This window comes from Amblyomma maculatum, chromosome 3 (genome assembly GCF_055883805.1).
Source record: "Amblyomma maculatum isolate TAMU_Amacu chromosome 3, ASM5588380v1, whole genome shotgun sequence".
Classification (NCBI taxonomy): domain Eukaryota; kingdom Metazoa; phylum Arthropoda; class Arachnida; order Ixodida; family Ixodidae; genus Amblyomma; species Amblyomma maculatum.
In genome coordinates this window covers 149,116,687-149,260,865 of record NC_139346.1, presented here as the reverse complement: position 1 = coordinate 149,260,865, position 144,179 = coordinate 149,116,687, and the positions used below count along the sequence as shown (strand labels likewise).

The following is a 144,179-nucleotide window of genomic DNA, read 5'->3' as shown; positions in this document are numbered from 1 at the left end:
ACGGCGAAATGATGCGGTTGTCTACATGAACGTCCCACTGACGTTTTGGTGGAGGCTTGCTGGACGAATTCAGTACGGAAACCTGGATCTCCTTGTATCCCCCAGCTTGAGATTTACAGCCGCATAACCAGAGTTCATCGTCGTCATGGAGCAGCCTCATGATCTGCGCACATTTTGTGGCATCAATTACGTCGGCGTCGGAGACTTCCTGGTTATGTATACGAGAATCAGATGTATAACCGATGGTACCCGACCCTCATGCTTGCGAACGTCATCTTCCAGCTTGCGAGTAAGCATGCCTCTGATGTGAGATGCGTCAAGAGGATGTGACATAATGACATACGCTCAAAGAAAAGCTCCGGGATCTATTTAACAAACCAATGAGACGCAAGCTCAGCGCTAAAAATGGACCTAATATCCCGAGCCCTGTATCCTGTATTCTACAGAATCAAATTTGTCGTATATATCCAAGATGTTCTATCCCTATGCCGCAAAGTGGACACCGTCATGTCCGAGTCTAACATGGTGGGCAACATCTTTTTGAAGGGAATCTCTGGCGATATTTTTGATCTGCTGCTTTGCAGACTGTCGGTTTGAGTAAGATAAACGCCATCGTATTGCTGCTCGCTTCGACAACTTGCAAACACGCTGCTACGTCCTCTTAGGAGGATCCCTCAACACTGCAGCAGCCATCGCACCCGGCAGCCTTGACCAGGAATATACACAGAGAGCTAGGAGCTATGACACCCATTGCCTTCAACCCTAAGCCGACAGAAGCTAGTGTCCTAACACAAGCCGTCACTCGCAAAGAGTTCGCGTTTGTGTACATTAACGGGAATGTGGGCCTCATCTCTGTCCAGCCTTCCGCGCAGCCCTCGTTCTAACCTAACGTTCATGTGGTCGCTACTGCGGCTCCTACTGCGGCTTTGCCGACGCGTTACCGCCAACATCACCTGGCAGAACAGCCCACCTTATGGACGGTCCCATCTATTAATACGCTTGTGTGGGCCAGTCTGTAAGGCATCATGACGAGAAGCAGTTCAAGGAACTGTGCAAGGACACAAGGAGCAGTGCAAGGACAAATGACTATGCCTTGTGTCCGTGCTTCCTTCCGCTGCTCCTCTCTATGGTCCAATTTACTTCCTCTGCTCAAGTGTCGGCCACGTTTCTCGCCATTACAGCAGCCGTTCGGTACCGCCACCTTGAGCTCGCTACTGCCATGGTTGCAGTGACGAGACTGACATCATCCAAACTCTCTGCGTTATGCGTCCTCCTGTATCTTCAAATCTGTAGCCCCGCGCTCCACTAGCCGCTCGCCATCTTTGTGGCCCAGGGTCTCTGATGGTGAGCTGTTGCGTTTACATCCGCGCACGTCCCCATAACAATTAACGTATTATACACATGCATAGTAAAACACCTGGAACGTTATGACCCGTTCCACTCTTTTTAACATGGCTTCTACAAAGTACTCCTGGGACTGACTATAGCCGCTAGAAATTATTTTTGACCTATCAAAAGCTCTTGACCATCAAGCAACTGTGAACTGCATTTTCCTAGTTTTCAGAAAGGCGTTTAATGTCGTCCCTACCAAACAATTATTACAAAAACTGTGGTGACGTAATAATTATTCTGAAATAATTTTCTGTAGTTCTGCATGCCTGCTCTGAAAACCTCAATTCGTCATACTAAATAAAGCAGCATGAGTTGTTACATCATGTGTCCCACAAGGAGAAGTCTTTGATGGATCACTGCCTTGTCGTGGCGGAGGGGTTTGCGAAACTCGATGAAGTCGTGAGCTCTGCTGTGTAGGGCCACCCAAGATAGACAGGTCACGGCAGAGAGTTCTGACAAAATGTGATTCACTGGAGAAGGTAATGGCAACCCACTCCAGTATTTACTGCCAAGAAAAACCCTATGGCCAGTCACAATACCATCAAAGATATGGCGCCGGAAGATGAGCCCCCCAGGTTGGAAGGCGTCCCACATGTTACTGGGGATGAACAAAGGGCGATTCCTAGTAGCTCCAGGACGAATGAAGCGGCTGGGCTAAAGCCAAAAGGACGCTCAGTTGTGGATGTGTCGGGAAGCGACCGGAAAGTCCGATGCTGCAAGGAGATATATCACATAGCAACATGGAAAGTAAGATCTATGACGCAAGGTAAACTGGATGTCGTCAAGCGAGAAATGGACAGATTGAACATTGATATCTTGGGTATCAGCGAGCTCAAGTGGACCGGAATGGGAGAATTTAACTCCGGCGACCATTATGTATTTTATTGTGGGCACGAACCCAAGAGAAGGAATGGGGTCGCTCTCATAGTAAACAGAAGAATGGGCAAAGCAGTGCTAGGGTACAACCCCAAAAACGACCGAATGATTTCACTTCGGATCCAAGGTCACCCTTTCAACATAACAGTTATCCAAGTCTATGCACCGACCACTACTGCTGAAGAAGCTGACGTTGAGAAATTTTATGCGGACCTACAATGCCTTTTAGACCGCACCCCACCATCAGACGTCGTATTTCTCATAGGAGACTGGAATGCTAAGGTCGGGAGTGAAGAAATATCCGGAATTATAGGCAAGTTCGGTCTTGGCGAGCCAAATGAAGCTGGGCAGAGGCTAGTAGAGTTTTGTCAAGAAAACAACCTGACCATAGCGAATACTCATTTTCAACAGCACAAGAGGCGCCTGTACACATGGACTTCACCGGACGGTCTGTACAGGATGCAGATCGATTATATTCTTTGCCGGCAGAGATGGAGAAGCGCTATACAAGCAGTAAAAACAAGGCCTGGGGTCGATTGTGGCACCGATCATCAGCTTCTTGTTGCGAAAATTAAGGTTGGATTGTGGAAAACGCAGAAAACTAGAAGGCCTTTCAGGTATGATCTGGATCAAATTCCATTAGAATATGCTGTGGAAGTGAGGAATCGATTTCAAGAATTAGATCTAGAAGACAGGGAGCCCGAAGCGATGTGCTGATGTTCGTGATATAATATACAAGAAGTTGCTACTAAGATAGTTCCAAAGCAAAAGAAATGCAAGAAAGCAAACTGGTTATCTGAAGAGGCTTTGCAAATAGCTGAGGAAAGGAGGATGGCAAAAGATATGGGGGAAAGAGAAAGATACAAGGTTCTCAATAAGACGGTTGTGATTACTAATCTCGAGCCGGGCATCCTGAAGAGTGAAGTTGAATGGGCCTTAGCCAGCCTTGCTAAGAACAAAGCTAGCGGAATTGATGGCATTCTAGCTGAGTTGCTTCAAAACCTCAGACATGGCGCTCTTAACATTCTGCATACATTATGTCAGAAGATTTGGACAACCTTGCAGTGGGCACAGGATTGGAGGAGGTCAGTTTACATCCCCATTCCAAAGAAAGGCAGTGCCAAAGATTGTTCCAACTACCGCACGATCGCGCTTATTTCGCATGCTAGCAAGGTGACGTTGAAAATCTTCCAAGGAAGGCTGCAGCAGTATGCGGATCGGGAGCTTCCGGACGTGCAAGCTGCGTTTCGCAAGGGCAGAGGATCTAGAGACCAAATTGCCAACCTTCGCTGGATCATGAAAAAAGCAAGAGAGTTCCTGAAACCCATCAACTTCTGCTTTATTGATTATGCAAAAGCGTTTGACTGCGTAGATCACAGCATATTGTGGCAAGCTCTCCAAGAGATGGGAGTTCCAATTCACCTCATCTGTCTCCTCAGGAACCTGTATGAAGGGCAAGAGGCCACAGTCAGAACTGGGCATGGTATTACTGAGTGGTTTCCGATTGAGAAAGGAGTGAGGCAAGGCTGCATACTGTCGCCCTGCTTATTTAACCTATATGCAGAGTCCATCATGAGGAAGGCCGGTCTGGACGAGTCTTCAGCTGGAATGAAGATTGCTGGAAAACGTATCAACAACCTTAGATATGCGGATGATACCACTTTAATGGCAGAAAGTGAAGTGGAACTCAAGAGACTTCTGATGCGCGTACAACAAGAGAGTGAGAAGTTTGGGCTTAAACTTAACTTTAAAAAGACAAAGATTATGGCGTCTTGCCCTATCAAGTCCTGGAGCATCAATGGACAAGAAGTGGAAGCTGTGACAGATTTTCTCTTCTTGGGCTCCAAGATTACCTCGGAAGGAGACTGCAGCCATGAAATTAGAAGACGCCTGCTTCTGGAAAAGAGAGCAATGGTTAGCCTTGACCGCCTAATAAAGAGCACAGACATTAGTCTGCCAACCAAGATCCGTATAACTCGTGCTATGGTCTTTCCAGTTGTGATGTATGGATGCGAGAGTTGGATTGTGGAACATGCTGACCGCCGAAGAATTGACGCGTTTGAATTGTGGTGCTGGCGAAGACTCTTGAGAGTTCCTTGGACTGCCAGAAGATCAAATCAGTCGATATTGTCGACCATAAACCCTGCTTGCTCATTGGAAGATCAAATTCTAAAGTTAAAGCTCAGCTACTTTGGTCATCTGGTGAGAAGAGAGGAGTCGCTGGAGAAAGATTTGATGTTGGGAAAGGTTGAGGGTCGCCGGAGAAGGGGTAGGCAGCGAACGCGATGCTTAGATGGCATCCTCGAGGCACTGCAGATGAAGTTATGTGATGTTAGGAAGATAGAGACCGGAAAGCGTGGCGTGACATGGTCCATAGGGTCACGAAGAGTCGGACACGACTGAACGACTGAACTGAACTGAACTTCAGGTATGAAATTTTTTAGGCACGACAGGATAATATGCAGAAAAACTACCGTCATTACCGGTGTATAAGTTGCATATTTGTATAGGTCACTCCACCCTTCAAATTGCAATTGTGTTTGAGATAAAAAATAGAAAATCTCACCGGTGTATAAAACGCATTCGTTTACTCAGTAGAAAACTCTTAGAGGATAACGTTCTGAGAAAGTACAACGAAAATACATGCTCGCTGTGTGCTCATCCCTAATATGCAGTGATGACACAGGTGCTTGTAGCGCCCAAAGACTTAACAGTACTTTTTTAAAAACTTTTATCTTGGTACACACAGATGGTATGCACTTACGAACTGGATTTAAAAAAAAGTCATCTTAGTAAAAAGAGGGGAGAAAGATTGGACGAGAGACTGGAGCAACGAAAGAAAATATGCAACGACAACCAAGCAATTGCCTGGCCTCTGTGGTTGACTTCATTCTCCGGGGAAAACTGGTGGCTTTACGCTAGTCCCGGATAATTTTTTCGCTGACCGCAAATTGCCTTCCTGCAGCCCGGTACCTATACTCCTCGGCAAATTGAACTGCACGCAGCAGGAGATAAGCGCGCAGCTGTGGAGCGTAGTTTTTCACTGGTGCATAAGACGCACTGACGAAATTCTCAGAAAAAAAAGACACAAATTATACACAAGAAATTACGATATCCGCGATGAATACCTCCAAACGAAACCAAAACGAACTGATTTAATACACGCGTGGTAAATAAAACTAATCTAAACTTTAAAAAAAGTACGCAATTTAGGCCGATTAAGGCCACGAAACATTCTCGCTATAAATCTTTACATTGGGCGAGGAAACGGTCGAAATGTCTTCTCTGGGCGGTTGCAACAGGTTCCGCTGTCGCTTCCGCCGTACTGCTGTCAGGTACACACAACAGTCAAGCGAGCATTATGGAGACTCCCAGGGGGCCCTCGTTGCAATGTTATACATGAAGGGTAAAACATTCAACATTTTTCGCTAGTATAAATATTTAGGAGAATATATGGTATCATCCTTAAGTTGGCATTGGCACGCTGATTATAGTCTAGCCAAAGCCTAGATCTGATTTCGTAGGCTTCTTATTTAGGAATACAAGAAAGTTTCCTCAAGGAACCAAGGAAGTCTTATACAATTCAGATGTGCGCTCAGTTCTAAAACATGCCTGCATAGTATGGATTTCTTCCACTGCTCTTGACAAAGATAGGCTTTAAAACGTGAAAAACAGGACTTCCCGTCACGTTTTAAGTAAGCTGAATATATGTTATGGTGTGTTACACTTTCTACACAAGGATTAGGCTGTGTACCATTACAACTCCAGGGCCGTGATTCGCTATAACCTCTTTCACGACTTTCGTCGTTCACGAACTGGTTTCCCACGTAAGAAATAAACCTTTACACCTCACTATGTGGTATTTCGTCTGCACCATATCAAAAAAGTTATTGATAACACGTGAAAAACTGAATATTTCATTTCTGCTATCCCGAAACAATAGGGTGGTGGAACCGTTTGCATTCATTTGTCGTTGCCGGTACATCTAGTGACTTGCTGAACTTCGTTAAATAGACTGACGGCCATGAATTGACTCCCCCCCTCCCTCCTTTTTCTTTCATTGCAGTCAAAGTTTGCTAGCCGCGATATGATGTGATAATATTTTTTCCAACTATTATAAATGCTTTTTCATGTCTATGTTTGTACCTTTTAGGGTTTTTTCTTTCCTCACATGAGCTACGTTTCACTGCTGGCATAGATTTTAAGGTCACGGTTTACGGTGACCCGCAACTGGTGGCGTTGTTCAATGAAGGTCTTTCTAGGCAACTGCAGCCTTAACGTTTGAGAACCGCTGCCTGGCGCCTTCTGCGGGCAAGTGCTGATTTGCGGTGGTCGTCGGGCAGGGGGGGGGGGGGTTAGTTTGAACTAGCGGCCACAGATAACACACTGGGTTCGGGAAATGTTCTCTTGGATCTCGAGCTGATCCCAATGTGGGCCCTCGACAATAACGTTAGAACGCTAGTCATAATGCGAATAAGTGTAAATAAAGTTAGTGCAATAAAGGTTTCAGAAAAATTAGTGTATATTAGACGCTCATGCGCGATCGTCCATTACTAACCGATACGCAGAGGTTAGGAGGCGGGGAAGGTCAGAAACGCGTTGAGAGAACGCAGCGTGAGCACCTAAGGGGCAGACCACTGAGGGGCAGAAGCAATAAACTTCTTGCTCTTAGAGATTGTTCGTTTTGAACTTTTGGTGGTGGGGGGGATGCACCAAAAAGAGACGCATGTGCATGCGCCATCCGTGCTGGGGCACTCCCGGCTCACTCTAGAGTAGATTCAGTGACCGTACCGACATACGTCATCTCCTCTTGATTTAGTGCTTCTGATAGGATAATCCCTTGGAAAGACCTTCTGGAACACTAAAAGGCGCTGCTCATGATGGAAAAATAAAGACAACATTAGAACAAAAAGCTCCCTCCAAAAAAAGTTGGTTTAACTATTGCTCTGCTCATGTATATAATATTCATTTGTCATGTGGCTATTCAGTATCGATAAGACTGGCCGCCGGTCAATAACCGCCAACACGAGCATGCGAAAAATGTAGAAAAGCATTTAGGTAAAAAAAGAAATATTAATGCATTTTGTCCATTGCAAAGACACTGACGGATTCCTTGATACGATTACCATAATCTCCAAATGTAAATAGTGCCGCTCGCAATATGTTTGTAAGACATTTATTGTACGCATTTACGACGAGGCGTATTTCAGTCAGCGGTCCGTTGCTCTGAGCTCACATTATCTTGCGTTATTTGACCAAAGGCACTATTCTAAAATGCCACATTGTTCAAGTCCTGTTATTTACGTTTGAACCTCAATGAACTTGCTCACCATCTACCCTTTCTAGTGGCTTGGCTTATAATGATTATTGTCTCAAAAGCGCCTTAGGCTATGAAGTGCTCCGAAAATTTTGACCAACTTGGATTTTTTAGTGCGCACTGGCCTCGCACACTACATGGAGGAATTGCTTTTCACCTCCATCGAAAAGCGGTCGCTCGATCCGGCTTGAATTTTGAATTCGATGCGCTACCTTGGTTACAGCAATGAAACGCCGCAAGCACTGGTCCACAGAGGTGGGGCGCTCGTTTTTATTGTCGCCGTTTCCGTCACAATTAAAGAAATCATTCCTTTCCTACACTGATAAAGTTTGTCTTCTCTTCCATGTCACCTGTAAAAGTCAGTCCTTTCCACCAGAACTAACCTCTCGTCTTTACAGTTCTCTGTGTGTGGAAATGAACTTGGCCTCTCTACATGCCGCACTGGCAAATGACTATACGCGAAGTTTGAAATGCGACGTGGGACAAAGGATGCGAGGTGCAAATGCAGGCAACGTTTCTTCAAAGTACGTGAATAATAATTTATTTGAGTTCCGGTTTTCAACGCAACACGAAGAAGCGTTTCGGCCTGGATCTCCTTTCCCTCTGGGGGTCCATTGAGTTTCAAACTGGTTGAACCAAATTCTTCTGGAAAGGAGAACAAAGAAGGAAATCATTACAATCGATCCATGTCTTCTAGCAAAATGTGAAACACTTGACTAAACTGGGGCCGCTTGCTTATGCATTGAGTGGCCTCGATGCTGGCACTTTTGAATACCAGCCAGACAAAGCTCAGTTTATAGTTTTTAGCCTAAACTAAAGACTATATTCCGCCAGGAAAAGCAGAGATGTTTGGATTCAGTAAGCTGCTCTCTGATAGCTCTAAAAGGATGCACGATTGCTAAAGATTGCAGCACTTACACTTCTTGCGGAGGAGAGCGCCGTAGTGGTATGGGGTGCCGAGACCATAGCCGTAGTTCAGGCCGTAGCCAAGGAGACCGTGGCCGTAACCATAGTGGCCGGCACCATAGCCGAGGGTGCCAACACCGTAGCCGTAGACTGGGGCAGCGTGGTAGGAAGCGATGGCTGGGGCAGCGTGGGCAACGGTGGCCACAGCTGGGACGTGATGGAGAGTGGTGGTAGCGACGGCTGGGGCAGCGTAGGTGGCAACAGCTGGAGCAGCAGCGTAGGTGGCAACGGCTGGAGCAGCGGCGTAGGTGGCGACCTTGGTCACAGCTGGGGCAGCAGCGTAGGCAACCCTGGCAACTGGGGCAGCGGCGTAGGTGGCGACCTTGGTCACAGCTGGGGCAGCAGCGTAGGCAACTCTGGCAACTGGAGCAGCAGCGTAGGTGGCAACGGCTGGGGCGGCATGGGCGACAGTGGCGACCCTGGTCACAGCTGGAGCAGCAGCATAGGTGGCGACTGGGGCAGCAGCGTAGGAAACCCTGGCAACTGGGGCAGCAGCATAGGTGGCAATGGCTGGAGCGGCATGGGCGACAGTGGCGACCCTGGTCACAGCTGGAGCAGCAGCATAGGTGGCAACTGGGGCAGCAGCATAGGTGGCGACTGGGGCAGCGTGGGCGACGGTGGCCACAGCTGGAGCGGCGTGAACAGCAGTCACGGCTGGGGCAGCATGGTAGGTGGAGACAGTGCGAGCGACAGCTGGGGCGGCGACAGCATAGCTAGCGGCTGGGGCATAGGTGTAGCCGAGGCCAAGGCCAGAGTAGCCAATGCCGTGGGAAAGGCCGTAAGTGGAGAGGCCGTAGCCACCGTAGCTGCCGTAGCCACCGTAGCTGCCGTAGCCGCCGTAGCTGCCCAGGCCGTAGCCTCCGCCAACGTAGCCAGCGAAGGCGCTGGAGGCCAGAGCGAGGAGGACGCAGGCACGGAACTGCGAAGTTATGAGGAATGAGCACGCATTAGTAAAATTGTATTTTCTTGTCGGAAAAAAAGTATGGAACGCAGCGTTTAAGCGTTTCTTGCCCTTTTCCATCATTTATAAGACGAATATTATGCGGTTTCAAGTACAGATAAAGGTGTTAATATCGTAGTGAGTGCTTGTTCGTTATGCCTTCTGAATAGAGAGAGCAACTAACTAGATTGCTATACGTGTCGTGGATATTTTGCAACGGCTCTTCCGGGGTTAGTTATCGTCGGTAATCCTAGTAGCGTCAAGTGCTAGCTTCAGAATTTTCTCGGTAACTATGCTGCCGCTCTAATAACCGCTAGCTAAAAGCCACGACGGCAGTATCTCATATTTGGCCTCGATCAACCATGTTAGATTAGTAACGAGAACAGAAAGCGCTTCTTCTAACACTTTGAGCTAGAATATTGGTGCTTGATTGCACAGAAATATTTCATTTACTTCATTCATACGCACTCACGTAGAATATAAAATTAGACGTCTATCATTTGTTTGGTTACTGGTGCATATTCGTATATCATCTCATCGCATGATGGCCCGTCACACCATAACACAACCCTTACTTTTACACATATGTGTGTGCCCTTATACCAGTGGTTTTCATAATGAAATAGAACACACTAGGCCGCTTTAGAAAGCTACAAAGTAAGACGACATTTAGGAGCAGGGATGCAGCCATTCGAAAGGCTACAATGCCACAGAGTCGAGCTAATCCCATGTGGATCATGCGCTAAGAAAGGAAAATGTTCAGTTGTTCTCACCATGGCTTCGGTGCGTTGACAACGGAGGAGCAGAAGCTTCTGAATTGGGACGGCATCCGCTGTTGCTTTTATACGCAAAGTCGCCTTAGCTTCTAGCTTATCGCAGGATGAACGTGACGTAATGACGCTCCGGATTCAACCGGTTCACATACTTTCATGTGCAACATGGGGAACTCGTGTGCGCTCTCCTCTTTGTGCGGAACACGCAACCCGACGCTACTCCTCCTTCCTCGTTGGGTCAAGACAAGTTTAGGTCATTTTGCGGTCGCGTAATATTACGTGCGTCGCTTTTGAGTGGGCTTTTATCCTTATCGACTGAGCTGTATTCCAGTATCTACAGGTACTCTTTAAGGATTCAACAGCGGCTTGGTGCACGTCCTCTTCTCGCAGTATTTATACGAAGGACGAATATGATCAGCATTTGAAATGTCCTCGAAGCTTGCACGTTGTAGAAAACGAATTCTGTTTCTCTTGAAAATGCAGGGAAAATGCAGACATCTGCGATACGTGTCTTTCTCGGTTGTTACACTTTAATAGTAATGTAAGAAAGGATGAGTAGCAACAAACTACTATCTTACAAGGCTCATTACCGCACTAAAGCTTCATATGAGCGATATTTTTTAAGGTTGTCTGACACAAGCGCATGTAACAAACATATGGCGTTGCTCATTGGATTGGTGGCCGGTCTGCGTCCTCATTTCACCTTAGTATATATAGAGCATCTTTCTGCGTGATTTATAGAATATTTTTACTCTCATGATTTCTACATTTAGCAGGAGTTAAGTCTGTTAGGGTCTAAGCAATTGTTAGGGGGTTGATTTAAACGACTTCAGAAATAAAGGGAGCGGTGAATTAAGACCCGCAACGACCACTACAAATCTCTCCAGGTTCACATTCCGGAATCGAAAACGAAAAAAAAAAGATTCCAGAGCTACAACTTTGATAATACATCCACGTAATTCTGCGCTTCAATTTGACATTTTAATATAAATGCGAGCTCTTACGAAGCGGCGTAAAACTTTATGCTCTGGTATTGCTGAACTGGAATTTTTTCTTATTAGGCATGCTTCTGTACTGATATTACAGTACAGCATATTGTTGGTTCTGGTAATGACGATTTGATCTTCTTGATTCTTTGACTTGTTCATGTGGATGTAACAAGCTAGAAATGAACAATCGCTTGTACAGAAAAAAACTGCGGATGCAAAGCGTTACCGTATACGAAACGCAGAGTGTGTACAATAAAGTGAGAAACCATAACATCGACCTTCAGTCGCGAGAGGGGACAGTCGATTTAATATCAAATGGGTCAGTCTTAATGTGCTATTTTTTTCTTTCCGAGGGCCATGAAGCCATGCGATATAGTGGAAATAGAACGCTGATCGCTGTTGCAGCGGGCTTCATGAAGAAGACACAACGTATGCAAAATAAACTACGTTTGCAGTGTAGGATGCAGGCGCCGCAATGTAGGCCTGTATGACGAACTTTCTGGGGAATCCAAAGAGAGTTTAAACTTCAGGGTCGTGGCATTCTTTGCTGCGCAGTAGTCCTGTGCCATAAAGAGCAGAGAACGGCGCCAAATAATGTTTGAAATACCCGTTTGCACCAGCCATTCACGATGTTCCGGCTTAAGGCGGATTCCTACTCGCCGTATATATATATATATATATATATATATATATATATATATATATATATATATATATATATATATATATATATATATTGTCACGTAGCCGTTTAGGCCCGTAACCAGAAGGTTGGGTTTTAACTGTGGGTTGAGCTAGCAGGCGCAGAACAACAGGCTAGGAGCACCGAGAGACGGCAGCTAACTTCAGCTTCTTCTCGAACGCCACGGGGCACTTCGAGTCCGCGCACGAGACTCTCGATGAGCAGCCGCCTAGCGGCTGCTGTTGCACACGCTACATTACCCCCCTCTCTAAAAAAAATAAATGTCAACTTGATGAATTCGAAAGCAGAGTTAAAAAAAAATAAAGCAAGAAACATGCGGTAGGCGGTGCGCTAATTTCCTCGCGAAAAGTACGGCTTCATGCGCACGACATGGACAACCTCGGATTTCTGCTGGCGACGAGTTGAAGAAAAGCCGTCCGGAAGCACTTTGTAGGTGATGTCGCTCAGCTGACGGAGCACTTTGTATGGGCCAAAGTACTGCTTCAGAAGCTTTTCGGGTAGTCCCCGACGTCGAATTGGAGTTCAAAGCCACACTCTATCGCCCGGTTCGAAAGTCACTACACGGTGGCGGTGATCGTAACGCTGGGCGTCTCGACCTTGCTGGTTCCGGATGCGTGCCCTCGCCAGCTGTCGCGCTTCTTCTGCGCGGTGAGTGAACTCCTCGGCGCCAACTTCGAGGTCACGGCCGTCGTGGGGCAACATGGCTTCGAGCATTGTCGAAACTTCGCGGCCATACAATAAGGAGAACGGCGTCATTTGCGTTGTTTCCTGCTGCACCGTGTTGTACGCAAATGTGACGTTCGTCAGGACGTCATCCCAAGACCGATGTTCAACATCCACGTACATGGACATCATGTCGGCGAGAGGTTAGTTCAGACGTTCTGTCAAACCATTAGTTTGTGGATGGTAGGCGGTTGACCTGCGATGGGTAGTGCCGCTTAGTTGCATGACAGATTCCAGTAGCTTGGCAGTGAAAGCAGTGCCTCGGTCCGTTATTATAACTGTCGGGGCGCCGTGCCTCAGGACGATGCGTTCGATGAAAAATTTCGCTGCCTCGATTGCTGTACCGCGCTGGAGAGCCTTCGTTTCAGCGTAACGCGTGAGGTAATCTGTAGCGACAATTATCCACCTGTTGCCCGAATCAGAAATTGGAAAAGGACCCAACAGATCCATTCCAACTGGTTCGATTGGGTATCTTGGCACTTGAACAGGATGCAGTAAACCGGCCGGTTTCACAGGCGGTGTTTTCCGTCGCTGGCAATCATGGCATATCCTCACGTAATGTCGTACTGCGGCCGCAAGGTTTGGCCAGTAATATTTCTTTTTAATTCGGGCCAGAGTTCGAGCATACCCCAGGTGACCCGCGGTGGGCTCGTCATGACATGCCTGTAAGATTTCTTCGCGAAGAGACTCTGGTACGACGAGGAGGTAATTTCTTCCCGTCGGAGCGAAGTTGATCATGTATAAAACATTGTTTCACATGCAAAACGATGAATGCGTTCTGGCGAAAAGACGGGGAACTTCTGTAGAGCGCGCTTCCAGAAAATTGATAGGTGGTGCGAGAGCCGGGTCGTCACGTTGCTGCTGCGAAACAGTGAGCGCGTCGACGGCTGCGATAAGGGGGAAGTCTGGTTCTTCGTCTTCCCGCGCAGCCTCGACAGGTGAACGGGACAAGCAGTCGGCGTCGCTGTGCTGACGTCCAGACATATACACGATGGTCATGTCGAACTCCTGTAACCGTAAACTCCATCGTGCAAGGCGTCGGGAGGGGTCTCGCAAGTTCGTTAACCAGCACAAATAATGATGGTCACTCACAACCCGAAAGTGCCGGCCATAAAGATAGGGTCGAAATTTCATCACCGCCCATACAACAGCCAGACATTCTTTTCGGTGGTGGAATAGTTCGATTCGGCACGGGACAAAGTCCGGCTGGCGTATGCGATAACTCGCTCGGCACCGTCTTGCCACTGGACGAGTACAGCGCCTAGACCCACGTTGCTGGCATCTGTGTGGACCAGAGTTTCGGCATTCGCATCGAAATGGGCAAGCACAGGTGTTGTCTGCAAGCGGTGCCGTAACTCGTCGAATGCCTTTTGCTCTTCGTTCGTCCAGGTGAAGGTGACATCATCCCGGGTGAGACGTGTCAACGGAGCGGCAGTGCGCGAAAAGTGTTCAATAAACCTGCGGTAATAGGCGCAGAGGCCCAAGAAACGGCGAACTGCCTTCTTGTTACATGGAGTAGGGAATTTGGTGACGGCTGTTGTTTTAGCGGGATCGGGACGAACTCCTCGATGGCTGACGACGTGGCCCAAGAACAGGAGCTGTTCATAGCCAAAGTGACACTTTTGTGGTTTTAACGTGAGGCCGGCAGATCTGATAGCCCGTAGCACAGCGGAGACACGTTGGAGGTGTTCCTCGTAGGTTGGTGAAAACACAACGTCGTCCAGGTAGACTAGACACATCTGCCATTTAAGACCAGATAGAACTGCGTCCATCATTCGCTGGAATGTCGTTGGAGCGGAGCACAATCCGAACGGTAGGACTTTGAATTCATAAAGTCCGTCGGGCGTGACAAACGCTGTCTTCTGGCGATCACGTTCATCGACTTCGATCTGCCAGTAACCGCTCTTAAGATCAAGCGATGAAAAGTAGCGCGGGTGGTGCAGCCGGTCTAATAAGTCATCAATGCGTGGCAGCGGGTAGACGTCTTTTTTTGTGACCTGATTGAGCTTACGGTAGTCCACACAGAACCTTAAACTTCCGTCTTTCTTCTTAACGAGGACAACAGGCGAAGCCCAGGGACTCCTGGATGGTTGTATGACACCGTCAATTAACGTCTCGTCTACCTGTTGAGCAATGACTTCGCGTTCCCGCGGTGACACTCGGTAGGGGTTCTGTCGGACTGGTCGGGTGTGATCGTCGGTTATTATGCGGTGCTTGGTCAAGGGCGTCTGTTTAACCGCGGAGGGGGATGAGAAGCAGGTTTGAAACTGAAAGAGTAGCCCGACGAGTCTGTCCTTCTCTGCCGGTGATAGAGCGGGATTCACATCAGGGTCGAAGTTGGGCGTTTGGCTGGCAGACGTGTTGGTCTCAAGAACAAAGCAGTCGTGGGCTGCTTCTGCGACACCTTCAAAGTAAGCTACCGTGGTGCCTTTAGCGATGCGTTGCCGTTCGTTCCCGAAGTTCGTAATCAGCACGTGAGCTAGACCATTACTCAGATAAACTATACCGCGTGCAACACAGACTCCATGATGTAACAGAAGCTCTGTGTTCTGTTCGGCAACGCCGGCAGCACAGGACTGGTCGTCGCACCTGACTGTGACGAGAGCAGACGAACGTGGCGGCATGGATACATCCGCGTCAACGATGCGTAAAGGTGCGTGGCGTCGTTCGGAGTCAGCGGTCGTCGTTGCAGGCGTCGAAAACGTGACAGTACGGCGAGGAACATTAATAATAGCTCCATGCTCGCGTAAAAAGTCCATGCCGAGTATGAGGTCCTTGCAGCAGTGTGGCAGGATAACAAAAACGGCTACAAAGGCTGAATTGGCGATGGTTACTCGGGCAGTACGTCGTCCGATCGGCGTCATAAGGTGACCGCCAGCAGTACGAATTTGCGGCCCCAGCCATTCAGTTTTAACCTTGGAGAGCCGATTTGCGAAATTCTTGCTTATTATTGAAAAATCTGCTCCGGTGTCTAACAAAGCGGTTACTGGGTGTCCGTTGACGAGAACGGAGAGGTCGGCGCTGACAACGTGATCGGCTTGAAGTTGATTTGGAGTTTCGGGTTCATGCGGCGGCGGAGGCATCGTAGTTACAGCATCGGGCTGAGTCGTCACGGGAGGGTCTTCGGGACATTGATTCCGTTCGTCAGCAACCTGCCCCCCTGAGGTCGCCGCCTTCAATTTCCCCGGTGTGGGCTTGGCGACCGGCGCCTCGGTACATGAATAAACTCACGGCGGCCGGGTGACGAGTAGCGCACGGGAGAAGACTGTGTACTGTCGCTGGAAGAGGTTGCACGGGTTGCCAGATATTCTTCGATTTCTGGAGGGCGTTCGCCGACCCGGGGATGAGGGGAATCACGAGCAAAACCCCGAGGACCGAGTTCACGGTATGGACAACGACGGTACAAGTGGCCGGGTTCTGCGCAGTGGTAGCACAGCGGCCGTTGGCGAGGAGTGCGCCAGACGTCTGCCTTCCGAACCGATTGCTGCGTGACGGGGCTCTGTTGGGATGGCGGCTGGTAGAATAGTGGCGGAGGAGTGGACGGCTGCATGACGAGGCTCTGCTGGGATGGCGGCTGGTAGGACGGTTGGTAGAACGGTGGCTGCAGAGTGGGCGGCGGCTGTGCTTCGAAACGAAGCTGTTGCGCAGGAGCCACCGCAGGCCGACGAAGAGCCGCTGCGTAGTTCATAGAACGTGGCTCCGACAGTGACTCAGGCGGTGACAATGTTTGACGTATTTCTTCCCGCACGGCTTCGGTGACAGCCGCGGCAGTCGGTTTAGGCGTTCCAAGATTGAACTTGAGGAGCTCCTCGCGAACTACCTCGCGGATCAGCTCATGCAGAGAGTGATCGTCAGTGGACCCGTTCAATGTGGCCACTCTGCTGAAGAGCTGACCACAGGCAGATTCGGTGCGCCGGTATCTTTGCTGCAGGGCTCGCTCAATGAGGGCAGCTTCACTGATGAAGTCCGCGACGGTTTGAGGTGGACTCCGAACCAGACCAGCGAAGAGGAGTTCTTTTACGCCCTGCATCAGGTGGCGCAACTTCGCATGATTCCGTCATGTCGGGGTCAGCCCGTCGGCAAAGACGCGTCACGTCCTCGGCGGACATGGCCACACTTTCGTTAGGTAGTTGCACACAAGCTTCTAGGAGGCGGCGTGTGCGATCCCGGCGGTCGTGGTTGGCAAAGGTTTCCCGCAGCTGCTGGTGAAAGGAATCCCAGTTTTGAAGACTGGCCTCCCCCCCCCCCTTCCCCCTGCTTTTGTTCTTTTTTCTTCCCCTTTTTTTTGCTTATTTAGCAACTCTGCCTTCTCCTCTTTCCCGGTCATAGATGAAACCTTTGGAATCTCTCCTTTTCCCATTTTGTTTTTTCCTTTTTTCATCGCTCCCGTATTTTTCTTGCTTTCTCCTTCCGCCCTTACTCAGGTTTTTTCTTTCCCATCTTTTCTCGCATTGCACGCATTTGTACAATGTGGGAACCTGTCAAATGAAACTCAAGCAATGTAACCATAGTCTTACGAAAGATCGCATCCCAGTAGAAAATTCGACGAAGAATAAATGAAATGTTACGCATGTCCGCTACTTATTTCCTCAGCAGCCAAGAAAAGTTGTTGCCAATGTTGGAGGCATCGCAAAGCATGTGAGCGATATTAACTATTATTCAATTTGATTGAAGTTTAACAGTTATCTCCTTTACGTTCATAACACCCAGGTTCAAATAAAGTTTTTAGACAGGCCATTATCCATCGCCGCATCAGATTTTATAATTTTGAAAATGCAATGGTCCTCGTCGCCGAGTCTTAACAAATGTCGGCCATCCCCGGCGTGCTTCAAAGATTGCCTGCTCTCCAAAGCCTCACTATTTTAGTCACTCTGTTGCACCCATGGCCTACGTTCGTCATTTCCCTTCCCGGGCTATGTGTTCAACGCTACTTGCTGCTCCAGAAAAAAACTGCATGCTCCAACCTCTAATAATAATACCCGAAGGAACACTGGCACGTGAAAATTGAACCGTGCATAACTTATTATTGCATAAATTTGTTTAGAAGCGAATGTCATTTTCCACATCCTAAACAGCCTCCTGAGGACACATGTAATGAAATGCGGATGGCTACCGTGGTAAAGCCTTTACTGTAGTAAAAAACAACCTAGTCACAGAAGTAGCGGTAATAAATTCCATATCACTGGTTTTCTCTACAGCGTTAATTCCTGCGACCTCAACGGTTGACTTCGGGGATTCCGGTAGAATATGATTTCAAGCTATAATACTCTGAGCGAATCTTATAAGCATCCAAGATATTCTTACTCGCAGTCCTTGATACGTCCGTCCAAGGAAATCGAAGATAAATGCTGACCCGTAATGTAGCGCGCACAACTCGCAACACTTAAGGCGTGTATTCGGGTACACTGACCACTAACATTTCGGGACTTGATGCATAAGACGCGGGCGTTCATTTATTCCTGAATCCAAATCCTTAATTTTTGGACAGCATCAGGAGAACAGGAGGAAAGACGTGACGCCGAACTTGCAGAAAACTTTCCAAATGTTTCAGTATACCTTACCCAGAAACCAATGCGCCACGAGCGGAGCGGCGCCTAGTGGCGTTTGAAGATTAGTCTTCGAGCTCCGCGATGATTGTGTCGCTGCTACCAGCGGTTAGCGCAGCAATCTGGTCTCGTCATCGTTTCCAAGCCTCGGCGTGCGTCACCGTTGCAGTAACTAAATGTCGGTTGCACTCTTGGGCTTGACGGTATGGGGATGAAAGAGGAAGCGGAGCGGGGGATCTGAAAAGGAATGTGAGGGCTCAGAAAAGCTTGTAGTAAGGGGCTAGCATATTCGCGCAGGAGTAACATGTATGTTATGATTGTTCGTGGCAGTTACGAGGCCTTAAGCAAGGTTCATTTGGTCGCACTGCTTTAAAATCTTGCAGGCCTCGGTTGTAAGATCGTAAATGCACGTATTCGAATGCGTGCGCCTAGCCTCCATTACCTACTTCAAAGAGATCGGCAGGAGAAATACTTCATGGTGTTGTGGGACATGACGTGGACGAGACCAATTTTGTGTATGCAGCTTGCTCCAGCTATAACCCAACATGACGTGGGCTACGCTAGTAGTAAGAAGTATTATAAGCTTGGCCCAAATGTGGAGAGCGAGAGAATATTTTTTTTTCAAGCTCAAACAAAGAACGCATGAACACATGCTTGAACTGAGACCAATAAGGAGCATTATAAAAAGTTTGGTCTCGACAAAATAAACCATTATAGAAACAGTTATACTAGGAGCAATTTTTTAACTACTTGAATGCCATTTTGTTAACGCCGGAGAAACTCGGCAGCTATTCTGTTAAACCCTCTTTCAAAACCATTCATGGTCACCCATCTATACCTTAGGATGGAGCCCCGTTCTTTGGCTGCATGCATTGCACACTCAAAACTCACTTAGAGCAACTGTTTTCAAAATCAAGGCATGGAATTATTTGATGTAGAGGTAAAGTTATTTATTCCGGAGGAGCCTTTAGCAAGCATTTAAATGCACCTGACCTACATGCGCTCAAAGTAATTGGGCCGTGTAGTCTTTAGGTTATTAGTTCGGTCGCTTTTTCGTGATATACAATCCGATCCTTATAGCTCAAGAATGGAACGCATACTAAACTGGACTATAAAATCACTCCCTTATAATAGATAAAAATCTTTTTCATGGAAGTTCTGTGTAGATCATCTGTACGTGTCGAAACATAGTTCTTTCTGACTCTCTGTTTCTGACTCCCACACTCCCGGTATGTTACTGTTTGGTCGCCTCCTCAATGAAATAGACAGTGTATTTCAAATTATTTCTTTTTTCACAAAACAAAGATTGATGCGGAAATGTGAAGAGTGACTCAAGACAAGGCGGAAACAGCACGAACATTTTGCCCTAGAGGCATAGTTTGAAGGCAGGTGCTTCGACATTCAGATTTCTAAATTTGACGTTTCAATTTTGCTTTTCTCTACTAAACCATGACATTTAAAATGGCTTTGAGCGCTGCTGTTCGCATCCTTATTTCTTACCTTCTCTTTACTTCATTGTATTCGACACAAAAATTGGAAAACAAAAGACTCGAGCCAAGAAAGAAATTGCGCGGGATGCAATATCAGGAGGGCATTCCCTTATATTTCGAAATCTTTTTTTATTCAGCTCTTATAATATTATCTGTGTTAAGCATCTCAAAAGTGAAATCATTAATGGTGCAGCCTACGAAACTATGCTTATCTGTCATTAGAGGCCGAGAAATACACGAAAAGGATGATTTTAACGCCAATATAAAGTGTATGTTGCTAGGCAGCTTGCGTTATCAATGTACGCTGTTCATAACTTTAATAATGACCTGCTTGAAATGCACTTGGCAGGACTGAAACATTGTACTTAAGAAATAATAAAAGAGTCAGTAGAGGCATTTTGTCTTCATGAAATTGTCCACAAGATTATAGAAATTTCACGAGGTTAAAACTTAGTATCTGCAAAGAATTCACAAAGCTTCTGGCTAGATTCGCTAGCAGTCAAAGGAATTTAAATGGACATGCGGACTGTCGCTTTACTCCGACAACTAAGAGTGCCACCCGCCTGTCCTGGGTGTTTGCCCTTTAATATTAAATATGTGCAGATATTTGCCCCTTTGAGCGCCTATTTTGATTGTAGCAAACGTGAGCACCACTGCGAAGTACATCGTATCACCCCATTCCTAAACTGCACAGAAGTGTATTTAACGCTGATGACCACGGGAACACCTAAACGTCAATGGACGCTCATTAAGACTAATTTTATAGAGGTGTTTAAAAAACGGTTATGTGCATCGGTGGCAGCAGAAATCCGTAGATGAAATGACGATTGCTTTGGTGTTTGGGTTTAAAGTCCCAAAGTGACCCAGGCTATGAGAGACGCCACAGTGAAGAAATGCGGAAATTTCGACCACCTGGGCTTATTTAACGTGCACTAACATCGCACAGCACACAGGCGCCTTGTTTTTCACCCCCAGCGAAAAGCGGCCGCCGACGCCAGGATTCGATCCCGGAACCTTGGGCACAGTATCGTCGAGTGCCGTAACCACTGCGCCACACCAACGGGGTAAAAGACGATTGAGTATACAATACAATGAAGATAAAATGGGCTGGACGTCCGTGCCATTTGCAATTTACTTTAAATTGCATATGAGCTTTTTTTGGAAATGCGTTATGTCTTTTGTGAGTCGTGACGATCTCGCCAGCATCGTCAGCTTGTAGTCGTTTCCACGTTCTTGCCTCGGCGTTGTTGCCAAGAGCAGCACGGTTCTCTAACTAGCGGTTTCCGCGAGTCGGAAGACATGTGCCATCTCGCAGGAGTAGGAAAATTCCCTAAAGTAAAAGCCGAACACGACATTCCCCGCGTATAAGCTTCCCCAGCTCATAACCCGCTCTCACCGCACCTTCATTATCAACACTTGCAAGGAGGGTGAGGGAGCAGGAGTGAGCCGATAAGCATCCTACCACCACCCCCCCCCCCCCTAACTCCCTGCAGGCGTTCTCAAATGGTCTTGAGGGGTTACCGCTACCAGCTTGCGCTTTTTGCTGTTTTTTTTTCGCTAATGGAGAGACTGGAAGCGGTGGACGCATGAGGGTCAGAGGGGCAGGGGCTATAAGTGGATTATGGATTGAAAGAAAAAAATAGTAAATTTCCTTCTCAATTTTTTCGGCGTATTTTGGTGCATCTTTACTGCATCTTTACTTTACTGCGCTGGTCAACAACCGTCTACACGAGCATGCCAAAGATGTAGAAAAGCAGTCAGGTAAGAAAATTAGTAATGCATTTTGCTCATTGCAAGGACACTGACGGATTCCTTAATACGATTACCGTAATCTCCAAATGTAAATAGTGATGCTCGCAGTATATTTGTAAGACATTTATTATACGCTTTTACGACGAGACGTATTTCAGTCAGCCGTCCGTTGCTCTGATCTCACATTGCCTTGCGTTATTTGACCAATGGCACCATTCTAAAAAGCAAGATTGTTTATGTCCTGTTATTTACGTTTAAACCTCACTGAACTTGCTCACCATCTATCCTTTCTAGTGGCTTGGTTTATGATGATTAATGTCTCAAAAGCGCCTTAGGCTATGAAGTGCTCCGAAATTTTGACCAACTTGGATTTTTTAGTTCGCACTGGCCTCGCACACTACATGGAGGTATTGCTTTTCACCTCCATCGAAAAGCGGTCGCTCGATCCGGCCTGAATTCTGAATTCGATGCGCAACCTTGGTTTCAGCAATCAAACGCAGTAAGCACTGATCCACAGAGGGGGGGCGCTCGTTTTTATTGTCGCCGTTTCCGTCACAATTAAAGAAATCATTCTTTTCCTATAATGATACAGTTTGTCTTCTCTTCCATGCCACCTGTAAAAGTCGGTCCTTTCCACCAGAACTAACCTGTCGTCTTTACAGTTCTCTGTGTGTGGAAATGAGCTTGGCCTCTCTACACGCTGCACTGGCAAATGGCTATACGTGAAGTGTGGAATGTGGCGTGGGACAAAGGATGCGAGGTGCAAATGCAGGCAACGTTTCTTCAAGGTGCGTCAATAATAATTTATTTGATTTCCGGTTTTCAATGCAACACGAAAAAGCGTTTCGGCCTGGATCTCCTTTCGTTCTGGGGGTACATGGAGTTTCAAACTGGTTGAAGAAAATTCTTCTGGAAAGGAGAACAAAGAAGAAATCATTACAATCGATCCATGTCTTCGCCTTAGCAAAATGTGAAACACTTGACTAAACTGGGGCCGCTTGCTTGTGCATTGAGTGGCCTCGATGCTGGCGCTTTTGAATACCAGCCAGACATAGCTGAGTTTAGAGTTTTTAGCCTGAACTAAAGACGATATTCCGCCAGGAAAAGCAGAGATGTTTGGATTCAGTAAGCTGCTCTCTGATAGCTCTAAAAAGATGAACGATTGCTAAAGAAAGATTGCAGCACTTACACTTCTTGCGGAGGAGAGCGCCGTAGTGGTATGGGGTGCCGAGACCATAGCCGTAGTTCAGGCCGTAGCCAAGGAGACCGTGGCCGTAGCCGTAGTGGCCGACACCATAGCCGAGGGTGCCAACACCGTAGCCGTAGACTGGGGCAGCGTGGTAGGAAGCGATGGCTGGGGCAGCGTGGGCAACGGTGGCCACAGCTGGGGCGTGATGGAGAGTGGTGGTAGCGACGGCTGGGGCAGCGTAGGTGGCAATGGCTGGGGCAGTGTGGGCGACGGTGGCAACAGCTGGGGCAGCGGCGTAGGTGGCGACCTTGGTCACAGCTGGGGCAGCAGCGTAGGCAACCCTGGCAACTGGGGCAGCGGCGTAGGTGGCAACGGCTGGAGCAGCTGTGTAGGTGGCGACCTTGGTCACAGCTGGGGCAGCAGCGTAGGCAAACCTGGCAACTGGGGCAGCAGCGTAGGTGGCAACGGCTGGGGCGGCATGAGCGACAGTGGCGACCCTGGTCACAGCTGGCGCAGCAGAGTAGGTGGCGACTGGGGCAGCAGCGTAGGCAACCCTGGCAACTGGGGCAGCAGCGTAGGTGGCAACGGCTGGGGCAGCATGGGCGACAGTGGCGACCCTAGTCACAGCTGGAGCAGCAGCATAGGTGGCGACTGGGGCAGCAGCGTAGGTGGCGACTGGGGCAGCAGCGTAGGTGGCGACTGGGGCAGCGTGGGCGACGGTGGTCACAGCTGGAGCGGCGTGAACGGCAGTCACGGCTGGGGCAGCGTGGTAGGTGGAGACAGTGCGAGCGACAGCTGGGGCGGCGACAGCGTAGCTAGCGGCTGGGGCATAGCTGTAGCCGAGGCCAAGACCAGAGTAGCCAATGCCGTGGGAAAGGCCGTAAGTGGAGAGGCCGTAGCCACCGTAGCTGCCGTAGCCGCCGTAGCTGCCAAGGCCGTAGCCTCCGCCAACGTAGCCAGCGAAGGCGCTGGTGGCCAGAGCGAGGAGGACGCAGGCACGGAACTGCAAAGTTATAAAGAATGAGCACGAATCAGTAAAATTTTATTTTTTTTTCAGAAAAAAGTATAGAACGCAGCGCTTAAGCGCTTCTTGTCCTTTTCCGTACATTATAAAGAGAATATTATGTGGTGTCAAGTACAGATAAAGCTGTTAATTTCGTAGGCAGTGCTTTTCGTTATGCCTTCTAAGCATAGTGAGCAACTAGATTGCTATACGCGTCGCGGATATTTTGCAACGGCTGTTCCTCGGTTAGTTACCGTCGGTAATCCTAGTAGCGTCGAGTGCTAGCTTCAGAATTTTCTCAGTCACTGTGCTGCAGGTATAATAACGAACCGCTGAAAGCTACGATGGTAGTATCCCATATTTGGTTTTGAGCAACCACGTTAAATTATTAGCTACAACAGAAACCGCTGCTTGTAAGATTTTGAGCTAGAATATTGGTGCTTGACTGCACAGAAGTATTTAATTGGCTTCATTCCTACGCAGTCATGTAGAACATATAATTAGACGTCTACCATTTGTTTGGTTGCTAAATCTATTGAAGCGTAAGGGGCGTTTAAATTTAACTGGTGCATATTGGTATAATATCTCATGGCTTCATAGCCCGCAACCGCATGAGACGGCCCTTACTTTTACATATATGTATGTGTCCTCAATCAAGTGTTCTTCGTAATGAGATGCAATACACTAGGCCGCCTTAGAAAGCTACAAAATAAGACGACAATAGAGAGAAGGGATGCGTCCATTCGAAAGACTACAATGCCGCAGATTCGAGATAATCCAATGGGGATTCTGGGCTAAGAAAAAAACTCTCGCCAGTAGCTCTCACCATGGCTTCGGTGCGTTGAAAACGGAGGAGCAGAAGCTTCTGAATTTGAAGGGCATCCGCTGTTGCTTTTATACCCAAAGTCGCCTTAGCTTCTAGCTTATTGCAGGATGAACGTGACGTAATGATGCTCCGGATTGAACCGGTTCAAATACTTTGGTGTGCTACATGGGGAACTCGTGTGCCCTCTCCTTTTCGTACGGAACCCGCAATCCAACGCCACTCCTCCTTCCTCGTTGGGTCAAGACAAGTTTAGGTCACTTTGCGGTCGCGTAATATTACGTGCGTCGCTTTTGAGTGGACATTTATCCTTATCAATCGAGCTGTGTTCCAGTATCTACAGGCACTGTTTAAGGATTCAACAGCGGCTTGGTTCACGCCCTCTTCTCGTAGTATTTATACGAAGGAAGAATATGATCAGCATTTGAAGTGTCCTCGAAGCTTGCACGTCGTAGAAAACGATTTTTGTACCTCTTGAAAATGCAGACATCTGCGATACGTGTCTTTCTCGGTTGTTACACTTTAATAGTAAAGTAAGAATAGATGAGCAGCAATAAATCACTAGTATACACGCTTATTACCGCACTAAAGCGTCATCTGAGCGAATTGTTTTTAAGGTTGTCGGACACAAGCGCATGTACAAACATATGGCGTTGCTCATCGGATTGGAGGCAGGTGCGCTTCTTCATTTCACCTTAGTATAGAGGATGTGTTTGCGTGATTTATAGAATAGGTTTGCAGGCATGATGCCTCATTTAGCTAGAGTTAAGTGTTTAGCGTCCAGTCAATCATCAGCAAAATAATTACGAGTTCAAGAATAAAGGTGGCGCTGGATTGAAACCCGCAATGACCCCTACAAATCTCTCCAGGTTCACTTTCCGGAATTAAAAAAAGGAAAAAAAAAAGAAACCAGAGCTACAACTTCCGGTAATACATCCACGCAATTCTGCGCTACAAGCTGACATTTGAGTGTAAATGTAGGCTCCTACGGACCGGCGTAAGCCCTCATCCTCTGTTATTGCTGAACCGCGTTTTCTTCTTGTTAAGCATGCTTCTCTATAGATGTTGCAATACAACATATTGTTGGTTCTGTTAACGACCAGTTGATCGTCTTCTTGATTCTTTGATTTATTAATGAGTACGTAACAAGCTAGAAATGAACCATTGCTTGTACAGAAAAACTGCGGAAGCAGAGTTAACGTACGGAACGCAGTGAGTGTACAATTAAGTGAGAAACTATGACATCGATGTTCATTCGCGAGATATTACAGTCGCTTTATTATCAAATGGGTCAGTTTTAAGGTGCTATTTTTTTTCTTTCCGAGCGCCATGATACCATTCGATATATTGTAAATGCAACACTGATTGCGTTTTATTGCAAAGTTATGTGCTTCTACTGCGGGCTTCTTGAAGGAGACACACCACATGCTATATAAATTATGTGTGCAGCGCAGGATGCAGGCTCAGCAGTGTAGGTCCGTACGACCAATTTCCTGGAGAATCCACAAAGCAGTTTAAACGTCAAGGCTGTGGCGCCATCATTTGCAGGGCAGTAGTACTGGGACATAAAGAGCAAAGAACAGCGCCAAATAAACCTAAATCGTTTGTTGGGATTACGCGTTCCACCTGCCATTCACGATGTTCAGGCTTAACGCATACTACCATATATATATATATATATATATATATATATATATATATATATATATATATATTTATATATATATATATATATATACACATATATACATATACATACATATATACATATATATATATATATATATATATATATATATATATATTTATATATATATATATATATATACACATATATACATATACATACATACATATATATATATATATATATATATATATATATATATATACATATATATACATATACATATATATATATATATATATATATATATATATATATATATATATATATATATATATATATATATATATATATATATATATATATATATAATATATATATATATTATATATATATAATATATATAATATATATATATATTATATATATTATATATATATAATATATATATATATATATATATATATATAAATATATATACATATATATATATATATATATATATATATATATATATATATTGCCGCGAAACCTGCAAAACAGTATTTGTTGTTTTTTAACAGCCGCCGGCATACAGGCTTATCACTCTGATTCTGGACCGCGTATCAGTTCTGTAATCTTTGTTTGTTACTGCTCGATGTCGCGAGTCACACCTTTATCAGTTTTGTCGTAGCGCAAGACGCACCGAGATCTGTCTGGAAGGTTCCGGCCACTCGGGTGTCTTTCCACAATGTTCCAGCCCGTGCTGGTAGCTGTTTGCGACGTTATCTAGATTGTTCTGTGCAGCCTTTAAATTGAGCGCTGCCGAGTGTGACGGGCATTCTTTGTTCGACGATCGACGAGCACGTTTGTTTCTATCGCCGCCGCCGAGTTGCTTAGTTCTTTTGCGGGCGCAAGTCAGCCCAAATAAAGAGTTTCTTTAGTGCAATTATCGACTCCTTCATTTGTGTCGTCGACCTCGTCACTACTACGTGACATCTGGTGGAGGTGCTGCCTTTGATCCTTCAAGCGAAGACCCAAGCCGTGTTCCTGTCGCCCTGGAAAACCATCCTACAGGTCAACGAGCCAGCCGCCGACTTCAAGGCCTACAACCCGAACACGGTCTGCTGCCTGACCCTACTCGATCTCGGAAGACATCGACGCTCACAATGGCCCAGCCTACAGCACCGGTTGTTTTCGTTCAACCCCGTGAGCCCCCCTGCTTCCATGGACGACCGGATGAAGATGCAGAAGACTGGGTGAACCTTTTCGACCGTGTGGCAGAATTCAATGGCTGGAACGACGCCACGAAACTCAGGCAAGTCTACTTCGTTCTTCAAGGACATGCCCGAGTTTGGTTCGAAAATCATGAGGCAGCTATGAAGGACTGGGACATTTTTAAGGAAGCGTTTTTGACTGCCTTTTCAAGCGTCGTCCGAAAAGAAAGAGCCCAGGACCTCCTTCAGTCAAGACTTCAACTTCCTAACGAGCCTGTGCTGGCGTACGTTGAAGAGATGAAGCGCCTCTTTCGCCGCGCTAACCCTAACATGACTGAAGCTGAGAAAGTCAAATTTTTAATGCGAGGCGTCAAAGAATCGCTTTTTGCAAATCTTGTCCGAAATCCGCCAACAACAGTGGCGGAATTTGAAACGGAAGCGTCTGCCATCGAGAAGACGTTGTACACCCGGATGCGCCACTACGAGCGACCACTTCAACCAGACTACTCATGCCACTACCCCAGCGCATCTGCAAGCGGAGAGAACCTTCGGGACATCATCCGGGAGATCGTGCGAGAAGAGCTCCGCAGAATGCAGCCATCATCGCAACAACCCCAGGTGGCGACACTCGCGGACGTCGTCCGTGAAGAAGTCCAGCAGGCGCTGGGCGTTCCTGAAGCGACGGCTGCGACTTTTCCAGCACAAGAGGCAACAGCGATGAACTACGCTGGTGCATTACGTCGCCCTCCGCCCCGACGTGATGACTTTCCGAGCCCTCGCCGCTACCGGCCTGTTCCTGTAAACCGTCCCTTGGCTCCCGCCCGCCAAGCCTACCAACGACCAACAAGCCCCAGGAAGTGCGACGCATGGAGGACAGCGAACAACCGCCCATTATGCTTCCACTGCGGTGAGGCCGGCCACATTCTGCGGCACTGCCCGTACCGACGAATCGGTCTCCGCGGATTTGCAGTCGACGCTCCACGACCACGCCCAGGTGAACGACCGCAAGAAATCGACAACTATCTGCGTAGCGGTGAGATTGCGCCACCAAGCCGTCGATTCAAGTCTCCATCGCCGTACAGGGCCCGCTTTGCGTCGCCAGGACGTAACTATGATGGTAGTGTGCGCGGAAGGTCTCCAAGCCCCCGTAGGGGAAACTAAAGGCAGCAACCTTTGGAGGTAAGGTTGCTCAACGGCGAAAAGAAGAAGATCCTCCGCCGCCGACGACCACTAACGACGACGCAACCATTTCATCGCCGCTCCACACGACGACATCGCCGACAATACGACCAGAGTGCAAGCAGACACCGCCGCCCAGCGAAGTAACAACGGTATGCCCCGGCCATGACCTGAAGAAACGACGAAGCCGAGATCGGACACTAAGGCCCACGTGCAATGCGAGGACGCGAACAAGTGACCTTGAAGTTGATATCGACGGTCGCAGAGTCACTGCCCTAGTAGACACCGGAGCTGACTATTCAGTCATTAGTGGACCGTTAGCCTCTCAGCTCAGACAAGTTACCACCGCTTGGAATGGCCCGCTGATTCGCACCGCAGGTGGCAACCTGATTACTCCATCGGGACGATGCACTGCAAAAATAACCGTAAATGGGCGTACTTACCCCACCAGCTTTGTGGTCTTGCAGCAGTGCTCCCGCGACGTGATTTTAGGTATAGACTTCCTAAATGAACATAGGGCTATCATCGACCTGCGATCCAAGCTCATCAAGCTCTCTGCAGACAAAGCCATTCCTGCTACGACGACGTCGATGCAACACATCGCTCTAAACGTCCTCGATGAAGAATTGACCGTCCCGCCCCGATCAAGCATCGCAGTCTGCGTAGGTAGCGCAAACATTGAAACCGCTGAAGGCATCGTCGAAGGAAATATCCAATTGCTCTTAGAACGAGGTGTCGGCATCGCAAGAGGCATCGCGAAATTCCGGAGAGGTCAAGCTCAGGTGCTGGTAACAAACTTCACCGAAGAATACCGGCATCTCAACAAGGGCACGACGATCGCTTTTCTCGACGAATTAGCCGACCTCAAAGATGTATTCTCCCTCCACGACCAAACGCTGGAAGACGCACCGGACCTATTCCGTCAGCCCACATTTGACATCAACCCGGCATTGACCCACAACAGGAAAGACCAGATTCTCAGTCTGCTTCGAAGCTACGGGGAGTGCTTCTCATCGTCATCGAAGGTACGACAAACACCACTGGCCAAGCATCGCATAATAACGGAGGAACACGCCCGACCTCTGCGCCAAAGCCCTTATCGTGTATCGCCGCGAGAACGCCAGGCCATTCGCGATCAAGTTGAGGAAATGCTGCGTGATGACGTAATCCAGCCATCGAACAGCCCCTGGGCGGCACCAGTCGTTTTGGTCAAGAAGAAAGACAGCACACTTCGCTTCTGCGTTGATTATCGCCGCTTGAATAGCATAACGAAGAAGGATGTCTACCCGCTTCCCCGCATCGACGACACTCTCGACCGGCTCTGCAATGCAAGGTACTTCTCATCGATGGACCTGAAGAGCGGATATTGGCAAATTGAGGTCGACGAAAGTGATCGCGAAAAGACCGCATTCATCACACCGGACGGCCTTTATGAGTTCAAGGTGATGCCATTTGGGCTCTGCTCCGCACCAGCCACGTTTCAACGAGTAATGGACACAGTCCTGGCAGGCTTGAAGTGGCAAATTTGTTTGGTGTATTTGGACGACGTTGTTGTCTTCTCGTCAAACTTTGAAGACCACCTAAAACGACTACAGACAGTGCTGGAAGCCATCAAGTCATCGGGACTAACGCTAAAAGCAGAGAAGTGTCACTTCGCCTACGAAGAACTCCGGTTCCTAGGTCACATCGTTAGCAAGGACGGTATTCGCCCAGACCCGGAGAAAACAGCTGCAATCGCACAATTCCCACCGCCTGCCGACAAGAAAGCTGTGCGCCGATTCCTTGGGCTGTGCGCTTATTATCGACGATTTGTCAGAAACTTTTCGCGGATCGCCGAACCGTTGACGCAGCTTACAAAGGCTGACGTACCTTTTAAATGGGAAGCGCCGCAAGGAGAAGCCTTCGACGAACTTAAGCGCCGCCTGCAATGCCCTCCTGTACTTGGCCACTTTGATGAAAACGCCGAGACCGAAATTCACACCGACGCGAGCAGTGTGGGCCTAGGCGCCGTTCTTGTCCAGAAGAGTGCCGGACAGGAGAAAGTAATCGCCTACGCTAGCAGATCCCTCACAAAAGCCGAAGTCAATTACTCGACGACCGAGAAGGAGTGCCTTGCAATCATCTGGGCCACTTCTAAGTTTCGTCCATACCTATACGGCCGACCATTCAAGGTGGTAAGCGACCATCACGCGCTCTGCTGGCTGGCTAATTTGAAAGATCCTTCCGGCCGCCTTGCCAGATGGAGCCTACGACTTCAAGAATTTGACATGACTGTAATCTATAAGTCGGGCCGGAAGCATTCAGACGCAGACTGCTTATCCCGCGCTCCGGTCGATGCTCCCCCGAAGGACGATGACGACGACGCCTTTTTGGGACCGGTAAGCGCCAGCAGTTTCGCAGAACAACAGCGATCAGACCCTGAGCTGAAAGCGCTAGCCGATTACTTGGAAGGAAAGACCGCTTCCCCTCCTGGTGTGTTCAGACGACATTTATCATCCTTCACGTTAAGCAATGGCCTCCTCGTGAAGAAGAACTTCGCACCTAACAAGACCGCGCAGCTTCTCGTAGTGCCTAAAACCCTTCGGCAAGAAATTCTGCAGGCGTTGCACGATGAGCCAACAGCAGGCCACCTCGGATTTGCGCGCACGTTGCGTCGAATCCAGGAGAAGTATTACTGGCCGCGACTGCCTGCCGAAGTTGCCCACTACGTGAAGACGTGTCGTGAGTGCCAACGACGCAAGACGCCGCCGAACAGACCAGCAGGACTACTAAACCCGATTCCGCCCCCAATCCTGCCCTTTCAACAAATTGGGATGGATCTCCTCGGCCCCTTTCCATCTTCGTCTATGGGTAACAAGTGGATCATCGTGGCCACTGACTACCTTACCCGTTACGCCGAAGCAAGAGCACTACCAAATGGTACCGCGGCAGAAGTCGCCAAATTTTTTGTCGAACAAATTCTCTTGCGACACGGCGCCCCAGAAGTGCTCATCACGGACAGGGGAACGGCGTTTACGGCAGAGTTGACGCAAGCCATCCTGGAATACAGTCACACAAGCCATCGACGAACAACTGCGTACCATCCCCAGACCAATGGCCTTACGGAGCGCCTGAACAAAACGATCGCGGACATGATCGCTATGTACGTCGACGCTGAACACAAGACCTGGGACGCCATCTTGCCGTACGTGATCTTCGCGTATAACACGGCAGTCCAGGAGACGACCAGAGCGACCCCGTTTAAGCTTGTGTACGGCAGGGAGCCCACGACGACGCTCGACGCAATGCTGCCGCACGTAACCAGCGAAGACAACCTTGACGTCGCCGCCTACCTGCAGCGTGCAGAGGAAGCCCGACGACTCGCACGGCTGCGTATTAAAGACCAACAGCGCACCGACAGCCGACGATACAATTTACGACGACGCCACGCAGAGTACAATCCAGGAGACCAAGTGTGGGTTTGGACACCAATTCGCCGTCGCGGATTAAGTGAAAAGTTGTTGCGTCGATACTTTGGGCCATATAAAATCCTTCGCCGCGTCGGACCCCTGGACTATGAAGTCATTCCCGACGGAACATCAGCATCACAACGGCGACGCGCACGCCCAGAAATTGTACATGTTGTACGACTGAAGCCATATTACGCGCGTTAAAGAATCTGTGGTGTTTATACTTTGCAGTGTTTATGTTTAAGTTTCTTTGTTTTGAAACATCGAGGCGATGTTTTTTTAAGGGGGGAGTAATGCCGCGAAACCTGCAAAACAGTATTTGTTGTTTTTTAACAGCCGCCGGCATACAGGCTTATCACTCTGATTCTGGACCGCGTATCAGTTCTGTAATCTTTGTTTGTTACTGCTCGATGTCGCGAGTCACACCTTTATCAGTTTTGTCGTAGCGCAAGACGCACCGAGATCTGTCTGGAAGGTTCCGGCCACTCGGGTGTCTTTCCACAATGTTCCAGCCCGTGCTGGTAGCTGTTTGCGACGTTATCTAGATTGTTCTGTGCAGCCTTTAAATTGAGCGCTGCCGAGTGTGACGGGCATTCTTTGTTCGACGATCGACGAGCACGTTTGTTTCTATCGCCGCCGCCGAGTTGCTTAGTTCTTTTGCGGGCGCAAGTCAGCCCAAATAAAGAGTTTCTTTAGTGCAATTATCGACTCCTTCATTTGTGTCGTCGACCTCGTCACTACTACGTGACAATATATATATATATATATATATATATATAGTCTGCGAGGCCAAGGAAAGCGTTGGGAATCGCACTTGATGTCTTTTTTATTTTTACTTCGGTAATCACATAAATGAGTGATGTAATCTGTTTAGGAAAAGATACACAAACACAAAGTAGAAGGAAAAGCAACGTGCTGATGGTGGGAACCGAACCCACGACCTCCGAATATCGCGTCCGGTGCTCTTCCAACTGAGCGACATCGGCCGCTGTCTCACCTGCTACTTTCTTGGGTATTAATGCGCTGGTGAATACTCTCAATGTTCGTATACAGACAACATGACAACATTAATAACCAAAAAAGTAGTTATTTGGTAAAGTTATCTTTTCGGCAACTTTTAACGACCATCTCGTGCGCCTGAATGAAGTCCTGACGTGTCTTTCTTCAGCGGGCCTTCAGCTCAACACCAATAAGTGCCACTTTGCACAGAAGGAAATTAAAATATTGGGACATCTGGTTAGCCATGACGGCATTCGTCCAGATCCTGATAAAATCATCGCGGTCTTGAACTTTCCTCGTCCGCAACGGACATCAGATTTGTGCAGTTTCCTCGGCCTGGCGTCATATTTCCGGCGTTTCATAAGGCATTTTGCAACTATTGCTGCGCCACTTCATGAACTACTTAAAGCGCGCAGCTCTTTCGTATGGACTGAACAGTGCAACACTACTTTTACCGACCTAAAGCACGCCCTCACATCAGATCCCGTTCTTGGCCCCTTCAGCGATAGCGCTCCTACTATCCTGCACACTGATGCCAGTGGTCACGGTCTTGGCGCTGTCCTTCTGCAGCGCGATGCAACTTCGCGTGAGGAAGTCATTGCCTTCGCCAGTCGGACCTTGACTCCAGCTGAGAAAACCTACACCATTACCGAGCAGGAATGTCTTGCCGTCGTCTGGGCTGTTCAAAAGTTTCCCCCCTACCTCTATGGTCGGCACTTCACAGTTGTGACCGATCACCATGCTCTTTGCGGTTGTCTTCACAGAAAAATTTGACAGGCCGACTTGGCCGCTGGTTTCTACGCCTGGAAGAATACAATTTCGACGTCATTTACAAATCGGGTCGCCAACACCAAGACGCCGACGCTCTTTCTCGCTGCCCCCTTACGGAATCAGCCTGCTGTTTTTCTTCACAACGCATTTCCACCTCTGACCACAGCCGATCATCTCTTCCCCCGACGCATATCAGAACAGTTTCTTTTGACGATTCTGAGCACAAACACGCACTCCGCTCGCAGCAAGTAGCTGATGCCTACTCCCGGCCCATCCTCGACCCCCTTATCGGCTATTCGAACCCGCCCAATGCTAGGCTTCGCCGACAGCTTCGCAATTTCAAGCTCGAAAATGTCATACTACGCCGCTACGTGTATTGCCCTGACGGAACTCGTTGGATCACATTCGTGCCGCGTGCGCTTCACCCACGTATACTGGCGGCTTTCCACGATGACGCTACTGCAGGTCACCTTGGTTTTGACAAAACATATGACCGCGTGAAAAGACGATCCTTCCGGCCTGGCCTATCTTCTACCGTAGCTAAATACGTCGCTTCCTGCCATCTGTGCCAACGTCTCAAGCGGCCGACTTCTTCGCCCGCTGGCCGCCTACAGCCTCTTCCATGTCCCGCCACGCCATTCGACATAGTCGGCATCGACTTATATGGTCCCCTACCTCTCTCCGAGGGGGGTAACCATTGGATTATAACAGCTGTCGACCACCTTATGCGCTACGCTGAGACAGCCCCTGTACCGACTGGCTCCGCCGAAGAGGTACCTAATTTTTTTTGCGATCAATTGTCCTGCGTCATGGCGCTCCTCGGATGCTTCTAAGTGACCGCGGGACGGCCTTCTTATCGACAGTCGTTGCCGAAGTTCTTCATGCGTCATCCACTATTCATAAGACAACCTCAAGCTACCATCCCCAGACTAACAGTCTGACTGAGCAATTCCATCGCACTCTATCCGATATGATATTAATATACATCACACCGGATCACCGAAATTGGGACACAATTCTACCATTCTTCACATTCGCCTATAATACAGCAGCACAGCGGACTACCGGTTACTCTCCGTTTTTCCTCGTTTTTGGCCGTCCTCCCACTACCACTACAATGCTCGACACTTCCTTCTTCTCTACGCCCGACTACTCCTCATCAGCCCAGCCCAGTTCTTATCCCGTGTGGCCAGATGCCGTCATCTTGTCCGCCTCAACAGAGAAGCGCGCCAGGAAGACCGCAAGAGTCGCTACGATTCTACGCCTCGTGCGGTCTCTTTTCGTCCCGAAGACGAAGTCCTGCTTTACACACCACTGCGCGCCCCTGGCCTTAGTGATAAATTTTAGCGCCGCTATCTCAGTCTCTACAAGGTCATCAACCAAACTTCCCCCGTGAACTACCAAGTCGCACCTGTTGATTCTCCAGCCGATCGACGCCACCGTGGAACTGAAATTGTTCATGTCTCTCGCTTGAAGCCGTTTGTGCGCCGCGGTGCATATCGGTTGGTTAGGAGCGGCCAGGCTGGCCGCTTCCGACTCCTCGGGAAGATTGTGTGAGCCTTTCACGGATCTTCTTTCATTTGTACATACCATGATCTTCTTTCTTTTGTAGGTACCATCGTCATCGTGCCGCGGCGCCGGCTCCAGCACGCGGCTGGGTTCACCATCAGATTAAAACGCTGACAGGGCGTACCTTGCCTTGCCGTCACGACTTTGGCGTCTCGACCTGGCCTTCTTTCACAATATATATATATATATATATATATATATATATATATATATATATATATATATATATATATATATATATATATATATATATATATATAACCGCCATGCAGGCATGATTCATGAACATGAAAATAGAGTGTTAATAAAGAGGCTTTTTGAAGTGCGGTAGAGGTTTCTGACCCAGTTTAGTTGCCAATGTTGGCGGCATCGCAAAGCACGTAGCTATATTGACTATTATTTACTTTGATTGCAGTCTAGCGGTTACCTCCTTCGTTTCACAACACCCCGGTTCAGCTACAGTTGTTAGACCGACCATCATTGATTGCCGCATCAAATTTTATGCGTTTGAAAATGCGATGGTTCTAGTCACCAAATCTTAACCAATGTCGGCCATCCCGGGAGTGCTTCATAGGTTGCGTGCTCTAAAAAATCTCACTATATTAAGTCACTCTGTTCCACCCATGGCTGGCGACCATCTTTGCCCTTTCCGCGCTATGGTGTGCGCTGCTTTCTGCTCAAGAACAAATTGCATGCTTCATTGTCTCATTATAATACCCGAAGTAACACTAGCCATTGAAAAGTGAACGGTCCATAATTTATTATTACATGAATTTTTTTAGAAGCGAATGTCGTTCCCCACATCATAGACAATCTCCTGAGGAGACAGATGCAATGAAAATGCGGATAGTTACTGTGGTAAAGCCGTTACTGAAGTAAAATGAGACCTAGTCACAGAAGTGGCGGTAATAAATTTCATGTCACTGGTTTTCTGTACAGCGTTGATTCCTGCGAACCTCAAATTATGACTTCAGGGATTCTGGTTGAATATGATTTCAAGCTATAATACTCTGAGCGATGCTTATAAACTTCTAAGATATTCTTACTCGCAGTCCTTGGTACACCCGTCCAACTAAACCGAAAAGAAATGCTGAACCGTAATGTAGCGCGCAACTCGCAACACTTGGGCGTTTATACGGGTACACTGACCACTAATCTTTCGGGACTTCATGCTATGCAAATGCATAAGACTCGGCTTTCATTAATTCGTTCGCAAGCCTCGGCATACGTCGCCGTTCCTGTAACTAAATGTCAGTTGCGCCCTCGGCCTTCACGATATGGGGCTGAAAGCAGAACTAGAGTATGATAGTGCTCGCCAGTTGCCTCGGTTCCACATCATAAGCGCATGTTGGCGAATGTATGCGCCTCAGCTCCATTATCTGCTTCAAAGAAGTCGGCAGGAGAAGTACTTGACGGTGTTGCGGAGAATGACGTGGTTATTAAAAATTTTGTGTATGCGGCTTGGTCCACATATAACCCAACATGACGAGGGCTACGCTATTAGTAAGAAATATTATATGTTCGGCCCAAGTTAGGAGAGCGAGAAAGGTTTTTTTCCGGCTCGAACGAAGAACGAATACTCTACTATTTGCTTGAGCTGAGACCAATAGGAAACGCAAGAAGTCTGGCCTTGAGGAAGCTAAATCCTGACAGAAACAGTAATTCCAAAGAGCTGTTTTTTTTTTTTTTTAACACGAATGCAATTTTGTTAGCGCTGAAGGGACGCTGCAACTTTTTTGTTAATCCCTCTATAACTTTTCCACGAGCTTCCATAGCCACCCATCTATACGTTAGGAGGAAGCACCGCTTTTTGACTGCATGCACTGAACGCTCAGCGCGCACTTAGAGCAGCTGTTTTCAAAATCAAGGCACGGCATTTTTCGATGTGGAGGTATAGTTATTTATTCCGGAGGAGCTTTAAGCCAGCATTTAAATGAACCTGAGTAACAAGGTTTCAGAATACGTGCCGAGTAATATTTGTGATGTTATTTCGGTCGTGGTTTTGTGATATACGATCTGATTCTTATCGCTCAAGAATGCAACGCATACAAAGTTGCACTATGAACTCACTCCCTTGAAATTGAAAAAAAATTGTTCACGGAGGTTCTGGGTAAATCGTCTGTACGTGTAAAAACACATTTTTTTCTGATTAAAGTATGTTACTGTCTTGTCGCTTCCTCAATGGAATAGGGTAAATAATTCAAATTATTTCCCGTCTCAAAAAGCAGAGATCGATGCGGACTCGCGAATAGTGACTCAAGAAGAAAGGCAGAAACAGTACGGACGTTTTGACCCATAGGCATAATTTGAATGCAGGTGCTTCGACATTCCAATTTCGGAAACTTCACGTATCAATGTCGTTTTTTCCGACTAACCTTTCTGTTTAAAATGATTGTGAGCGCTCCTGCCCGTAACCTTATTTCTACTTAACATACTTCGTTGTATTCGACACAGAAAGCGCAAAACAAAACATTCCAGCCAAGAAACAAAATGCACGGGATAAAATTTTAGGAAGGCATCCCATTGTAGTCAGAAATCCCTTATTATTCAGCTATTATGATATCCACTGTGTAAATCATTTCGAAAATGGAATTCATATTGGTACAGCTTACGGCACTACGTTGATCTGTCATTAGAAAGCAATAAATTGACAAAACGGATGATTTTAACTCCAATATACTGTGTGCGTTGCTGGACAGCTTGCGTTATAAATGTACGTTGTTAATATCTTCAATAAGGGCCTGCTTGAAATGAACTTGCTGTGAATGATATATAGTACTTAAGAAATAATAAGAGCAAAAGATTGTTCGCAAGGTAATAGAAATTTCACGAGGTTAAAATCTAGCTCCTGCAAATATTTCACAAAGCTTTTGCCTGGATTCGCAAGCGAACAAAGGAATTTATATGGACATGTGGACTGCCGCTCTACTCCTACAGATAAGATTCCACCCGTTTGACCTGGGTGGTTACCCTTTAATATTAAATATGTGCAGATGTTTGTCCTTTGAGCGCCTATTTTGATTTCAGCAAACGTGAGCATATCACTTCAAAGTGCATCGAATCACCCTATTCCTAAAATGCACATTTGTGTATTTAACGCTGACGACCACGGGAACACCGAACCTTCGGTGGACGCTCGTGAATACTGATGCTATGGGCCTGGTGCGCTGCAGCTTTGGCCGAACATGTGGCGCCGTCTGGGAGGCGCCGCTGTAAAAGGCGGCTGTCTGTATCCGCAACCGTGGGTAGCGCCGACGCTGTGTTCCGATTTCTTTTTGGTTCCCCGTAAGAATAATAAATAAACAGCGACTAAAACAAGGGCCTGTACTTACTTAGTCATTTCGAATCTCATATCGCACCCATTGCTTTTCGTTTCGGCTGCGCATTTCCCACTTTTCTTTTTTTTTTTTTGTACAGTACTTGACGCTAGGTTTCTTTCAAGCATGCACGAGCGATCGCTTGTTTGTATCGAGCGCGCAGCACGCGAAAAAAAAAAAAAACTGGTCTTTTGTTGTTTTTTTTTTTCTTCAGGACCCAACTCGAGCTCTAAAATTTGTAACAACTACTAAAAGTTGTAACCAGCGTTGGCAAGTCTTCGGACACGGCCTGTGTTGTAGAGAGCGCGGAGCCTTCCTGCCCAACGAGCTTTTTTTTATTATTATTATTTTTTCTGGAATGATAGATTCCAGCTGTTCTAGGCGCTCGCTTTTGGGAAACCTAGCCTAACGTAGAAGACGTAGAAGCACGACATGGAGAGCGAAGCACACTGCAGGAGTGCGCGCTTTCTGACTTGACACACGTTCATGGCTCCCCGCAAAGAGAAAACGTCCTTTTAAACTAACAGCTCGATCTGCTGTTGTGTTTATGGGTATCATAATAGTTATAAAAAAAAACCGTCGGGAGGCAATCGAAAATCAAGTTTTTTTTTTTTTTTTTTGGCGGTTTCCTTAGAAATCATTCGAGAGCGATGTGTCGCATCGTTAACAGTGGCACCCGGCCTTGCAGATCCAACTGGCATCCGTGATATTACGTGGGTTTGCCAGCAACTACATAAAAAAATGAATTACATATGTGGTGAAGAGACGCCGAAAGGGCCGAATAAAACTTACCTCCAAGCTGACGTCGTAGAAGGCGGTTTTCATTTTGTTAGCGCATTTTCTGAAGATATCCGAGGGCCCTTCTGCACTGTGAAGTTTCCCGCGCACTCCACGCACGTGCTTGCTTCGTAGTTTCTGACCGCGCACCAAGTCTTAAATCAAGTGTCAACATTCCCGATCACGCGAAATCCCCCGAACAGCACGCGCTGTGGAGCTTGCTCATCTATGGCTGTTTTTCCGCGCACTGAACCGTCACCACTTATTTCGACGCATCGAGTAGAAAATAAAAACTACGGTAGAACTGCCGAGCGCCGAAAAAGCATGTGCACGCGAGGCCCGACGCCTTAGGGTACATCTCCATAAACAGCCTGCTCGTCTCGTCCTGGGGAAAACGTGATTTTTTTTTTTTCCAAGATCCTTCCTATTGACCAACGGAGCCCAGCTCTCGGCTGTCGCTTCTGGGGGGTCTAGCATGCCGTTTCCACGTACACTGCCACCGAGGGGAAAAGCCAGTGCTGTGCATTGCACACTGGCTTAGTTTTTGTTTTATTTATGTCTTTACTTTCAAAGTGCCATATTGTTCGGGTTCCGAACTCCTACTTCAAAGTAAAAAAAAAAAACCGTAGAGCCGCCAGCAGAAGCGCTCGCGCGCCGACGATGCTCTGCGCCCAAAGCGCCGGCGGCCTACTCCCAGACGGCATGAATGGGCAGCGGCTTTTTTCGCTTTGTTTTTGGTTTATTTTTCAACACACACACATGGTACATGTGTCTGTTATGTACGCGTGTTACACGAGGCAGGAAATGACCGACAAAAGTTTTCTTCTCACAAGGTTTCTGCCGAGAAAAGTATAACTTCGCGTTCACTCCGCCGCCTCTCTCCGACGAGCAGACATACCACATACGGGTGCGCCGGCGGGAGGTGGCGCTACTTGTTCCGGAGCAGTGGCGCCTCCATACCAGCGCACTAGGCCCATAGAGGTGTTACTTAAAGAACGGTTGTCACAAAAGTGGCAACATTTATATTTCATAATATGGCAATTAACGATATGTAGTATTCTAGAAGAGTTTATTGAAATATTTCAGCGTATTCTGTGTGCCTCTGCCTTGTCGGTAATGTCAAGAGCACGCGTACGTGCGCGTTCTCCTCGCGGGGTAGTTTCTGCGCAGTTAGAGAAACCCCCTCGCCGTGTGCGAGCGGGGGTGTCCTCCCAGCTTTTTTGCAAAGTGACCCCTAGCAGGGCCGAAGTTGTTGGCGTACGTGCATCCTTTTTTTTTGGTTGTTTTGTTTGTGACTTACGTTTTTTCATCCACAACATGGCGGCCATGCAGTGTGGAAGTTGCGGGGTCTGCGTGCCCCTTCCTGCGTGTGCACTTGTGCGTGTTTGTTTCTACGGACCCTGACTTGGGGAGGGAACTGTTGTGTGGGCGTGTCTTACGCATTGTCAACCGAAGGCTAGAAAAGAAGCCGACTCGGACCCAACGGCAGTGCGCCTCTCTCCTCCAAGCACTCCGGGCTCCCCGAACCGCCGCCGCATCGCACCACGAAGACTTCGCCCCAGGGCTCCGGAAAGACCATCGCCTTCGAGAGCTCCCCATCTGCGTTGTCTTTGTGAGTGGAGTGCCGCTGCGCTCGTCGGACAATATGCCCGTTTCCTAGTTTCTTCTGAACTTTTTCTACACTCGTCTTATCTTGTTTTAAACATCTGTGTTCAATTTGCCTGTATCTTGATAGGGAGAATTTTGACTGATGTATTTCTAATTGCTAGTTTTTTTCATGTACGCTACCTTAACTGCGTTGTTTTAAGTGTCTGTAAATGCTTGCTTCGTATAATCCTGTGTATAATACTGAGAATATATTTGTTGTTTTCCCATCATTGACTTCGTGGCACTGTTCTCATTCACAACGCTGAACCTAACCGGCTAACGCTGGATGTCAAAGTTCCAACTACTTTTGCCTCGGTTCGAGAAGGTGTCTCGCACCCCTTCCGGAGCCGTGACAACGGTTATGTGCATCGGTGGCAGCAGAGATCCTTAGATGAAATATCGAATGGTTTGGTCTACGGGTTTAACGTCCCAAAGTGATTCAGGCTATGAGAGATGTCGTAGTGGATAACGCCGAAAATTTCTACCACCTCGGGTGCTTTAGTGTGCCCTGACATCGCACAGCACACGGGCGCCTTGCTTTTCGCCTCCACGGAAAGGTGGCCGCCAAGGCCAGGATTCCCCCCGATCCTTGGGCACAGTAGTCGAGCGCCGTAACCACTGCGCCACTCCGGCGGGGTAAAAGACGATTGGTACAAGACAATGAAGATGAACTGCGCTGGATGTCCATGTCCTTTGCATTTTACTTGAGATTACATATGACCTTACTTTGCGAATGCGTTATGTCTGTTGTGAGTCGTGATGGTGTCGCCAGCATCATCAGCTTATAGACGTTTCCACGTCCTTGCCTCGGCTTCGATGCCAAGAGTAGAACGCTTCCTTGGCTGGCGGTTTCCGGGTGTCGGAGGCCATGGGCCATCTCGCAGGAGTAGCGAAATAAAAGCCGAACACGACATTCCCCTCGTGTCAGTTCCACACGCTCATAACCCACTTTTACGCACCTTCATTGTCAACACTTGCAAGGGTGAGGGAGCAGGAGTGAGCCGGTGAGCATCCCACTATACCCCACCCCCCCACCCCCTGCAGCAGTTCTCCATTGGTCTTGAGGGGTTTTCGCGACTAGGTTTCACATTTCGCTGTTTGTTTGTTTTCGTTTTTTGTTTTTGTTTTGCTATTGGAGTGAATGGAAGCGGTGGGCGCTGGAGGGTGCAAGGAGCAGGGGCTAGACCGAGGAGAATGGATTGAGAGAAAAAAATAGCAAATTTCCTTCCCAAATTTTTCGGCGTGCTTTGGTGCAACATTACTTAATCTTTACTTTAATGCAGCAAAGTAAATATGCACTAAAGAAGGAAGGAAGCCTTGGCCGCCAGTCTTACATTGTTCGAATGAAAATTACGCTGTGGGCCCACACATTTGCGGCTAAGAGGACGAGTGTCGCTTAAGGATACTCGACCGTATAAGCTGGGATGCCGAGCAGTACTGTTTGAGGTTTTGTGTACAGATCATATGGAGTGCTGCGTCTGCGGCTTCTGTGCAAGATTGGTTCGAATGGCGCGATTTGTCCTCTTAGTAGTCGACAATAAGTCTTCATCGAAACTGGCCGAACTGCGATTGCGAGCACAATAAATACATGTGTAGAAATTAAGCATTTCCCGCCCCCCGTCAAAAGACGAGAGCTTTTGGTAAGGACCTCAGGCGTCTACCGTGATGAATACTCTGATCAATAAGGTTATTCAATCAATCTCGAGCAGAAGCGAAATTAGTCGCATTCGAACTGCGAAGAGAAAGTATCAGTGTTCGGGATGAGAGGAAGTGTTTTCTTTGATGTGATCATTTACAGGATTCTCTGAGATAATTGATTGCTTTTTGTCCCTACATAATGTAGAGAAAGGATAATTAAGGCTTATGTCACAAAATGTTGTCCATAGTGTTGCTTCTCAGATTCTTAAATTCACTTCATATGTTTCTATATCATTGCCGGATTACCGGAACAGAGATATGTTGTTACACCACCTTCTGCAACCAAGCCGCATTTTTTTAAGTGCGTATAATATTTTCAATTTGTGCCAAATAGCTGGTAGTGAATTATATAAGTCATACGTATCAACGATAAACACGTGATTGTTTAGCGCGAAACTATAAACAAGCGCAAGCCCGTAGCCGGAGGTGGGGCAGCGCTGGGAACAGCAGTGACTTTCGCGATACTAAATGCTGTCCGGATTGGATATGCGGCGCTTGCTGTGTTTTCGAGCGTAATTTTATTTAGCAGCAAGAGGCGATGCGGTTGGTTGCGCAGCGAGGCAGAGGAAGATTTTTCACAAGTTTCTTGCTGTCGGATTAATATGAACGGTGTGGAGATAGAAAGTAGAGCCTTCGGCGACTCATCGCCTTTGGGGTTAACATGCGCTGCACTTCTGCTTTGAAACTTGACCCGTTCGTTGGTCTTTCTCAATCCTCGAGTTGCTATTCGGTGGCGGGGCGAAAAGTGCAAGAAAAAGCAACTACAGATTGTGCATGTTTTGTTGTACTCTCAACAAAAAATGCTTAGACGCGGTATTTCGTGCGCTTGTAATCTTAAGTCGAACGCACGGAAGCCGCTTTGTCAGATTCTGTTCACCTGTACTATTACCCGAGCGCTATCCTAACAGAAAAGTACACAAAAGCTACTACTAGAGACATTGAGCGGTCGCACAGAGCCGCCAAGCGCTGTGCTGTTTCGGAAGTAGCGCACTCTTCTCTTTCTTTTCACTTTAGCGAGTTTGAACAAGTGAGTCATCAGCAGTCCTATAGAAAGCGACTAAATGTCGCTGCTACGATCTTTACGCAGTGATGCAGTCTTTTTACCGGGATTAAATGAATATTCTTTCTGAAGTTTGTTTATAGCCGAAGAACGCACAGTATCTGCGTACCACACATTCTTATTAGACATAATAAGTACGGTATATATGTATAATATACAGAATTTAAAGTATCAATGTGAAATCGGCTATGAGAAATTCAAGGCCAGCATAATAGGATGGCGTGATTTAAAAAGAAAAGTGATATTAAAAGTATGTTAAATAGCTTAACACAAGGAGCGTAATATTCGCGGCAAGTTCTTGGAAAACGTTTGCATTCGCAGCTCTTATATAGATTCAAGACCGCAATGTAAGTGCATTCCCGCGGTCCTGCATATATAATGTATGCATTAACTGTAAATCAACTTAGCGCTTCAAATGTCTTTCATCGTGCAGAACACAACAAATGAAGTTGGTAGCGTTATCCGCGAAGATACAGACAACAAAGGTGTCGAGCTCTTCGTAATCAAAGTGCAGGGTTTCTGCTTACGGTAGTTTTCTACATTCTGTATGGTCAAGACGCTTGCAGAAGTAGAAAGCCGGTCAAAATATTTGTTATATAAAAATGATGCATCAAGTTGCTCATGGCGTGCCCACCTCCTTGCATGTGCTAGCTATTGACAGGGAGGTTGAGGAATGTAGGCGATTAGCATTTTTCATACTTGAACTTTCACGTTCTCATTAAATTTCCTCAGTCACTGTACAATTTCCTGTAGTCGCCTTTTGCTGCCACGAAGAAGCAAACTGATACAGCAATCTTCCTGGTAATTTTGTCTGGGGAATAAGCTGAAAAATCACAGTGCTACTCCTCAGGCATAAACAGAAACATTTTGTAACACAGGAGACGCGCATGCTTCAAAATATTCGTGCGCGCGAGTTGGTTCCCAAGAGAGCGTCGCTTAGCTCAATGTAGGCACTCTGCCCTTTTGCCTACACCCCAACAACGCTTGCGATCGCAGCGCCACCTTTGCTTAGAAATATGACGCTTGTCATAGACGCTTCACACCGCACCTTTTACGTTTTCTCAAAATTGAGCTTTCTATTATCTATTATCAATAAAACTTCGCTCAGGTAATAATTTTCAACTCAGCAGATGTTTATCTCTTGCAGTGAGCATTTGAGAGCGACAATAATTTCATATTGTCACGTACACGGTGACTAAGGATACCAATGATAGCAGGGGGTAGCCCAGACACAAGAACACAGCAGCACAGCAGCACAGACGCAAACGTGCAAGCGACACTTTGTCGTCCTCTTCAACTTCGTCCTCCTTTCACACCTCAGTCATGCGCCACCTGGCAACGCTAGGTGGCATTACCCCCTCCCTCCGAAAAAAAATGAGAAGGGCCGGTAAAAATGGTGTGAAAAGCAAGAGAGTGGTCACAGCGGGTGGCCATACGCTATCGGTGGTAGTACGGCTTCAGTCGCACAATGTGCACAATGTCCGAGCTGTGCTTTCGACGTTTTGGTTGTGTGGCACCGTCTGGGATAACTTCATAACTGAGGTCACTCACACGGCGCAACACTTAGTACGGCCCGAAGTAGCGGGAAAGGAGTTTCTCTGACAAGCCTGGACGGCGAACTGGTGTCCATACCCAGACTTGGTCTCCAGGCTTGTAGTCAACCTGGCGGTGCCGGAGGTTGTAACGGTGCGCGTCAGTGGTCTGCTGCTGCCCAATGTGCACACGGGCGAGCTGGCGAGCTTCCTCAGCGCGGATGGCATATTGTTGGCATCTGAGGATAGCTGGTCATCATCTGGGCACGGGTACATGGAATCGAGCATGCTCTGAACTTCGCGTCCGTAAACAAGTCGAAATGGTGTGAAGCGCGTTGTCTCTTGTAAGGCTGTATTATACGCAAATGTAACGTACGGCAGCACCTCGTCCCAGGTCTTGTGCTGCACATCGACGTACATTGCCAACATGTCCGCAATCGTCTTATTCAATCTTTCTGTAAGGCCATTGCTTTGTGGATGGTACGCTATGGTTTTGCGATGGGTCGTGCAACTCAGCTCAAATATGCGGTCGATCAGCTGTGAAGTGAAAGCTGTCCCTCTGTCGGTAATGACGTAGGAAGGGGCGCCATGCCGCAAGACTATGTTGTGCATGAAAAACTCTGCTACTTGGGAAGCTGTGGCATGAGGGATTGCCTTTGTCTCAATATTATGATCTCTGTTGGCGTCTGTGTTAAACTGCGGAGGGTCGTTATCATACATTCTAAGCTCTTGTTTACCATTTAGGGATCCACCTTTGTCACTGCAGCTTCCGAGGGAACAGTTCTACCATCAAAGAGAATAGCAATGAACGAGGCAGCCGATGAACATATATCAAAGTACAAATGCCTACGGTAAAGGGACGAATAGACGGACCAGTCATAGTCTCACTCGTCTTTCCAGCAGCCATGCAGATCAGCAACTTCGATCACATGTTCAGTGCTTATGTAATTGTAGACTTTATAATCGGCGATAGTAAACAGTAAAAAAAATTACGAGGGAGCCGAAGTCTGCTTCGGTGGCGAATAGAAAAAGAATTAGCATTTGCTGCTGCTTATAACCCTGAGTCACGTGTCGCGTTTTGTCACGTGGCTTCTTTGTGACTAATGCACTTTTTACAAATAATCTTGGATAACGTGACGTTTATTTTATTTATTTATTTGTCACGTGATTCTGGTGAGACGTCATGACTTTTTGCGAGTCATCAGTATTCAGTGATATTCCATATCATGAAAGTTATTACAGGCCTTTTTATGAAGTCATATGAATGCGTATTACGCCATACAAGTTAGCGAGACCTGAGACACGAATATATCACTTATGAGGCAACATGAGACTCGTACGGCGTCACGACACCTTTCAAGGCCAAGACTGCCGGCGACACATTCTGCGTACACTTTCAGGGATGCGTTGCCGATACGCGTTACCTTTTTCGCTTGATCCATGAGTCTGATCCTAGCCAGCTGAGAGCATATAAGCACTGGTGGTTAGTTCTTAGTTGTGAATGAACACGGCGATAGGAGTACGGGATTCCGCCATGGGACATCATTTGATATCTAACCTAGCTCTAACCATTTCGAAATCCTCAGCGTTATTTTGCAGGCATCTCGGCAGAATAAATTAGCAACACACAACTTTTTCTCTGATTTCTGATGCACTGCCCAGTGCAATGAATACAAGCAGGTATTAATGCCAAAATGTTTCCACAGACAGATAATTATTTTATGCTGTTTTACAACTCCTGCGGGCCCGTCGAAAATAAAGTAACAAGCACTAACAAAAACCACTTTAATGCACGATCCCCCCCCCCTCCTTCCCCTCGCTACTCCACACTCCTCCCTTCTGGCGTTCCAACGTGGGACGTCACGGCAAGGGGAGGAAGGAGAGAAGGAGAATAGCAAGGGGGTGGGGGAGTGTTATTAGGAAAGTTTTAGGCAACGAAAGATCCAGAAAGGGATACTGAAGGCGGGCGAAATAACGAGTAGTCGGGGACATAATGCCTTGGCATAATTGCATGGGAATAGAAAACTGGATATTGAGACTGTCTTGTTTTGTGCACATCCTTCCACCCGTCGTTGTGCCACCTTAACCATGACAATTTCTTTGGCACATTTATGACATTATTGCTTGTTTAGACGAATGAAGCGTGATCTTTCATTGATGATGACCACTTAGCCTATATAAAGACTTTGTGTGAGTCGATGTAAAAAATAACTACAACCTGCAGACCGGCGTCGTGGGCTTGCAAATATTCGCCTTCAATGACCCCTTAGCTATCGTCGTTCGCCTCCAGGACGATTCTAGCGCTCCTGGATAGCCAGCCGTCAGTGCTCGTGCAGCCCCAGCATATCAGACAATCCGACCTGGGTTCTGTTTGAATTCCTACAGGGAATAAAACTGAGTGAAGGTATTTCATAACATTAAAACCTAAAATAGATCGCGATAGTTTCGATTTCGAGCGTTCTTTGCTGGGTTTCAATTTAACCACCAGAATAACAGTACCACATACGCGCGGCTATCATTTAGGTCGAATAGGCAAGATCATTCCATGCGAAGACTTTATTACAAAACTAGGGTGGCGTACTGAAGCCAGACGGCAGCGTGAGTGTGCTTGGGCACTTTGCTGCACATTGTTTTTACTTCTATAAAACCTCGTACCCGACACAAAATTTAATTTTTGTCGGCTTTACAGATGATCGTCTGTAGGTTGCTGCGCAGTGCGATCGAGCTGGCGTTTGCCCTCAGTGGATTGTCGGCGCGAATAATGGAACCGGACATCTATTCCTGATCTGACAGGCCTACTTCATTACTAAGTTCGAAACGATGAAGCCTAATTTACCGATAGGGCTTAGCGTGTAAACCTACGCCTTGTTGGGAAACTAACTCGAACAGTGACAGCACTTCATTCGTTGCATGTATATATATATATATATATGTATATATCTTGTAAAAGAAGGCTAGGTCGAGACGGCGAGGTCGTGACGGAAAGGACAGCGACGCCTTGTCTAGCGTTTTAATCCGATCACGAACCCAGGCGCGCGCCGGAGCCGGCGCAGCGTGACGATGATGATGGTATGTACAAATGTAAGAAGACGATCATGGTATGCACAAATGAAAGAAGATCCGTGGAAGGCTCACACAATCTTCCCGGGGAGTCGGAAGCGGCCAGCCTGGCCGCTCCTAACCAACCGATATGCACCGCGGCGCACAAACGGCTTCAAGCGAGAGACATGAACAAGTGCAGTTCCACGGTAGTGTCGATCAGCTGGGGAATCAACAGGTGTGACTTGGTAGTTCACGGGGAAAGTTTGATTGATGCCCTTGTAGGTACCAAGATAGAGGCGCTGAAATTTATCACTAAGACCAGGGGCGCGCAGTGGTGTGTAAAACAGGACTTCGTCACCGGGACGAAAAGAGACCGCACGAGGCGTATAATCGTAGCGACTCTTGCGGTCTTCCTGGCACGCTGCTATGTTGAGGCGGGCAAGATGACGGCATCTGGCTACACGAGATAAGAACTTTGTAGGTACTGATGTGGAGTAGTCGGGCGTAGAGAAGAAGGAAGCGTTGAGAATTGTAGTGGGAGGGCGGCCATAAATGAGGAAAAATGGAGAAGAACCGGTAGTCCGCTGTACTGCTGTGTTATAAGCGAAAGTGACGAATGGTAGAATAGTGTCCCGATTTCGATGATCCGATGTGATGTACATGGAGATCATATCCGATAATGTGCGGTGAAATCGCTCAGTCAGCCCGTTAGTCTTGGGATGGTAGCTTGAGGTTGTCTTATGAAGTGTGGATGACGCGTAAAGAACTTCGGCAACGACTGTCGATAAGAAGGCCGTCCCGCGGTCACTTAGGAACACCCGAGGAGAGCCATGACGTAATACAATTGATCGCAAAAAGAAATTTGCTACCTCTTGAGGGGAACCGGTCGGTACAGGTGCTGTCTCAGCGTATCGTGTAAGGTGGTCGACAGCTGTTATAATCCCCCATCGGAGAGAGGTAGGGGACCGTATAAGTCGATGCTGACTACGTCGAATGGTGTGGCGGGACAGGAAACAGCTTGTAGAAGGCCAGCGGGCGAAGACGTCGCCCGTTTGCGACGTTGGCACAGAGGGCAGGATGCGGCGTTGTTATGACCGTGCATGGTCCGCACTTGCGCGCACTATTGTTCGCCTGTGGGAATGGATATGTGCTGTTGGTGCAAGGGCTGTAAGTGAGCCTGTTTCCATGAATCTTTTTGTGTGAGCCTGCTTTGCTTTGTCGAAACCCTGCAAATGCCAAATTGGCCCTATCAAGGGAACGTCAAGAAAAATACAAAAAAACGTCGCCCTGTGAGAAATAGTCGGATGTGCTTTTGTTGAATTGTTCACCCTTCCCGTCGAGAAGCGCTATTTTCAAGTGAAGAATGCCTATTGTCCAAAGGAGACGACAGAGTGACACGTCCGCTGACGTACAGGACAAGAAAGGAGCATGACGAATACGGCCATTAGAGGAATTCCTGGGAATGCAGGAAAGATTTGCAATTGTCGGAAAGGGACAATACTGGGAGCAGTATGTGGCGCGCACGTGCACTTGGGTTTCTGAGAAGGAAATCCGCTTGCCGGAACCACCATATCGGATCTTTGCTGAAGAATAGAAATGTACCTCCTCGGCGTTCCCAAGCTCTACCCGCCAACAAGCGACCACGCCCAACGAAACAATACCGGACCAGTCAGTGCATCACCATCAGTGCAGTGATGTGTTCGATTGGATGCCGATATCTGAGGGGCGTGCCCTGGAACTGGTTGGTCAGCATCTTCAGAGAGGGGCTGGACATAGGGGGTTTTAAGGACGTTGCAGATCACGAAATGACGCTCTGAGCCTAGGGTAAACTGCTCATCCAGACGCTTCTCGCTATGAACTCTTAACGCTTGCCATTTTGCTGATATACCCTTCTTTTTCATGTAAATAAGTTTTCTCAAAGTGCCAATAAACCTGCTTGTATATATTTTACCAACTTCGAAGATTCAATCCTTCTTCAACCCGGAGTCTCTGCACGCTACCAAGTGAAGGCCGGGTCGACTTAGCCCGGCGTCACTACAACTGGTGACCAGCGTTGGGATCTGAATCTACAAGCCACAACATCTGGTGATTGGAGGTGGATCAGAATCTAGACCACAACATCTGGTGATCGGAGGTGGCATCTCAATCAACAAGCAGGAGTAACAATTGGCCAACAAGAAAGCAGCTCGGAACATCGATCGCATGTGTGGGTGAGTGCTTGGCTTTTCTTCTGATGTGGACCAGGTTCTAGAGAACAGGGTTAGATTTCAGAACTGGTAAAGAGTGTTGAAATGCCTTTAGGTTCGGTAGTTTACACAGTTGTTTTGGAAGTAGCCGACACTCGGAGCGATCATGGACCTACAAAAGGTGCAGAAACCGGAACTGTTGCTATTGTGTGAGGAATTGGGAATTGATACAAGTAGTTTGGCACGAAAACCCTTGAATTTAAAGGCAATCACTGATTTGGGAGCCGATGATGAGGAGCTCAGTGAAGCATGGAACCTCATCGGACAAAAAAAGGAGGAGCAACTAAGACAGCAGAAAGAGCGGGAAAAAGAGGAAACGAGGCGTGAGCGTGAGCTTGAGAGGGAAAAAGAGGAAAAGAGGCGTGAAATTGAGAGAGAAGCAAAAAGGCTGGAGCAAGAAATTGAGCTCCGGAAATTAGAACTAGAGTTGAGCAAGAGGTCGGGCAATTGTCCCCAGCTAGCGGTACCTCGCCTCAACAAGGAGGCAGATTTCAAGATGTCGAAGTACATGCAGCCATATATGATATCAGGGGATATCGGTCTGTATCTGGTTAACTTTGAGCGAACCTGCGAAAAACTGTCCTTCCAGCGAGACACTTGGTCTCAGAGATAATTGACGGCTCTGCCCTGCGAGGCAGCGGAGGTTGTCGCGCGGCTAAGCAAGGATGACGCGGACAACTACGAGGAGGTCAAGGCTTGCCTTCTGAGAAAGTACAGGCTTAGCGCCGAGGCGTTCAGACAACGTTTTCTGAACGCTACTAAGTCCCGGGACGAGAGTTACCCTGAATTCCTGTACAATTTGAGAGTCAATTTGGGCGAGTGGCTAAAGAGCACAGATTCCTACAGTGATAGGGACGCTGTAGTCGAGCGAATTCTTTTGGAACAGTTTTATAACTGCCTCCCAGAAAAAGAAAGAAATTGGTTACAGGACCGAAGCGACATTAGGTCGGCAACTGAAGCTGCCGAACTCATTGAGGAGTATGCTTCGCGCCGACAATTCAGCAACCCAGCAGTGGATAGGCCCCGCAATCCCAAATGGAGTGTGAGTAACCGTCAGGAAAGGCACTTTGCTAGAGTTGCAAACGAAGAAAAGAAGGCCTCTTCAGGCAAACTCCCTAGAAAGGACGGCAGTGAGAAAAGTGGGGAAGTGACCAACGCGCAGAACACAAAGAACAAGCTTGGGCTAGGAAGCCGCTCACATGCTTTAGGTGTAATGCGCAGGGTCACATTGCCGTCAACTGCCGGAAAGAAAAGACTGCTTTCTCGTATGTCAGTGACTGCGATGAAAATATGCAGCTTTTGGAACCCTACCTGCATGACCTAGTAGTCAATGGGAAGCCTTGCAAGGTACTGCGCGATTCGGCCGCAACGATGGAGGTTGTCCATCCGGCGTATGTGTCGCCTTCCGACTATACAGGACAGTGTGCATGAATCCGCCAGGTAGTGGAGGAACAGAGTGTGTGCTTGCCAATCGGGAACGTGGTCATCGAGGGCCCTTTCGGCGAGTTAAAAAACCGAGGCTGCCGTTTCAGGAAAGCTTCCTAAGTGCTATTCGTATTTGTTTTCCAACAAATCGGACGTGCTACTGCGAAAGAGGGGCATCCTTTTCGGAGACAGAGTTGTGCAAGCCTTAACACGGTCAAAGGCGCGAGGACTAGCTACACTGCTCATTCCAGAAAATTCCACAGCGGAGGAAACGGCAGTTAAAACAGTAGTCGATGTGGAAGATAGCGGGTCAGAAAACTTTGAGAGCGAGGCATCTCAGATAAGTCAACTTGAAAGTGAGCTTGATGAGACTCGGAATGAGGACGTTCTTGAGAGCAACCTCTTGCCGCCAGTGTCTAGTAATCTCACGAGACTTGTAAGTGGAACCCGAGAGGACTTAGCTATGGAGCGAGCCAATGATCCCAATATACAGGAGATAAGGGAGCGCCACCGCGCCACTAAGACAGCAAAGAATATTTCTTTCGAAGTGAGAAAGGGAGTGCTGTATCGCTTATTCAAGGATAAGCGCGGAGTAGAGCGGGACCAATTAGTCGTTCCCCAAAAGTACCGCGAAGACTTACTGCGACTTTCCCATGGCAGCGCGTGGTCATGTCACCTTGGAATAAGGAAAACAAAGCAGAGGCTGTTGTAAGAATACTATTGGCCTGGATGTTTTAAGGACACGGAAAATTTTGTACGGTCATGCGACACCGGCCAGCGGGTTGGAAAGGCGCAAGGTAAGTGGAAAGCTCCGATGGTGTTACTACCAATCATTACCGAGCCTTTTCACCGGTTAGTAATACATGTAGTTGGGCCACTTCCTGTGACAGAGTCAGGGTACCGTTATATCCTCACTACGTTATGCCCAGCCACAAAGTTTCCAGAAGCTGTTCCGCTGCGCGAGGTGACGTCCGAGAGTGTAGTGGATTCGCTGCTGTCAGTGTTTGCACTAGTTGGATTCCCTTCCGAGGTCCAAAGTGATCAGGGTAGCGTTTTCACAAGTGTCCTCACCACCTCATTTCTCGAGCGATATGGCATTAAGGTAGTGCATAGCTCGATCCACCATGCGCAGAGCAACAGCGTAGAAAGATGGCATTCTGTTCTAAAACGAGTCCTGAGGGGACTGTGCTATGAAAACAAGCGCGAATGGAATACCTGCCTGCCTGCAGCACTTTTTGCTTTGCGGTCAGTGCCGCACTTATCCACTGGATTTGGCCCAGCCGAGTTGGTGTACGGAAGATCACTGCGCTCACCTTTGCGAATGGTGCGCGAAGCCTGGGAGGGGCGCGGAGAAGACCCAACAGTAGTAGAATTCATTCTGAACCTCTTGAATCGCTTACATAACACTAAGGAACTCGTTGAGGCCAGCATGAAGTCAGCCCAGGCTCGTTCTAAAGTGTACTATGATAAGTCAGCCCGTCAAAGGACGTTTCGTATCGGGGAACTGGTGACGTTGCTGAGAGGTTCAAGGCAGAATAAGCTCGAAGTACAGTGGGAAGCACCTGCTGAAGTCGTTGCAAAGCTTTCTAACACTAACTACGCAGTGAAAATCCCCGGTAGGCGTAAAGAAGTGCGCATTTATCATTGCAATCTTATGAAGCCTTATGTGCAGAGGGAAGCCGTGGTAAATCTAACGTTAAACCTTCCCGAGGAGATGGGGTACAACTTGATTTGCCTCAGCGGAAAAGAAAGCAACGCTCAGGAGCTTCTAAAATAAACGGAGCTGAGAGGAGAATTAAAGAAATCCCAGCTGTCCGATCTGGGCGAGATAATAACAGAGGTTGAGGCCTGCTTCGTGGACAGGCCAGGCAGGACTGATTTGACTGAGCATGATATTGAGCTGACTTCAGACGTGACAGTGCGATCAAAGTGCTACCGATTTTCTCTAAAGCAAAGAGAAATTCTGGATAGGGAAGTAACTCGCATGCTGGAATTGGGAGTAATAAAACCCTCGGAAAGCGATTATGCTTCGCCTATGATCTTAGTAGAAGCTCTAGGTAAAGACCCTAGGCCTGTGGTAGACTACCGAATGCTAAATTCTCTCACCAGGGATCAAGTGTATCCTATTCCGAATATTGAGGAGAGAGTAGAACAGGTCAGTAGAGCGGCATATGTGACTACGCTGGACCTTACTCGAGGATACTGGCAAGTACCGCTCACTGAAGGCGCCAGCAGATACGCGGCTTTCGTCACTCCGACGGGCAGCTACCAGCCAACAATGATGAGTTTCGGGCTCAAAAATGCTCCATTTTGTTTTTCCCGACTCATGGATAGGGTTTTAAAGGGGTGTGAAACATTCGCGGTGCCTTATTTTGATGACATTGCGGTTTTTTCCGACTCATGGGCGGACCATATGGTACATCGAAGAGCTGTACTGAGCCTTTTGCGTCAAGCTGGGCTAACCGTAAAGGCCGAGAAATGTTGACTGGCAAGGGCGACCGTGGACTACTTGGGTCACAATGTAGGTCAAGGTTTCAGAAATCCCAGCGAGATTAAGATTTCTGCAGTAGTAGACTACCCGCGGCCGAGCACGAATACGGAAATTCGGGCATTCCTATTGCTGACGGGATACTACAATCACTACATCCCTAACTATTCAGCTTTGGCTAGCCCTCTGACCGACGCTCTCTGTAAGACACAACCGACAAATGTAGTCTGGGACGAACAAAAGGAAGCCTCCTTCTTAAACGTGGAGGCTGTGCTGATTAGACGTCCTTTATTGCGAGCTCCAGACTACGACCGAGAATTCACGGTCCAGTGTGACGCAAGTGATCGAGGGCTAGGTGCTGTTCTCTACCAGAGAGATGACGATGGTAATGAGCACCCCGTGCTCTACCTGAGCAGAAAACTGAGTTCTAGAGAGAGGGCTTATTGCGCGTCAGAGAAAGAGTGCGCTTGCATTGTATGGGCCATTGAAAAATTGCAGTGCTATCTTGAAGGGGCCAAATTCGCCGTAGAGACGGACCATTGTCCCCTGGCTTGGCTGTAAACTGCGACATCGAAGAACAGTCGCCTTCTGAGGTGGAGCTTGATTTTACAGCAGTACAATTTTGAAATAACATACAAAAAGGGGAAGTTAAGTGGGAACGCGGACGCGCTTAGCCGCTGTTTCTAAGCGGTCCGAGGTGCTCCTCACCATGTATCCAAATTGATACTCAGGTACTTTTTTTCTCCGTGTGCTTGTATATGTGTGACTATGCAAAGCAGCACGTTTGGTTTTTTAGGCATACGTGGGTCCTGAACGTCTTGAGTGTGGGCTTTTCTCAGACAACGATGGCAGTTTTCGTTTCACCTGGTCACTTCAGACGGGAGCCGAGTGCTTGCTTAGACATGTGGTTGAGTTTCAGAGACAGCTCAAGCAATTTGGCCTACGACAATCAAGACAACGCGACAAGCAACAGCGAGCTTCAAGCGTTCATGTGCAGACCATTAAGTCGTCTCTTCATGCAGCAGCTGCGACTGCTGCCCTCCGTGACTCTTCTGGCGGCGGAGGAGGCTGTTATGACCGTGCATGTTCCGCACTTGCGCGCACTGTTGTTCGCCTGTGGGCATGAATATGTGCTGTGGATATGTGCTGTTGGTGCAAGGGCTCTAAGTGAGCCTGTTTTCATGAATCTTTTTGTGTGAGCCTGCTTTGCTTTGTCGAGACCCCGCAAATGCCAAATTGGCCCTCTCAAGGGAACGTCAAGAAAAATACAAAGAAACGTTGCCCTGTGAGAAATAGCCGGATGTGCTTTTGTTCTACTATTCACCCTTCCCGTCGAGAAGCGCTGTTGTCAAGTGAGGAATGCCATTGTCCAAAGGAGACGACAGAGTGACACGTCCGCTGACGTACACGACAAGAAAGGAGCATGACGAATACAGCCATTAGAGGAATTCCCGGGAATGCAGGAAAGATTTGCAACTGTCGGAAAGGGACAATGCTGGGAGCAGTATGTGGCGCGCAGGTGCACTTGGGTTTCTGAGAAGGAAATCCGCTTGCCGCAACCACCATATCGGATATTTGCTGAAGAATAGAAATGTACCTCCTCGCCGTTCCCAAGCTCTACCCGCCAACAAGTGACCACGCGCAACGAAACAATACCGGACCAGTCAGTGCATCAGACCATCAGTGCAGTGACGTGTTCGATTGGATGCCGATATCTGAAGGGCGTGCCCTGGAACTGGTTGGTCAGCATCATCAGAGAGGGGCTGGACATAGGGGGTTTTAAGGACGTTGCAGAGCACGAAATGACGCTCTGAGCCTAGGGTAAACGGCTCATCCAGACGCTTCTCGCTATGAACTCTTAACGCTTGCCATTTCGCTGATATACCCTTCTTTTTCATGTAAATAAGTTTTCTCAAAGTGCCATTAGGCCTGCTTGTATATATTTTACCAACTTCGAAGATTCAATCCTTCTTCAACCCGGAGTCTCTGCACGCTACCAAGTGAAGGCCGGGTCGACTTAGCCCCGGCGTCACGACAGCGTATTTGGCAACGCTGGACGATAGGCCAGGCCGAAAGAACCGTTTTTTGATGCGGTCGTAGGTTTTGTCAACACCAAGGTGACCTGCAGTAGCGTCATCGTGGAGAGCCGCCAGTATACGTGGGCGAAGCACACGCGGCACGACTGGGATCCAGCGAGTTCTGTCAGGGCAATACACGAAGCGGAGTAGGATGCCATCTTCGAGCTTAAAATTGCGAAGTTGTCGGCGAAGCCGAGCATTGGGTGGGCCCGAAGTGCCAATAAGGCGGTCGATGATGGGACGGCAGTAGGCATCGGCTAATTGCTGTGAGCGGAGAGCGTGTTTGTTCTCAAAGTCGTCAAATGAAACTGTTGTGATATACGTCGGGGAAAGAGATGGTCAGCTGTGGTCATAGGTGGAAATGCATTGGGAAGAAAAACAGCAAGCTGATTCCGAAAGTGGACAGCGAGAAAGAGCGTTGGCGTCTTGGTGTTGGCGACCTGATTTATAAGTGACGTCGAAATTGTATTTTTGCAGGTGTAGAATCTAATGGCCAAGTCGGCCTGTCACATTTTTGAGCGAAGACAGCCAGCAAATAGCATGGTGATCGGTCACAAGTGTGAAGTGCCGACCGTATAGTTAAGGGCGAAACTTTTGGACAGCCCAGACGATAGCAAGGCACTCCTGCTCGGTAATGTTGTAGTTTTTCTCAGCTGGAGTCATAGTCCGACTGGCGAAGGCAATCACTTTCTCACGCGAAGTTGCATCGCGCTGCAGAAGTACAGCGCCAAGACCGAGACCACTGGCATCAGTGTGCAGGATGGTTGGAGCGCTGTCACTGAAGTGGCCAGAACAGGGTCTGATGTGAGGGCGTGCTTCAGGATATTAAAAGCGACTTCGCACTGTTCAGTCCACACAAAAGGGCTGCGTGCTTTAAGTAGTTCATGAAGTGGAGCAGCAATACTTGCAAAATGCCTTATAAAACGCCGGAAATAAGACGCCAGGCCGAGAAAACTGCGCAATTCTGTAATCCGTTGTGGACGAGCAAAGTTGAAGACCGCGATAATTTTTTCACGGTCTAGACGAATGCCGTCATGGCTAACTAGATGTCCCAATATTTTAATTTCTTTCTGTGCAAAGTGGCACTTCTTGGTGTTGAGCTGAAGGCCCGCTGAAGCGAGACACGTGATGACCTCATTCAGGCGCGTGAGATGGTCGTTAAAAATTGACGAAAAGATGACAATGTCATCCAAGTAACTAAAACAGGTTCTCTATTTTAGGCCACGAAGCACAGTATCGATCATTCTTTCAAATGTCGGTGGTGCGTTACAAAGTCCGAAAGGCATAACATTAAATTCGTAAAGGCCATCGGGAGTTGCGAACGCGGTTTTTTCTTTATCGTCCTCGTGCATAGGTATTTGCCAATAACCTGAGTGGACGTCCAAAGTCGAGAAATATTGAGCGCCTTTGAGAGAGTCAAGGGCGTCATCAATTCTTGGTATTGGGTATACATCTTTGCGGGTAATTTTGTTGAGTGCGCGGTAATCAACACAAAAGCGTACCGAGCCGTCCTTTTTTTTAACTAACACTACTGGGGAGGACCATGGGCTTGTCGTGGGACGAATAATGTTGCGATGGAGCATGTCATTTACATTTTCTTCAATTACTTTTCGTTCAGAGAGGGAAACCCGATAAGGCCGTCAGCGAACGATAGAGTTACCTTCAGTAATGATGCGATCGTGCGCAACACTAGTCCGTCCCAGCGGTGGGGAAGTGGCATCAAAAATGGCTTGGTGGTGTCGAAGCAATGTCAGCAGTTCTTGGCGTTGGTTCGGCGTGAGGTTAGGATTAATAGTCTTTGTGAGAACAGAAAGAGAGACGTCTGGCGAAACACGGTGCTGAGGCAGAGGGACGGTGAGCACCATCAAGGACAAAAGTTGAACATCCACCATACAGGGGAGAGAAGTTCCTTTTGGGAACACGAGGGATTCTCGTGAAGTGTTAGTGGCCGCTACTGTCGCTGAGCCGTTGCAGAACCTCACAAGTCTAGACGGGAAGGTGATACCGCGTGCAAGATGATGATAAGATGGTGCCATGAGTACGTCCCCGTCAGTGATGTGGTCAGAAACAACGGTAAGCAGTTTTTCGCACTGAGGAGGCAAAACAGTATCAGCGGCGGCAACGAGGGGATGATGTCGTTCAGAAACTTCAGATGAGAAATCGCTGTCTGTCATATGGATAATACGGTCGCCACAAGAAATTAACGCCGAAGCGGTTGACAAAAAATCCCATCCAAATATCATCAGATGCGCACATGGAGAGAGCACAGAAAGCGGCACATGGTGGTGGACGCCGTCAATAACAACTCGTACGGTCCACTTTGCTAAAGGGCGGAAAGGGACGTCATTGGATCCACGGAGTTCAGGCCCATCATATGGTGTCGTCACCTTTCGCAAACGGTAGCACAAATCAGCGTGAATGACAGAAATGGCAGCTCCTGTATCAATCACATGCTTCGACCGGTAATCCTTCAGCAAAAACAGAAATCACATTATACGGGCGATCTGGAGGACGTTTGGTAAGTTCGCAGAGTGCAGTTTGACCTCCGGAAACTGCAACGCTTAGTTTTCCGGATGGCGGACAGGGAGAGTTGTTGCGGATCGGAGAGGGGAAACTGAGCGGCGGTATGGGGATAGGGACCGGCGTCGGGATGCATGGGTTCCACGAGGCTCAGACGAGGATTCTGGAGGCGGGGATGATCTTTCAGGTGGGCTTGGAATAAACCGGCGTTGATAATATGGCGTTGAAGGCATGTTACTTTCGAAGGTATCGTAACCACGGCGCTCGTTCTGGAGGCGGCGACGACGGAAGCGGGATATATGTCTTATAATCCCACAGTAATAGCAAATTGGTCGGGAGGGGCGCATAGGTGCGCATAGGGTGGTGCAGGTTGAGCCGTCGCTATTGCATTAACATGATTGTAGGTTGGTGCCGGTCGGGGCGGGGGAACCAAAGGAGGGGGGGATGCTGCGACTGCGCCTAAGTCGGTACTGGGTGGGGTGCCGGAGGGTCAGATGCCATAGGTTGGGTGATTGTTGCCAGGTCTTCTTTGATGATGCTGCAGAGACCGGCATCATTAGATGTTGCGGAAGAGTGATCGCACCCGTGTCGACAGACAGGCTTGAGGGCCTGGAGCTCCTCGCGGATGATGGCTCGAATAAGTGCCGGCAGATCGAGAGCAGCATAGGTCGGGCCAGTAGCGTTGGCGGGCTGCAATCGGGAGGACTGCAGCTGATCGATGCGTTGGCAGGTCGTAATAATGTAATCAATAGTTGAAGCATTCTAAGCAGCTAGGATGTTATGCGCCATAGAATTGATTCCTTTCAAGACGTGGTGTACTCGTTCAGGTTCCGCCATGGTGGGACTAATACACCGGCAGAGTGCAAGTATGGCCTCTATGTAAGATGCATATGACTCATCAGGACCTTGAAGGCGTGAAGCGAGTTTGGTCTTCGCGATCTCAGTCCGAACTGCCAGGTCGGCGAAGTACTGTCGGAACTGCTGTTTGAAGGTGGGCCAGTTAGTTGTGTGGGGCTCGCGGTTGATGAACCAATTCTTGGCGACCTCAATAAGGTAGAAAGAGACGTTGAGAAATTTCAGAGCATCGTCCCACCGGTTGTAAGCATTGCAGCGTTCATAGGTGTCAAGCCAGTCATCGACGTCTTCATCGCGACGACCAGCGAACAGAAGGTGGGTCGCGCTGTCGTGTGGGCACAGTCAGAGGGTGCGTTGCAGCCGAGGTAGAGGGTCCGGCCTGTTCGAGGGTACTGTCGGTAGACATAGCGATGGTAGCAGTTGCCAAACGGCGACCGGAACGTAGCTCCGGCGAGAGACAGGGCCTAAGGCAGCAAGGGGATCGGATTTCCCCTCCACCACTTGTAAAAGAAGGCTAGGTCGAGACGGCGAGGTCGTGACGGCAAGGACAGCGATGCCTTGTCTAGCGTTTTAATCCGATCACGAACTCAGGCGCGCGCCGCAGCCGGCGCCGCATGACGATGATGATGGTATGTACAAATGAAAGAAGGTCCACAGAAGGCTCACAATATATATATATATATATATATATATATATATATATATATATATATATATATATATATATATATATATATATATATATATATATTGTTACTGACGAAGGAGAAAAAAGAAGTCAGTGGCGTGGGCAGGAGCGCGCATGCTAGGCCCGCTCAGAGCTTCATTAAAATGTCATCTCACGACCATGGAGCATATTCTCTCTGTCCTCTATTCTCTTGTTGCCATCTCTTGCCGCCACGTAACATTTGGTTGGAGGCGCGGCGTACGTCATCCCCATCCTCGCCTTGGAGCATCGACGCCATCTGTAAGCCGAGACCATCAACCGAGGGCCCAGGGACATTGCCGAGTAGATTCACCCCAGCCCTTCAAGCCCAGACCGGACCAACTACCCCCGCCCAGCCCCCAGCCCGGACCTGAAGACAAGGAGAACAGGCAGACCAATCAGAACCGAGACGAAGGACCTGAAAGACCCGAATGATCCGAAGGAACCGATGGACACGAACACGCAACGCCCGCCCAAACTGCCCGACGTGACCTCGAGCCATCGGTCCCATGGACTCTGGTGACGGATGGTTGACAGCTCCAGGAGAGGCGGATCACCCACACATCAGACATCGTACTGGGAAGCCGTTCTATTTTTACTTCTTCCTCTTCAAGCATCTAGACACGCCCGTCATCATGCCATGGATTCGTCATCGGTAAACTTCCTCGCCTACGATCGGGACAATCGCTCGGTGGCCCCGGGTCATGTTACGGACGAAGGAGGAAGAAGATGGCAGTGGCGTGGGCAGGAGCGCGCGCTAGGCCCGCTAACAGTTTCAACAAAACGTCATCTCAGGACCATCGAGCATCTTCTCTCTGTCCTCTGTTCTCCTGTTGTCATCGCTTGCCGCCACGTAACTATATATACAAAATGTCCATAATGTGACAATGCATAATGTCATATGTTTTAGAGGAACCCCCCATAGTTGTACAGATTTTTATTTAATGATTCCTTACTCCTCCCCATCCACATGGCTAAACGGAAAGATGTGCGCCTCCCTGAACTAGTAGTTTTCTGACGAAGCTGCATAGTTTTCCTTTATGGCCGAATGGCAGTGCTCGGATGGATTCTTATGAGTGGTTACTTCCTTATTGAGCTTTTTTGGTAGGTCAAAGGGGAGAGGGTAGTAGGTCGCAGAGGAGTCTACCATCGGTCTGGCCCGTAACCCTTTGCGTTTGGGAAGCCGCTCCCGTGCCGGCAGCTATAAGAACTTCTCGAACTGATTAACGTGGTTGGTATGAGAAAGAGCAGGGATGGAGAGAAAAGCCTGGCCTAGGTGCAAATGTTTCTATCACTCCACATTTTCTGGCTGCAAATGTCATTCAGCTCACACCAGTTGATGAGCCAAGGCAGTGAGCTTACCCAACGTTTTGCTTAACATACCACTTCTTTTTTCCTTTTGCCATTAGTCACTTGTATGTGCTTTAGGATGACATTATTTGTGCTCTGAGGGAGCAAGAATGAAGTCGCTGAAGCAAAATTGAAAGGAGTAGGTTTTATATATTACTGAGTATTGAACCGAAGCATACAGGTGTCCTTATATTAATTTCTTTTCATGCTCTGAGGGAGCAAGAATGAAGTCGCTGAAGCAAAATTGAAAGGAGTAGGTTTTATATATTACTGAGTATTGAACCGAAGCATACAGGTGTCCTTATATTAATTTCTTTTCATCTCTTCTCAGTTCAGTAATGTCGTATGCTTGCGTTGCTTCGTTCATACGCATTGGATGTAGTTACCCCTGCTTAGCCCCTGATGCCGATCACAATGCGAATTACGCTTGGTATTCTGAACTTGTCAGCAGAGACCAGACCCAAACACAGGGGTCCCGGTTCCAAGAGCCAAGCGCCCCCAACCCCGCTTAACGTGTGTGTGGGGGGATTTCCAATCAAGGAGGTGCAGTCAATAAGTATCTTAGGGCTGTATCTACAAGCTAACAGGAAAAACAAAGAAACCCTGCAAAAGCTGAAAACAACAGTTAATATGTCAATTAGGCTAATCAGAAGAATTGTCAACCGTAGGAGAGGAGTCAAAGAAAAAGACCTCTGTAGGATAGTGCAGGCATTTGTCCTGAACAGGATGGTGTATGCGCTACCATACATAAAACTAGATGCTGCGGAGAAAGGCAAAGCTGAGACAATAATTAGGCAAGCATACAAAGCAGCCCTGGGGCTGCTGAACTACACATCGACAGAAAGACTCATGGAACTGAGAATACAAATACAGTAGAGGAGCTCAAGGAGGCTCACCTCTCAATGCAAAAAGAACGGCTTAAGCGCACTAAGGCAGGCAGAGCCATACTGGAGCGCCTAGGTATAGGCGTGGAACTTCCACCCGAGGACACGAAAACACAGCTACCCAAACTCCTTCGCAAGCGACTGATGATCAAACCACTACCAAAGAATACGCACCCTTCTTACCACGAAGGAAGGAGGAAAGCTAGGGTAATAGCTTTACATGAAAAATACGCAACGAGCGAAGGAGCTGTCTATGTTGACGTGGCAGAATACGCAACAAGAGGAGCGTTCGAACTGGCGGTTGTGGACGTACACAGGCGGCTGCAGGCATCAGGGTCGGTAGTGACAAAATCTTCGGAAACCGCGGAAGAGGCAGCTGTGGTACTAGCCATAGCAAGCACCAACGCGGATACAATCTTCCCCGATTCTAAATTTGCTGTCCTTAGCTTTGCGGGGGGCAGAATCTCCATTGCAGAGCAGGAAATACTGAAAATGACCCGGTAACCATACAGAGAAATTGAGGTGATGTGGGTGCCGGCTCACTCGGGGAATCCGGGAAATGAGGCGGCCCACAACATGGCTTGAAGTTTCTTCAACCGAGCCGGTGGGTCCTCCTATCCATGGGTTACTCCAAGGAGGGGCATCTTTTCACGATATCACAAGTCAATTCAGAATGGAATGGTACAAATTTCCACCACCTTTTGGATAAGGCACAGGAGACCGCTTGGAGGAGACGCCGGACGAGATCCTTACTTAGCCCTTACCTATTAGCAAAAATGTACTCGGATGACTTTAACCACGCGTGAAGGTTCTGCGGCGAAACAGCCACGTATGATCACATACTATGGCAATGTAAAAAAGAACCTCCACCGGAAGATCTAGTACAAATTCCTTCTCTTGAGCATGGGAGGCCGTTCTGGTCAGCTGGGAGCCGGGAATTCAAGCCTTGGCCACCGAGTGGGCCACTAAGGTCGCCGCCAGCCATCGACTGGAGGCCATCTAGAGTGGACCGTCTGCATCTGCTATTTGACGAAATAAATGTTTTCCAATCCAAATCTATATACAATATAAAACAATAGCTGAAATATATAGCCTAAACTAATAAAATATATTCAGGTAATTTTGACGTACTAGCGATAATCCATTTTCTGCTTACTACAACAAAATTGCGTTCTTTACTCCCAGGCTAATGCCTGGGAGTAAAGTTGCCGAAACATGAGTTCAGATTGTCTGGAAGCATTGTGCATGGCACATCGCCAATAGAAATCTTATGTAGACAGTTGTGCGGTAATTACTGATATAATGATTAACTTGAAAGTGCATTGCATTGCCACGCTCCAAGATGACGCGGATTCGCTAGCCGTCAATTCAGACTACGCTAAAACCAGGGTTGCCGTTCATCTTACGATGCCACGTATAAACCTCCTTAGCGCTGGAGGCTGACCTTTTATATAGAGACATAAACGAATTTCATATTAGAAAGACAGCCAAGTTGCAACAATGGAGTACAGATAAGACGCGTTTAATATGTTCTAGCACTATAAAAAGCGGCAGCGTTGGCGTCGCCATCAATAAAATAAAATAAAAGCCCTATTTTGTAATACGCTGAATGTCCGCAGAGAAGTTCGCAAGTAAGCTTTTGTCGCGGTGCTTAACAGTGCTGATCGCAAGCGTCGTCAATGACACGACGAGACGGAGTGCTTTGATGGGCCGGTTGATATTATTGCTAACTTCTCTGGAACACACTTTGGAGGAATTTGAAATTTGTTTAGCCTTATATGATCTTCCATGAAGTGAGATCATCTCGACAACACGACAGCGTAACGTTATGCTTGAGGAAAACGTAACAATCCCAAGGTTTATATTTTCAAGTAATCTTGCGGAAACGAAGTTTGAAGGCAAGTAAACCTGGAACCATATTTTTGATATCTCGTATTGTCTCAAATGCATAGTCGCAAAGTTATTAATATGCAGTATGATGCTCAGAAGATGTGTTATTCACAAGGGTGTTGGCTTGGGTGAGTTCTGTAAGTTTCTGAACCTCGGCTTTTCCCAAAAGCGATATCCTACGTTGATAGTAGGATGCTTTTGTAGCGTGTAAATTCTTTGTGATTGGGTTTGTTCGTAACGCCAGCCATGGCTTATATAAACCGGAAGTAATAAAGCGACCTCTCAATACAATAGGGGAAACCAAAACACAGAAATATGAGGCCTTAAAGACAGGACACAAACGCTTAATGTGGCTTTCGCGCTTTCTCCCTTCCTTCGTCTGTGACACTTTTATTCATTGAGGTAGCACTAAACTTCGAAGATGTTCTTATAGCAGTTGTTCACAGCAATGGCGGTGTCGGGGAACCCTTGTGGACCAGCTGAAGTGTTTGGGCATCCCATGATACAAGAAAGGGTGGGGATTAACGCGAACTGCTCCTGCAGTTCCGAAAACAGGTCGCGAAATCTTCTAAAAAACGCACACTTGATCATGAAGCGTGCTGCGGCCGGCAGAAGACGTGTGGAAGGCCACGTCGCTCGATGATCGGACATCGGACATCCGAGGCACTTTGCATTGCATCCCTGTCCCATAGTGCAGTCAGAGCTCGCGTTTCGCCGCAGGCGCTCTTTGTTTCCCTCTCTCTCGCGCGACTTGTTCTTTTTCACACCCCTCTCGCGTGTGCTTTGCTCTAAGAAGCTAAAATCGTCTTTTAACCTGAATACTTTTGTACCACCCAAAACTTTGTAACCAGTCCTGAGCTACCGTCCGACCTTTCTTTCGTTTCTGGGCGTGGGTTTTTCGAACACCGCAAGTCGCTTAGCGGGGCACTTGGGATCCACGGACCCCCGTTTCAGAAGCAATACCTTATAGCCTTCTTATTCCATACAGACTCACGGCCGAAGCGCACTCAGCGTTGCCGATTGTTAACATACCACAGCTGAATCAAATCCGACCCACATCCCTACATACATAAGGCACATTCTTTGTTTTCAGCTATTAAGAATCATAAGGAAGACTCTGCCCGGACACCCGGTACGTCACCCTAAACTATCTATGTCACCAGAAGCAGGAGTCGAGGACGTGCGTTAAATTAAATGAGGGAAGAGTCTTTGTAAAATATGACCCCATGTTTTGCATAGCGGCCACTTTCTTTTTGGTCATCCATAATTTAGTTTTTTTTTTGGTAAACTTGCACCCGAAGCTTTTATCCTGAAGAAATGTCGCAGTGCATCAGCTGTTTGGTTCTGTTATAAGACGGGATACCCATGTAACTATGCAGAATTCTGCCGCCGTGTTTTTGGCTACAAATTATGATTCTTGATTGAAACTAATGCACATCAAATCTTCCTATCTGAGTCCACTGGCCCCTGATAGAAATATTTCTCGCTTATGGCTGTTCGACGAATTGCACCAATAAGTTTTATTGTTGATGAGGCACTTATATGTCTTGATGGGCGTACATTGGCCCCTCTTTTTTTCCACGGGCACCCCATGGTTAGGAGAGTGAACTAATTCCCTTAAAAAACACTTTATTAACCAGCCGCGATAGAGGAGCACAATGACCTCGCAAACCCAGTTGAAAAGAATATGATCATAATATTACCGCTGTTGAAACTGTTTTTGTACTGTTCTGGGACCTTTGTCATGCCCTTGGTGCCTTTAGTCCCAATCTCCCCTCGCTGTGACCAGATATATACGTTATTCAAATTAAGATGAAATTTTTTTAAGCAACACATAATGTACTCCTTTCTTCGTTGTGCATTGGTAGCTAGGTCTTTACGTTCCCCGCGCACAGAGCGTTTGATGGCAGCTTGAGTTCGAGTCATCTCTAGCCGCTTATCCCTGGGTGTTTTCGCTGGTTCTAGTGTACTGGTCGCTTCATCTCTGTGTAATCATAACAGCGACCTTACTTTCGCATCCCGGCGCGTTCCGCAATTATTCCCTAGTACACACCTTTAGCGCATAACAAAATGCATTGGTGGCGTTAGTCTTGCTTGTATTTAATATGATGTAGTTGCGCACTGCTCGTGCTCATTAGCAGTTATTCTTCTGGCCCAATGCATTCCACAAAAGCTTCTGCTTCATGCATAAATATTCATTCACATAAAATACATCTTTTGTTGGAATTGTGTAAACTGTTTAGTTGTAGCATTCTTACTGAACTATCTATTTATTTAGGAACACTTCCGATAGCATTACAAGACGCATAGAAACACAAAAATCAATTGGTGGACCCTTGAGCTCCACATTAGTGGTATGACGAGTTTGCGTTCATGGCTTCATTCTGCCGCTCCCATTGAAGATGCTTGTTAACATATATAAACGTTTATACTGGCTTAATTACTGATATCTTAAACTGCGCCTCTAACACCCACGTATAGTCTTAAGCCGCAACGTATTACGAAAGATCCCTCAGCATATATCAAGCTTGCGATCCAAGTGCTCTGGAGTGATGGATTCCAGCCTCAACCTCGTATCTCAAAAACGAAGCCGAATCAACAGCGCCTGTCAAATGGGCAACGTTATGCGGCTTCTTGACGTGAGGAAACTTAACAGCCAAGTAATACATGGCCACGTCCGCTCCCAAGCACCACCGGCCAGAGACATGCCTTCGATGTTTCACTCACAACTCCGATGCTGATGCCGATGACGGCGACACTGGATATTTCTGGGGAACATAGACTTGAATGCTTAACGTTAAAAAGCAAGCTTTCTGACGTGTGTTAGCCTTTAGAAAAGAAATTTTTTCTTTTAAATTGTCAATTTTATGAAACGTCTAATAAAATTTATCATGCGTGTACAAAAACGAGTGTGACCATGCAGTGGAGAATATCTGCTCGGTGCTTTCGGTCAGTGCTCGTTACACAAGCGATGAAGAGCTCATTCAAGACGGTGTTCATGCGCGCTAACTCTGCAAAGTCGGCTCGCAATAGTAAATCTATAAAAATAGGGCAGAAATATTCAACAAGGATTTTATTCCTTTGAAAGCATCACAACTCCAAGAGAAACCTCCATGCGTTGAATCGAGCCGTTGAGAACATCCTCTTATGTCTTGGCAAACATTTCTGAAGAGAAAAAGAAAGAAACAGGGAATATATGGAATATTATTCACCATCATTCAGAAGCATAGCCTTACGTACCAGTATTTCCCGTGAATGAAGTGCAAACACTTACCCGAAGAAAAGTGTTGTTCTTTCGTTATTTTGAGCATGAGAATATGCTTGAACCAGTACAATAATCATTTTATGCGTGACTACAATTCCAAAAATTTGGTCAAATCTCTTTTAGACAGGATTCATCTATGAATTACGAGTTACGTTTACCGCACCAAAAACAGGACGAGGATAGTGCACGATCGCCTAAAATACTCTATTTTTGTGTACGTTTAGAAAAATTTCAACTTGTCTGCAAATACCAGAGGCGCGCTAGTTGTTCAGGTGGCCATAAGCGCATTTGCTCAATGCACAGCTGGAGCTATTCAGAGTTTTACTAACTAAAAATCTCTGAACTTACACTTCTTCTTGCGGAGGAGAGCGCCGTAGTGGTAGGGAGAGCCGAGACCATAACCGTAGTTTAGTCCGTAACCGAGGAGGCCGTGTCCATACCCGTAGCTGCCGACGCCGTAGCCGAGACCGCCAACGCCGTAGCCGTAGACTGGAGCAGCGTGGGCGACGCCGTAGGAGGCCACAGCTGGGACGGCGTGGTGGACTGCAGCGACAGCTGGGGCGGCAGCGTAAGTGGCAACGGCTGGAGCAGCGTGGGCAACGGTGGCGACAGCTGGGGCAGCGACGGCGGCAGCGACTGGAGCAGCGTGGTAGGCAGCGAAACGGGTATAGGCTGGAGCAGCGGCGTAGGTGGCAACAGCCGGGGCGGCATGGACGGCAGCGACAGCTGGAGCAGCAGCAACTACTGGGGCAGACTGGACGACTCTGGTAACAGCAGGAGCTGCGTACGCAACGCGGGCCACAGCTGGTGCAGCATAGGCTACCCTGGCGACGGCTGGAGCAGCGTATGCAACCCTGGCAACGGCTGGAGCAGCGTATGCAACCCTAGCGACTGCTGGAGCAGCAGCGTAGGTGGCTACGGCGGGAGCAGCAGCGTAGGTGGCGACGGCTGGAGCAGCATGGACGGCGTGTACAGCTGGGGCAGCGTAGGCGGCCACTGCTGGAGCGGCGTGCAGAGCGGTGGCGACACGGGTGACAGCGGGAGCTGCGACAGCGTAGCTGGCAGCCGGTGCATACCCATAACCGTATCCATGTCCAAGGCCGTAGCCAGTTAGAGCGGAGTATCCAATTCCATGGCCGACGCCATATCCAATTCCATGGCCGATGCCATATCCAATTCCATGGCCGACGCCATATCCAAGGCCTCCCAGGCCAGCGTAGCCGAGGCCGACGCCGTGACCAAGGGCATATCCACCACCGACGTAGCCAGCAAAGGCGCTGGTAGCCAGGGCGAAGAGGATGCAGGCGCGAAGCTGCAAGGACGAAAGGTATTGAAAATAGGCTTAGGGAAATGGGGATGGTTTTGCGCAACAAGTTTTGTTGTTGGCAGAGCAAAGCATGGTCCCAGGTTTTCCTGTCTTACACTTTGAACTATAAGCTGCAATTTTTTATATACTCGTAGTACATAGCTTCGAAATATATAACGTTTGTACCTGACTGTCGTTCGGTTGCAAGGAAGAACCTCGTTTTTATGAAACCATTCGGCACTGAAGGAACGATAATGTTGTACACAGTTCATGTCCCGTGGAGCTCATATTACTGAAAGCTGCTGATATGGCTTTGTAAAAATCTGCCTGCTACGAGCATTTACTGACAATATTTCGTTTTTGTTTAAATATGCGCAAGGTATTTCCGAATGATAAAAAGGGTGATGAGTGTCGGTTCGAATTTTCTTTCTTTTAGTTGCTAAACATTGCTTAGTGCATGACTTCAAAACGTCATGTAGCATACGTATGAGCCCGCTATCCTTTGTAGTTACTGACCGGATTTTGTTTTTGCGGAGGCGGTCAACCCGCTGTTTTTCCGATACAGCTAATGATATTGGCTCTCAATATTTTCTCTTCATGATGGAGAATCAATTCCGTGCCGTTCTTGAAATTTTACAAAAAAAAAAAAGAGAACATTTATGGCATTCCCCTCTCTTCTTGCGTTTGGTTCCATATGGCCAGAAAGTGAATTCAGGTCGATATGAATGTAAGATGTATTGAAAATCACTTGGCTCTTCACGGGTGCTACTATATAACACGCGGCTGTGAGGCTTCTAGCTACAGCAGCAGGAAAAGCAGCGCCAATGCATGAGCTGGTTGATAGGAGACTTTATTTATTTAGGAACCATTTTTTTGGTCTACGAGGATAACCAACATCTGGCAATGGGAGCTGCATGAATTCTGTCCTCAGTTAAGCGACCAGCAATCAGAAACTCGAGGGAACTCAAATATAAAAAAAATGACAACATTGACTTTTTGTGTTTCAAATTCCTTTGATCCAAACCATTCTATTCTAGAATACAGCACGCATTTAGTGTGCGCTCTGAAAACTTTAATTAATTATTTCTTTCCTTGCATCTTCAATCAGCAGTACGTCCATCAACCCCTGTAATCTACATAGATGCTGAAGGCGCCTTCTTCTCAATTTGAACTCTCTTTGTTTTCTGGCTCATACACTCATTGTACCTTGAGCATGACGGCTAAAGAACGCGAAGAGTGAGGTACAAAGTCTTTTGAAGAATATTCTGCTTACCATGGTGTAGGTTTCTTCGAGGAGAAGGAGCTTCTGAAGTTTTCACGACGGGCCCCTCCTTTTTATACCCACATTTGTGCGGAAAAAGAAGGCGAGAGTTACTGGGTGTGGTATATGGTCGGCAAGAGCAGTAAACACGTTTTAAACCTGTCTTTGACGGGCGAAAGGATACGGAGTCCCCGCAGCCGTGAGTGAGAGAGCAGCGATCGTCGAATTGTGTAAACATCACCGCAAAACGAAGGAAAGGAAAGCTTGCGCCTCAGAGGTCGAGTGAGATATTCCCATTCCCTTGCCTTCTCTCGCGCTAATCTTTTTTTCTTGTTGGGTCGTTCCTTTGCCCCCATGTCACCTTTTGATCAGGGCCGTTCGTACTTCGCCAAAGCATTCACGTATCATCGCATCGTTCCTCCCCTGCTGGCCCACTTGAAGAAAACCGCATTTTTTATCTGGCTATTTCTTCACACCACGGGACCCTGAAAGCCTGGGAGCCGTCACAAAGATTCGATAATCCAGCCGGCGACCACCCCACAACGGAGAGCACAAGATCTGCCAGCGGAAGGGGATCTCCTTTGTTCTGCTGTGCACTTATCTCGCAGGCTTTCCTAGGCGTAGATTCGGCGCTCGCATTTGGTTAACAAAAGAAGGGGGAGGGGGAGCGGCCTTGAGAATGCGGTGTCTTCTGGCCTAATGATTCTTCAAGGCATAGATAACGCTGAGCAAGTATTGTAACACTGACGTGTTTGTTAAATGTGTTTTCAAAGTTGGAAAAGAAATTCACATGACTCACTGACATCAGTGTTACAGTTACTTCATAAGCCAGTCATTAACCTCGAGATTTGAGTCTCAGAAATCGAATAATTAATCCAGCACAACTATTCAATTTCAGTCTCTCGGCATTGACGGTGGATAAAGAGGAAAATAAAAATGTGGAATGTTGTTTTTTTACTGAGAACCTGTTGCCTGTTTGAAGTTACACGGAAAAATACCTTAGTATTTTTCCTTTTTAGCTTGCAATGAAATTCCACTCGCGTGCGCAAAAAACAACTGCTCGCATAACTGTTGCGTCAGTTCTGCTGCACTGCTCTGACGCATTTCCATCGTATATGATAGGAAAAAAAAATTAGAAGAATCCCGCACTTTGCAACACTAAGGTAATAGGATGAAAAGCCATAATAAAATTAGGTATTCCTTAAAGGTACGTTGCAAGCAATGGAACGAGGGTGACGCTTGAATTTACTGCAGCCTTGTATTTATTTCAAAGAATTAACGAACACAGCTTTTCCGACGGTTTGATCCGCGATGAGTTTTCATCAAGAGACTGTGTTGGAAACTTCGGGCTTCACCTGGCTACATTTGTTTCATAAGCGCACTATAGGAGGCACTAGCTAGCCAGCTGGTGTTTCGAGGGCATACTGGAAGATGTAACAACCATCAGCCAGTCAAACCCTAAGCTTGGAATTGTGTCTCGGCCCACACCGCAAGAACAGGGTCTGTTAAAGGAGTTCAGACCACAAAGCTCTGCTTTTGAGCATTGTGTCTCGGCCCACACCGCAAGAACAGGGTCTGTTAAAGGAGTTCAGACCACAAAGCTCTGCTTTTGAGCATTATAAAGTAGGGCAGTTTAAAGATCCCCGAATGTAAAAAAAAAAAAAGGGTAAAAGGCAGGAGAAGTATCTTTTAGTCTCTTCGAGCGGAACTACTTTATCGCATTTTAACATCTTGCAGTATGAATATTGACTTGCGCTCAAACATTACAATAAGCTCCTTCATGACAACAAAGCCCGTATGAACATTACTTTATGGAAACTATGTATTTTAGACTTATCAGCAAAATATTGCCATGTTTGATATCTGATACACCATCAGTTTAGAGTACCTTTTTATTAAAATACAAAAACTTCGCATAAGCTATCCTATTAGAATCACAGGAGTACACTTTAAGTCAAAGAAAGAAGAATGTCAGACAAAAACAACAGCATTTTTTTTCACAAATCTGGACAGACAAGATCTTTAAAACAAATTGACTGTAGCACTTCTGGCCCATCTAATCAGCAGTGTGCCCTGCCGCGCCTTCTCAACGCGACACCTTGATACTGGCCGGTTGTCTTGGAACAGAGCACCATTGCTAGTCTACGTCAAACCATATTTACCGCAGCACTTAAGGGCGGCACACATGTGCATCCGCATCAGATTATGAAAATGAGTGAATAGCCATCAAAACCTCGCGGTGACGCCAAATAGTGGAACACTGTTGGTTGCCTTGAGAAGCGTATTTTTCTTAGTTATTCTGCGTGGCTCATCTTCTTCAACCTGTTATTCCTATTTGTATGATATTGCAACAGACAAGGGCAGATCGTTGACATTTTTTAGCGCCATGCTTTTGTTATGTGAATTTTTAAGACGAAGCCTTTCTGTAAGCTCATGGTGAAAATCTTGCGCCCGAGAGATTAGTTCGCGAGGAGTGTGCGCCAGACGAAACAAAATAGGTTCTGACATTGATATAGGTTCCTCGGTCAGGACATCGTAAATAGGTCTTGACATCGCCGTAATTGCTCCTTTCGAGCAGTTAGACCTAGTCCCTATATAATGCCCCGTAAGTCCACGTGTAAGTGAGGCCAATTATGCATATGGAGGAGAGCAGTCCTGAGATGCCAATGTCACCGACAGCGAAGCCAAAGAAAAGAAAGAAAATTATAACAAGTACGCAAACACGCAAGATAGAGGGAAAAGATAATGGGTAGACAGAAGAGGTAGATAGAAGAGAATAAGAAGGAAGAAAGGCTTTCATTTTAGGCTCTACAATACTGTAATTTTTATTTTCTTTGTTTTCTACCGTCTTTGCCTTTGCTCCGCAAGCGCTGTAGGGTTTTTTCTTATTCCTCGTACTAAGTGGAGATTGATTGTGGTCTTTTTTATCTACAGTCAGCGCGCTGTGCAGTGAGCTCTAGTACATTTTAACTGTTGCTATCAAAAGCTGCCGAATGAGTGCAGAGCCTGCGCCATTCTTGAGTGCTATCACAGCTTTGATTGGAAGGAGTAAAAATTAAGAAGGGAATGTAATCATAGGTCGAAACAGTACATATAGTAATTCGAGGGCAGTGATTTTAATTGCTGCTAGTGAAATTATGAAACTTCATACAGTTACTGCATGCTGCATCATATGGGATCCACAAATAAATGTTATTCGCACAAGTAGCCTGAAGGAGTATCGCGCAGACGATGCTGTAACCAGTCGACAAGAAACTCATTATCACCCATTAGCGAAAGCACTGCTTCTATTTGTATTCAGAAATTATCTCCTCTTCCTACCTAATTTGTGCAGGAAACACAAAACGCTGCATCTGTGTACATTTCTGGAGACAACCACTAATAAAAATAAATAATAATAATAATAATAATAATAATAATAATAATAATAATAATAATAATAATAATAATAATAATAATAATAATAATAATAATAATAATAATAATATAATAATAATAATAATAATAATAATAATAATAATAATAATAATAATAATAATAATAATAATAATAATAATCTCTCCGAAAATTCAAAGCTGAGCACGTGAATTTCAGAGAGCACATACTGCGGCCCTGTATAATGAAGATTCATTTTCTTGCCGTTGAGAACAGTTTACGGCATAAGAAATGCATTGTATCATATATTACTGCGTACCTTTACTTCCTGTTTTAAACAGCCGCCAGTATGTGGAGTTATCACTGCGACTGTAGCGCTCGGTCCGAGCTTAATTCCTTCGCATGTTCACTGTGGGAAACGCGGCTGTATCACTATGTCACGCGGGACGCGCCGAGATTAGTCTGGAAAGATCGCAGGCGCGCACAGCCGCTTCCTTATTATTCCGAACTTTTCCAGTAGCCAATTGTTGATTTATCTGGACGCTTCTGCGCCTACTTTGTGTTGAGCACAGATGAATGCAATGGGAACTCGCAATTCGACGACCAGTGAGCACGCTTGCTGATATCGCCGCCGCCAAATCGCTTGAGTCTTTTGCGGGTGCAAGGCAAGCCAACAAGGAGTTCATTCAGTCCATCGCCCTTCCTCTTCGTTTGCTGGTTTCAGCATTGTGACTTACACGTGACAATATGAGACACTATGCGGTAAGGCCCCATCGCGATGGAGCAATGGTTAGGGAGCTCGAATGTTGTACCGAAGGATACGGGATCGAATCCCTGCCGCAGCGGACACATTTCGATGAAGGTGGAAAGCTAGGCTCCCGTGGGCTGTGCGATATCGGTACACGTAAAAGAACTCCAGGTGGTCAAAATTTCAGGAGACCTCCACTATGGCGTCTCCCATAGGCTGAATCGCTTTGGGACGTTAAATTCTACAAATCAAACCAAACCATACTGTATGTTAAGGGGCGAGAACATACCTCTGAGCAGCAGATTGTGCTCCCGGGGAACTTTGACCAATGTTTTATGCCACACCGCTATTACTGGTTGCGTAAAGTGGTCAAGTCGTCTTGCAGCGTAGTTTGCAAGTGGTAAGATCCTAAGAAAAAGTTGCTGGAAAATTACGGTCCATGCCGTAGATCGTTGCAACACAAGAGCACAAAAACGGCGCCTTAGTCACAGACACAGTATAGTCACAGAACTGTTTTTGATTGGGAGTGACATTGCTGTGTAGAAGATTGACCTTATGCGCCTTTCGCTGTCGCGGCGTATTCTTTTTTTGGCCCCGCTTTCGTTTACAGTTGGGCCTTAGAATACGTCAGTTCTACTTCAGACAAGAAACTGACGTGTTAGTTCTAAACGGATAATATGCAACTGCTGAGAAAATTGTTTTTTGTCCGCGGTCAAAGCTTTTAGAATGCCTTATCCGGCATTGACGTGGTCTTATTCGTATTTTTCTTCGACATCTATGCAAAACACTTTTAGTTTCTTGTTATACAAGCTCGCACGTATTATTTCCGTTCAGCGCTTGGTCTAAAGTAGTTTATTCCTAACAGAAGTTTGGTTTTTATTTTAAGGTTATCCCATTCATGCGCAGCAAATCGGGACGAGCGAAATAACTACTTAGAATGTGTGCGCTGCAGAAAGGCAGTATGACAGAGTCTTCCATTCTTCAATTCTTCAATTGGCCACTTCAACAAAGAAAAGAAAAAATAACTTACAATAATGGCGAATTCGAGTGACTAGCGGGCGCCCTCCAGCCGGAGTGCAGGAGCCGGATCACTGGCTTCCAGTGGTAGAGGAGGAGGGCTTTTCCTCCGTTGAGAGCAGCCGAGTGCACTCTCGGCTGCTCTCTCGTCTAAAGCGAGTGTAGAGGAAGTCATAACCGCGTGTCATATCCGCGCCATCTTTTTTGTTTTTCTATTGAGTCGGCGATGCTCAAAAATGCGGCTGCAAAGCATTGGCGCTCGGCGAGCTCTTCGGAATCAAGCGAATTTTCGTCAGGCGCGGAATGCATTGCTCAGGTGCTGTATGCATGTTTGAGAGTCGCTGCTGGCGTCGAAAAGACCAAAGGCGGCAAATCGCCGCGCTGTGAGAAGAAAGACATACAAAACAAGCAGTTCTTCACGGAGCATTGGCCTCTCCTCGGGTTGCAACTGCTGCCACTGCGGGCAGGTGGAGAATGCTGGGAAGAGAAGTGCGGTCCCGTGGTCGTGGCACGCTCCTCTCAACATGCAGAGAGCATTCCCGTGGGAGGACAGTTACACCCTCGCTCGACGTGCTCCTGTACATCCCTGCAATGTTCTGCAATGCTCGGCGCCTCTCCTCTCGTCTCCCCGACCGAATGCGCCATAAGTGAAAAAAATATATATATTTTTGCAAAGAAAATTTTGTGATTTGTCATGAATGTATGTTCAAAAGAGCCGTAGAGTACAACTCCATCTTGCTATTGATATCATTAGCGTTAAACTCAGTGTTTTTTTATATTTATGTGGACATAATGTATAACAAGATATGGCGAATTTAGGAAGCAGGAAACAAGATTTCAATACCTTACCTCCGTTTGATTGAATATAGTCATGCCCTAACCAGAAATAACGGGTTTTCATACTTATGAAGCGAATTTCGGTATAGCGTGGCATCCCAGATCAGCTCCAGAAAATCGGCGTCGACGCGTGCAGAGCACCTGGTAAATAGTCCGCAAATCGCGACGCCTTTGCGACTCTTTTTTTTTTTTACTTTTTACAGTATTAGACTAGTTCATTCGCCTTTGGAATGTTGTACCCTGACGTTAAACCCAACGCCCAGTTCTGCTCTTGTCTCTACAAGAAGTTTCAAGGATATAATTTCACGAGGTTGGAAGCTTTAGCCTCTTCCGAACGCGGTATTCTTTTTTTTTCTACGCGGCTGAGCAAATCTTTACACAGCACCGATACACAACAGGGTAGCATGTTAGCTATCAAGGAAATCTCCCTTCCTACGTGCTTGCACTTCTGCTGCTCATCTCATCCTTTAAACAGGTATATTAGCGTCGCAATTAGGATAATTTTTATATCTTACTAAATCCTGTAGACGATAAATGGGATTAGCAAAGTTGGAGAGCACCTTCTGAAAATCAATTTCCAATTATTTCTGATAAAAAAAAAAGCCTCACGTGTATCTTTTCGCCAAGCTCTAAAGAAAGCCTCAAAATACAAAAAAAAATATCACGTGACCAACGAATTCGCGCAGAACGAATGGGGGTGCTCCCATTCGTGGCTTGAGTGAACGATATTACATAGCTGTGGCCGTGACTCGACAGCCGAGTCAAGGTCAGTGCAACAGGTCACGCTACGTGGAAGAATACACGCGCAGCTGCCTATTGCCAGTGGCATCAACTCGATGATGATGATGAACGATGCAACGGGCCCCTGCGAAATGTGCGGCGAATGTTTCGACCACAAAAATACGATTACTTCATAGAACTAAAAAGTAAATATATGATTCATGCGCAAAAATGAATGCAGTTTTATTTTTTTTTTTGCGTAACAAGAGAACAAAAAACAAAGCGGTAAGTATATTAAAGAACACTCCCGAAAATATTGATAGTGCGCATATGTGAAAAATCTGAACTCCAAGATTCAGGCTTTACCTGGTCGACTTTGGAACGGCGTCTTCCGAGCAAGTATATAAGAATTTAAATTTTCTCATCAACAGTTTAGTCAAATATTAGTTTCAATCTTTTTCGAAGGAAGACAGAACATCCGTGGTCACTGCTTCAACACAACAGACGAATATCTTGAAACTATCATGAAATAAGGCATGTAGAGGAAGAGAGTTTAAGGCATACAGAGAAAAAAAGTTTATTTCTCCACTGTTATCAGGATATCTGATATAAACCGCATTAGTATAGTTTTTTTTTATCCCTGGCAGTTTATAGAGCCTATCAAACTTGCGCCTGCATTGGAAGCATAAAACCTCAGTTTCATATGGTACAATCTTTGTCACAGGTTTAGAGCCCCAGAGGGTTTGCTTTCAAGCCATATAAGTATGAGTTCTTTAACAATTCCTAGCCATTGGAGAGGGTATGATAAAAATCTTCCCTTCAGCAAGTTTGGAAATCAGGGAAGGCATTACCAGCCAGATGATATGGCTCAGAAGTAAATCCCTTGGGGTCTAAAATTTTGACAAAAAGTGTACATGGAGTTTAGCGTCCATAAGTGGCATCGGCTATGAGATACGCCATAGTGCAGGGTTCAGGAAATTAATTGACTACTTGGGGCTCCTTAACGTGCGCTCACAACGCACACTACACAAACGCTTCCTCTTCATCGAAGCGCGGCCGTCGCTTCTGTGATAGGTCTTCGGGCTAAGAAGTCAAGAGCCCTAATCACCGTGCCACCGCTGGAAGGCGCAACCCCGTTTCGCAATTGCTATTATTTAAGTCTTGAAAAAGTATTAACACAGCAGCCAGATCTGCCGAGGTTCGCACTGACAAAACTAGTATATTTAGTTTCGATGCTATCGGTATGTGTGAAACCGCTGCTCAGCCGTTCTTGCCAGGTCATATAGTATTTAATAAAACGAAGTGTCTAAAGGTACGTCCGACGTATCCATTCGATTCTCGTGAAGATACGGCGGACGTCGATATACAGGCTCATGGCTATATGCACGTCGAACGCGGTCACATTCCACTTGCTACGCGTGAATGAATCTTATCCTCTATGATATCAGCTAGCCGCGACTCTCGATGAGGTGCTACGAAGAGTGCATCCGTTCTAACATAGATCACGGTCTTCACTTAGGGTTGCGTACGGCAAGCATCGCTGTCACGCACATAGCTGCAGGCGATGCTACGTACTGCACCAGCTCCACCAGCTGGCATCGAGATACGCACATTCACGAGCAGCTTTCGCTTCGCACTAAACTATCACCTCAATCTGCCCGAGCGAGCGATTCCTAGCATTTACGCTGTCTTAGGTCCTGCATCGACCTCCGAAGATCTAGCGCCGGCACAACACACACACACCTCGCCGTGCAGAACATTCGGCAGTCCAAAGTATGTATGTGAAATGGCATTATGCTCGTTCCTCACATGCAGACCGAGGAAACAGGATCTTTCTAGCTAAATTCTTCGTTTAAATTCTACCTCAGAGTCATGGCACAAGACATGCCGAATCTACTAGAGGCCTGCGCTGCTCGGCGAGCTGCACATCAACTCGTCGAGGCGAAGACCTACTGCACCGCACCGCAAGAGTGCACAACCGGAAAGCCGGAAGCGCGAATGATCCGAATTCTCTGTGAACAGCAATGTTATTTGGTATTTAGGGGAAGACTAGACTAAAGTGCTTAGCCTGCATCTTTTTCTTGTCGTTGAATTTTGCGTACATGTAGTTTAAAACCCCGCATGCTCGAGGTTAGCGTGACCCGACTGAACGGCCGCGCAGCTTAGAAACGATCGGGATCGATATGCATGCATCGCCGGACTTAGGTACGCGGTAGAAAATGTGCGCTGCACATTTCGTTGCAGAAGCTGAATCTTGGAATTTTGCAGAGTGTGCCGTGCAAGTGATCGTTGCTACAACCACGCATCCATGTTCCAACGGCTGGCCTACACCGAGGCGCATAAATGTTCAACCGTGGACGTATCAATGATAGAAGACAGGACAGATTTTCACAATATTGGGCGCGAAATCGATAGCTACCCGTGCTCAGTGTTAAAGAAATTCTGCCTTGATCATGCGCAATTCAGTGTTTCAGGTGTGGTCAGTAGCTATAAGTTTGAACAGTTCGCCTGTCAAGTCAACGGCGCCAGCGATGGACCGGCGGAGCGATTTTCCACGCTACACCGCTGTCTTGCTAGAAAGCCTACCTAAGCGGCGTTTCACATTCAGCTGCTTTTTCTGGGTCCCGTAATTGAAAGCAACGCCTTCAGAAACGCGTTAATTGTACAAAAATGTATTCGCTTCAACAGTTTCACTCCAGGCTGTCAAAGCAGGCGGACGTTGATAAAACATTTGAGCACTCCAGTCTTTAGAAATGTGTAGAATCGCCTTCAGTTTGTAAAATTATTGGAATAGGTCACTTTCCGATCGCTGGGACATAGACCCTCATGACAGCGCTGTCACGTGAATAAGGACCACACCAGACCGAAAGTTTGTCGCATATAACATAGCTAACCAAGGTATACCTTACAGCATTGTGTTGATTTTTATGGTGCATAAGCGACTAATGCTGCCATGCACCAAGAACAAGGTTTAATGTATTTATTTTGTGTGCAATGACTAAAATGTTCTTTAGGATGTAGCTTGTTTAGGAACATTTTAGGAAACCAAAAATGCAGGAAATTTGCACGTCTCTCCTAGGATCATGCTAGTATGGAAAGGGATCTGTTGCAAAATTGTACAAAATGTTTCCTCTTATTTTGTCGACCCTGGCGCACGTGTAAGATATGGTTTATTGTTAGTTCATCTCCACACTCCTTGCATATTGGTTTCTCCTCTTTCATAAGTATGAAGCTGTGTGTGAGGTGTGGATATGCGTTTGTGAAGATGACCTAAAATGGCCTCCATGTTGTGTTTTTGATTACTGCATGATTTCCATTCCTTAATGACAGGTTTGACAAGTATAGTTTGTAGTTTATTTCAATGTTTCAAAAATCCTGGCATTTCACTCTCACTTTTCTTTGTACAAGCTTCTTGGTATCTTCATGCACCATGCGAAAAGATGGGTGACTAGTAATGCTGGCAACAGTTGAAGCTAAGTGGAAAGGCATGAAATTGAAATGCAACATATGCAGAGATATGTTGCGAGACGACCAGTCTGTGGTGTGCGACATCTGTCTTCGTTAGTTTCATCAAGTGATTGGCCAAAGCAGATGGGGCTTGTGGTTTTGTGATAAGTGCAGTGTAGTAGCATAGATACAACCTTGCCCATTAATAATTGGAGTGGAGTAAGTGCATTCTTTTGTTTTTGTAAGATGTTCATGGTTTTCATGCAAACATTATGAGAACTTTTTTCCTAGAGAATGTTTGCTGAAATGTGAATATAATGTGCAATAAAACTAGTGTTTTCTTGCTATTTACTTTTCCTTGTATACATTAGTTCTGTGAAGAAAACCACCGGCTAGAAGGAAATGTAATGGCATGCATTTTGATACTTGGCCCCGTTGTGCTGGCTCAGTAGTTAGAGTGCTTGGCTGCTGAACCGAAAGATGCAGATTTGGTTTCAGCCACAGCAGGGGCATTTCAATAGAGGCGAAACAATAGGCCGTCATGCACAGTGCGGTGTCAGTGCATGTAAAAGAACCCAAGGTGGTCGAAATTATACCGGAGCCCTCAACTATTGTGTGCCTCATAGCCGTAGTTATTTTGGGATGCTAAACCAGATATATATCACATCATACTCTGAGTAAGATGCTATTTATAGTCAGTTAATCATACACTAAATGATCGATTTTTTTCCTGCATGGTACAGCAGGTGTTGTACAATTTTACTTTAGCCTTCATGAAGAATATCACACTGGCTCCACATGGCCTTCTGTTGACCCTTGATATGCGCCACAATCACTCACCCGAGTATGTATTTGTCTAAGGGCACCTATGCATGCAAGGAAGGGACCGTTACTTTCCATTTGTCTGAATTGAAATGCACGATCCACATCATTTCTGTAATTCAACTGCCTGTTATTTGAACTGTCCAGCATTGATGCAAGTTTCAAAGAACTGCAATTAGCAAATTAATCCAAGCAGGAAACCATGCCAAGAACTGCTTCGGTTTCATCTTTAACAACTGTTTGAGAACTAAAATTAGCCAAATGTTGCAAAACATAGATGAGAGGTTACAAAATCTAAAAAACAATGCAGCCTACCTGTGGCATGTAGGGTTTCACATCCTAAAGTGACATATGTAGCTATGAAAAACACCGTAGTGGAGAGCTCCAGACTAATTTGACTGCCCGGACTTTGTACTTTGCGTTGACATCTTGCAGGAAACAGAAGCATTTGCATTTCACCTGCACCAAAGTGCGACTGCCATCACCGGCGTTAAACATCACGACCTTGGGGCAAGTAGCCGAACGTGGCACTAAGATGTCACGGCGTCTACATACATGCTATACACGTCAACCTTTCTAGCATTAAAGCTGTCACATGCATGGCAGGTATTCATGTTCAGCTTTGGAATGTCAAGTTTAAAAGTACTATTTGTTTTTGTCTAGCATGAAAAACAAAGGAAACTAAGGAAAAACGAAAAAAAAATGAACATATGTTGAAAAAGCACTAGTCATTAACACATAAAGCATATTCGTTCCTTTATTAATGATAAAGTGGCCTTCAACAATAGTACAAAGCCTGAACATTTAGGAAGGTGCTGTGCCAGGCAGCTATTTTACAGAAACCTGAACCATTTCACCTGTAGTAATGCGCATCCCGGCGGTGTGGGCTGGGCACTTATTTTTCGGTCCACACCAACATGCGAAAACTGCATCATGTGCATTCCCATTTTCCGAGTTTTGAGCTGTGTAGTGCAGGCTAACAAATTGTCGATGACTTATTTTCGTCTGATTGTTGCACAGCGCGTGTAAATAAATCACCACTGCACCTAATAAACACTGACATGCACGTGCAACATCGCCGCTCATAAACGGGCACACTGATGTCCGTCCGGACATCGGCGCACTCATCACAGCACTCTTCGTAGCCTCACACAGCACTCTAGTAGGACGTAATCTGTACATCACAGCATCTCACGGTAAGCACCAACCACACCTCCAACAAACACGAATGACGCGATGCTTGGGCTAGAGACACTCCCGCGGCACCCAGCTTTTTCAGCGACGCTTGTATATGTACTACGTAGAACTTGCAGCACCAAACCTCAATGCGAGCAGAAAGCGATGCGTTACGTGACGCATCTCATCACAGATGGAAGTGACGAAACTTTGAAGAATCAAAACTACATAACTACACTACGACCGTCATAGACGTTAATCCACATGATAACGAGGACCAAATGAGCGGGCGTGCGGGCCGCGGGCTGGCCGTCAACACCGCGATTACATGCGCTTGCGCTCTGGTCGTGCTTGCCACCCTGCCGCGGTCCAACTCACGTAAACCTATCATCATGCCATCACGTAGTATATCACCCATTCTAGGCAGTATTCTTGCCACTGTACTATTCTTTGTAATTTTACTTTTCACGCATGCAGTATGTAGTACATCTTACACCTCGCACGTACACCTCATACCAACTTCGATTTGGCTACATATGGCTACCATGTTGTTGCCAAGGGATCTAAAAACGTTGGTTGTTACTATAATCACATCTGGGAATCTCGGATCCGTCCGGCTTTCCCGACGGATCCCAAGGCCCATATCGGAGAAAAATGCGTTGGGTCCGTCGGAAGAACCCTACCGATCGGGTCCGTCCGCCGTACCTCTGAAAAATATTTCCCGGATCCGTCCGTCATATCCCGAAGAAAAACGCACCGGATCCGTCGGACGTACCTTTAAGACAATCGATCGGGTCCGTCCGACGTACCTTTAGCCACAGCCTTAATAAAATGTGTTTGTTGCGTCCGAGGTAGATGCTAACAGCAAGAAGCTGCTACGCTCAACCGTTTCGCACGATGACTTCTTTCTGTAATAAGGAAATAAAAATTGGGAACGCTGCTAGTCGTACTTCGATTTCCTTCAAGGAAAAATGAAAGCCAAAGACAATAATTTTTGGCCGTAAAAACGCTTTTTGCCTGAAGAAACTTCAGCGCGATTGTCGATGAGGGTAAATCTCACACCATGGAGCCAGGTTCGAAAATCTGCATCTTTGTAAGTGAAATCAAAAAGTAAGAAAACAGCGTGCGGATTTATTATGTGTGAAGGCCCCCCCCCCCCCCCCATAATAAAATAAAACAAACGCTGCCACTGCTGCGCATTAACGGCGGTGTACAGTTCATAACCATGCATGGTAGACTACCCTCGTATATTGTGTCACCGACGGAACAGTGCGCTTCAAAATGTTGTAGCACTCTCTGGAATAGGGACAAATGTGAGCAACGATGCACAGCCCACACCTACATGCATAGGTGGTGGAGGGCGTTAAAGACACAATTTAAGAACGCTCGCACACAAACACGTATTCAACGCGAGGGGCCAGTGCCACCCATAGTCCCCTTGCCGCGCGCGCCTGACAGATGGTGCCTGGTGTGCAGAGTAGGAGCGCGCTAGCAGCCTGCTTATGCGGGTAAAAAATCTGGTCGCGACTGCAATGCGCGCTTCTCCCCAAGCGGCGAAATTCAGAAGCGGGCGGACGCTGCGCGGCGCCTTGACTAACCGCGTTACCGAGCCGGCACGTGCTTTCTCTCTCCGCGTACTTCTCGCCCCCATTGTGTTGGTTTTCTCTAGACTGCGAAGGGACCAAGCAGATGCCTAGTGGCAACATCGCGCGTCGATTAAGTTGGTCGGTAGGCAGTTTTTTTTTTGTACTTGAAGCTCCGTGACGGCTGCCTAAAAGCGGGGATCGCCGTGCTTTCTTCAGATGACGTATTCGTCTACAGTCTTGGTGTTATGCATTGAAACTCTAGGCAGGTGGCAGTAATTGCATATGAGTGAAATATCAAAACAAGTCGGCAAAGACTCTACCGTTATAACTGCGATGTAATTAGAAAGATACATCAACTGCGCCAACAAGCAAACCTGTGGACCTTCACAGTTTTCACTTATTCGGTCCCTGTAAACCTGTAGTGCGTACAGTTTCAATGACGAAAATGGCAGACCATATGCAAAGTTCTGTCATACACTTGGGCAGCAAGTATCGCGGCTCTGCAATTTGTAACCCTTGTAATTTATAGAAACCTGCGTGACCGCGCAATAGCGGTGCTGCATTAAGCGTACACGAAAACAATGTCATGGTAGTAGTTTTTGAGATTAACGACCCAATAAAGAATGCAGCAGTGGTCAAAGCCACTTTGGAGAGCTCGGATCAATAGACATTTGATACAGCAGTCTGTATGTTAAATACGGTGACTACGAGCTTGAATGAATGTAGCACCGGCTAAGATTACAAGGCATCTAGTTGCTGAGTAAGTGCCGCCTTCAGGCACTCGGTAATAGAGGGTTGGTGGTCGTCGAAGCAGAGATGGACCGAATTATAGTGAGAACAGGTTTATTTATATGATGATCACTGAAGCGGAGAACGTTCGCCCTTCTTTTTAATTTCCGGTTCACCTCTCCCTGAGGGGATAATGTACATTTTATATAATGATTATTCAGTAATCGCTTAGGTTTCATCACATGCGCAGCCTAAACTAAACGGCACGTTCTCTCCTCTCCAGCAAAAGGCCGACCCGGGAATGGTGACCACGGGCTCGTAAATAAGTGTGGTGATTGTTCAAGATTGATCGGTCACGTATCGCATCACCCACACAATTTAATAGTTGCGCAAGGACGCCGTGGCGGGCACGAGGTACACTTTTAAAGGCGCCGGCGCCGTTGCATGTGGTTTGAGAGACAGCTGTTTCAAGCTGATTTCGCGAAAACAAAATTGACACTCATTCACTTAACAAACATACGCAGCGCCCTGCCGCCGAGTTATGTGTGGTTCGTGCGGCACGAACTCAAAAGCGGTCGAAGTCTCCCGTCAAGGTGGCCTTTCTCTGAGAACAAATGGGAAGTTTTTTGCTGACACCATCGAGATGCGACGCCAAACCCTGAGTTCTTCATACGGAGCGCACTCGGGCGGTCGGGCTGAATTGTTTCAGGCCAGCGGACCCATCGAACGCAGCAACGATGTCTAGATGTGCACAAATGGTAGAAGCGTACGTCACTCCGAAATCTCAGTCGCCTGTGTTCAGTCATGTGCAGCGACAACGCAGAATGCGTTTTCGTATTTCGTCGAGATCAAAACTCGCCATGTGTCTTCAAGGACGTTCGGGTCAGCAGAGTGGAGCCAAAGTGAATAAAGCACCACAGAAACAATAAACGCTAAATTAGCAGACAAATGCAAGCAGGATAGGACTGCGTGGAAGCACCTACGAGAAGCCGAGCATGGTAGAGTATAAAGGCACGGAAAGCGAAACGCATTTGTTCCGCAGTTTTGATTAGAATAGCCTTTTAAGTTTTACTTTACATACGCAGTTATTCCCTTACGAAAAGAATCACTGACGAGGTAAGCGCAAATTACCAATTCTCTAAACAACGTGAACAAGCATCAAAGCTTTCACTGCGGGTTCACAGCACACGAGAAAATGTGTCCCCCATGCATAAGGGTGGCCAACAGCTCGCCCTTGTTCACATTTGCGCTGTAAAACTAGCCACAGCTGTAATCACTTTTCTTTACACCACATCAAAATGTGTGTACTAGTGCCCACAAAATAAAACGGAGCACGGGTTTGGGCAAAAAGCGGTCTCCTTCATACTGTGAAGCTGAACATCCGGTTGACCCACCCGCATCCGAGCTATAAACATACGCACCCGCTTGCAGGGCGCGCCACGAAACCAAATTTTATTCGTTCGTGTTCTCCGCTTGATTTTGCGAGCACTAGTACATCCCTACACATTCACTTCAAGCACGACTTCGTCGAAGTGCTAGTTTGTCACCTACAACCTGTGAATGTTGAGCGAGAAGAAGGAGTGCGAGCGCAAGACAGCTATTATTCACAACATAAATCCAAGCGCGAGCGCCAAACGCGCGCTGAAAGCGAATTGGCTCATTACTACGGTCAGGGAGCGCGCGCGTGAGCAGTTTTCAACACACGCGAGCGCGAGAAACGCGAGCTGGCTCCGCGTGCAGACGGCGCAAGGACACGAAAGTCTACAGGCCTGCTATTAGCTTTACCCGTCCAAGTATTCGGCGTTGCCCGGAGACGGCGCTGTTAACTGGCGCCCGCAGCGCAACCTTGGGATGCTTCGGTCCCCTATTGGGCCTTTTGGGTCGCCGGCTTCGACCGCACCCATTTCGCGACCTCTTTTCTCTTGCGCAACTCCTCGCTGGCCTTGACACCAGGTAGTGCGCGTTGTCGCCTGTGGACGGTGGCCACAGCGGGGACGGCTGGGGCGGCGTGGACGGTAGTTATGGCTGGGGCAGCAGCGATACTTGGACCCGAGTGGACAACGCTAGTCACAGATGGAGCAGCGTAACTGCTGGCCACCCTGGTGACAGCTGGGACAGCGGCGTAGCTTATACCTGGGGCAGCAGCTACAACTGGGGCATATCGGACAGCGCTGATCACGGCTGGAGCAGCATAGCTGGTGGCGACCCTATTAACAGCTGGGGCAGTGGCGTAGGTGGCAACGGCTGGGCCAGCATGTGCAATGGTGGCAACAGCTGGAACGGTGTACACTGCAGCCACGGCTGGAGCAGCGTGGTAGGTGGAGACAGTGCGGGAAACAGCTGGGGCATCGACAGCGTAGCTGGCAGATGGGGCATATCCATAACCGTAGCCAAGACTGTAGCCAGTCAGGCCGGAATAGCGAATACCATGGGAAAGGCCATAGTGGGTGATGTCAAGGCCGCCGTGGTCGAGGCTGCTGGCAAGGATGTATCCACCGGTGGCCATGCCGCCAAGGTGGCCGATGGTGCCAGCGAAGGCACTTGTGGCCAGGGCGAAGACGACGCAGGCACGAAGCTGGTAGAAAGAAATTGTTACATTCTATTAGGAAGTGCGCGTAAATTGATGCGATTGCATTTCATTAGGCATCATTCTGACATACTGATACGAGATCCCATGTTCCTAATTTTACTGTTTATTTCTTTAACGAATACTGCAGGCCCTAGCAGATGGGGTGAAATGATATAGCATTGTGGTGCTGCAGTACATTGTAACAAGGATAGCTAACAAGTATTTTAGACTTTGACGTGTTCAACACTATCACGAAAGTTCACAGAAATATGAAACATGACAACGGATAAGACGGCAAAAATATGACCACAGAATAAATGTATATAATCAAATCAGAAGGGAGCCTGTTCTAATCCTTCCTACTACGCGGTTCAAAAGAATACTTAAATGCGTTAATTTTCGCTCTATAGGGAATTTAAGATTGGGCGTGATAGTGTCTTGCTGGACGTATTGTAAGGAACGTAAGAGTAGGCTCAGGACTCAAAGCAAGTTTGTTGTTTTTCAGCATAAATAGGAATTTTAGTCTTGATTTCCGTTATTTTATGGATTTCCTTCGTTCTGGATGGTTGCTGCGCGTGTACTATATATGATGCCAGAAAAGTGCAGAGCAAAAGGTTTCAACAAAATTATTTAAAACTAACAATAACATTGTCAAGGCATTTACTTAATGCTACGAGATATAATTTCATGCAGCCCTTTGCAAAGACAAGTTAACCAAATTGCAGTTAAGAGTAACGGACTGCATATCAAGGAAAGGCAAGCGTTGCTTGGCAAGTTGGGATGTTAGGAGGGCGGATCAGATTAGGAAGTTTGGTTGGGTCAGTTTTATGCAGCTGGTCAGGACCGTGGTAACTGCTATGAACTGTGGAGTAATTTTGCTGTGCAGCCGGGTAAGCCTCACAGATGATGAGGGCAACAGCTATGACTGGAAATATATATTCGGAATGCGATTTTCTCAGCGGTGAAATATTTTTTATTCAGTCAGTTATAGGGCTTACTGTACCAGTTGAGTCTGGGCGTATTTATGTTAAATGAGAAAGCATATATCCCACTTCCATATTTCTGATTCTAACAGTAAGTGCTCAGCTTTAACTGCTAATATAGAAAGCATCGTAAATGCTTACCATTGTGGTGCTGCTACTTCAATGGAGGACCAAAAGCTTCTTATCTGGCCAGTTTTCAAGGCTCCGTTTATACCTGTTAGCTGGACACTGGGAGAAGCCATATAGACTGGCCTTAAGGGTAGGTGAGGGAAAGAATCTGATACCTCAAGCGGGCGGACTTGCTCAACATCAGAAAGATTTAAATGGATCCATATTCTCTACCACCCCTCCTCACTTTTATTGCATGTGAGCGCTATAAAAAGGCCTTTTCGTCTTGTTCGCTAGTATGAGTATATCGCTGTCACGTGTGCCAGCAATGCGCACTTTTCTATCCAGCCCAAGTTTTTACGCGGAACCCAACGAAAAGAAATGAAGACAAAAAGTGGATGAGTGAAAGAGATAGCAATCGGATGCGCCCAGCTTTCATCCCTAGTGCAAGCTATTACTTTTTGCGTTTTCCACAGCTCTACAAATGAGCTCCTCGGCATTGAGCCTTTAGTATTTCAATCGACACCTTCATGATTTGCCAATGCTGAAGGCGGCAGAAATGCGAAGGGATTAAGATACTATATTTTCTTTTTCACCTACCTACAGAAAGTTGTATTTAATAGTGAAGTTAGTATTACTATTGGTTACACGTCTCAGTTGTGATTTGTGCTCCTATTTCCACTATTCATCATTTTTTAAAAGGCTGCAGTAAGGTGTGCCTTATAATTCTGAAGACTGGGGTGTGCAAGAGACGAGGAAAGAGGCAAGGCAAAAATTATTCGGATAACATAGGCACCAGTGTAATAGAGAGATTAGGTTTGTAGCGCGTCAATGCCCACTGATGCATCAAAATTGAGAAAGTCGCTTACGGTTTGCTTTCGCATAGAACAAAATATTTAAAACATTTGTGGCCGAGTATCCTTCCTGGAGTAAAAAAAGAGCCTAATTCTGTCAAGTACTTGTCCTTGCAAATATCAGGGTTTGTAGGACTGTAGTTTCAGTGACTATGGGGAATAATAGATTATGCCTCTTGCATAAAACAATATGCCTTTTGCAGGATCGAGCTATGAAAATTGCAATTGGCATTAGCAGTGAGCTTCAGGAAGTGACCTCAACTATACCTTAAAGCCGAAACATAAATGTATGAAGTCGAGATGCGAAATCCCTAGCATTCGCATGATAGGGCTGAATCAAAGATATTTTCCGCTACGACACGAAATCCGTCAAAACGGGGTGCACGCACTTGAGACGCCATATGCTAGGAGTATGGCTGTGTGCGCTTGATAGTCCCGTGGTTTTGCTGTTGCAAGTCAAAATTCGATGTGATACAAGGACGTGTATAATGATGTATTGTAAATGTTAAACTCAACAATAGTGACGATGCCGGATAAAAAATATCGCTAAATAAATAGAAATACGGACCTTCCTACAGGATGTAAGAATTTGGTATTGACATTAAATACACAGCTTACAGATTAACCCTATATTTATGTGCGTAAAATAAGAAGTTCATTCTGTGAATCCATGCTGGGCGTAATTTCAAAATTTCAGAAAACTTGTGCCATAAACATACATGAGCGTTTTCTAAATGTTTCCGCATACGGCATGCAAGTAAGCGGTAAACGTATTAAAGAACGCTTCCAAAAATATTGATTGTGCGCATACGCCAAATATCTGAACTCCAAGATCCAGGGACTAGGTGGTCGACTCTGAAACGGCGCCTTCCGAAAAGAATCTTGCTCATCCACTCTTCAATAGAAGATTAGTTTCAATCTTGTTTCAAGGCCGCACATCCGTGGTCACTGCTTCAACATAGCAAATATTTTGAAGCTGTCATGAAATAAGGCATGTAGAGAAAAATAATTTATTTCTCGAATATTATCAGGATAGCTGATAAAGGCCTCGAAATTTGCCCCACCATTGCTGTGTGCTTTGATCGGGATCCGATGTCGAATTGTATTGAGCTGCTGGAGAGTGAAAAAACGTACATATTAAGCAACACAAGGCAAAAAATTGATGAAAGTTATAGGCATACCTGTGAATACTTACGCTTCTTGCGGAGGAGAGTACCGAAGCTCAGTGGGGGGGCCTAGACCGCAGCCGTAGTTCAGGCCGTAGTTCAGGCCGTAGCCGAGGAGATCATGGCCGTAAACGTAGTGGCCGACACCGTAGCCATGAGAGCCAATACCTTATCCATATATTCGGGCGGAGTGGGTTAGTGGGTATTAATGTTGTCTGTATGCGAACATTGAGAGTATTCTCCAGCGCATTAGTACCCAAGAAAGTAGCAGGGGGGACAGCGGCCGATTGAGAAAGTCGCTTACGGTTTGCTTTCGCATAGAACAAAATATTTAAAACATTTGTGGCCGAGTATCCTTCCTGGAGTAAAAAAAGAGCCTAATTCTGTCAAGTACTTGTCCTTGCAAATATCAGGGTTTGTAGGACTGTAGTTTCAGTGACTATGGGGAATAATAGATTATGCCTCTTGCATAAAACAATATGCCTTTTGCAGGATCGAGCTATGAAAATTGCAATTGGCATTAGCAGTGAGCTTCAGGAAGTGACCTCAACTATACCTTAAAGCCGAAACATAAATGTATGAAGTCGAGATGCGAAATCCCTAGCATTCGCATGATAGGGCTGAATCAAAGATATTTTCCGCTACGACACGAAATCCGTCAAAACGGGGTGCACGCACTTGAGACGCCATATGCTAGGAGTATGGCTGTGTGCGCTTGATAGTCCCGTGGTTTTGCTGTTGCAAGTCAAAATTCGATGTGATACAAGGACGTGTATAATGATGTATTGTAAATGTTAAACTCAACAATAGTGACGATGCCGGATAAAAAATATCGCTAAATAAATAGAAATACGGACCTTCCTACAGGATGTAAGAATTTGGTATTGACATTAAATACACAGCTTACAGATTAACCCTATATTTATGTGCGTAAAATAAGAAGTTCATTCTGTGAATCCATGCTGGGCGTAATTTCAAAATTTCAGAAAACTTGTGCCATAAACATACATGAGCGTTTTCTAAATGTTTCCGCATACGGCATGCAAGTAAGCGGTAAACGTATTAAAGAACGCTTCCAAAAATATTGATTGTGCGCATACGCCAAATATCTGAACTCCAAGATCCAGGGACTAGGTGGTCGACTCTGAAACGGCGCCTTCCGAAAAGAATCTTGCTCATCCACTCTTCAATAGAAGATTAGTTTCAATCTTGTTTCAAGGCCGCACATCCGTGGTCACTGCTTCAACATAGCAAATATTTTGAAGCTGTCATGAAATAAGGCATGTAGAGAAAAATAATTTATTTCTCGAATATTATCAGGATAGCTGATAAAGGCCTCGAAATTTGCCCCACCATTGCTGTGTGCTTTGATCGGGATCCGATGTCGAATTGTATTGAGCTGCTGGAGAGTGAAAAAACGTACATATTAAGCAACACAAGGCAAAAAATTGATGAAAGTTATAGGCATACCTGTGAATACTTACGCTTCTTGCGGAGGAGAGTACCGAAGCTCAGTGGGGGGGCCTAGACCGCAGCCGTAGTTCAGGCCGTAGTTCAGGCCGTAGCCGAGGAGATCATGGCCGTAAACGTAGTGGCCGACACCGTAGCCATGAGAGCCAATACCTTATCCATATATTCGGGCGGAGTGGGTTAGTGGGTATTAATGTTGTCTGTATGCGAGCATTGAGAGTATTCTCCAGCGCATTAGTACCCAAGAAAGTAGCAGGGGGGACAGCGGCCGATGTAGCTCAGTTGGAAGAGCACCGGACGCGATATTCGGAGGTCGTAGGTTCGGTTCCCACCATCGGCACGTTGTTTTTTCTTCTACTTTGTGTTTAATTCTCTTTCCCCTAAACTGATTAAATTCCTAATTTATGTGATTATCGAAGTAAAAATAAAAAACGACAAAGTACAATCCCCAATGCTTTCCTTGACCTCGCCGACTGTTGGCTTCTTTCCTTCATGTATTATAACGAGCGCCCTCTTTTCCCCTTGATTTATCTGCTTGTAGCTTACGGGGGTCTCTGTTCTGGCAGTCTTGAAGCCACAGGTAGCGTAAGAGGGTTCTAGCACTGATTTCGCCTTCGCTCTTGACCACGTTCTACGTGAGGCTGGCGGTAACACAGGACGTTCCACGACCACCGCTATGGCTGACGGTGGCGCTGGTAATCACTCTCAAGTTTCGTATACAGACAACATTAATACCCAAGTAAGTAGCAGGGGAAACAGCGGCCGATGTAGCTCAGTTGGAAGAGCACCGGACGCGCTATGCGGAGGTCGTGGGTTCGGTTCCCACCATCGTCACGTTGTTTTTTCTTCTACTTTGTGTTTAATTATCTTTCCCCTAAACAGGTTATATTACTAATTTATGTGATTATCGAAGTAAAAATTAAAGACAAAAGGACAAAGTACAATCCCCAATGCTTTCCTTGGCCTCGCCGACTGTTGGCTTTTTTCCTTCATGTATTATAACGAGCACCCTCATTTCCCCTTCATTTATCTGCTTGTACTGTTCCTACCTACTTGGAGTACAATACTACAATACCCACCCTGCAAGCTTCATGTAAAAAGTGAGTACGTACTATTCGTATAATAAACGATCACACGTGGTCTCTTTTGTTTCAGTAACAGACTGCGCCCTTCAAATGTATAGCAGAAAGGCAATATTACTCCATTTGAGAAATCATCGGGGGCCGTCACTCTATTAACCTCATTTTATTTTTTCCTGGCTCCTATTTACATTTCCTTATAATTGAAGCAGTACCCAAATGTGCTGTTGCGGTATAAGAAGATATGTGCTGATCTTTCTGCACCCCATCACTTTTTTGACACTGGAAATACTCTAAAAGCTGGGCAAACATCACAATAAATCATTTATATATAGTAAATGTTGCTGCCGATACTAAGCCAAACAAGATGCTCTGCTCGCATTTTCAATTAGGTCAGTCCTATTGATGCAACGATCGTGTGTACAGACGAATATTAAACTAACTTCGGAGTGGCTAGTTACAAAAAGATAGCGGCAACGGGGTAGTGACTCTCGGTTGTATCACTGATTCCCCTCCTGAGCGGCCCTAGAGATCTTAGCAGAAATCGCCAGTATTCAAGCACCCCCCACTCTAGCCACCCCTCCCCATTCATGATATACAACGCGTACAAGCCACACGCGCCAGTACAAGCTATACGCACCTTTTACGCATGTAATATTCCTGCACAAGTACAGGGCCATCCGTGTCTAGCTGTAACAAGGTCACTGATTAAAAGCAACGTTGCGTCCGACACAGGCGCATATCGAAGCAAAGCGATATAGTCGCAGATGAACCCGGATGTCGTGCTTCGCACGGGCGCTCACTTCGCTTTACTGTGTGGCCGGTTGGACGTAAAGGCGCTTTGAAAATAGTACACGTGTTATAGCTAGAAGTGGACGACCCTGTACATTATAAGTACAAGTGCATTAGAGGTATACAAGAAGATATCGTAATATACAAGTATAAGTACCGTCTTTGCCAAAAGTGGCCATGCTGCATGTCTTGCTCCTCGCTTGTATTCTAAAGCCAACATAGACTCCCAGAGGATCTAAAATTGCTGAGAAGTGAAGACAGGAGCTCGCCTTTAATTTGCACATAATTACAGCTTCAGAAGTGGTACGTACTCTCTACTACCCGACTAAGAAGCGGAACACGCAGCCTAGTTGCTTTTGGCAAAAACTGTACATTAGGATGTCGAAGAATAAACTTTGCTTCTTCACCATCATATACTTAAAGCGACTTTCATGTAAAACCTGTGTCCGTTTGAAGTTAGAATATGTCATCACTTTGGGATCCATGCCATACGACACTAATTGATATACTCGAAGCTGTGCAGAAACATTCAGTTCGTTGTTATTTCCAACTGTGACAAACGAACCACCAGAGTAAATATAATGAAAACCACCTTAAACGTATCACTTTCAACGCACCGAAAGATGTCTTGTTTACGTTTCTTTCATAAAATTTATTATCATATCCCAGATTTTTTTTTTTGCTAACTAGATCCTGCCACCACTATTTATTTTCTGTTGTCGTGATCACAAGTATGAAGTCAACGTACCGCACCGCGAAAGATCAGCACGATTACACTATTCTTTACTCCCACCAGTACCGACTGGAATGAACTCCCTTCAAACTGCTCATCCATTAAAGACGTAGAACGTCTCAAAAACGTGGTATACTAAGGTATTGCTCTAGTGTCTACCGTGATTTTATTTGCGTTTTTTATATGCGTGAGTTTTCTGCTTGTTTTTTTTTTTCATCTCGTTCTTTGTAGCCTATAACACTTTATTGCTTGCGCTTATTGCCTGTGTGAGTATTCAGTTTGATTTTATTCTTTGTAGCGGGGGGGGGGGGGGGGGGGGAATGCTAATATTTTACTTATCGCTTACTCTTTTTGTTGCAAATGTTGCCCTCCCGCCTGAAATATGCATGTGTAAGGAATCCGAAGGGAAAATAAATAAGTACATGATGACTCGCACAATTCTCTAGCCAAACTACGTCTCCACACTGCCACATAGGGATGAATTCCTGGTAACCCTGCAATCTCAGTAATTGACATATATAGGGCACCACCTCACGCGCAATCTTCAGTACCGGCATCTTGAATGTTTCTGCCATTTTTCAATCACATGGGATTCTACTCCTCACAGCAAAGAAGAAATGAATCTTCACTACGAGAACATCAGAGGAATGTTTAGTATATTTCCTGTTCTTAATTACTCCCTGACTACGAAGTAACTACGCATTTCTCGATGCGCGCTTGTAAATACATTCCTTACACCTGGCCCAGTATTATCGTTCACGAATGAATGGCTCTTATCGATGGCGGAATTGTACCTAGCCGTATATTAATGTAGAACACTATACATTCTCTCCTGCCTCGTTCAAATAAATACCTTCATTTTCCACACCTTTACAGGGTCATATATAAAGGGGGGATGTTTCGCTATTGGAACTGTTCCTCCCCTCCCCCCCCTCCCCAAATAAAAAAGGTTTCTGAATGCTGCATCCGCCCCTTTCTTTTGGCTTTGCCGTAATTTTCTTCAGGCTCCCTGATGACGCCACAGGTAATGTTAAACCAGTGGCGTCCATGAGGAATTGTGCCGTTGTACAAGTGGTGATCACGGAGGCCTCAGTTAAAGCATCGCCATTTGAGGTGCGAGTCCCAAGTGGAGCCAAATATACAGATATAGTTACAGCGTCTCAGGACATAGCAACAGGAAGTTTGCACCAGATAAGCACAAGGTTAAAACAAGCAATACCAAAAGCGCAGGAAATAAGATTTCTTGGCACGGACATATAGAGAACACGGATGTCTAATTTATTATTTCAGTTATCGTCTGCGCCTTTCACGCAAGGAACGGCCGCATGGGGCTCATACAAACCTTGACGTATGGAGCGTGTTGATTCGGCCCCTTGAGATGCTGTTCGAGAGCTGTTCGGGTGTTTACATTTAAGCGACATTGTCAAAGACCCCATGCACCGAAAATCCGGCGTCGGTGGCCATCCACCAGCGTTGATGTTGCGAGCGAAAACTGACACGCATGATACTGGCAGGCGGTATCTGGCAGTTGACGTGGCCGATCACTAAATGGACATAGCGTTGCGTGACATTACGTTTTGCAGGACGTGCCAACTCGTGTCGAACTCTTGTTTGGGCTGGTTGGCACATTTTGAATCACAAATATTACTGCGGGACTGATGAATACAAAAGAAGGTGCACAAACGACATGACTAGCGCTAGTCGTGTCGTTACCCCAGGTACGCTTACACGTCTTGGTGAACGTACCTGGGAGTAACCTAGGCTTCCCATAATATTTACATCAATGCTTAATTCACTTCAATAATTCTCCAATGACTAGGCATACGATACGTAGGATAAAATGTTTAAAATGCTCAATTCTATAATTAATAGACCATTTATGTATGAACGCAAATAATCGAGACATCCATTAAAATATTTATTGCATGAATATAGACAAGCAGCATTTTACAATTGTTGTAGGCATAAGGGCCCCAAAGTCATGCGCAAATACAAAGGATGATGCAGATTAGCAAGTGCAAATTTAAAAAGCGTTTTTACCCTCTCCTGATTATGATTAAATTATCTTAGGCTGTCTTCCAGTTAAAGTTGCTTTTCCCCTTCTTTTTTTTTACCGGCCTCCTGCATCTCTGCAACAATTTAATTTAACCTTGTGTTCGTTGATGAATATTTTAGAGAAGAGCCAAACCTCAAGTGTGCTGGCAGTTCACATAGCATTTGAGATCAAAAATAAAAGATATGCATATTTTTACACATTTGATCACGCGGGATCAAGATACCCTGTGATAATGTAAAAGGTCATAGACATTGCAATATATAAAAAAACACCAATGATTTCTCTATAATTGCAAGAAGAAAGAGACTTCTGTATAGAAAAAAAAAAAAGGGAGGTAGCAAGAGTCAACGTTAGCCTTTAAGCTGGTCTAACCAGACGCTGCGAACAATAAGAATCTTTGTTACCTGTTAAAATACCCTATGCTACAATTCTAGAACTGGGGAAATATGAAGGAAAAAAAAACAGAATTTAAAAAACACGATGATAACAGCGAAAGTTTTCAACTCGCCTTGAATGAAACAACATCGCATTAGCTCGCCAAGGTTCTGGAGTATCTGTCCGGGCAACGCAACAAAATGGCCATTGCAAACAGCGTTAAAACATATAAGTTGTATACTGCGGGCCTACCTGCGGCGAGAGTAATATGGCCTCGTCAGAAGAGGAGGCAAGAATTGAGGCAAAAAGTTTCACTTGCCGCACTGGGCTCCTCAATATTACTCGCGGTATCGGCCGGGTCATGTAAAAACCAGACTCTACCATTCCGCGCGACTCAGAAGACTGCAGTAACATCAGTAATACTTGTTAGAAGTGATGCACAGAAAAGTATGAATGTATCCTATGCAGTGCCTTTCATTTCTGTTAAGGTTGACCTAATTTTATGCATTACATCATTGTGCATACAGGCCGAAATCATAAGCCTGGAAACGAGAAAATATTTTCCTCTTCGTTTTATTTTGATGGATTTTGTGAAAAGCTCCTTGAGCTTGCCTTTCAAAGTAAATGAAGTACAGAACTTACTGTATCGGATTACGGCTGATTAACAGTGCGCATAATGCTGGAATGAGGCTCACCTTTGAAAGGCATTAAAATAAGCCCCGAAGATATGTACCCGCATTAACACTTGAAAGTGAACTTAAGCACGACTTTTCAGCAGCGGTGCCCAAGAATGGATGACTAAGCTTTCCTTTTTTTTTTTTTTGCGGAGTGCAGTCGGAAGAAAACTCTTTCCCTGTTGGCCGAGGCTTCCTGAACGAGCAGTACTCAAATATTCTTTTTTGTTTTATCTCGCGAAAATAGAGAGGTAAGAACTCACTGCGTGCTCAAAGGTTTCCCCGAGAAATGATTCGGGCACTGCTTTCACGTGATTTGCGACAGGCGTGCCCGCAAGTCGGGCGCTAGGCAAAAAGCCAGCGAATAAGCTCCCTTGAATCTTATGAACTTAAGATACAGCTGCTATAATTTACCCTGGAAACGCGCGCACACCACACAATTGATTTCGAATGAACTAGCAATGGTGGAGATTTCAGCGCCGCGCACCTTCGACCTGTCACCAAATACGAACTTTTCTTCAGGTACGTCTGCCATGGCTGGGAGAAACGCTACATGCAGAAGCTGCCCCCGTAAAGGTACATGGCTCACTTCAGAGGCATGGTCATCTAGAACCTGCTGCGACGCCGCATACCTCGGAGGCCCCACAGTGCACTCGCTGAAGCCTCTTTATGCTACTTCACTGCGTCAGGCAGGTACGCTCGTGACGTCAAAGTGGGACGTTGTCACACCTCACTCTCAGCTCAAACATTGTGCCATTCACGAAGGCGGCACAGCAGGTGCATTTCCTGTGCATTTCTTCCAGATTGAGTTTTGCACGTCTTCGAATATACAACAGCCTGATGGTAGCACTATATACCCCCTGCTCTCATGTGTACTATGTTACCGTGTGCGGCGAATAACCCGCTATGTTCTTGTGGCCTGTTCGGAGTTGATGGACAGGTCAAGAGAGGGCAGTGCTCACTGCAACTAATTTCAGGCGAGTTACTGTGAGGTTAAGCTCCATTTGTGTGAAGGCACTCCAGTTGATTTTTTGAAAGCCTGAATAAGAATATATGTCGCAACAAATTTGAGAATCCTTGTGAAATATGATAGAAAAAACTAAGCGTAAACAGTTTTTCTTAAATTTTTGTTTGAGAAAAGCAGCCTTTACGCAATACCGATTCAATGCTATTGCCGAAATTATACGTCCCGCGGTACATTTATTTACGAGCTTTCATACAGGATGTCGTCATGCCGTGCTGCGATGCTGAAATCTAGAATAAAATATTAGCATTCAAACTGTTGCGGATATTCGGCTTCTCATATGTATGCATCTAAAATAGTTTACACTCATCCCAGAGGGCGGCATGCTTTCTTGAGCCATTCTTTTTATCCTTGGAAACGCTGAACCCGGGTACATAGTATGTATAGAAGAGAAATAAACAAACACATGAACGTCTTGCAATAAAACGTGGTCAGCCCACAGACGAAGCGCTCTAAGTATTCGGTGCTAAGATCACGGATATGCCACTTTCAGTTTCGCAATAAAAACAAAAAGAAAATGCACGGTGCACAACTATAAGAAATAAGCATCCTCGTTAGCATGAGTCGTAAATGAATGTAAGCTGATTTTACAGTACAGTCATGAAATGTATGAGCGCGAACACGACAAAGCGTGCCGCGAAGTACGCTAAGGGCAACCTAGCGTGCGCTGGTAGTGCGCTCGCTTGCGATATACGCACGGCTATGGCTGTTACATAAGCGGATGCATTCCCTGCCAGTTCCGGTTTGCTGTCTTTAAAGCACAGCGCTAATGGATAACAAATTGGCGGGCAATAAGCTGCCTGCTCACTCTCCCATTCATGTGTAATGCGATAATATGATGCGATTAACAAAACACAGACACTTGTAGGACAGCACATCAGAATTCTTGTCGCTGCGCATCTTCATGTAGCATACAGATGCGGGCTCCTATCTTGAGCTGTTATCCCCACGTGTTGTAGGTTACCTAACGCAGACTGCATGCCTAGGCGAGGCAACAGAACACTCCGGTGGCAGGGAGTGCATCTGCTCATCTATCAGCCTTAACCACGCGTATCTAGCACACGGACTCCATGCCAGCGTTCCCTGCGTATCATACAGCGTGGGACGCTTTGCCGTGAGGACGGTCATAAATTTTATGCCTGTACCAAGATTTTTGTTGGCTAGAACGCAGATATCCCCGTGAGTTTAACGAGAACCGGATTGAATAATTATTTTCTCTTTGCTTTCAGACATTATATGCCCTCACAACAGCGCTAGACTGATCGAAACTACAAGGACGTATCCTCACACTGCGCGCTAGTCTCAGACGGTAAAAAGTGACCTACGTGCATTCTTGCGACCTTGAACAATTTATTTTCTTAGGAGTGAGTTTAGCAAAATGCAGAGATTTCTGTTCGTTCCAAGGAGTACCTCCTTTAAAACGCTCTAAAAGCATATATTTTTTTCTCTTTAGAATTCTACATTGAAACGGCACTGACGAGACATGAAGGCGTTTTTTATTTCATAGGCTTTTGACGTACCACACTTTGTGCTATAGAAATCAAGAAAAAACCTATATGGGTGGAAATATTTTTTCATCGTGGCCACTTTTTAATTAATAAGGTACTTAGAACTAAAGGGCTGGAAATGGTATGAGGTATAGAATTGCGAATTATGGCCGTTGTAACGTTGACAAAGGAAGGTGCAGAAACAATTGAGATATACTTATTTCAATTTTATTTCATACATTTTTCGCCGGCATCGGTTTCTGTTCTTTTTATTTCAATTTTCTTTCTATCTGCCATATTTTTTATCGCTATCGATTTTTACTTTGTTGCCTTCTAACTGAAAAAGAAGGAGACAGCCTGAAGTCTCGCTTATTCAGAAGCGTGCGTCGAACTTCTTTTCAAAATGTCTCAGGCAATAAAGTATGGTATGTTGCGTCCGTTCCGATTTGGGAACAGCTACTGCCTATACTTTTATACTTTTTTCTTCGAATGTTGGCGCTTTTAACCGGCCACAAAGGTTGAAATTAGGAGCAGCGTCTACGAAATCATGAAAAAAAAAATACAACTACTTTATTCATTTTGAGCAACCAAGTCCTTCGCGTGTTTTCGGAATGAAATTTAATAGTGCATAATAAAGTGTAACTGTCAGCATTGGAAATCGCACCTCCCATTTATTCATCAGTTCTTAACGTTTATTTTAACACGGGCTCAAAATAGCAACTACCTTTTGGCCAAGGAATAGTTGCGAGAGCCGGCTGCGAATGCCCGTAACGTACGCTTGTAAAATCCTATTCCTTTCATGACTAAACGTTGTGCTCCTTCTCAGGTATCAAAATTTGTTTTCAGATACGAAACCAGGAATAAATACGGCTGTGAGATGCGCCGAATCTATCATTATTATTTGTAAGCTCTACGATCTTAAAGATTTGCGCTGATAGGTCAGTTATTCCTTCCGCTATTAGACAGCCCTAAGTCCGCCTTGCATGGCAGAAGCTTATATGGCTCTCCTCAGCTCAACTTATTTTATTCAATGACCCCTATCCCCAGCACTCCCCTCCAGAACAGCCGAGCACCAGATCGCGGGAAATCTCGCACCCATTGAAAATAGGTGCGTTCCCAGCGGAACCAGCGATCGAATCTGGTGCCTCCTGAATGCGAGGCGGATGCTCTTCCATAATGCCACCGCTTTTCTAACAGCTACAGCAATATTTTTTTTTTTTTTTGGTAATACCATCTCTTTGGTATTGTGTGCATTTCGCGCGGTTATTGGGGGATCGCAAGATCGGCGGGCTTTTTGAAAGTAGTTTCTTTTTTTTTTTTTTCTCGGATACGAAGGGAAACAGCGCCGCGCTTGGGGATATGCAGAGAGACAGAGCCTACGAACTACAGAGGCTGTAATGATGGAGCAGGCAATCTCATAGGCGCATAAGAAGCATACACAAATTCTCCTCATATTTCACCCACGTTCTAACCTCCGTTTTTCTACACAGGCTTCTACACCTCCGCTACTAGATACACGAAGTTTGATCACAGCTTTCTTCAGTGGAGGAGTTACAAATCACATCCTGATTTACTAGAGATCATGCACGCATCAATACTCGGAAGGGAACCTCAGGGACCATTTCAGGCGAGTTCAAGAGCGGAAAAAATTATCAACTGTCGCCACTGATGATCTAAACCGCTGCACGAAGAGGAAATGCAGATAAGTTTGGCTATATTTCTAGGTCATTCGAAAGCGGTGTTGCACGGGAATTTCTCCTTTATTCTCTAGCTTTCTGTTGTTGACAAGAGTGAAGCCCGAAGTCGCCATTAATTAAATTGTCCCTTTTACTATTTGGCAGCGAGACTGCGGTGAAATACTGGGGACATAACTGCCGTTAAAGAGTTTGCTCAGGTATGTTAGCGCTAAATGATCTGGCCAGGGGCACTGACACCAAAGCAACTCGGTTCTTCATAGAAGCTATTGTCCTGAGCAATGTGGTACGTAAATGGTTTCCTATAATATTTATATTTTGGCGTAATGTTGTCATTAATTCTTGCTTTTTATGAAGAGTAAATTTTCAGCATTTTATTTACGTTTCTTGTTTAATTGATTACCGGCAATCTATGACAGGTTTGCAAAAAGACAACAGGGGAGAGGCTTCCGTGACCATGTGATTGCGTCAAAATGTTCTGCCGTATGACAGTGCACATGTATGCCCGACAATGAACTCCATCGACGGACGGTGTCAGCACATCTCAACGGCATCTCGACATCCAGCAACATCTGTCTGAAAAACTGAAAACGACTTGATATGTTTAATCATTCTACAGCACAATCAGCCCCTAATATTCCCCAAGAAAACTCATACGGGAGATGTTTATAGCTTTTCAACGGCCATTTCACAGCACCAGCAAAATGTGAGGCGCTGCGTAGACAACATTGAAAGTAGCATGATGGACAGTAATGTATAGTGCGCAACAAAGACGAGACAAAGAGGAGAAGTGGACAACGACGGCACCGTCGTTGTCCACTTCTCTTTGTCTCGTCTTTTTGCGCAATATACATTACTGTCCATCATGGTTCACCAACTCGCCCAATCAGCCGTTCTTCTATTGAAAGTAGCATCGAATATTTGGGAAAATACGAGCGGGTGCACAAGGTGTTCTTACCCTATAGATTTATAACATAAAGGTAATTATTTATTTTCTTTGGATATCGTGGCGACGAGGCAAAAAGCCGCTTTTCGCAGCTTGACCTGACCTCGTTCCTTACAAACCTCAGCGTGTCACGCTGGACAAAATACATAACCTAATAATCCGCACAAAATGTGTTGGCATACCATATCAAATACATTATCCAATGATGGCAAAAATAACGCCGGAAATATGATGCACAGGTACAAAAGAAAATAAAATGATTAATATTCTATCCATCTATACATAACGTGACAGCTATCATAGTGACGCTACAGAAAACAAGTAAAAAGCACAAAGAAATGTGATAGTCAAGGAGATTTCAGCAAGCACTATAGGTTGTCAGAAAAATACAAATATGGCATGACAAGCAGGTGGTCACATTGCAGTCAGTCATGTTTAAAATTGAATTGAAACGGTTGACAGTAGTCACTTGTATCCCTAGATCATTTTAAGTTAGAATGCAGCACTGTTCACAAAGGTGTCTTTAAGCCGTTTCAGGCTGACGTTAATGTTATTACATAGTTACATGTTTAATATTTGAAAGATATTATAACGTTTTGAGCCTTCACAGCTACCTTTCTACGATAGGAATGGATCTTCTAGTGTTCCGGATTTCGCCTGTCATGACTGGAAGTTTCTTCTTTGCACTCTTTTATCAGTAATTCACATAAATTGTAAATATCTTCTAATCGTAGTATTGCCAGTTTTAGGAAAACTTCATCACTGTCGGAATCATACGGCCAGTTTCATGACATAATTTTGCGTTGCAGCCTAGCCTGCTTTTGTATATTGTTATTTGTAGTCGTTCCCCAGACCATAACGCAGAAATGTAGGTGGGATGAATGAATGAATGAAGCCTTTATTGAAAGGAAGGGATGGCTCTCGGCCGCTGTTTGGGTTCTTGGGAAGAAAATAGAATTGTAAGCAGCAGCAATATGAGTTTTGGGAAGAAATCTGTGTTTGTAAATAAAGCCTATCACTGACGCAAGTTTCGATCACACGTAATCTACGTTATTGCCCCCAAGACATATTTTTTGAAAATATATGCAACTCCCAATGTTTTAACTTCGGTGACATATTTTATGTTGTTGTTTATGGTATGTGTCAGACCTGGTGTAACGGCTTTCCTTTGGAATAAAAGATAATCGCTTTTGTTTTAGACTGATTAACTAATAAACACTTGTGATCAGCCCATGCATCCAGTTTAGATACCAACGAATTAGCTAAAGAAACATGTACTTCGCAGGTATAAGCAGTACAAAAAGTACTTTATCGACGGCGTAGATCACAATTTTAGCCATATCATTGATGGTAAAAATGTCATTCACATATATGTTAAATAAGAGAGATCCCATAATGCTACCATGGGGAACCCCAACGTGTACCTGTGCTGAATATGAAATAAAAAAAAAACATTCACAGAAACATACTGAAAACGGTCCGAAAGATATGGCTACATAAGATCAAGTGATTTGCCACAAACATCATAAGATGCTAATTTTCCAAAAAGCGTTTTTCGGTTCAAATAGTCAAAAGCATTGGAGAAATCGATAACTATGCCTAGTACAAACTGTTTGATAGCGAGGCTTATATTTAATACTTCAATCCTTTACTATGTATTATAAAGTTGGGCACACATTATAGAAGTACATGAATTTAAGGACATAGTTTTCAGCGCAAAGGCACGCGGCCAAAGGAAAGAAGAAGAAGAAGGAAGACTATAGAGACGAACACAGCTCTGAAAACTATGTCCTTAAATCTAGAATACCAACTAGCCCAACAACTAACTGTACTGAAGTACATGAATGCTGAAAACAGCAAAAGGGATATCTTAAATGTGGAAAGCGAAAGCGAATATGGGAAAGCACAAACTACACACAGGAATGTAGCGGTATAAAAATGTAAGGAATATAATAGCGGTTTGAAATGTTTTTACTGAAGTTTTTGTGACTGCATAGTTGTTAAGAACTTTTCAGCCTCTCATTACACTTGAGGACAATGAACCTTGCATTTGCTAATTTATGCGTGCCATGATGTTGTTAGAAAATCTTGCCTTTATCCTATGCTGCAGTGTTGTCCTTTGTTATAAATCTGGAATTGAGGGGAAAACCCTGGAATAGGAAAGAAGAGAGCCGCCATGCTGGGTAAATACCGATTTGAAATAATTGTTGAAAACCCAGCACACCAAATAATCCTCACGCTCACATATACCTTGAATATATCACGTGATCGTGAGGCTGGACTTATGTGCCTCTAGAATGTTTCCTGGGTTGTTTTAGGGAAGTTGGGCTGACGAGTAGAGGAGTACCGTTCCTTGACTTCGGCTCCCTACCTGTTTACGTTTTGGAGTTATATTTGCGCTGCTGATACTGATTTTTCAACAATAATTGCTTGAGAAGAGTTCCCTACTCTCAATATTTTGTTTTCATTTCTTTTGCAGTTTTTGGGATGGGTCAAATCCCTCTCATGTCATCCTCCAGTTACAGTTTGAAATCTGTATTGCAATTTTAACAACAAAGCGTAACAAACCTTTGAAAAGTAGGCACAAGTAATTTATACTGTAATTAAATGGGTGATAAAGAATGCAAAGCGTATGAAGATGTGATTTTTATGAGTGCGAGAAGAAATCGGAAGAGCTATTAACAGTATCTCGGCGATCAAATTCTGAATTCATGAATGTGTGTAAAACACCTTTGTGATCCGAAATACCTGTCTTTACATAGCATTCGACGTTTTCTTCCAAAGCAACATTTCCAAAAAGAAAAAAAATAATTGATTGAAGTTGAATCATGGTAAAATCCTAAAATCCTTAAACACCCGGCGAAGGTCAAAGACAATGAAAATATTAAGCATAACTTGTTCAATGGTGTGAGTAGAATATAAAAGCTTTGTCGATTCTGTGTTTGCTAAATTAAGTTGACAAGTCACGGTCACCCTATCATGACGATGTGTGTTTTTGGATTTAGTACCGTTCCACGGAGGAGTTAGGTGGCTTGTATATGACTCCTTAGATACGACAGACATTATTTTTCTACAGTTAATTTGGGCAGTGTTTTCTGTGCAGCGGCTGATGAGTTCATGAGGAAACAACGCGAAATCAGCGATAACTTCTGAAACCAACAGCTGAAAGTTAAAAAGGTTAAAAAAAAAAAGCAAGCCGCACTAGTTAATTGCAGTTTGTGGAAGCTATGTAATATGAAAGCAATCGATTACTGTTCTGTATTATTCAGCTACTTTTTTGGGGGCAGTAATTGAACATGGTGACTAGGTACATTTAATAAATAATTGTAATTGTAATCGTGCTTATTTTCTGTATCGTGAATGATACTAGGCCTGAGACGCTGGGCTCCGGCACTCAACACAACTGACAGAAGAGCTACGTTTGTGGGCAAACCTTTAAATTGTGTTCTATAGCCTAGCGATACCAGATTACGTCAAAAGCTGGGCTCTAAACTGGAGAAATAACGTCCCAATCAGACCATTGTTGACAAGTGCTATTAATACCGCCATGGAGCGCAAGACCAGAGAGAAAATTCTGCCCTAGTTGACAGTGGATTACATACGTCACAAGTTAACACCCGCCTGGCTGCAAGATGTCACTGAACCTCTTTCACAGCGAACAGTGACGCCTAAACAAGACGCCACGTTGATTCCGAACGACGATGTTGGGGACGTTGATGAGGATGCCGACGAAGTATTCCAAAAAGAAGAGGAATCTCGGTAACTAACGCGTATGAGGATAACAGCAAACATGTCTAAGATAGGATCCTACAGATTATGTACGACCTTTGCGATTTAGTGCGAGCCTATACGCCAAACCACCACCGCCGCCTCTTCAAGAAACGGTTGTTGTTGCCCCCTAATTGATGGCACATACCCACACAGGGGAATCGGCCAAGAATTGGGGTGCAGAGATATTTATTTTTGAGATGTATAATTACATCGCAAAAAAAAAAATGAAAGATTACTAGCGAAGAGAGAAGGAAAGTAAAATAGAAAAAAAAGTGAATTCATAAGCCACGCAAGAGGTGAACACTGATATTTGTATCTACCGATTAAAAAAATTCAGAGCATATCAGCAAGGATGATGTTCAGATTCTATTAAAAGGTTTTCAATGCCGTTAAAAACAGACCTATGGCTGTACCCAAGTATGGTGGCACAAAAGAATAATAACATTTGGCTACTCAAATTAAGTCCCAGCTGTTGCAACGACTTCTCTAAATACCGTCTACTCATCATGATGAAACGGCGGAAAAACCTCAAGAAATGATTCAGTAAAATTTGTCGGGCTAGTTGGTTCATAGTTCAATGCAGTAAAAAGCTTCTCTAATAAGACACGGACGAAGGAAAGACAGGACGCGCACAGACGCAGTGCGTTTGTGTGCGTCCTGCCTTTCCTTTGTCCGTGTCTTGTTAGCGCAGGTTTTTATTACCAAGAAATGCTCCGTTGTTTCCGGTTCCCCGCAAAATATCAGACAGAAGTAAGCGCCAAACTAGATCTGTGCGTATAGAAATTTTAAAGCGCGATACGGCAGCGCAGCCTGGTTAGAGAGACTTTAGTCTGCCGTGACTGAGATGGTTTCCTACTCCAGGAATACCTGAGATGCAGGTAATCATTCGACGTTACAATAGATCGTCTGCGTGTTTAATAAGGAGCGCATACGAAATCGCTCTGCATTGATGTACGCTTTAGCCGGGAGAATAGGCAGCATGGTGCCATGGAGAGAATCCTTACCTAGTCTATCAGCGACCCCATTGACTGTCACATTGCAGTGACCTGGTACCCACACCCTGTGTATGAGGCTCAAATGTGAAGGAAGCAAAGAACGAAAGTTGTTTAGGATAGGCGAATTCATATCCGAAGAAATCGACGAGCACAAGGAACAAGTTCGTAATTACACTCACTGCTGAGTACGGTGCCTAGTTTGCGCAGAGCAAGCACCACCGACAGAAACTGTGTCTGGATAATTGGGGTGAAATCCAGAAGACGAACAGAAAAAGCCCACTCTATACGCGGACAGTATATTCCAACGCCGGCCTTTTCGTGACATTAAGAGGCATCAGTTTTTTTCATTACTTTGATGCGAAGACTCTGTAAATGATCTTCTAATAATCCTTTTAAAATGGGAGGTGGTAAGCGTTTCGCGTTATTGGGGAAAATGTCATCATAGACAATTTCATCCGAAGATCGACGAACTTTAGTTGGAAGGATGTTAAAGAGGATTACGTTTAAAGGTTGTAACCAATTTTTCACTAGTATTACCTGCCGGGTTTGAAACCGAGGCCAGTTGACTCCAAAATAGGAGGTCGGCTGACAACAGAAAACTGACAACGAGCGATGCAAAGGTGACTCATATATCTTTAGATACGTCTGTACAGTCAAACATTGTAACTTAGCTAACAACGACTGTATTCGGCTTCAAGGTGGAGTACATTGTTAGCCACATATTCCAGGAGACCAAGGGATAATCTAAGTGCTTCCCACTCCAAACGAACGAGCGGATGAATTTTGTTAGCAGGAGAACCAGAAAAAAACATAGATCCAAATTCCTAAATTGATCACATGTACATAATATAAATCATTAAAAGAGCATCTCGCCGCATTCTAGATCTTTGATTGCTTAACCTGCGCAACATATCCACATCATGAGCCGCTTTTGCTGCAACATGTTCAATGTGATCCCCACATGCCAGATGAGCATCGTAAATGACAGGCAGATACTTTAAAGACTTAAGTTGAGGAATCATTTCTTGCTGAAATGTTAGAGAAATATTTGCTGGATTAATAATTTTGAAAACAAAGACAGCGCACTTTTTTACGTCTAATGCAAGGCGTAATTCACATTACCAATTCGTAAGGGTGCTCAGGTACGATTGCAAGCGCCCATTGAGGGTTTGAGTGTCAGGTGCAGCCCTAAGGAAAGCGTTTGCATCCGCATAAACATACGTACGAACTTCATTATGAGGGGGAATAGCGTTCAATAAAATGTTAAAGAGCACGGGCGAGAGAACTGCCCCTTGAGGAACACCTTTGGTTTGTTGATATCCGCCAGAATACAGACCATTGTTACAGACCAGAATACATCACACCACAATACACAGTACCCAATACACACCAGAATACACACCAAATTGTTCCTATTGTAGGGATACTGATATCCACGCAAATAAATATTGCGGAAACCACAGATTATGTAACCTTTGCTATAAAATTCTGGGCTCTACACTATAATAAGCCTGTGGTATTTCCAGTGTCACCAAAAGCAGCATGTATTTTCTGGCTCCGCGCAAAGAGAATTCGACTGTCAAGGTCGATACGCGCATTTCATATTGAATATTTTGAGCGAAAATCTATTTGACAGGGACTAAGAATATGTTCATTTTCCACAAACTCTGTAACACGTATGAGTACGACACTTTCAATTAATTTTGCCAATTTAGATGTAATGATATTAGCCTAATATTGTCCAAAGTATAGCCACCACCATTATATTTCAGGAAAGGAAACACTTTGGGTAGTGTCCATTTTCCAGGTATACAAGAATTATTGATTAATCTACCAGCTCTATAATAAGGAACCTGGAGACACCTCAAAGAAAATCTATCATTTTTTATGTAAGACCGTCAGGACCAGGAACAGCAGCTGTTAACCTCATCACCACTGAATAAAGCTCAGAAAGAGTAATTGGGGGGTCATACGTACCGTCTCTACTGGGCCTGCAAACAAAGGAGATAAAGGAAGTGGCGACAAAAAACCATTTTTCCAAACATTTCGCAATCTTTTACATTTTCTAGAGAGCTAACTTAGGAGTCGAAACAGATGAGGGCAAATTTTCCGAGACGGGAATCTTCTTTTGCGAGTTTTAAAATCCAGAAAGTGCACCCCGGTTATTAGATTTTGAAAGGTAAATGTAATGCTCAGTATCATAACCCTCTTACGACGTGCGACTATGCGTTTAAAAGTAGCTGCAAAACATTTATATTCATGACAATTTTGGGGGCATTGGTTGCAAAAGAGCTTCTTCCAAGCAGCCTTTATTCTTCTATAATCACGCGAACAATCTCCATTTCACCATCTTGCAGACCTATTGCCTTTTTATGCACGCACCAAGAATTCAGACTCCTTCCGACAGGTTGCAATGGCCTGGCATAAGCGTTGTGATTTTAGTTCTTCCGAATTTTTAACCACTGATGCAAGAGTAGTACTCAAAGATGAATGAATTGGTTATAATTAACCTATGACCTCACCTGAGCGGTTGGCGGAGTTAAGCGGCAGTTAACATCAAAACCAATAGGGATATGGTTGTTAGAGTTGCCACTCTTAACTGTGGACCGATTGAGTACAGTAGCACTAGGACTGGAGAAAGTTAAATCTACCAGATTGACTGTGGGCACGTACCAAAGCAGGTAAACAAGATTTCATGCAGCAAAAGATATTATCTGAAAGCCAATCCACACGCGCTGGCTGCAAAGATCCGTTTTGTAATCCCTCGAACCATGGTGAGAATTAAACTCTCCAGCTAAAATAACTGAATTTGACAATTAACTATTAAGAGGTATAGCGATTTGGTGTCCTGAACACCATGAGGGAAATAGACATTCGCTAATGCAAATGGACAGAATCCTGGAATTTCAAAAACTAAAGCCAATAATTAAGAATCTAAAGTAGAAGTGAAAACTCTTATCCTTATGACAAAATTTTGAAGAAACTAGAATGAGTAACCCACGACCTCTTGATGGCCAATCTTTTCAAAATGATCGATAATTTTGCAAACAAAAATGTTTTACAGTTGCAAGCCAAGCCAAAAGAATTAAATCTAGATTCTGTTAAAAAAAAAAGTAACCTAAATCTGTAGTAGCTGAAAGACGAAATCTAGAGTTCCACTTATTAACTCTTAACGCATAGTGAGGAATCTAACGCAGCTACAGAACGGGCTGACACACCTGCATACACGTGAGCTCTCTCTTTATTTCTCGTCTTGCCTCACGTCGTGAGTACCATTTTTGGCTGATTAGGTCGAGAATTTGCATTTCATGAGCCCTAAAATGATGGTCCAAATAATTTGCAGAGGGAATTCCACCGTACTAACAGATTTTGACGTTTTTATCTGAGCATAAGTTCGATGTATGGGCATCGCCGCATTTACAACATCGCAAAAAGGACTCACAACCACCAGCAGTAATGCCATAACGCCAGAAATTGTTGCACTCCAGAGGATTTCGTGGAAGAGGATATACACGGAATTCCAAAGGCCACGCTTTAACTTCTGACGGTCAGACATTACCCGCAGAAGTAGCGATTACCGGTTCTGTTGGCACCCAAGCATTATTTACCTCCTGGCTGTAGCGATAGAGAGCAATAACGCCTGCCGCGAAGAGGATGTAAAGGATTTCATCTGGATTCAAGAAGGTATCTGCACCTCGGACCAAACCTTTTGTGCAGGCCAGGTGGGAAGGAATGAAACTACTTACCGGAGGAGATGCAAACGAAGAGCCGTTTAGTAGACCCTTTACACATCCCAGGTCTGGTGAACGGCACAGAATCCCGCCGCAACCAAAATGGTTTAAATCAGTAATTCCTTCGTGGAAGGAAATAGTTTTCTGAAGAGCAACTCGAAAAGCCCCTGGGTATTTAATTTTAATGGTGCCACCACCCTTAGGAACGAGCGCCACAGGGATGCTGCCGAAGCCGGAGCTCTGAAAAGCTTCCAAGGGCAGATCATTAGACACAATGGAACCCGACTAAGGGGAGCTTCATTGGCCGCGAGACTGCATTGATTATACCTTAAATTACCAATCTCACCATGTGCGATAGCCACAGAAAACGAAATACGCAAAGGTACAATGGCGAAAAAACTAAAACCAGGACCAGCAACCCAATACTTAGCCGATCGGCGAGTGAGCATGGCCGAGGAGCTACCCAATTCCACATCAACGTTGTACCGGTTCGTTCATTCCGCTTCCTGGCGACATGGTAGAGGCGATAATTTCAAAACCTTCGTGGCTCTTCAACGGTTGACCGACGTAAGGCATTAGCAGGCACCAAAACCGTTTTCAACACCGAAGCGACATGAGGAACATCCGTACATCATCCGCGGCGCAAGCATGAAGCCGTTCCATTTGGTCTGAAATTATTACACAAATCTCTTCTTGTCATCAGGACGATTCTCTCTGAGGAAAGAGATGATTAACGTGTCCAAGACGATTACCGGACACACAAGCGAAACGCTGAAAGAGGAAGGAAGCTGCAACATAGTTTTTAGTGCTCGCCCGTTATAATGCCTTCCCCCTTAAGAACTCCTTGGTTTCGATCAAGACGCGTTAATAGAATAACAGATGAAATTTTTTAAACAAGAAAATCTACGCGGGTTTTTGCAAAAGACCTGAGTTAACATCTCACGAGCAGATCTAACGGGCTGAAGGCGAATTCGAAAACAAATAAACGGCCAAGTCTCAAGGTGCCTTAAAGCTATATTTAAAAAAGGCGCACTTTAGAAAACAATCTGTCAACGCTTCAAAGCCAAGGCCAGAAGCGCTTTGCCGAATGGCAACAGAATATTCTTTATAGAACCATCAGCTTTCAGAATAAATCTAACTTGATTTTGCCGTAAACAATTGCCAGTGCAAATATTGGGTGATCTACTACGTGTTTTGTCTCGCTTAATTTACTTCCAACCTAACGGCACTGTAGACTCCCAAGACCACCCAAGAAATCCTGACATTCAAGGTCTACACACGAGATTTTTATTTCTTCACCATTATCAGGATAACTTATGAAAGCTCTCAGACTTGCTTCTTCAGTGCAGTGTATTTCAATCTTGGTGGGATGTCTCCAATGTACAGAATTTCTGTAACAGGAAGAACATATTATAATTCCACAGTAACAAATAAAAAATGCCGATAAAAATCTGGGCAAGTACTTACACTTCTTCTTGCGAAGGAGGGTAGAGTAGCTGAGTGGGCTGCCGAGACCGTAACCATAGTTCAAGCCATAGCCGAGGAGACCGTGGCCGTAACCGTAGTGGCCGGCACCGTAGCCAAGGGAGCCAATACCATATCCGTAGTAGGCTGGAACGGCATGGGCGAGACCGTAGGTACCATAGGTACCGTAGGTAGCCACTGCTGGGGCAGCGTGAACGGCAGTAACAGCTGGAGCAGCGTGGACGGCGGTGACGGCTGGAGCAGCGTGGACGGCGGTGACGGCTGGGGCGGCGTGGACAGCGGTGACGGCTGGGGCAGCATAGCTGGTGGCGACCCTGGTGATAGCTGGGGCAGCGGCGTAGGTGGCAACGGCTGGGGCAGAGGCCACGAGTGGAGCGGACTGCACAACCTTGGTCACAGCTGGGGCAGCAGCGTAGGTGACGGCTGGGGCAGCGGCATAAGTGGTGGCAACCCTGGTAACAGCTGGGGCAGCGGCGTAGCTGACAGCTGGGGCAGCAGCGACAACTGGGGCGGATCGGACAACGCTGGTCACGGCTGGAGCAGCGTAGCTGGTGGCGACCCTGGTAACAGCTGGGGCAGCGGCGTAGCTGATGGCTGGGGCAGCGGCGTAGGTAGCGACGGCTGGAGCGGCATGGGCAACAGTGGCAACAGCTGGAGCGGCGTGAACAGCAGTCACGGCTGGGGCAGCGTGGTAGGTGGAGACAGTACGGGCAACAGCTGGGGCGGCGACAGCGTAGCTGGCAGCTGGAGCATATCCGTAACCGTAACCGAGGCCGTAGCCAGTCAGACCGGAGTAGCCAATGCCGTGGGAGAGGCCGTAGTGGGTGATGCCGAGGCCGCCATAGCCGAGACCGGCGTAGCCGAGGTTGCCGTAACCAAGGCCGTAACCGAGGTTGCTGGCAAGGGTGTATCCCCCGGTGGCGATGCCGTGGTGGCCAATGCCGCCGGCGAAGGCACTGGTGGCCAGGGCGAAGACGATGCAGGCACGAAGCTGGTAAAAATAAATGATTGCAACCCATTAGAAAGTGCGCGTACATTGGTGCGAATAGTTTTCATTAGGCATCATTTTGACGTACTTTTGATACATTTTGATAACGAATACTGCCGGCCTTTATTTCGGCCCTAGCAGGAGGGATGAAATGATACAGCATTGTGGACCAACAGTTCATCGTAAGAAACATACGAAGGATAGCTGACAAGTATTTTGCATTTACAAGTGTTGAACACAATCAAGGAAGTTCACACAAATATGAAGCATGACAATGGTTAAGACAGCAAACTTATCTCCATATAATAAATGCACATAATAACATCCGAAGGGAGCTTGTTCCAGTCCTTGATACTACGTGGATAAAAAGAATACTAACAAGCATTAATTTTTGCTTGATACGGAGTGTATCATTGTGCGTGAGGATGTCTTGATGGACGCGTTGTAGGGGGCGTAAGGATAGTTTGTTATTCTTCATTCTGGATTTTACTTTTTTCATTGATTTACTTCATTCTGAATTCTTGCTGCACTTGTGCTACGTTAGATGCAAGGAAAGCCTGGCGCAAGGGCTTCAACAAAATAAATAAAGTTAACAATAACATTGTCAAGGCATTTACTGAACGCCACAAGATATAATTTCACGCAGCTCTTTTCGAAGGCAAGTTAACTGCAAAGAAAAACGGAGTGGATCCCACGGAAATACAAGCGTTGCTGGGAAAGTCGAGTGGTTATGAGGGCGTATCAGATCAGGAAGTTTGGGCAGGTCAATTTGGTGCAACTGGAGAGGACCATGTTATTGGAAGCATCTGTGAAATCATTTTGCAGGGCAGCGGCGGTAGTCCCACAGATGATGAGGGTAATGGCCATGACTAGGTTTACTCTTATATACTCAGAATGCGAGTTATTCGCTGTGAAGTATTGGTTATTAGGGCTAATGGTACCAGTTGCGTTTGGCCATTTATTTGCTAAAATAGAAAGCTCTTAGAATGCTTACCATTGTGGTGCTGCTAATCCGACGGAGGAGCGGAAGCTTCTGATCTGGCCTGTATGCTAGGGTCCTTTTATATATGTTAGCTGGACACTGGGAGAAGCTACAAACCGGCCTTAACGGCAGGTGAGGGAAAGGAAGACCCACCCTTTAAATTAATCATTAATCGCAACCGATACCTCAAGCGGGCAGATTTGCATAACAACTGTAAGGTTTAAAAGGATTCATATTCTCTGCCACCCCTCCTACTTTACCTGCTGGTGAGCGCTAGACAACGTCTTTTCTTATTGTTAGCTCGTCCATATAGCTCTGCTGCTTTCCTTGCCAGATTTAGTATATCGCTGGCACGTGTGCGAGCAATCCGCACTTACCAATTCAGCACAAGTTTTTACGCGGAACCCACGAAGAGGAATGAAGACAAGGTAAAAAGTGGATGAGTGCGAGAGATAGTAGGAACCGGATGCGTCCAGCTTTCCTTCCTAGCAACCACGCGATTACTTTTTGCTGTTTCCACAGCTGTGCAAAGGGGCGCCTGGTCATTGAGACATTAGTATTTCAATCGGCACCTTCATGATTTGCCGAAGCAGAAGGCGGTAAAAAATGGCGAAGGGATTAAGATAGTATTTTTTCTTTTTCACCAATCTACAGAACGTGCTGGGGTAAGTAGTGAAGTTGATTTTACTATTTGTTTCACGTCCCGATTGTACTGGTTACTCTTAGGTGCATTATTAATAATTTTAGAAGGTTGCAGTAAGTCGTGCCTTGTAATTTGGAAGACTGAGGTGTGGATGAGACGAGGAAAGAGACAAGGCAAAAGTTGCCCGAATAACATAGTCGTTAGTGTAATAGCGAGATTAGTTTTTCAGCGTGTCAAAGTCCACTGATGAATGAAAATTGAGAAAATCACTCACGGTTTGTTTTCGCATAGAACAAAAATAATTTAGAACTTTGTGACTGAGTGCCCATTCGTGGAGTAAGAAAAAGTACCTCATTCTGTAAAATAGTTCTCCTTACACTTTCCTCTTAGCTCCTGCTCACATTTCTTGGATAAATGTAGCATCACGCAAGTTTGTTGTTGCGGGTATGAGGAGATATACGCTGAGCAGCTTCTGGATCCCCTCCTCTCGTGGCCACTGGAAATACGATAAAAGCTGGGCAAACTTCAATCACCCCATCAAGAAAACAAAAATGATGTTGCTGCCGATGGCAAGCCAGCTTAGAAGTTCTGTTCGCATTTCCAATGGGGTCCGTCCTATTGATTTAACGATCGTCTATAAAGACGCATATTTAACTAACGGCGAAGCGGCTTAATAAAATTATAGCGAGAACTGGGCCGTCCGAACAACTCGAAGCTGCGAAGAGCTCACAGGCATGACGCTGGCAGGCGGTATTTAGCAGCTAACATGGGCACTAACTGGACGTAGCGTTGCGTGGCATTATTTTTGGCAGGAACTTCTAACTCTTGTCGAACGTTTGTTTGGGCTAGTTAGTACGTTTTGGATCACAAATAAATTACAATATCCCACGACGGAGGGGGACAAAATAAGGCGTACTAACCACAGGACTAATGCTAGTCCTTTCTTTTGTGTGCCTTCCTTTGCCCTTGCCCATCACGCAGTATTTTCTGCTAACTCGGGCCTCTCTCATCTCGTCGGAGTGTGATATACGAAGTAGCTTGCCAGTACTCTTGCATTCAAGTTACCATTAGGAACGTTCACATGGCATGGTGAAAGCGGTGCTTTATATAATAACTGATAGCCTATGCCATCACGTCATAATCTTAACGCCGGAGCTTAAGTGTCCCTCAAATTTGTAAATAAATTATGAATAAACTTAAATACTCTTTCAATGCCTAGGAATAGAAAATATAGGATAAAATGCTCGAAATGTCCAATTCTATAATTAATAGACGCCTAATTAAAGAACGGTAAATAACCGAGGTATCCAATAAAATATTTATTACATAAATATAGAGGGACAATATTTTGCTATTTTTGTGCGTATAATAGCCACAAATACATACGCAAATATAAAAGATTATGCATAATATGAATTGAAAATATCAGGATTCAGGTTTCAGGAATATAATTATATATATATATATATGAGAAAGGCAGGGCTCCTGCCGAAACGTCGACTACAAATAAACCTGGAAACAGTATGAAGCAATTTTTCACTTATATATATATATATATATATATATATATATATATATATATATATATTATATATATATATATATATATATATATATATATATATATATATATATATATATATATATATATATATATATAGACACATATATATATATGTATATATATATATATATATATATATATATATATATATATATATATATATATATATATATATATATATATATATATATATATATAGATACATATATATATATATGTATATAAACTTGAAGTAGGTGACACACGGTGAAAAAACAACACTTTAATCCGACGTTTCGGCCGGGCTCCGGCAGAAACGTTATGACCTAGTTAACGTAAAAAGACGGGCTAGTTGGTCTTGATAAGTAGAGTTTTTCAACGCCATCACATGAGCATGCGCTCATGTGATGGCGCATGCACTACGCACTCTACGCACGCAAATATGCACTCTACGTTATGACCTACCGGACCCATTCAAGCTTCAACCCCCTCCCTATATATATATATATATATATATATATATATATATATATATATAGAAAAAGCACGCCTAACTGCGAGAAACCCTATGAATATATATATATATATATATATATATATATATATATATATATATATATATATATATATATTCATAGGGTTTCTCGCAGTTAGGCGTGCTTTTTCTCCGTTCTCTCTCTTTTTTTTTTGCATTGGCCTCCTACATCTCTCGAAAAAAATTTACTTGCCCTTGTGTTCGTCAATATATATATTCTACAGAAAAATAATCCTCAAGTATGCTAGCACTTCGCATAACACTTAAAGGCAAAAATAAAAGATGTGCTTATTTTTTCATTGATGATCATGCGGGATCATGATACTTTCCTCAGGGTAATGTGCAACGTCCTAGACATTGTAATCTAAAGAACGAAATGCCAATTGTTTCGCTATAGTCGTGAGAATGAAAAAGATATTGCTGTATATAGAAAACAATGCAGGTAGCAACTAGCAACATTAGGCCTTAAGATGTCCAACCGGACGCTGTGAACAATAAGAAGCTTTGTTATCTTTTCAAATACCTCTTATGCTACATTTGTAGATTTGAGAAAAAAGGAAAAAAATGACAGATTAAAAAAACACGGTGATCACAGGGAAAGATTTCAGCTCGCCTTAAATAAACAGACATGGCATAGCTTGCCAGGGTATTTGGAGTATCTGTCTACACTTAACGTAACAAAACGGCCTTTGCTAGAAGCGTTAAAGCATATAAGCCGTATACTGCGGACCTGAGTAATATGGCCTCGTCAGAAGAAGGGGCCAAAATTGAGGCGAAACGTTGCACTTGCTGCACCGGGCCGCTGATTATTACACGCGGTAAGAGCTGTGTCATGGGAAAACCAGACTATACAATTCCGTGAGGTTCAGAAGACAACAGTAGCATCAGAAATACTTGTTAGGAAAGTATCCAGAGAAAAAGTATGAATGTATCTTATTCAGTGCCTATCATTTCTGTTAAGACTGACCTAGTATTATACATTTCATGTTTGGGCAGACAGGCCGCAATTATAAACGGGAAAATGATAAAATATTTTTCTGCTCCTTTTCATTTAATGGGTTTTGAGCAAAGCTCGTTGTGCTTGCCTTTCAAAGTAAATAAACTACGAGGCTTAAGATACTGATTCACGGCCGAGTATCAGTACACATAGTGCTGGAGTTAAGTTCCGCTTTTGAAAGGCATTAAAATAAGCCCCGAAGCGATGGGCCCACATTGACATTGAAAGTGAACCTAAGCTCGAATTTCCAGCAGCAGTGCCTAAGTGCGGATGACTAGGTGCTTGTTAAAGATTGCTGTCGGAAAAACAAAATTATCTATTTAATAAAATGTACTTTGAAGCAAGTGCTCACTGCAATTAATTTCAGGTGAGCTTCTGTGAGGTTAAGCTACATTTGCGTGAAGGCACTCCAGTTGAATTTTTGAAAGCCTAGCCATGTATAAGAATATATGTAGCCACATATTTGAGAACGCTTGTGAAATATAACTGGAAAAACTAAGCGCAAACAGTTTTTCTTCCATTTTTGTTGGAGAAAAACAGCACTTCTGCCATACTTTGGCGACTAAAGTGATGAAAGGCGGAAGCCTGAGTGCTGCATTCTGCTAAGCGACTGTTGCGCATGTAGCGATGAATGCTGCTACGAGTAAAGTGAGCGACTACTCTTTCACATTCTGCGAGTGCATTTGTTCTGTGAATTCTTGTCAGCGATGAGATCGCGCTCCTTGTGTCTTCGCAGTTCTACGTTTACTGTTGTGTGGTTGATTAATTACCCTGTGCGGGGCAGTAAGTATAATTTATTTCTTACGAAAAATAGCATTAATTAGTAAGTATTATAATAATTACTAAAAGGTAGTAATTAGTCATCACTTTATAAGCTATTACTTAGTAATGAGTGTTTATTAGTAAGTAATAATTATATAGTCATTTTTTGTAATTCATCACTCATTGGCATAAGGCCATATAAGCCACGCATTCGCGCATACTGTGGTGCACGTGCTCTGTGATTGGTCGAGACCTCCATGACGTGATCCCGTCTCGACCAACCATAGCCGCCGCACAAGCGCGAAACTCTTGCTAACGACAACGAAGGGGCAATAAAGGCTTTCGCGTTAATAAACCAATGACATGAGCGCCTCTTAATAAAACGTGGTCAGCCAACGGACGGAGCACGCCTTTTATGCAGTGCCAAGAACACAGCAATGCCATTTTCTGTTTCTCAATAAAAACAAAATGGATATGCACAGTTCAGAACGCTAAGAAATAAGCATCCTAGTAAGCGTAAGGCGTAAACGCATGCAAGTTGAGTTTACAGTACAGTCATAAAATTTATGAGCGTGAACACGACAAAGCGTGCCGCGAAGTAACAATCAACGCAACCTAGGGAGTGACTTCGCTTGCGATATATGCGCAGCTTAGGCTGATACATGAACGGATGCAATCCCTGCCCGCTCTGGATTGCTGTCTGTAAAGCACAGCGCTAACTGATAACAAATGCACGTGCACTAAACAGTCTGATCGCTGTCCCATGCATATGTAAAGCGATAATATGAGGCGATAAAAAAAAAAAGACCGCAAAATTTGAGAGTTGGACAGCACATAAGAATTATTATCGCTGCGCTCTCGGCATGTAGCATGCATATGCGTGCGCTTTTCTTGAGTTGTTATCCCCCGTGTTGCAGGTTGACTAACACCGACTGCACGTCTACGCGGGTTAGAAGACAACACGGATGGCAGGGAATTCATCCCCTCAGCTAGCAGCGTTAACCACGCGTATCTAGTACATGAACTCCTGTTAACGCTCGCTGCTGTTTGTACAGAGCGGCACGCTTTGCCGTGTTCACGCTCATAAATTTTATGGCTTTGCCGAGACACTCATTGGCTGTAATGCAGAAACTCCCTGAGCTTAATAGGCACCAGATTGATTCACAAATTCTCTTTGTTTTCAGATATTATTACCCTCAATACATCGTTGGAGTGGTCCAAACTACAAAGACGTACTGCCGGTAAAAATGTGATCTGCGTGCATTCTTGCAACCTTACGTAAACGATCAATTTGCTTAGGAACGAGTTTGACAGTTTAGAGTGATTTTGTGTTTCTTCCAAGGCGTGTCTGTGAAACACTCCAAGAACTTAACTTTTTTTCTCTTTGGCAATGTATAATGGAACGGCACTGACGATACGTGAAGGATTTTTTTTTTTTTAGGCTTTTGACGTGCCACGCCTTTACTATGAAAAAGAAGACAAATCATTTCCTATTGGAGATAATATTGACAAATCAAGCTGCTGAAAAATTTTCAGAGATCCTTACTTCAATTTTCATTCATATCTGTCCCATTTTTTACCGTTGTCGATTTTTATTTTTTTTTTTTGTCTTCTACCTTATTCCATACGTCGGAAAAAGAAAAGGAGGGAGCCTGACACGGGCTTCTTTTGAGCTTTAGTAAGGCGTGAGTAGAACGTCGTTTCAGAATGCCTCAGGCAATGATATGGTATGTTTTCCTTTCGAATATGAAAAAGCTACTGCCTATACGTTTTACTTCGAACGTTGGCCTACATATTTTGTTTACCCAAGTACAAATGTCGAAATTAGAAGCATCATCTACGAAATGGTGAAAAATGAAACCACAGAATTCATTTTTTGCAATCAGGTGCATCTACAGTATAAACCTAATTGTGCCCTATTAAATTTAATTCCTTCGGAAATAAAATTAATAGTGCTCAAATAGGTCGCAACTCTTTTCTTTCATACATCTTTCTTATGACGTGCTCATAATAGGAACTACCAATTGGCCAAAGAATATACTTGAGACAGCCGGCTGCGAATGCCCATAACTTACACGTGTACAATCCTATTATTGTCATGCCTAGACGTTGTCACCTATCACAGGTATCGTACGTTGTTTGCACTTATGAAACCAATAGCAAATATGGCTGTGAGATGCCCCGACTCTATCAACATTCATTGTAAACTCTACTATCTTAACGAGTTGCGCTGATTGATCACTGATTCGGTCCGCCATGAGAAAACCATAAGTCCGCCTTGTGCGGCATAAGCTCATATATACTGCTCCCGGACACAATATTTCTTAGTGGATGACCCCATTTCAAGAATTTCACCCCAGAAGAGCCGAGAACCAGGCAAAAGAAAACCTCGCACCCATCGTAAACCGGTCGGTATCCGGCGGCACCAGGGATCGAACCTGGTGCCTCCCGAATGTGGGCGGATTCTCTACACCAGGCCACCTTCGGTAACAGCTAGAAGAATACCTTCGTTTTTGGTTATTTCCTTGCTTTGATATCGTGCCCTCTTAGTGCCGTTATTTTGGGATCGCGAGTTTGTCCGGCTTCCTGGGAGTTCTGTGATTTGATTGTTTCAGATACTAAGTGACAGTGCGCAGAACTAGAGGGCATGCAAAGAGATAGCATACGGACATACGGAAGCTTTAAGGATGGCGCAGACAAACTCATGGGTTCATAAGAAGCACCCACAATTCTAATTACGTTGCAATCACGTTTTGCGTTTATTACACCTCCGCTACTAGATAACCTCAGCTTGCTCGTAATTTTCTTCAGTGGTGTTGTTAGAAACTTCCTGTAACTACGAGAAAACAAGCAGCAATATTCGCAATGAACTTCTGGGGCCATTTTAGGCGGCTGCAACAGGAGAGAAAAGGAATACGTGTCACCACTGATGATCCACACATCTGCGCAAAGAGGAACTGTAGATTTTTCGCCTATATAATTATTAAATACGGAAGGGTGTTCCGTGGGCTTTTCCCCTTTGTTTCCAATTTTTCTCTAGGTGACAGGGATAGAGCCAAATTCTTCAGTAATTAAGTCGCTCCTCTTACTAACTTGCTTCCGACAACGGCGTCATACTGAGCCCCCATTGCCGTTTCTTCGACAATGAATTGGTGTGTAGCTATTCACCAATAACAGCTGCTCCACAAGCAAGAACAACATTTTGCTCAGGTACGTTAGCACTAGAAGATCTGTTCAGGGCTTTGCCGCCGAAGCAACCCGGTTCTTCATTGAAGGTACTGTCCTGAGCAGAGTTGTACGTAATTGGTTACTTGCAATAAATATATTTTTATGTCATTTTGTAATTAATAGATTACTTTTTCGAACAATTGGGTTTTCAGCATTTCAGTAACGTTTCTTCGTTTCTTCTGTAATATATTCCCGGTCTTTAATGACATTTTAGCAAAAAGCCAACTGCGGTGAAGCGTCTGTGACAATGTGTTTGCGTCAAACTGTTCTGCCGGATGACGGTGCACATGAATGCTAGACCATGCACTCTGTCGGCGGACGACGTCAGCAGCTCCGGACGACATATCGATATCCAATAGCTTTTCGCAGAAGAATTGAGGAGGCTTAATATTTTAATGATTCCATACCGCTATCCGCGAGTTACGTTCCCAGGAAAATACACATAAGCGATTTATATAATTCTTAAATGGCCTTTACACAGCACCAAAAAAGAAGCATGGCGCTTTACAAAGGTAATTGAAATTGTAATCGAAGTATTGCACAAATACGAGCGGATGTACAAGCTGACCTTACTTTATTTATATATTTACTTGCTTTTTCTTTCTTCAGTCCTATACAAGACCTTAGCAGGGGGGGAGGGATACGATATAAAACTGCATGAATACTGGAAATAAAAGAGGGAGATATTAATTGTAAATAACACAATTACGAAAGTATAAAAGGAAGCCAGGAATGTAGCAGTATAAAAAATCTAAGGAAATTACTAGGGCTTTTAGACGTTTTACTGACGTTTTTCTTGCATCATCAATATTAGGAATTTTTCAGCCTCTCATTGCTTTTCAAAAAGTCAGTCCTATATTTGTTAACTCATGCGTGCATTGATGGTATTGCAAAATTGTGCCTTTACTGTAGGTTAGAACGTTGTATTGTGTTTTATTTCTGGAATTGAGGGCAAATTCATGAAATCAGAAAGAAGGGAGCCGTCATGCTGGATAAATACCAATTTGATATAACATTTGAATGCCACGCACAGCAAATCTTTATCACGCTCACATATACTTAGAATATATCACGTGATTATGGGGCTGGAATTATGTGCCTTTACAATCTGTCACGAGATGTTTTAGTGAAGTTTTGTAGCCGTGTAGAAAGGTATATTTCCTTCCCTCGGCTCTCTGCTGGTTTAGTTCCTAAATTGAGGTTTTGTATTGCTGCTGCTGATTTTTGAACCATGAATGTTTGAGAAGAGTTTCCTACACTTAATCTTGTTTTAATTCTTCTCAGGTTTTGTAGTGAACGTGACGCCTCTCGTGTCATCATCGGGTTACATTTTGAAATCTTTATGATAATTTTCGCAACAAAGCGTTGTATGCATTGAACGAAGAAACCTTTGAAAAATAAGCACAAGTCATTCATGTTGTTATGGACATTTCTAAATGACTCACAATGAATATTAAGCGTATGACGATGTGTGTATCACGTACGCGACAATAAATTGGAAACGAAATTTACACTGTCTCGGCGATCGATGTTTGTAATCATCAATGTGAGTACAGCAGCTTGGGATAAGGCGTACTTATCTTTCAATACCATTCGACGTTTCTTTTTACAGCAAAATTTACAAAAAAGTCAATGATTGAAGCTGAACCATTGTAAACTCGTATAAAATCCACAGCTACCTGAAGCAGGTCAAAGGAAATCAAAATACCAAGCCTAATGAGTTCAATGATGTGAGTAGAATGTGAAATATATGTCGATTTTGTGTGCTCTAAATTAAAATCGCAAGTCAAGTTAAGCCTATCATTCGGTCTTGCATGGCGCTCTTTATGTCTTTTTTCTCGATTACTGTTCTGTATTCTTCATCTACTTTTTTGGGCAGTAATTGAACATGGTGACTAGGTTGACTAGGTACATTTTATGAGTGATTGTAATTGTAATCGTTTGCTTATTTTGTGTATTGTGAATGGTACTGGTCCTGAAGCATTGGGCTCCGGCACTCATCACAACTGACAGAAGAGCTAAGTTTGCGGCCAAACATTTAAATTGTGTTCTACAGCCTAGCTATGCCAGCCTACGTAAAACGGTGGCCTCTAAACTGGAGACATATCGTCCCAATCAGGCAATCGTTAACTGCTATGAATACCGCCGTCGAGCGCGAGACCAGAGAGAAAATTCTGCCTGTAGTTGACAGTCGACTTCATATGTCGCAAATTAGCATCCACCTGGCTGCAAGATGCCACTGAACCTCTTTCACGGTGAACAATGACGCCTAAACAAGACGTCACGCTCCTTCCGAACGCCGACGTTGGCGACGTAGATCAGGACACCGACGAATTTTTCTAACGAAAAGAAGGTAACAAGCACGTTCGCGGATAAAAGTAGAAAGGACTAAGATGCTCGGTGCTACAGTCTTCGCTGCAGACAGGTTTACCTACGACCTCTGTGGAAAAGTGTGGACCTATACGCCTCACCGCCACCGCGGGCTCAGCAAAATGGTAGAAGCGCTAATTCGGACTCTACGTGTTTCTCCGCTGGTTGACCGACGTAAGGTACAAGGAGGGGTCAAAAGCGCTTTCAACATTGAAGCGACAACAGCGACATGTGTACATCTTCAATGGTGTACGCATGAAGCCGTTCAATTACGACTGATATTAACACCAATTTCTGCTCGTGTCATCAGGATGATTCTCTCTGAGGAAGGGGGCGGAAGGCGCGTCCAAGACGATTTGCGGACACACGACCGGAATGCTGTAAGAGAAGGAAGCTGCAACTCAGAGCTTTTTGCGCTCGTTTATAATAATTCCTTGATATTAAGACTTCCTTGGTCGAATTTCTTCAAACCAGGAAGCTGTGCAGATTTTTTCAACAGATCTTATTTGACAGATCACCAAAAGATCTAATGGGCTGAAGGCAAATACGTAAAAAAATAAAACGCTCTAGTCGCATTATGGCTATATTTAAAAATTAGCACTTTCGACAAGTCAACGCTTCCAAGTCAAAGCCAGAGGCGCATTGCCAAAGGATAACAAAATAATTTGTATTGAACCTTCAGCTTTTAAGAACAAAACAAACTTTGTTTTGGGGTGACCGATTTGCAGTGCAAATAGTAGTCGATCTATATTGTGTTCTCTGTAGCCTAGTTTACGCCCACAGTAACGGCGCTGTAAACTCCCAAGACCCCCCAAGAAATTCTGATACACGAGGTCTGCAGAGGAACATTTTATTTCTTCACCATCATCTGGATAACTGATGAAAGCTTCGAAACTTGCTTCTCCAATACAGTGCGCTTTATTCTTGGTGCGATGCCTCCAAACTACAGAATTTCTGAAAGGAGAACAACAGCGTATTAGAATTCCAACGTAAAAAAATGAAGAAGAACAACTGAGCAAATACTTACACTTCTTCTTGCGAAGAAGGGTAGAGTAGCTGAGTGGGCTGCCGAGACCGTAACCATAGTTCAGACCGTAGCCGAGGAGACCGTGGCCGTAACCGTAGTGGCCGGCACCGTAGCCAAGGGAGCCAACACCATATCCGTAGTAGGCTGGAACGGCATGGGCGAGACCGTAGGTGCCATAGGTACCGTAGGTAGCCACTGCTGGGGCAGCGTGAACGGCAGTAACAGCTGGAGCAGCGTGGACGGCGGTGACGGCTGGAGCAGCGTGGACGGCGGTGACGGCTGGGGCGGCGTGGACAGCGGTGACGGCTGGGGCAGCATAGCTGGTGGCGACCCTGGTGATAGCTGGAGCAGCGGCGTAGGTGGCAACGGCTGGGGCAGAGGCCACGAGTGGAGCGGACTGCACAACCTTGGTCACAGCTGGGGCGGCAGCGTAGCTGACGGCTGGGGCAGCGGCATAAGTGGTGGCAACCCTGGTGACAGCTGGCGCAGCGGCGTAGCTGACAGCTGGGGCAGCAGCGACAACTGGGGCGGATCGGACAACGCTGGTCACGGCTGGAGCAGCGTAGCTGGTGGCGACCCTGGTAACAGCTGGGGCAGCGGCGTAGCTGATGGCTGGGGCAGCGGCGTAGGTAGCGACGGCTGGAGCGGCATGGGCAACAGTGGCAACAGCTGGAGCGGCGTGAACGGCAGTCACGGCTGGGGCAGCGTGGTAGGTGGAGACAGTACGGGCAACAGCGGGGGCGGCGACAGCGTAGCTGGCAGCTGGGGCATATCCGTAACCGTAGCCGAGACCATAGCCAGTCAGGCCGGAGTAGCCAATGCCATGAGAAAGACCGTAGTGGGTGATGCCAAGGCCGCCATAACCGAGACCGGCGTAGCCAAGGTTACCGTAACCAAGGCCATAGCCGAGGTTGCTGGCAAGGGTATATCCACCAGTGCCGATGTGGCCAAGGTGACCGATGCCGCCAGCGAAGGCGATGGTGGCCAAGGCGAGGACGATGCAGGCACGGATCTGGAAAGTACGAATTTTTGTATCACAGTACAAACTACCACCATCGCTGCATTCTTTTGTTATTACTACGCGCAGCGATCCTTTATAAAGGTGGCAGTGTGAATAATGTTCTATTTTTTTTAAGAATTAAGAATCTTGCAGTGTTTTTTTTTAAAACGTTCAGTAATTGATGGTAACACGCCATTTTAGGTATACCACGTTTTGTAAGCTGTTTGAAGGGCGCGGCGCTAAATAAAGATAAGAAATGTGTGTTTAGCCTGTTTAATACGGTGTAAGTATTTGGCAGGGAGAAACCTATTTTACAATGGAACGCACTTCTAGCTACTATCCGTCAGTTTTACACGCTACTACTTAGTACTAAATATAGGTGCCCGAAGAAAGTGCCATTTAATGAAGTGGAGCTGGTAGACTATAGACGAGGAAAACGTCTTTGCTTTTCTTTTTGTCAAAGCATTTATACTATCAAAGATATCCACAGATGCCTTGTAAAGCTGGACAGGTATGTGCGGCGATGGTCAGCGAGGCATTAAAAACGTTATTTTGTAGGTTACATAACAAAACCAATTGAATGAGTTCTTTTAGAGCCATTTCTGATATTGTTTCGTTGCCATTTTGATTACATAAATATAATTTCTATGTTAAGTATATAAGCGCGTGAGGAGTAGACGGCTACCATTGAAGCTGAAAATGATAAGTAGAATCGGTAGTATTTTGCCTACAGCTTCTCTTATTGCGCATGATTCAAACCCACTACCTTGCCGTTATTCGCGAGAAGAGAAAAGAGCATGTTGGCTAACCATTGTGCTGTTCCTTGTCCGTTGGAGGAGCAGAAGCTTCTGATCGCTGCCGTTGGTGCGGATCCTTTTATACCTCCTAGTCGCCTGCAAGAACAACAGCAAACTGGTCGTAACGGTGGGTGAGAGAAAGCCAGTGGACAGTTTTAAATTAATCTTTACTCGTCTCCGATGATTCAAGGTGCGATTCTTGCGCAATACGTTCAAGGATCCGTATTCGTTTCCACGCCTAATATTTTTTTTGTGCATAATTTGCAGCGGAACGACATTTTTGTTGCTTTATTTTTACGAAAAGCGCTCGATTTGCACGTACTGGAACGAGAATCGGGTAGCCACGTGCACGAAAGTTTGCGATTAAATATTCAGACCGAGTTTTCTTGTCCATTCCGATTGAAAGGCAACGAAGTTGAACTATCAGGGGTAAGAACGCTGACTTACTGTATTCCGATGAAGCTCCCTTTCCTCTCAGCAATGTCTTTCTTTTCACCCATTGCAACGACATAAAGAATACCCGATTGATCTAAAAGTTAGTATTTTAACCACGGCTATCACGCATTTTGTGAAGGTAAAGGACGAACGCTGGAATTCAAGTAGCTTTTTTGTTCTTCGCTCTTTGGTATATGCAAAAAGAAAAGTTCGAATAGTTTCGTCACTTTTGGTTGCACATGATGACCTGATCTGTCCCAATCGCGTAAAGTCCTTCGATACTTTTTTTTATTTTTTTTTGTTCTGTGAATGGTCATCAGCTGGGTGAATAAGCAGTTGCAGAAATCATGCCTTGAAACCAATACAATGAAAGTTACGACGCTTACAACGCCGTAAGATTTACAGTTGTAGAGTGGTAATCTTCGTCGTCATAGTAACTAACATGCATCGCGTGGTGGCGCACTCGAGGACGAAGAATTTGGTCGCTGTCATGCTGATTCGCCACGCCTGACGCTCCGCTGAGAGTTCATCCTGAGCGGCTGGATCCATCTGGGTTTACTGAATAAACATACCCCTACACAGTGAAATATGAACGTGAGCTTTAATGGGATAATGCGGCGGAACTTATAGATTGCCTGAACTCATAGATTACCAAGTTTTAATGAGAAAACTAATGACTTTGGCAGGCTTCCTGGGAGTTCAGTGTTTTGATTGTTTTATTTACGAAGTGAAAGTGCGCACAACTAGATGGCATGCAGAGAGGTGTACTATGGATGTACCGAAGCTTTAAGGATGGAGGAGCTAGACAAACTCATGGGAGCATCAGAAGCATCCACAAATTCTATTCACGTGCAACCACGTTTTAGATTTATTACACCTCCGCTACTAGGTAAGCACAGTTTACTCGTAGCTTTCTTTAGTGGTGTCAGATACTTCCTGAAACTAGGAGAAACCACGCAGCAATATTTGGAATGGAATTTCAGGGGCCATTTCAGGCGGCTACAGCAGGAGAGTAAAAAGGATACGTGTAGCCGCTGATGATATTCACCTCTTCGCGAAGAAGAGATGCTGATAATTTTGGCTATATATTTATCAAATTCGAAAGGGTCTTGCACTGGCTTTTCTCCATTGTTGCCTAGTTTAGTGCAATTTAATTTTTTTATTTAGCCACAACGCCAAGCAGCATATCAGTGGGGAGGGTATACATAAAATACGCACGTAACATAAGCAGTGTCAGCCACGAAAACAAATGGAAATTGCCGCAAAGCAAAGACGAAATAAAAGGGATAAAAAGTTTTACAGCCCCATAAAGCTGAAATGCTTATTATAAGGCAGAAAATAAAACATCATTGGACATAATACAGGCTGTGTCTGAAGACAATTTGTTACAATCGCGTATTGTTTTGGGATAAAAGAAAATCGAAAGACATCAATTTTTGATGCAATATCCCGTACTTTAAGACTGTAGTCTACGCGGTCAGAAATGTAATGAGGTGCGAGTATATATTTCACTCTTTCAATGCCAACAAAACAATGATAAATTGCGTAAAAAAGGTTGAGTCACAGCTTACGTCGACGGATTTCCAAAGGCTCCCATTACAGCCTTTTTTTCAAAGTCTCGTAAGAGATGCCTGTTATGTAAATCCCTGACAGAAACCGAGGAGCAAAATTCTGAACTCTTTCTAATTTGACTTTTTATCACACCGCTAGAGGATCCCAAATTGCGCAGGCATATTCAACGATTGACCTCACATTGGTATTGTACAATAATCGACAGGAATAGGAGCCAAAGTTATCAGTTATCAAATTACTCTTCTTACTAATTTTCCCGCGACTGCGGCGTGGTATGGGGACCTAATTGCAGTTTCCTCAGCAAAGCATTGCTGTGTATACTGCTCATCAATCAGCTGCTCCATAGCCAAGAACAACAACTTTCAGGCACGTTCGCATTAAACGATCTGGCCAGGGCACTGCCGCCAAAGCAACTCGGTTCCTCATTGCAGGTATTGGCCTGAGCAGTGTTGTACGTAATTGATTACTAAATAATTTTAATTTTGGGTACTTTTGTCAATAATTGATGACTTTTTTGAACATTTAAGGTTTCAGCATTTGAATTACGTTTCATCTGTAATTTAATACCGGCAATGATTTCCATCGTCGTAAAATTCCAACAGGGGCGAAGAGTCTGTGACAATGTGATTGCATAAAATTGTTCTGCCGGATGAAGGTGCACATGAATGCTTGAATGCTTGACCGTGCACTCTGTCGACGAACGATGTCAGCCGCTCCGGACTACGTCTAGGTCTCCACCCGCTTTTCGTCGAATAATTGAAGAGGACTTGTGTTATGATTCCACGCCGATATACACGCCCGAAATTCCCAACAAAACACAATCGAGTGATTTTTATAGCTTTTCAACAGCCTTTTCACAGCACCAAAAAAGAAGCGCAGCATTTAAAGAGGGCGCGGAAATTTAAATTGCAGTAATGCGCAATTACGAGCAGATGCACAAGGTTTTTTACATTATTTATTTCTTTACTTACTTTTTCGTACTTCAGTCCTTCACAAGACCTTATCAGGGAGGGCGCACGATATAGAACTGCATGAATACTGGAAACAAGGCGGATCTTAAATGTGAATAACACAATTGCGAAAGTACAGAAGAAAGACTGGAATGTACCGGTATAAAACATGAAAGAAATAACCGCGGTTTTTTAAAATTTTCAGTGAAGATTTTCTTACTGCATCATTGCTAAAGATGTTTCATCCTCTCATTGCTCTTGAGAAAAATGAGTCGTATACTTGTTAACTCATACGTGCAAGGATGTTGTTGCAAAATTTTGCCGTTAACTTTATGCTATAGTGTTGTCTTCTGTTTTAACTTTTGACATTGATGGCAAAGTCGTGGAATAGAAAAGAAGAGAGCCGTCATGCTGGGTAAATACAGATTTAAAATAATGGTTGAAAGCCGTGCGCATCGAATCATTATCACGCCATCATATGCTTTCAATATATCACGTGATCGTGAAGCTGGGGTTATATGCCTTCAAAGTTTCTCACAGAATGTTTTAGTGAGGTTTGGTATCCGGGTAGAAAAGTACCTTTCCTTGCCCTCGGCTCTCTCCTGCTTTAATTTTTAGATTTAAATTTTGTATTGCTGTTGGGGATTTCTGAACAATGATTGTGTGAGGAGAGTTTCCTACTCCTAATCTAGTATTTATTCCTGTCCGTTTTTTTGCTTGCCATCCTCGGGTTACATTTTGAAACTTTTATTGCAAGTTTCGCAACAAATCGTTCTTTGTATTGAAGGAAAAAACCTTTGCAAAATAGACACTAGTCATTCAAACTGGGATTAAAATTTATAAATAGGTATTAATGAGTTTAGGCTTATGAATATTGTGGGCCATTCCGCTGCACGAGGGGCACACGAGCTGACTCGAGGCGGGTCGTGGTCGGGAGCCAGCAGCAGGAGCACTCGCACTGAAGTCGATCTGGCGAGGAAGTGAGAGAGGTGCCGGCGAGCGCTCCCCTTTATAGTCCCGCGCAAGGACCGGCTATCCCGTCGGCAGGAGAGGGAAGAGGCAGTGCACAGGGAGTACCGGGAGGCGGCGCGCTCTTCAATTGTGGCTGGTGCGCTACGCTGCCTCGTGCGTGGAGCAGGGCCGCACAGTATGGGATTGTCATGCTCGTGAGATGAAATTAAGAAACAATTCACACTATCTCGGCGATTAAAGTTTACATTCATTAATGTGAGGTCAACAGCTTTGTGATCAGAAATACCTGTCTTTAAATAGCATTCAACATTTCATTTGACAGCAATACTTGAAGTTTAACCATTGTAAACTCATAATATCTTCGACTACCTGAACAAGGTCAAAGGCAATGAAAATAACAAGCTTAATTTGTTCAATGATGTGAGTGGAAACTATCGATTTTGTGTTTGCTAAATTAAGATTGCGAGTCAAGATCAGCCTATCACTCTGTCTTGCATGGCGCTCTATATATGTGTTTTTGAATTTGGCAGCGTTACACGGCGTTGAATCGCAGAACTATGCATCCTAACAATCCAATTAGCAGAACTCGAATTCCAGAACAATGAAATGTTCCAAAATGCCGTACAACCTAAGAATAACAAATACTCCGTAACACACTTCCGCGATTATTGAACACTGTAGAAAAGGATGACATTGATATATTCAATGTCCCTATTATCAATGAAAATATATTTCACAACGTAACTTATATAGGTTTCAAATAGTACCTTATTAACAATAATTCAGGTGCATGTTGATTGTCTTTTTTTTCCAGGGTGTATTTTCTGATGGGCATTATGTTGCTTTTTTATTTTTAATTTATTTTGTCTTGTTTTTTTTCTTGTTTTGTTTTTCCTTCATTCATCTTTTTTAATGCCGGTATCCGTTTTGTGATCACTTTCATTTCACCCTTCTGCTCTACACGCCTTAAGGAGGCCGAGGACTTCTCAAGCCGCAGACACGGCTTTTCCATCGGCCTCCTTCCATTCTTTGTGGTGAATAAAATATCCATGATTGAATGATTGATTGAGTTTTGGTGGCCTGTACATGATGCCTAAAATACAACTAACATTATTTTTGCGAAATTACTTTGAGAAAGGTTTGCGTGCAACGGCTGATGTCTTCACTACCCTTACAAAACTAGTTTTGGAATTGTGTGGAATTTTTTGTAAAGTTGCATCAATAAGCACGGTTTAAATGAGGGGGATATTCTGTGGCATTTTTGTTGATGAACGCAAAGCATGTGTTGAAAATTGGACTATGGGTTTCAGTTGACATTCTGTTGTCGATCACTGTGTTGATTTTTTGTTGAATATAGACTAAATTCAAACATAAATGCAACATGTGGTTCTTGTGTTGTGTTGAAATTGTGTTCCTTTATAGGCGGAATATGAACTTAAAAGTAACATGTCATTTATGTGTTTCAGTTGTGCATGCTAGCATTCCATCCAGTATGCTCTGTACTTCCTTAAATGCTTGTACAAGTGAAATGAAAGGAACTTTTTCAGATTGACCAGTTTATTCCATTTAGTGAACTAATGAATTTTCCAGGATTGCAGGGAGGCCAGCCTGATCATTATGTGGGCCACAGAAGCAGCCAGGAAATTGGTGCACTTGAATGCGGAAAAAGTGCGTAATGAAGATGTCTTAATTTTTCGTATCAAAAGGCAATATTAAAAACAAATTTCAGCTCATAAGCATTGTGGTGCACAGACAAGGTAGGCATGAGTGGTAGGGTTGAAGATATTAATGTAGAACCCCACATGAATCATGCCGCATACATGGGGCTGGTTGTCCATGTTATAGCCGGATACAACTCAAAAGGGAGCAACGAATACCCATCAAAGGAGGCCCTCCATCCAATTGTGTTGACTGCGATTGTTGTGGCTAAACTTGCGGGCAGCTTATTTTGTGGCGCTACTGCTGAAGCTAAGCAGAAAAGGGAAGGAGACGCTTTTTTACCGTGCCTCGGCACATATTGTTTGGAGTAGGGGTACGGTGGTGTGAAGGCGGAAGTTGGAGGGATGGATTCACTACGATTTCACGCTATGTGGTTAGCCACCACGTCATGCCACAAGAGCCAGTCAGCACCATTGAATGGAGAGCTTCCTTTGATGGGTATCTGCCACTTCTTGAGTTGCATCAGACTATAGATAGCAGTATATGTACACATTTTAAACCAGTTAAACTCCTCACAGACACAAAAAATTGCTAAAGCACAGTGCGCTTCCTACTGAATACCAGAAACACCTTAACTATTAAATAATCTCGGCCAAGTGGTGAGATGTAACTGCACCCCAGGCCATGCCCACAAACCTGGTATCATAATGACTAGGTTAAAATAGTTTAGGAATAGTCAAATGCACTGTCCAAATTGAGTATTCAAATATTCTCTTGAGTTACGAAAGTGCATCTTGCGCAGGACCATGAAATTCAACAGACAGAGCTTAAAGATGTTCCTATGACCGCTGAAAGCAACACTTGCCTCTTCGACACCTAAATGTTTTCCTCTGCAGAGTGCCAATAAGTTGCATCAGATGTGAATTGCTGTCCTAGTTCCTGCACTAACTTCGTTATTGTGCTATGCTGTGAAAATTTGGCGGCACAAGAGATAAAGAACTGCTGCTCAGAACATCAAGGGTTTTCCATATTTGATAATGATAGGACCCACAAGAGTCCGATGATCTGCAGCTGTGAATAGATATGGGGTCATTTGGGGGATTGCTGCCACTCAATCAGTTGTGAGCACAGCCTCTACAATAACAAAGCCAAGAATGTCGGTGCATGATGCCCTTGCTCTAAGCAACGTGAAATCTATTTAATTATGGTGGTTTTCACAACATGTATCACCAACTATCTTCATTACTGCTACAACTCACATGCACGTCATCACATCACTTTCTGCAGCAGAATGAACAGAATGAAGTGCAATGTAAGTGCTCTGAAGTGTGTTTTCGACTAACTCTACTGCATGAAAGGTGCATAAGCAGATTAATATACAAACAAAATTCTACAGTTAGTTGCCACCATTTCGCTCTTTATCCATATTTTTACATTTATTTATGATTTATAAGCATGCAGTAACTTACCTATGACGACTACCCAGTGCACCAAATGAAGCGCCTCTTTCACAGTGGGATCCTTTTAATGTTGTTCCACACCCCATACAGGGATTTGACCTTCTGAAGGACCAATGTGCAACAGGGGTCTGGAAAATCTACCACCACTTGTATGGCCGCAAGGGTGCTCAAGGTGCTCCAAGAGTGCCTTGTCCAGCAGGGCCCCACTTCCAATGTCCACCTGCAAGAGCAGTAATTCAGAAATAAGCGGAATCAGTATAGAAACCAGCGACAATTATCTATCTGGTATATATCACTACTGGTTAAATGACATAAAGCTCAACAAAGGCCAAATATCATGCTTTCACTCGTTTACACAAAGTGCAACCCTAGCCATGCGATCCATCTGAATCAGCAGAATTCGAGATATCTTGAAGCATGGAGAAACTCTCGTCCTCTCCTTCCCAAGGTTGAGATTTTAAAAAAATGCTGCAAGAGTCTCACTATATGGCTAGAAACAAAATTCCTCCAATGCCAAGATTTTGAGAAAGGCTGTACAAATGATAATGTAAGGTTTAATCAGTATTCATTCCCTACTAACCTGGTATCACATAAAATGTATTGAATGTATTGCAATAAGCAAGATTAAGCCTCGCTGAAAGACTGAAGGTAACTTTGGAGGTGGTCGATAAAGATTAACATTGAGGGATAAAAACAATGCCAATCAGCAATCTCAACCTAATGAATGCAGGCATTTTAAGGACAATGACTGGAAAATTATTCAATGCATTCAACATGTGGTCTTTGATGACACAATCTGCAATAAAGAAAGAAATGTACTGCGGCAAAATATATTTAATTCACTGACGCAGCTTCTCAGTGTAAAAGTAATTCCAAGGGAAGACAGTATATTCAGCTGAATGGCTTAAAGCAATATGATGGCTATGAGGGGTGACGTAGGGAACCATCTAGAATAGTTAAGATCCCCTTCAGTCTTTTAAAATTCGCTGAAAATGCAGAGTTAAAAAACACCTTATATTTTAACCCTACTGAAACACAACCTTGCAGCCAAGAGTGGCTTAGGCAAGTAGAGATTATTGCCATTCATTCTCTGGCAATCTGCAATGGCTTTCATTATTTTTTTTTTATCTATGATGCATGGATCCAGGCAATTACATATAGCAAGAGAAAGGATGCAACGAGCTCAATGAAGATAGCATAATAAGCACCCATTTCCCAATTTGTGAAAAGTATACGCTAACTATTTTTTCAGCAACCTAACAACAATTGACTCAGAGTTGGGAAAGGCACAGTGATACAAAAAATTATCTCATGCGAATCTGATTTTGCAATCCAAGTCAGCTGACTGTCGCATCTTGAGTGACGATGCCTCAAAAAATGAATGTGTAGTGGCATATCCATGTTATGTATAATGCACATGCAATAAACATGATGTTTGGGCTTCAAGTACGTTTTAAGCACGGAAACTTACTTGAAGATATCCACCAACTAGCCTGCAATAACGTTCTTGCAATGTTTGGGCTGTCAAGGCTGCTGACACCTGTCCAAACTTCCCACAGGTTAAGGGCCCAATGCCTCTTCATTCCCAAAAAGGGCACATGCCACTTGGGCATAAGGCATTTTAAACGACTTTAGTTTGAAAATGAGTGTGTGTTTAAAGCTGGCTCATGAAAATGGCATATGCTTTCGGAACATAAATTTTTGGAGCTAACCGGGCACACCACAGCTCTACTGGCTCATGTGGCACTAAGTTAAGAAACCCCGGCATAGGCACTCGATAGTGACAAGGGATTACTCTCAGCTGACAGGATTACGTCAACCTGAAAGCAATCAGCTGATGCAAATGGCTGGATGTCCTTTATGAAGAACAAGTTTATCTGACTGTCTTACTCGAGCTGCATCGCGCTGTAGATAAGCCTCATGACCACCTCTGTTATCAGAAGCCCCAAATTTGTACACATACTTGTTCATGAGCCCTTTTCATTGCTTATTTATGACATAACACAGCAATTATGTGTTTATTATTAGCTGTTTTCTTAGGACCAAATCATGCAGTCAATTAAGAAACTACTTCATACTACAAGCACAGTAGTCCAGTAAGACAGGGTACAATCAGTTCGAAAAAAACAAACAGGAAATCATTTCTATTTCTTTCAAATGAATTTAGGATACAGCAAGAGAAATCCTAGCTAGCAAACATTCCTGGAATAAGTGTGCTTGTTGCCTTATTTCTGTGCGGAAACTCAAATATCATCTATTTCATAATCAGCTACAGTGTACAATGTATACTTTATATGCCCATATATTGCTACGTTGGCAAAAAGGCTTGTGAAGACCGCAGAGCCGGTCACACAGAGAGCCCGGAGTTGGCGAAGTCCAAGGACGTATGGTCCGAGCGCGAAACGGGAACTTCGTTGTCTTTTGCTTCTCTTCCTTGTCTTCCTCATACTGGCATCATTAGCTCCCCCGGTGTGGAAGCATCGACCCGATGCTCGAGGAAATTCACGGACTCACAGGGAGGGCGTCCGGGCATGATAAAGTTTAAGTCGAACGACGTGGACCATCTCTCGGCGTGCGGCACGACTTGATCGTGGGGCCTCATGAGGAAGAACTTCATAGTTGCGATCACCAACGCGGCACAGAACTCGGTACCGACCGAAGTAGCGACACAAGAGCTTTTCGCTAAGTTCGCGTCGTTGGACTGGAGACGAAAACCAGACAAGGTCACCAGTCTGATATTCAACCTCGCGGTGCTGCAGGGTGTAGTGTCGCGCATCCTGCACCTGCTGCTCACGGATGCGCAGTTTAGCGAGCTGGCAGGCTTCTTCAGCACAATGCAAAAAGTACTCAACGTCATAGTGGGGGCAAAAAGTACTCAACGTCATAGTGGGGGGGGGGGGGGGGGCGGGGGGGGTGTCGTCGACATGGGGTAGTGTGGCGTCAAGTGTTGTGGTGACTTGGCAGCCATAAACTAGGCTAAACGGCGTCATATTGGTCGTTTCTTGGTTGGCTGTGTTATACGCGAACGTTACGTAAGGTAGGACTGCACCCCACGTTTTGTGCTGAAAGTCCACATGCATTGAAATCATGTCGGAAAGTGTTCTGTTTAAACGTTCGGTTAATCCGTTCGTCTAGAGATGGTAGGAAGTAGTCCTGCGGTGACCTGTGTGATTTGAGTGAAGAATATGTTGCATAAGCTCAGCAGAAAAGGCAGCATTCTGTTATTTTGCGCAAAAAAACACGACACAAAGAAACGAGGTAGACAGGGCGAGGTGACGAAGGTGACAGGACGAGGTGACTGAAGCGCTTGTCCTGTCTACATCGTTTCTTTGTGTCGTGTTTTTTGCGCAAAATAACAGAATGCTTAGGCACCAACTAGCCTGCAAAAGCGTACTCGCAAGAAAAGGCAGCACTTCGGTCCGCGATCACAACCCGACGAGCACCGTGGCGCAGGACGATTTTCAGCACAAAGAATTTTGCAACTTCAATAGCGGTTCCACTCGGAAGAGCCGCTGTCTCCGCGTAACGTGTCAGATAGTCGGTTGCGACTATTATCCACTTTTGTCCGGAGCTTGAGGTTGGGATTGACCCTAACAAATTCATCCTGTTTTGTTGAAACGGCTGGGAGGGAGGCTCTATGGGTTTTAGGAAGCCGGCTGGCGTGACAGGAGGAATCTTTTGGCGCTGACAGTCACGGCAACTGCGAACGTAATTCGTAACGTCATGTCCCAGACAAGGCCAGTAGTATTTTTCTCAAATTCTGGCTTCCGTTCTAGTGACTCCAAGGTGACCGGAAGCTGGTTCGTCGTGACAGGCATGCAAAAGTTCGTTGCGTAGGTTCGTAGTAACGACAAGCAAGTAATGTCGACTGTTGGGGGCAAAATTCTTGCAAAGCACGTCGTCGCGTAGGCAGAGAGGATAAAGCGCGCCGTTAAGCTACAGGGACTCTGCTGCTAGCACTGTGCAGATAATCAATTATTGACTGAAGATCAGGATCGGCGCATTGTTCCACGCCAAAGTCTGTAGAACTTACTGTGTTGACGAAGATGTCGTCTTCGCCTGCGTGAGTTGGGGCAGGCTGTACGGGAGCCCGGAAAAGACAATCTGCGTCCAAATGTCTACGACCGGTTGTTTAGGTCACTGTTATGTCATATTCTTGTAGGCGCAGACTCCATCGTGCAAGACGTCCTGATGGATCCTTGATACTGGCTAACCAGTAAAGTGCATGATGATCCGTCACTACTTTGAAAGGTCTCCCGTACAGGTATGGCCTGAACTTCATAATTGTCCCCACGATGGCAAGGCACTCTCTTTCAGTGGGAGAATAATTACCCTCGGTCTTCGACAATGAACGACTTGCGTAAGCAAGTTCACGTTGACTCTTTTGGACCTGAACTAGGATAGCGCCCAAACCAAAATTACTCGCATCGGTGTGTACCTCCGTATCAGTGTGTTCATCAAAGTGCTCCAAAACGGGTGGTGACTGAAGGCGGCGTTGAAGGTCCTAAAATGCCTGCTGCTGCGGTGTTTCCCATTGGAACTGTACATCTGCCTTGGCGAGATACGTAAGGGGCGCGGCGATTTTGGAGAAATTTGGCACAAAGCTGCGGTAGTACGCACATAACCCGAGGAAGCTTCGAAGTTCCTTTTGGTCTCGTGGCGGCGGCAAAATCGCGATGGCAACAATTTTCTCGGGATCAGGAAGGACCCCTTCCCTGTTGACGACGTGGCCTTAAAATTTCAAATCTTCGTAGGCGAGATGACATTTGTCTGCCTTTAATGTAAGGCCGGAGGACTTCATAGATTGCAGTAATGCCTCGAGGCGACGAATGTGCTCTGCAAAACTTGGGGCGAAGACGATCACATTGTCCTGGTATACGAGACAAGTCTGCCATTCCAGGTCCGCGAGGACGCTGTCCATAAGCCTTTGAAAGGTCGCTGGCGCGGAGCAAAGGACTTGCTTTCCAAACGTTTGTGCGTCCTAAACTAGAGTATGCTAATGCTATTTTTGACCCATACCAAAATAACCTTACTAATGCCCTCGAATCAGTTCAGAACAGAGCAACAAGATTCATTTTGTCAAATTATTTCTACTATTCGAGTATTTCGGCACTAAAAGCTCAATTAAACTTACCCTCCCTAGGCTCACGGCGTAGAATCGCGCGTCTTAACCTTTTTCATACATTCTTTTATTCTTTGCCATCTGATAACACGTACATAAAGAGAGCCCACCGTATCTCCCGCTCCAGCCACATTAATGCAGTGTATCCCCCTCAAGCTCACAGTACTACTTTTCAGCAGTCTTTTTTTCTTGCGCACCGCACAGGACTGGAATGGCCTGCCCACTGAAGTCGCTACAGTCATCGACCCCAAAATATTCAAACGGCTCATTGAAAACATCTCACATTGATCATCGACCCCAAAATTTTCAAGCGCATCATCGAAAACATCTCATTAAGATTTTTGTTATACTTATATGCCCTGTAACGCCCACTACCTCATGTAATGTCTCATCAGAGACCTTTGAGGAATAAATAAATAAATAAATAAAGGCATAACCTGAAACTCGTATAGCCCGTCTGGAGTGATAAATGCAGCCTTCTCGCGGTCCCTCTCGTCTACCTCGATTTGTCAGTACCCAGATTTGAGGTCCATGAAAGAGAAATACTTGGTGTTGCATAGACGATCTAAAGCGTCATGGATTCTGGACAGGGGTATATATCATTTTTAGTTACATTGTTCAATCGTCGGTCGTCAATGCAGAATCGTAATTTATCGTCTTTCTTCTTGACAAGGACGACAGGTGCCGCCCAGGGGCTCTGAGATGGTCGAATAACGTCGTGATCAAGCATTTCCTTAACTTAAATGGTAATTGCGGCGCGTTCTTTAGATGAGACACGATAGGGTGACTGTTGGAGTGGTAGTGCTGTATCGTCCGTAATAATACAATGTTTTACAAGGTGTGTTAGACCGACGCGCGGGAATGACGCGAACACAGTTCCGTAGCGATTGAGGAGGTTCCTCAGCATATCTTGCCCCGTCTGCGATAGTGCCCGATTGATGTCGTGCTTCAGGTCGGCGACTTCCTCTTGTTCCGGTCGAGAATCGCAAGTTGACTGTGCACGTACTTAGTTTCAGCGATGACACAATATAAGCGACCATTGTTCCCTTGTTGAGAAATCGATGTTCGTTGGTGAAATTGGTGAGAAGTAAGTCGACTTTGCCATCTTCGAGGATGACGATAGCCAGAGCAACAGCAATGCCGCGGTCGAGAAGTAAAGGCGGTTTACTGTCGATGACATCTTCGAACTCTCCAGAGGGTGTGCGCACCGACGGTCGCCATTATACTGGAGCGGGGAAGAAGAGCCACGTGCTCGTCGAGAATGTGGAGCAGCGCCGGCAAAACACAGTTAACTTCGAGGGCATTCTCAGTTGAAAACTGAACTGACTGAGATTGCAGGTCGATGATGGCGCCGTTTTCCGTCACGATGTCTATACCCGGTATAACATCTCTGGAGCATTCCGCTAGCACAACAAACGTTGCCAGGAAGGTTCGCCCTTGAACTGTGACTCGCGCTGTGCACGTTCCTCTAGGTGCAGTCAAATGTCTTCCAGCGGTACGTATCTGTGGCCCGTCCCAAGCTGTCGTAACCTTCTTGAGCGCCGCGGCGAATGATTCACCGAGTATATTATATTCGGTCCCAGTATCCACCAAAGCGGTTACGGCGATGCCGTCGTCTGAAAGGTCTAAATCGGCTGGCGGTCTCGTCTCGCTGCGGTAATGTCGAGGTGTCTGGTATCGGCTTCGGTGCATCGAAAGAGGTGCGGTGTCGTAGAGAAGCAGTCGGGATACGCAGTTGGTCGGGTTGTGGGCTTGCCGTTAACTTGGGCGGCTCGGTAATCGTTGTCGTCGTCGTCTCTGGGTTGTTCGGCGTCGGCGAAGTGGTTTGCGTCGTTGGAGGGTCTTGTACTTTTTGTCGCCGAGCAGACACACCTCCAGAGGCTGCTGCATCTAGTTCCCCCACGGGAATTTCTACACTGGTCCCGCGGCTCGAAGGAATCGTAGCGGCGGGGCGAACGTGATCGGTGGCGCTGGGCTGAGTTCGGGTTAGAAAGATAGTCGGCAATCTGCCGCGGGAGCTCTCCCGGCTGCGGACAGCGAGCACCGAAGGGGAACCCGCGAAAACCCATCTCTTCGTACGGGCAACTACGCCAGACATGCCCAGCTTCGCCACAATGGTAGCACAGCGGCTGGTATTCCGCGGTTCGCCAACTGTCAGTTTGACGGCGCCTGGATCTCTGGAGGAAAGTCGACTGGGAAGGTCGCACTGGAATTTGGGGAGCGACCGGCACAGGCGCTTCGTAACGTGGTGTTGAAGGCCGAAGAAAACGGTTTGCGACGGCGGCGTAACTTATTGTGGGTGGTTGCGGAGGCCTTGCAAGAAGCGGCGCGACATCCAAAGCCTGTTGCACTTCTTCGCGAACAAGATCGGTGACCGATGCAACTTGCGGCTGCGCCGGCGTAGGCAAGATTTTCGCCAGATCTTCGCGCACAATGGTTTGAATGGTCTCACGCAGTGAGTCTCCTGAAGACACAGTGAATCTCTCAGTACACGTGGACACCACCGACACAGTCGCGCGCTCGTACTGCCGTGCCTGCATGTCAAGCGCTCTCTCAATGGAAGTAGCGTCCGTGACAAAAGCATTTACGGTCAGTGGCGGACTGCGAACGAGGCCGGCGAAGAGCTGTTCCTTCACTCCTTTCATCAATAATCGCACTTTCCGCTCTTCCGACATGTATGAATCTACAAGTCGGAACAAGAGCTTCATCTCCTCCGCTTACACCACCACGCTTTTGTTCGGATGCTAGATGCGATTTTGAAGTAGAAGATCGGCCTTTTCTTTACGGAATGTGGTAATAAATGCCTGCAGAAATTGTGCTTTGAACGTGTCCCATGTTTACAGGCGAGCTTCATGACTGACTTACAAGGTCCTCGAGTCCTCCAGAGCAAAGTTGACATGGCCCATCTTCGCGTTCGCTTCCCAGGCACTAAAGGTGGCCACCCGGTGGAACTGGTCCAGCCAGTCATCGGCGTCTTCATGGGGAAGATCATGAAAGCGATGGGGGTCCCGCTGATGAAGCAGGACATTGGCAGCTATCTCTTGTGTGTTCATAGTGATAGTATGTGTGCTTGTAGACCGTAGATCAGGAAGCGAACCGAATTTGGGACATAGGCCACGTAGTCGCCGGCTGCCCTGGTGAACAGGCGTTTCTACCCTGGGAGTGCGTCCTTAGCTGCAGTAGCGGCTTGAAAGGGGCGTCCGGTACATGAAAGATCTCCCAGCACTTCTCCAGCAGATGTCACGTTGGCAAAAAGGCGTGTGAAGACCGCAGAGCCGGTCACACAGAGAGCCCGGAGTTGGCGAAGTCCAGGGACATACGGTCCGAGCGCGAGACGGGAATTTCGTCGTCTTCTGCTTCTCTTCCTTGACTTCCTCATACTGGCGTCAATATACCATATTGAAGATATATGCACCAAGCTATGGTCTACCAGCAGCTTTTTGAGCTGCCTCAAGGTGTTTTACGAGTTCTATCTAGGCTGCTACTCCAAAGCTCTGCTTCCAGCTCCTTCAGCCGTGGCAGTCACAGCCCCCCCCCCCCCCCCCCATGTGTTGTTCTTAAAATAATAACTTAAAACGTATCGTGATGTGGGGAACTTCGTGGACATAAAGACAAGTAGATGAAAGTGCAGCTTATCCAAGCAGAACAGAGATGTGAGGCAGTCTGAGGATTTCATGGCACTGGCAGCCATGTCTCCACCAGGTGCCCCTTTCATCCGCATAACTGAAAATGGCACGCTGTTAAGCACATTCTTCGTCGTTGTCGACCTCAACAGCCTCATAAACTTTAACAGCCTTACTGACACAATGGAGGAGTCGCATCAAGTAGCTCATTGTCAGGTTTTGCGGACGATGACATTCATGGGCGTGCAGACAATGAATGATTGAACGTTTCAGCAACACTGCTGTAAGGACAGCCTTGCACTTTATATCGGTATAAATGGTGCCCCATTCCTACTCAATACAGGCATCAAACACACGCATTCCCATCTTCGTTTCTTACGTAGGCATTTCAACAATGTATGACGTGTCTTATGTTTCAGCATTTATAAAAGCCCAAGAAAGGCAAT

At 45.6% G+C, this 144,179-nt stretch overlaps 5 protein-coding genes across 5 annotated transcripts; all 5 read right to left on the bottom strand.

Annotated features, from left to right (window-relative positions):
• Window positions 1-8,099: 8,099 nt before the first annotated feature.
• LOC146196402 (uncharacterized) lies at window positions 8,100-10,290 on the bottom strand. Its single transcript, XM_084598159.1, has 3 exons — window positions 10,265-10,290; window positions 8,504-9,470; window positions 8,100-8,230 (listed from the first exon to the last, which is right to left on the bottom strand). Coding segments are annotated over exons 1-3 (972 nt in total). The 5' UTR covers window positions 10,268-10,290; the 3' UTR covers window positions 8,100-8,228.
• An 11,955-nt stretch (window positions 10,291-22,245) lies between these two features.
• Window positions 22,246-24,585, bottom strand: LOC146196401 (uncharacterized). Its single transcript, XM_084598158.1, has 3 exons — window positions 24,486-24,585; window positions 22,657-23,659; window positions 22,246-22,376 (listed from the first exon to the last, which is right to left on the bottom strand). Coding segments are annotated over exons 1-3 (1,008 nt in total). The 5' UTR covers window positions 24,489-24,585; the 3' UTR covers window positions 22,246-22,374.
• Window positions 24,586-60,938: 36,353 nt separating this feature from the next.
• On the bottom strand, window positions 60,939-98,470 carry LOC146196400 (uncharacterized). Its single transcript, XM_084596989.1, has 7 exons — window positions 98,423-98,470; window positions 86,977-87,651; window positions 84,003-84,057; window positions 68,401-69,393; window positions 65,369-65,468; window positions 63,211-63,383; window positions 60,939-61,033 (listed from the first exon to the last, which is right to left on the bottom strand). Exons 1-7 carry the CDS (start codon window positions 98,468-98,470, stop codon window positions 60,939-60,941), a joined length of 2,139 nt encoding a protein of 712 aa, XP_084453115.1.
• A 14,377-nt stretch (window positions 98,471-112,847) lies between these two features.
• LOC146196399 (uncharacterized) lies at window positions 112,848-115,175 on the bottom strand. Its single transcript, XM_084598156.1, has 3 exons — window positions 115,051-115,175; window positions 113,051-114,059; window positions 112,848-112,974 (listed from the first exon to the last, which is right to left on the bottom strand). Coding segments are annotated over exons 1-3 (1,014 nt in total). The 5' UTR covers window positions 115,054-115,175; the 3' UTR covers window positions 112,848-112,972.
• A 10,777-nt stretch (window positions 115,176-125,952) lies between these two features.
• On the bottom strand, window positions 125,953-128,019 carry LOC146196398 (uncharacterized). Its single transcript, XM_084598153.1, has 3 exons — window positions 127,953-128,019; window positions 126,144-127,155; window positions 125,953-126,070 (listed from the first exon to the last, which is right to left on the bottom strand). Coding segments are annotated over exons 1-3 (1,017 nt in total). The 5' UTR covers window positions 127,956-128,019; the 3' UTR covers window positions 125,953-126,068.
• Window positions 128,020-144,179: the final 16,160 nt, after the last annotated feature.

Bases quoted from the DNA above. Each gene is read 5' to 3' on its own strand.
- LOC146196400 (XM_084596989.1), bottom strand. From the start codon at position 98,470: ATGGCAGACGTACCTGAAGAAAAGTTCGTATTTGGTGACAGGTCGAAG. The intron at 87,652-98,422 runs GTGCGCGGCGCT...TCTTTCTACCAG, and splicing joins TATTTGGTGACAGGTCGAAG to CTTCGTGCCTGCGTCGTCTT. The intron at 84,058-86,976 runs GTGCGGTCGAAG...TCCCTATTCCAG, and splicing joins GAAAAGAGGTCGCGAAATGG to AGAGTGCTACAACATTTTGA.